At 42.4% G+C, this 144179-nt stretch overlaps 2 protein-coding genes across 2 annotated transcripts; one reads left to right on the forward strand and one right to left on the reverse strand.

Moving 5' to 3' along the window:
• Nucleotides 1-7009: 7009 nt before the first annotated feature.
• On the forward strand, nucleotides 7010-23124 carry GPR26 (G protein-coupled receptor 26). The gene is made up of 3 exons (XM_042019529.1): nucleotides 7010-8164; nucleotides 12819-12932; nucleotides 17917-23124. Exons 1-3 carry the CDS (start codon nucleotides 7497-7499, stop codon nucleotides 18146-18148), a joined length of 1014 nt encoding a protein of 337 aa, XP_041875463.1. The 5' UTR covers nucleotides 7010-7496; the 3' UTR covers nucleotides 18149-23124.
• A 12879-nt stretch (nucleotides 23125-36003) lies between these two features.
• CPXM2 (carboxypeptidase X, M14 family member 2) lies at nucleotides 36004-103928 on the reverse strand. Its single transcript, XM_042019530.1, has 13 exons — nucleotides 103155-103928; nucleotides 82353-82462; nucleotides 75913-76052; nucleotides 62264-62348; nucleotides 61129-61279; nucleotides 53894-53982; nucleotides 51084-51207; nucleotides 49948-50144; nucleotides 48915-49094; nucleotides 47421-47718; nucleotides 43852-43991; nucleotides 43280-43379; nucleotides 36004-38792 (listed from the first exon to the last, which is right to left on the reverse strand). The coding sequence occupies exons 1-13, from the start codon at nucleotides 103510-103512 to the stop codon at nucleotides 38536-38538; spliced, it is 2229 nt and encodes a 742-aa protein (XP_041875464.1). The 5' UTR covers nucleotides 103513-103928; the 3' UTR covers nucleotides 36004-38535.
• Nucleotides 103929-144179: the final 40251 nt, after the last annotated feature.

Genomic DNA, 144179 nt, shown 5'->3' on the forward strand with positions numbered 1-144179 from the left:
TTGGGGAGTTCTCCAATTTTTTCCATCAGGAGCTTGCTGAGCTTGGACACCAATCTGGCTCTGTGTCTCTGTCTGAGTTTTCTTTCATTCCAGGTAACCCACATGGACTGAGAGGAACAGCAGAAAGTGGCCAGTGTTTCCTATTTCATTGTTTGGGTTATTTTAAACATTTACTGCATTGTAAAAAAATTAAAGGAGATGACAAAGCAGAGTTAGAGTTGACTGAAAGGCTGTGAATTTTTTGGAGGAGTTTTATCCCCATGTTCCACGCTAGTGGAGAGATGAGGGACGTTGCTGAGCTCTTGAACACAGATTGCTGTGGCAGCTGAATCTATGATACTCCAGAAACCAGACCTCAGCACTCTTTGGGTTGAGCTACTACCTGAGAAAAATGATTAACTCTTGTGGAATTTAGCATAACTCACCAATTTTGCACTTGTACTTTTTTATGGAACATGCTCTGCTCCAGGCCCAAGGAGAGCCATCACACATGACCTGCCATAAAATGAATGTTGTGGTTGCTCCCAGCTGTAGAAAGCAACTGGTGGAGCTACAAATGAGGTATCTCAGAACTAAAGTCCTGTTTGCTGTCAATAAAGGATCTCAGGATTTGCTCTTCCAGTTTATTTCTTAATCTTAATTAATCTTAATTGATCTTAATTATTTGATACAAGAAGACAAGATTTTTTCAAAGAGCAGCCAGTGACCCATCTTTCTGGATGACAAGGAAATGCCAGTACAGCTGCATTTGTGGTGATTTCCAGTGCCAATCTCAGAACCTGCTGGTTGTGGTCAATGGCCACAGGATTGTTCTGCATTAACACAGAAACCACATGTGGTGAGTAGTCTCCTCTTTTAGCCCTCCATTTACCCACAGAAGCTGTGGCTACCACATCCCTGGAAGTGTCCACGGCCAGGTTGGACGGGGCTAGGAGCCACGTGGGACAGTGGAAGGTGTCCCTGTGCATGGCAGGGGGTGGCATGAGATGATCTTTAAGGTCATTTCCAAACTAAGCCATTCTATGATTCTATTTTGCTTGTATTGACTTAGATTTACAGGTTCCAACCAAAACCCTTTTAAACTAATAGCATATTAAAATGAAACAGCTAAACTGATGGCAAGGGCAGGCCACACCTCATTAATAGTGCTTCCCAAATGATGGCCTGGAAATAACTCATGTATTTTTAAAAGGCTGCTGGGTTTATTGAAGGGATTGCATAATTCCTTCATTACCACCGTAATACAGTTAAATCAATAATTAAAATTAGAATTTCAAAGTCCTTAAACCTCCTGGACCTGTAGAAAAGCTGCCAGTGAAAAAAGCCTCATAAAACCTTGTCAATACATCACAGATCCAAGGGAATCACAAGCCCAAAAGAGCTGTTACAGGGACATAGCTTAAACCTTTAATAGACTGCTTTGCAATGAGCCCTTCAGTCTCCCAGAGAATGAATTGGATGTCTCCTTCCCTGAGCTGGAATGGCATTAATAAGCTTTCCAGTACATTTAAATTAGTTAAACAATCAGGTGCAGAATTTGCAGGTGACACACAAGCAGTTGAGCCCTGGAGTCCAAAATCCCAGCAGAGTAAGGGAGGCAAAGCAAAACCAAGCTCTGCAAGAAACACTTATGCTCATGGAAATTAAATGTATTTTTGAACCCAAACTCTTCTACCCAGCCTGCGGCAAAGATCCAAATATCCCTCGTTAATAAAACAGACATATTTGGTTAGATCATCCCCATATGTATCATAACCTCCTCCCCTGCAGAACTTATTAGATAGAGCAGAAATGCTATTCTGTTCTGTTAAAAAAAACCAGAACAAACCAAACCCCAAACCGACCAAGATGCAAAAATCAAGTACTGCAATCACAAGATAACAAGATTAATAATGGCCATGTCATGCAGAGAAGTGGATGGGTACGAATATCCACATAAAATCGCTATAGTAGAAGAAATGATGAAAAATAAAATACGTAGCTAGTTGCTAAATGGAAGTTTACAAGGGTGCATGCTCATGTATGACTTTTTATATAGAAGCAGGCACTGACATCTATGTATCATTTTGAAAGCCTTCTGTTCAAGCCTCTATTTTCATCTTTGCTGAGTGAGAAGGAGCCAGCCCGGTTTAAAACAAGAGGAAATTGAAATACCACACATCTAAAAAGAGCAAGTGTGACAAAAGTGATTTCTGCTCTGACATTTTGAAGGAGTGCAGGGTAAAGCGAACAAGTTCTATCTAGAGCAGTGTAGATGTGACAGGTGTCACTTGTATCACTTATATCACTTATAGGACCAATATAAAATGTAACATCTAGCAAATTCAACCCTGCCTTTCCTCCAAAAAAATTGGGAATTAATTTGCTTTACCTGCCTTCAGACAACCAGGAATATTTGGGGTCTTTAAATTAGTGTCTGTCTTCCTTTCTTCTCTGCATTTCAAATATCCAGTGCCTTGCCCAGGACAGTTTAAATCCCAGAGTGACAGCACATCATAGGTGGCATTATGAGAGGTCACCCCGAGCTTAATTCCTTTCCCTGAATAAAAGCCTTCCAGTTCCATCACCTTCCCACTTGGATAAAGGTTCCTAAATCTCTTCAAGCCCTTTCCAGGTCCCCCAAGTACAAACTTCCCAAGGCAAGGCAAAGCTCAGGTTGCTACATCAATTCACAAGGCAGCTCTGATTGCAAAGACAATTCTCTTTCAGCTGCTGCAAAAAAGCATCCTAGAGAGAAAGGGCAATGGGATAATGGCACAGATTTCCCAGAGCAGCTGTGGCTGCCCCTGGATCACTGGAAGTGTCCAAGGCCAGGCTGGACGGGGCTTGGAGCAGCCTGGGACAGTGGAAGGTGTCTCTGGCCCTGGCAGGGGGTGGCACTGGATGGGCTTTGAGGTCCCTTCCAACCCAAACCATCTAAGATTCTATAATGTTTCAACAGTTCCTGGAGGTTGGAAGTCATCCTTTGTAGAAGGGTTTTAAACAGAAAGGGTGCTGGTGCATGCTGGATAATTCTAACCTAAAGTAATGGTATTGTTCTACAGGGTGCAGTATTATGGATATACTAATTTTATTCCAATTTAAATGTGATGGAATTTTGTTTGTTTAATTGGAGTTTTTCAACCTCCCTCAAAGATGTTAATTTTCCCATTAGTTACTCTTTTATTCATCAGCATTAAGCAAGAGGCGAGGAGTAAAAATAGGTTGAGAACACAAAAAAAAAAAAATCAGAAAACCAAACTAGAAGTCTCTTATATCTTTAAAAACATTAAAATGTAGCTAATTATTTTTTGTTATTAAATATTTCCTGAGGTGGGAAATGGCCGTGCAATTAAAATCAAATGACCAAGCTCTATTTTGAGCCCCCCTTTTTGTCTTTGAGGTAAACCAAATAAAGCAGGTACATCCACGCACTATCTCCTTTAAAAGAATGCTGTTCTAACAGAGCTCCATATGAAGATGAAGTGTGACTCAATATCTGCATCACTGATGGTGCTGATAGGGAGTGATTCTAAAATACAAATTCTGAACCAGACCCCATGCTGGAATATGTCATTTAACCTCCTGCATTTGCCAGAATAACACAGAGGCACCCAGTCACTGAGCTTGCTCACCCCCTAATTGGTCTCCAGGAAGGAAGCTCTCACCTGGCTCCAAAGGAGCTCGGGGAAAGGGAGAGTTCTGCCATCCACCTACGCACACATCCACCCACAAACCTCCCTGACTCAAAGCTTCCCATGGCTTTCTGCTTTTCCTGCCTTGATTTGATTTCCTTAGCTGCCCTAAGAGTCCTTAAATACCCATCCAGCAGGCAGAAGTGCCAGGAGCACCAGCCATGTGCCTCTGGACCTGATGTTTCTTTAATTCCATGAAGCAAAGCAGCAGTGACAGCCCGAGTGTGAATAATTCACCAGGAGGGCTCTGGAGAGCAGCTGTGGAGCTGTCCTGGCACTCTCAGCTCAGGGGCTGTGAGGTGAAGCAGTGGAGGGTTTCTCTCCCCACATCCCCAGAGTGGTGGCCCATGAGAAACTACCTGGCTGGCCAGGAAATCCCAGTTAATCCCACTGTGCCACACACAGAACCTGCTGGAGAGGAAGGAGCCAGGCAAGAATCCAGAGTGATGCTCATAATCTGGGGCTAGGAGCTGAAGCAAATGAATTTTTCGTCAGTGAAGGTGACAGGGAAGGTGTAAAGGTCACCTCTGACACCCCCAAGAGGGACAGACCTGTGGCTTCTGTCTCCATCAAAAAACCTGCCAAGGGTTTGCATGGGTCTGGCTGAAGAGAGACCAAAGTCAACTTACATGAGTGCCTAAAGAGCTTCCTCATCTTCCTTGGACTCAGTGGTCTCAGAGTCAGTTCTAACCTAAATGACTCTGTGATTCCATCCCGGGATTCCAACCCAGGATTCCCTCCCCTGGGGAAGGGGGAGTGCCTGTGCACTGCTCAGTTGCCAGCTGCAGTTAACCCTCAACAGATGCCCAGCAGATTCTTTCCTCCTGATTTGTCTAAAACGAAGCCATTTGGTGGGTCCATCGTGCTCCCTTGGGTACACATGATAAATAAACCCAGAGGTGTTCAGCAACCTCCTCTGCTGCAGGGATTAGCAACAGGGAAATTAGTTATGTAAATCACTTGGGCCTTCAGAATACAAAATACAAAATACACACCGAGACTCAAATCCCTCACCAAGAGAAAAATTCAGCTTCCTCCTGAAATCAACAAAGGTTTTCCCCTTGATTGTAGATTTTCTGCCAAACCTGACCTTCCATATTCCATCATCACAGCTTCACTGAACTCTCTCATTCTGCCTCCCATTATTTCACATCTATTGCTTAGGGAGAATCCTCTTTTCCCGACTGTCATCCCTAATCCTTTTTCTCCAGGCATACATTTCCTCCCCCACTGTTCACCCAGGCTTGACACCGATGCCAGACCCTCGTCAGAGCAGGGAATTACTCAGGCACAGAGCTTTTCAATCCTGGAGGCACCACAGCTCACTGAAGAGATAACAGCATGCTGTGTCAAGAAACCACCCTGATAAACCCTTGGTCTCGTGCATTGAAGGTAGGGAAAAAGCCTGAATTCCCCAGTCCTTGCAGGGTTCATTTGAGCCCAGGAGGAGGCTGAGTGTGGGAAGAAGGCTCAGGAATCACCTTGATGCCAAGTGGGGGTGAGACTCCCCTTTACCACTGTCACAGAGTACCTGCCTCTCATATATCACCTGGTTTTCCCTTTATTTTTCCCTGTTCTTCTTAGTATCCCTGCAAGTTTTCCCACATTTTTCTTCACAGTGACCCCCAACTCACAGAGCACCTTCCTGTGGTCCTGTAGCTAGCTGCCTTTGTCTGCTGAGACTTAATCTGTTCATGACTGTCCCATGGACACCCTGCTCGGGCTCTTGATGTCAGGACACCCCTCCCAGCAGGGTTGTTGCTTCCTACCCAAGGGGGAAACTTGCTGATGTGCTGGTGCTGTGAAGCAGCAGCAAAACCTTCATCCTCTCCCTCATTTCCTCAGTCTACCTCTCCTAAGAGGGTAAAACCCCCTCTTATTTAAAGAAGGGGTCACCTTTAGGCTTTTCTCATGGAATCACTAAGGTCGGAAAATCCCTCTAAGATCATCAAGCCCCGCCAGCTATCCAGCATCACCACCACGTTCACCACTGAGCCACATCCTCAAATGCCACATCCACACATTTTTTGAACACTTCCAGGGATGGTGGCTCCACCACTTCACTGACTCGGGAAAAGAGGCAGACACTGTAGTCCTCTCCTCACCCCCTCAGCATGAGGAGTCATGTTCTGGAGACAGGGAGCTCTCAGGACTGACGGACAGACCTGGGCTCTGCACCCTGAGCTGTTCCTTTGTGGTCTTTGATGACTCTATCAGCCCTTTAAAACCTGGCTTTTGATAACAAAACAAACCAAAACTGAGGTGAAAGAGGTTTTTTTTCTACAGCATGCCAAGCTCTGGCAGCGTGCAGGGTGCCAGCTCTGCTCCCGAGCTGCAGTGAGCAGCTGCTGCTCATGGAGATGCGCAGCTCTGGAGGGCTCAGAGGGAAAACTGCCCGAGCATCGAGCTCTCGTGCACGTGCAGAGGCACTTACTCAGCCCAAATAACCGTGCTGCAGGGTATCTTCTGCCTTCTTATTGTGCAGAGATTAAAGCTTGGCTGCCTTGATCAGAAAGCTGCCCTGATTGCTCACAAACTCTCAGCCTCCCCAGTTAAAACTGATTTAAAGAGACAGGAAAAGCAACGGGAAAACAGCTCCCGTTCCGTCCTTTAAAACAAACCTAATTTTGACACCTAATTATGTGCAAGTCAGACTCATTCCTATTTCCTTTGCCAAGCTGCTTTTTAGTTTTGATCTCACAGGATGCTCAGCCTCACAGGGAGGGAGGCTTTGATTGGGAGGAAGAAAAACTCTTGGAGAGGAGAAAAGCTGAGTGAATAGAGGTACCTGCAGCACGATGCTGCCTCTGCCCCTCACCTGCTCTGTGACCGTGGGGATGTGGCGTTGGCATTTGGGCTTTGATTTCCCTGCTTTTGAAGGAGGAGGGCAAGCAGTCAGTTTCCTCCTCAGCATCGTATGTGGAGACAACGAACTGCAAAGTGCTGAACCAGAGCAGTAAAACCACTCCCGTCACCTAATGACAGCTCCAGAGAAGTAGCAGAATATATCCATTTCCCCTCATCTCTTTAAGCACAGCTAATGAAGAGAAAAGAAAGCCCCTGCCCTGGCTGAGAGCAAGCAGCAACACTGCAAGTGATGCACCGAAATGTAGGGAACAAGCTGGAGTGCAGGAATTAGGTTACAAGGCTGTTTGCAAATTAATGGCTAAATCAATTAAATGAAAGCATGGGATTTCTCTTGAGGAAAGTCTAGTCACAGTCGCAAGGAGAAGGGGAGGGGTTGTGGAGCAGGGATGACATAATCACGTTTGCGAATCACCAGCAGTGTGCATGCTTTAATCCATTAATGGGGTTTTTATCTGTGATCATAAAAAGCAGGTTACATTCAGCCTGCAAGGGAGTGAGGGTTGGAGGAGAGGGGAGGGGAGAGAAAGACAGAGAGGGAGAGAGAGGCAGAAAGCAAGGGAGAAAGAGAGCACAATTCACTCGGTGGATTGCTTGCAAGCTTGGGGCTGGTAATTAGGGCTCTCAGGAGAGCAGTTGCTCAGAATAACGTGCTCTCCTCAAAATGGACCGGCTGGAGACAGTGGTTCAGTCCTGCTGATATTTTTTAAGCCCTCCTTGCAGTTTGATGGGCATTCCCAGTGCTTTTGTGCACGTCTCGGGAAGCGTTGACGTGGAAAGGAGCAGCGAGGAGGGGGAGGTTGGAGGAGAAAACTGCAGCTCCTCTAAAAATACGGAGGGCATGCACGGGAGCGAGCAGGCTGGGGAGGAGGGCGAGGTGGGGGCACCTCGCACCATGGTCCCCCGGTGCCGGCGCGGCGCAGTTTGGGAGATGTCCCTCCTGTGACTGGACGCACCATGAGCATCTGGGAGCTGCTCCTGGCTTTCGTGGTGGTGGTGCTGATGCTCGTGGCCCTGCTGGCCAACGTGCTGGTGCTGATGTGCTTCCTGTACAGCGCCGACATCCGCAAGCAGGTCCCGGGATTGTTCATCCTCAACCTCACCTTCTGCAACCTGTTGATGGCTGTCTCGAGCATGCCCCTGACCTTGGCGGGGATCATTTACAAGAGTCAGCCGGCAGGAGATCAGGTCTGCCACGTTGTGGGCTTCCTGGAGACTTTCCTCACCACGAACTCCATGCTGAGCATGGCAGCGTTGAGCATTGACAGGTGGATTGCTGTGGTCTTCCCTCTAAGTTATCACTCCAAAATGAGGTACCGGGACGCTGCTCTCATACTGAGCTACACGTGGTTGCACTCGGCGTCGTTCCCCATAGTGGCAGCTTCTCTCTCCTGGGTGGGTTTCCATCACCTCTATGCCTCCTGCACGCTCTACAACAAGAGACCGGAGGATAGGACACAGTTTGTGATTTTCACTGGGGTCTTTCACGCCCTCAGCTTCCTCCTCTCCCTTGTAGTCCTGTGTTTCACATATCTCAAAGTGCTGAAGGTGGCACGGTTCCACTGTAAGCGGATCGACGTGATCACTATGCAGACCCTGGTGCTGCTTGTGGACATCCATCCCAGGTAAGGTTCCCGTGTGTTCAGCAACTGCTCATGGCAAAAGAAGTGAGGAGGGGGCTCAGTGTGATGCTAAATACAGACTAAGCTGTCTCACAGCAGGGGATGGGGAGGGGGAGAAAACAAGCATCCTCAAAGCCGGTTTCTATTCTGCATGTTTCTTTTCACTTGGGTTTAATTCTCTGATTGCAGAACTCATTTTTTGTTAGGCTTGAGGACTCGTTTTGGGAGGGAGAGCAAAGGAACAGGCAGTTTTGGCAAAGCATGCACTTCCCTTTGAGACAGTGATCAGATCACTGCCCTTTGTCTCCAAAGGTGGATTTAGTGGTTGATAGCTTTGCATTTTCTGGGCACTGTCAGCCCAAAATGTTGCTGGATCCGTGAGAGGGAGGAGGCTGCACATGTCCCTTGGAGTTTGGAAGGGAAGCTGAGTGCTGCCTGCTGCTCCTTTTCCCAGCAGTTTTCCTATTGCTGTGCTCTCTGTAACTTTATCATTCCTGAAGGCAGGATCCTAAGGGAATTACAGCTGCAATATTCATGCACTTGAATACCTATACTTAAACCTTAAGTGAGAGAGAATTCAGTAGCAATGTTAATGTGACAAACAAGGGATGTATAGAGCTCATTTCAAACGAGAGATTTTAGGCAAGTCCCTTGTGCCTCGAGACAGGAGGAGAAAAGTTCCCAGGGACTGGGAGGATTGTGGGCTGGAAGGCAAGCACCAAACAGGGAGAGGAATGCGTGCAAAAGTCAGGCCAGGGATTATGCACAAGCTATAAATCTTGCATGAATAATCAATGCATAGATCTGGAAGGGACGCAGGCTCGGTGTGTGATACGGGGAAGAAATCTGCCTGGCAGAGAGGGAAGCAGGGATCGGTCAGAGAGGGCAGTCCCACACCACACCTCCCATCTGACCATCCCTGCTCCCCTTCGCTCCACGAGCTGGAGGTGAACAGCAGCCTCTCCATTCGCAGCCAGCCAGGAGCAGAGCTGCAGGGCTCAGAGCAAATGTGGCTGTCCTCAAAAACAGGTCATGCTCTGGCGATGCCTGAGGCTAAGACAAATAAGTCTGGGAGGATCAGGGCAGGACAGCCCATTTTAGAGGGACAGAAACATTTGCTCAGAATTCTCCTGTTGAGCTGTTTGAGCTGTCTCTTGACCAAGAATGCAGAGCAGAACTTTGGGCAACTCTCGTTGCCATTCCTGAGAAATACAGGTATAAATCTTCCCTTATTCACCAAGTCACACTGAGGAAAAAACTCCCCCCTGCCCTGCTTGCTGTCTGGTTGATGAACTGTGCCTCGACTGCCTTAGTTCCTGCAGCATGAGGAGATGTGGTGGTTACTCCCAGGAAAGTGCCATAAACCCACCAGGGCTGGTTTAAGCTGCATTCATTTTGCTTAATGCTAAAAGTATGCCTGGACTGCACAGCAAAGTTTAGCAAAAGGGCAAAAATCTCAGTGTTATTTCTCCTCCTCTGCATTTTTTTGTGGTTGAGGTTGATTTGAGGGCGTTTGTGCATTTTGTGATCCTGTCACTGCGGGATGGATTCTGCGGGGCTGTGGGAATGATGCTTCTTATCCTCGGGGGAGACAGAGCTGTACAGGCACTTTGCTGTGAGCAACCTGCACCACTGGCTCTTACCTCTGGCATCAGGTTATTCTGACGCCTCTCTCTAAGAAAGTAGAGTTTTGGCTTCTTTTCTACACTACAGAACTGGTGGCTGATTTGACCCGCGGAGGGGCTGCTTTAACCAGCGACAGCTCCTGCTGCTGAAAGGGGCAGATCTCAGGTCACCTTCCCTCCTGTGAGCTCTGCACAGGGGCTGCAGCTCTGCTGGAAGAGTCAGCGATGCTCAGAAATGTCTGACATAACAAAGGCATCATTTGCATTATGTAACAGGCAAGTTCAAGGTGCACTGTAGGACCTGAGAGTGCAGCCGTGGATGCTGGGAGAGTCCACAGGAAAGAGCAAAGTTTGCAATCCCACCTTAGACTACTCTGACTCTCCTGGCTCTTTGCAGGGTCCAGTTTCAACACTGGAAAATGAGTACAGACAATTTTCTGCTTCCCATGGCTCAGAATCCACCTGCAGGGGGGTCTAGTGACTGATGGCTTTATTACCTGTGACTTGGAGAGACACGAGTGATCCTCTGAAGATCATTTGAGAGGAGCACAAAGGAAACCTCCAAACACCCTACAAATTTGTGTGAATTTTTGGGGCACGTGTCCTTTCAAGTTAGCTGAGGCTTTTTTAGTGGATCCTGCTTTTTCTTTGTTCTTAAGACCAAATTATCTTGGGTATTGTGGGAGATTTAACCCATGTATTTCTTAACTCAAATTATCTATATTATCTTTTTGGTGTATCCAGCTCTACACATCTTAAGGTCCAGCATCTCATAAACTTTATTTAAAATACCAAACCTTCAAAGGGATATATCTCAGATTTCCCAGGATATTAAAATCTTTAAATGAAAGCTTAGTCAACAATCCTGTTCTATTACTGATGTCACTACTGGAACTCACATGTCTCTTATCTTAGTGCATGAAAGTGTGTGCAAAAGCAAAATATTCATCTGTGTACATTATCTACATGAAGGAGTGAGATAAAATACCTTCCTCTGTGATGTGGTATTTATTGGATGCATCTGGAAATGCTGAACAAAAGAAATGGGTTTAAGTCTACCAGGACAGTCATGGGTGAGCTCTGGAAATGAGAGACAGCTCTGCATGTGCCAGTAAGGAAAAGATGTAAATAGGGAAATAGAGACAAAAAATACACCACCCTCTCCTCCCCAACAACATCCTAATTGAACCTGCTTTGGAGATTCACTTCCCTGTATTGCCATGGGCTTGGGATATTATGAATTTAAGAACACAGGTCTTAAACAAAGCTCACAGAACTCTAAGATCATTTTTCTGCACATAAAAATACTCCAAGTTCCCCAGCTCTTGCAGAACTGAGAGCACATAGGTTCCCTTGAAAAGGCGGATTTTTTTCCCTTATCAGCTGTCATTTCTAGCTGCAAATAACTCACATATGGAACATGTAGCACCTTTAAAAGTGTCATATTCTTTAAGAGAAAGACAATTTGTTTGGAGAACAAACTTTTCCTCCAGTATTTATTTCATCACGTCATGATAGCTGCTCTGGGGACCGGCAGTGTAAGACCAAATTTAGAATGGAACAAAAGAAACACTTCTTCTTTAACACAACCAAAGGAGCTCACTGCCACAGAGATCATTGAAACACACTGAGATCCTCAGGACACAACATGTGTTTGGATGTTGATAAAACAATTACAGATGAAGTAAATAATGTAAGGGTATGGCCATGAGCCTCAGAGCTATGAGAGAGCGGAGCCTGAGATGAGTCATCAATTAAAAATTTACAACGAAAGTGGAAAGACCAATGCCAAACAGTTTGGGTTTTTTTTTTTAAAAAAAATATATATATAAATACAGGTTATGGGACAAACCATTCAGTTTGCCTGAGAAGTGACTGTGTCACTGTGAAATCTGTGCAAGGAGTCAACACGTGGCAGCACTGCCATGTGCACAGAGAGGGGTTCGGGGTGGCAGTCTGGCTTTGGCTGGGCCCTTTGCAAAGGGATTTACTGAGGTACAGGCAGTCCTGTCACTGTGGGAGATACCAGTGCTGCCCAATCCACCTGCCTGGAGTAGGCAGGAATCATCCACATCCCTCAGAAATCATAAGGAGCACAGGAGTCACTCAAGCAGATAGAGGAAGAGGACGAGCTTTCACATTAATCCTGTTTTCACAAGAAAATGTGCTGATTTCAGAGATTTTTTGCACTGAAAGCAAAGCCTCAGCCCTGTGCTCCTTGCTGGCACACCAAGGGAATTCAGAGCTCTCTGGTGGCCTGCTGAGACCACCAACAGGAAACTCCAAGGAAAAGCTCTTGTCCTAAAATGCCACAGCTAGGGAAAAACCCAGGGTGTGACTAATTTGTACATGTTTAGTTGGAAATGGGGCTGGTTTGAGGTGAGGAATGAGGATATCCCAGCACTGTAGATTTATTAAACAATTCCAGCTTTGCAGAGCATTCAGCACAGCAGCCTTGCAGATCTGCATGGGCTGATGGAATGTTTATGGCCATGCAGCTCACAGCTATGGAATACAGTGATTGCTCCCACGTTGGCCTGAAGGTTCAGAGTGTTCTTTTTCCCCATTATGATTTTGTTGGTTTGTTGCTTATCTTGCTGGGAAGTTTCTCCTCTCCATGGCAGTGGTGTTGGAATTGCTGCCTCTAGGGAAGTAGCCCGCTGCCTGTCCCACCCTGGATATTTTCCAAATCTCTGAGTAACATCTTGCCTGCAAATACAGCTTACAGTAGTTCAAAAAGGAGCTTTCAACTGTTTTCAAGGATAAATTCCACCAATTTTACTATAGATGAATTGATATAATGGAGAGGTGTGCACATAAATGTACAGTCATGTGTCTGTCAGTAATTTTGTGGAGGGTAAGATGATCAGACAATGCATTAACATTTGGTATTGCCCCATTTAAATGCAGTGCACCTGCTATTGGTTTATGCAATTAAAACAGATTGTTCTGCATCATTCTGTAGTGAAGCCATTGCAGATTGTTACCTGATGCTGTGACTGATGCTCTTGTTTGTGTTGAATGTCACACAGTGTGCGAGAGCGCTGTCTCGAAGAACAGAGGAGACGGAGGCAGCGGGCAACGAAGAAAATAAGTACCTTTATTGGTACTTTCATACTTTGCTTTGCACCTTATGTAATTACAAGGTAAGTGTGAACCTACATCCTGGAAAAGGCTGCTGAGATGCACTCCTAGCTCAGGGAAGTAGGGCACTCTGAGCCAGAACAGGATTACAGGCTCCTGTGAAATTTTGATGCGCTGTTTCCACTCCTGTGACAGAGGTTGCATTTACTGAGCTAACAAACGATGTAAAATGTCACAGTGCTTCTCCACTCAGTCCTGATGCAGTCTGAGGGCCAGACTCTGCTCACTCAGCCCAGTCAATGTGCAGCTGGCACATCAGTCCATAAGGTTTTGCAGACCTTTTTTCAGTTGTCACCTGCTGCTCTGATTGACTCCCCAGTCCAGGGGTTGATCTCCAGGGAAACACTGGCCTCAGTATCTCAGACTGTGAAAATTTGGTCAACAACATCCAGTTGAGGTGTGAACACAGTCCACAGACTTAAACAAAACTTTTTGTGATTTATGGTCAGATGGCTATCCACCAGCTTATCTCTGGAAATGGCTCCTGTGGGAAACACTAAATTACTCCTATGAAAAAATAAAGTATTAGAAAGTGAGTCTCTCCAAAAAAAAGTTATCAAGCTGTTGAAGGAAATTTGCAGCTTGCATTCTTTATTAAAAGACTCTGGAAAAACTGAGATGCTGCTGTGCAAAACAGAGAAAAAAATTATTTTAAAAGTATCTTCTATTCCAGTACTATTAAGTAGAAATTAGTGGGACTGACTTCAGTCAAACTCAGATCTACCTTTAAAAAATCATTGAAAAAGCTGCATTAAGAGTGAATATAATTGAACACGTAGCCTACCCTGAGCTTTTCCTATTCAGTGTAATATCCTGAATTTCCAGAATTAGAAAGCAAAAGTAATTTATTAGAATTGCCTTCACTTTCATTTAGTGGCCACAAGACACCACTGCAATCCACGCACTTAAATGGTATGAAAGGCTTTGTAATTGAGGACATTTAGCCTTAATTCTCAAGGTGTAAGTTATTAAAGTATTTGTCTTTTTGCAAATGGTTAATTTTCATTTCATGTTGGGTCTCTGAACTTAATGAAAATCCTCCCAGTCACAGAATAGCTGGCGGCTCATCCTGAGTGACACCGAGTGCTCTAACCAGAGCTGTCAGGAGTATTTTTGCACTCCTCCAAAGGCATCTCAGCACTCAGGCACCACCTCCCCACCTCCTCTTCACTCTGTGGTGTCCCAATTTGTGTCCCAGTAGCCTTGAGATAGAGAAGAGGAGTTAGAAAAATCCTGAGCCTTCTCGCTTTAGTCTGTACAAGGATCACTTAAATGTTCTCCTGCCGAGGAACAGGTTCTCCACAGAGAGTGATGATGATGAGAGGTAAAACACAGGGTCCTGGATGCATGAGGATGTTTTGAGGCAGGGTGGGAGCTGGCCAGATGTGTCAGGAGGGTTGATGTTTCCCACATTCCTGGCCTTTTCAGTTCTGGCATGTTTAGGGGGATCCCTGCACAGCAGGCTGAGGGGAATTTCCTCTTGAGCTCCTTGAGACACCTTGCTGGACACTTCCAGGGCTGGGTGTCCCAGGACAATCATCCCTTCCTTCCCTGGGCCTCACCCAGGGCTGAGGGTGTGGACACTGCGGGAATTGGGAGAATTTGGTTTTAATTGTGTGGGAAAATAGTAATTTCTGGACTCTGTCCAGTGCTTTGCATTCTCAAGAGAGACACGATCAATCACAGTTCAAGCAGTGGACAGAAGTCAGGAGAGGGAGTGCCTCTGCCAGCTCTAACCAGCAATGCACTCCAATTAAACATGCTTTTAAGTACTCCCTGAATTGGGGGCTGTCAGCAGCAAATCACAAAGTTTTACTATAACCTTGTTATCTTCCTGTTTGCACACTAAAAATAAATACCTGTCTCTAGGAAGTCCATGAGCCAGTGAAGGAGTTGTGATTATGAACCCATAGGGATAAATACTCCTCCAGATAGATGAGAGTTTTTCAGATCACATCAAGATAAAAATCAAATTAGGCACTTCTTTTATCAAGAAAACACCCTTCTAATGAGTTCAGTGGATGACCTTAAGTGGTGTATCAGAATCTGATTGTCTTTGATCCAGTGTTTCCTCTGTACCAGCATGACTGGTGCATTCCCCCATATTATATATTTCTAGGCATAGCTTGTTTCTTGTTTTGTAAAAATAACTTGTTGGTGCACATCTCTTCCTTTGCTTTATTTTTGATTATGGGATTAAAGATACTTGTTCCAAACCTCTTTTCTCCAAGGATCTTTTTCATAAGAAAAATGAAGAGAAGTCATAGCAGTTTCTCATATTCATTTCCAACTCCAGGCATTTCATACCAAAATACAGAACTTTGCTCGTGCAAGTTAATAAGTGCTGTCAATGCATGAGGAAATTGGCTCTAAATTAAAAATCCTGAAGTAATAGCAGGCAGAAGTTCTTAGTCTCAAGCCCTCAGGTTACAGAGGAGGATGGTGGAACAAGCAGAAGATGATTAGAATTCTGTTGTATCATCTCTGGGGAGTAGGGGGTGAGCAAACCCTGTTTTTAAACTGTTGTTTGCCTCCCAGATTGTGCTTGGGCACACAAGAAGCTCAGAATTCTTGTGCCATTTGTGTTCTTCAGCCTCCCAGCTGGGTGGGCACACTTTTGGTACAATATTTTAGTGCAGTGATTAACTGCACAGGTAAATAAAGGATTTCCAGTGTGCATTACATGTGTAGAGATCAAGGTCATGCACTTCAACATGGCATTCGCATTTGTTTACTGAAGGTGAAATAAAATAATTGGATAGCCACGTGAAATTACACACTCTACAGAGTTATAAGTTTCTAAAATATGAACAAAATATCACAGAAAAAGAGCTTACAGCTTTGAAATAAAAGGGCTCTGAAGACCAGACAGTAGAAGAGAGGCTTATGAAAGCAAGCCAGGGAATTATGTAGTTGATACTGTAAAATTTAATTTACAGGTAGCACTGAAATATTAATGTTCCTTCACTAAAAGTGTCTGTTTTAGGCTGAAAAGCTTCATGAAAATGGAAGCTATGCATATCATTTCCCTCACAAATGAGAAACAAAACCTTTCAAAGGCAATAAATTCTGTGATATGCCTTGAAAGGCTGACATTTAATTGTTTGTACATGAAGTGGAAATGCATAGCTTGGGGTTTGGCTGCATTTCTGTGTTTGCTGCTTGATAACTGCAAATGTAATTTACTATAAAAAAATAATACATGAGAATTGAAAAATGTGTAAATGTCAAGGAAGCTTTTGGAACGCAAGGAAAATATTTAAGATTTTGTTAATAAAATTGTAGGCTTTTCATTTGATCAGTCAATGAAGGTAAAATTAGCAAGTCTAGGCTTGCAACCCGAAGTGTCTCTTTGATGTGCTTTAAATGGAGATTGTTAATGTCTCAGAGAACTGATTGACAGACCCTCAGACACAAATTTGTCATATTTTGGTTATTCAAGGCATCCGCTGAATTTAATTAAACATAATCAAATTCACATCTGTAAAGCACTCAGTAAAAATAAATCATCCAAATGAAATTCAACATGATGAAATTCAAAATGTGAAGTAGGCATCAAATAAATGAAGTGGAGACCAACAAGGATGGCTCATGGTAGATTACAAAGTAAATGTGACTCAGTAGATGATTAATTTCCAAATTGTCAATTCTCATTTTAGAACACATTAATGTGGATGTCAAGTTGCATTTTATTAAAGAAGAGAGAATACACCACATGAGACCACCTGGAAACTTTAGTAGATGATAATTATGTCTCAGTTCTGATCTTCCTTTATGGGAAAGATAACAACCATGAGTTACAAGGAGAGGTTGAAAGAACATTTGTTTAGCTGAGGTGGAAGGAGAGAGAAATGGGACAGATGGGGGTTCTTTGGGATCTCAAAATTGCTGAGCCAAGCAGCACCAGTGGAGTGGCACAAGGGATTCCCAAGTATTTGCATGTGACATTCCCTGGTCACCTGAAATGTCCCTCCCCCTGACTGGCCTGTGCCATTCGCCAGCATTATTTTAAACAATGTGTAGCAGTGAAAGGTTTTGGAATAGGAATAAAATGACTGAGGAAAAAAAAACCCCTCATCTTTAAACTGCTTGAAGTACCAACATTACTGTCATTGCTGCTGCAGGAACCACCCTTCAGAAAGCTCCTTGGAAGTGGTGCTTTGTCTGGAGAAACGTGAGCAACTGAAGTATTTCGCAGGCAGATTTAACAACATCTGCTGCTGCAAACAGGTTCAGCAAAGATCTGATTTGCCATGTGGGGTTCTGTAACAGCACGTGGCTGTTCGACCTCTATAAAAATCAATAGTTTCTAACAGCCTTAGAGGCATATGGAACAGAGCTGCCCTTTGGTGTTGCTCAAAGACATGGGGAGTTATCAATATTTCACTGTCAAAAATATTCTTTTAGTACATGGTGAACTCTCTGGGCTAGTGTAGGTATGAGGAGCATATGAAGCTCTTCCCTCTCCCCCTCCCTTAATGATTTTAAAGTTTTGTCTTGCTAAATATGTTGCAAATGTGAATTCTTGCCCTTTGAACTGACCAGTTTTTAAATTCAAGGTACGATACGCCATCTCTCAGTGATGAATTTCCTTGTGTGTTTCTATGACTCAGAAAAACTGTTTAAAGGCATTGAACTCTCTTTAGATCTGGACTGGCCAAGAGAGCTGGATAGCCCATGTGAGGTGACTCAGATACTCTGCAGGGGACCTAGAACCGCGAGTTCAGACTGATGCTGGGTTTTTAGAATGTGAGTGGTAGTGGAATATGACTCCCATGAGACCAAGCAACGGCACTTCGGCAAACAGGCCTCAAGTTTACGTTAGCAGTCTTTAAAATTTGTAAGAGGAGGACGACATACACATTTTCATGAGTATGGCTTTCTTTTCTTTAGTTTTGTTGCAATTGCCCAGGAATAATTTGAGGGTTTGGGGTGGGTTAATGTCATTTTTAACGTTTCACTCTTTCACCCTTCCTCTTTCCCCAGACTTGTTGAATTATCCTCTGTGGTCCACATCAGCGCCCACTGGGGGATCATTTCCAAGTGCTTAGCTTACAGCAAAGCTGTTTCAGACCCTTTTGTGTACTCTTTGCTACGGCACCAGTACAAGAAGACGTGGAAGGACATCATAAACAAGATCCTCAAGAGAAGCTCCATCAACTCCTCCGCGCTGGCGGGCGAATCGCACAACCGGAACCTTCCGCAGCTGAATGAATGAGGAGCCCGGTATGGGACAGACAAAGTGAGATTTGTGAGACAACAGGAACTGGCCCATCCTTAGTAGCTCTCCTCACCTGCCCAGGTTTTGGGAGGCAGCTGTGGACAGGGTGAAGCCCAGCCCACGTCCCTCCAGTAGCCCATGTAACATCCAAGGGAGACAGGCTGCTCTGGACCTCCTGCCCCCGACTGGAAGAGCGCTATTGATCTGTGATCCTGCAGGCTCCACAAATACAAATCTCCCATTGATTTCCATCAGCAGCTGCATCTATAGATAGAAAAGTAGTCCTCAGCAGAGGGGCTCATGAAAGTAATGGGAGCAAACCGGTGCCATGGTGAGATTATTCTAAAAAGCTGCACTGGGATATTTGTGCTGTGTTTGTCACTGGCTGCAGGTAAAGCTCCCTCTCCTGTAGCTGCCAACATGGCTTTACAAAAACCACCCCACCCTAGTGGCTTGAGAAGGTTTTGTGCAGAAAATATCTTAATGGGAAAATCTTAAAAAAAAATTCTAAATATTCATCCAGCGCCCAGCACAGTTCAGCCTTCTCTGATATATATATTTGGAAGAATCCTGTAGAATTGAAGGAAGAGAAAAAACAATTTGGACTATGCTGGATTCAGCCATGTCTTCTCTAAATTTTTTATGTTATTTACTCAGAATCCCACTAATATTTTCCCCGTTAAATTTCAGGAAAATACAAATGGTAGACAGGGTGGAAAGGTCAGGATGCCTCCTGCCTACCATCCATATATCTGAGCTCTGAAGAGCTGGATTTTGCCCAGAGCTGCAGATCTGGGCCCTGTGCCCAAGAGGAAAAATAACAAATCTCTTTTTCTGAGGAGTTATTAATCATAGGGTTTTTTCCTACTTAAAGGAAAGATGAGCCTAAATCTGAGTTTCAAGTATAATTTCCAAAGCAAGTGGAGCACAAATAATAGGCCCCCTCTCCACCATGAGAGGGGAACCAATAATCTGAATCCACATCTGTACGTGCAAATCTCTGGAGGTTTCAGTACAAATCTTTATAGCTCTGGATTGCAGTTCTGCATAGGAACATTATTAACATTTACCATGCACTCAGATGCATGCCCAGATCTTAAAATAGGCTTGGTTAATTAGGCTTCATGAATGCAATGGTAGCTTAAATAACAGCTGACACAACTAACTGGCTGTACTTCCTTCTATCCTTGCTCATATTCCAACTGTCAATGCCATACTGAGAAAATAAGGCCTCAAGTAGTAAAAATCGTGGGATTACTTTTTAGTTGGCACCTTCTCTCACGCAAGAAAAGGGCTTGGTATGTTGCAAAAAATGCCCACTGTTGGATTTTCTGGCCTCTGATTCAAAGCCCAGACTGGGAACTCAGTGAGGGGCCTCACCCCAAAGTCAGTGAATGTGGGGTAACACCTCAGTTATTATGTGAAGATTATCAGCTACCATGTAAATAAAAATTTTCAGCTTATTTATTAATTTCAGTCAGAAAAAAATACCATAATTACAATAAAATCCACATGTAATTACAGCCACAGAATTTAAGTAAGCTTTTACAGCACTGCATTTAAATGAGCCCTTGGCCAGATTAAATTGTTTATCTCAGTTTAATCATTTTGCTTCTTAGGTTTAACATAATTTTCTCAGGTGGAATAGATAAAAACACCCAGTTCAATACTTGTTTCTTTAAAAATTCAAGACATATTGATGATTGGATTGTAGTAGTGTGCAGGATGTTAGAAAGTTGATTATTACTGAGTTTAAAAAGATAAAAAGCTCTATACTGAGCATGTTTGACTAAGATCACTTTTACTAAATTGCACCAGGAAAGTCCACAGCTGTTGTAAACTTCCATGTGGAGTTGATGCCAAAGTCAATGGGAGGTTTGTACGTCAATAAGGGCAGCTCCAGAAACATTCAAACTTTCAAATTCAAAGACAGCAAGCTAGTTTCCCAGGAGAAACAATCCAAAACATAATGCATTTAGGATGTCTAGTAAAAGATGGAGAATACAGCACTGGACTTGTCTCATGATGCTTGTGTATCACAGTCAGTCACTGGTTGATTTATATCCCACCATGAGCAATAAATCTCTCCCTTCGTATGTGTTTAAAAATTTGTCTCTCTTTCATAGTGCCTTTCTTGTATAATTAATCCTATAATAGAGAATAGATATAATTTCCCCTTCCTTGCATCAGCTCTCTGTCATGTTTTGACCATCTGAAGCAAGCAGGAGTTGTAAATGCTGGTGCTTGACAAACTGCCTCAGAACACAAAATAAAAATAGCACCCCAGCATTCCCTGATGACATTTTATGTGACACTCGAAATATGATGCTGTGGCTTGTTAAGTGCTAGATATTCAGCTGAATTCTTATAGGCAACTGGCAAAATTTTCTAAAGTGTGTGTCTCAGTGATGAATGTAGATATGAGTAACCATCTGTCTGCTGAGTATTATCTGTACTATACAACACTCTGACCCGAGTGAGGTAAAATAACAGTGGTAAGTGTAATGCACAGTATTTATTATCTCTGCTCATGAAGCAGAACTGTTCTCTTGTCTAACACACGTGTGCAAAGGGGGGGGAGGGGGGATTTCCATTTGTTACTTAAATATTTTTGAAGAAGTTTGTAAAGTTTGGCTGCATCCTGTGCCCAAAATCTGGAGCTGCATGTGCAAAATCTGGGCAGCTGCTTAGGCAATATGCAGTTTTCTGTTTGTTGGTATCTGTGACCCATATGCAATATCTACTCCTCACACGCATGTTCAATTAACATTTCCTTTCTATCTTGTAAATTTGGCAGGCAGAGCACTGGCAGATGATTAAGAGAATGTAGTCCACTGTGTCCTTTTGTGGATTCTGAGCTTTTTCCTTTGTTCATTTTAACGGTTTTTATGTAATTTCAGAGCCCTAACTGTGAGCTGTGATCCTGGTTTATGTTATGTTCTTGAGCCAGCTTGAATGTGAAGATCTGGGTAATTGCATTTGGCAAAATCGAGGAGAGGCGGAACAGGGTTTGTTGAACAATTATTAGGTACTAGGCCCTTTGCTGATATAAATCAAAATAATGGTTGTTTCACCTGAGGATTGGGTCTATTAGATGACTTTATCCAGGTTTTATACATGTCTGCTCAATGTGTACAGCCCTGCTTTTTATGGTATTTACAAATGGGAGGATGTAGACAGGATTTAGGGAGTTCTTCTTGTGTGTAAGTTCTCACTTCCAATGTCAGGCAACCACAATACTCAACAAGTTCTATCCCTGTTCTTCCTCTTTGAGAAGATCACCCTAACAATCTCTTTGCAGTAGCCCTAAATCAGACTTTTTAGAACTTCCTTTATGTCTGAAAAAAAATAAAAGCTAGAGATTAAAAGTGGTCCAGACAAATCCTTATGAAGCCTGACGACTGTTGCAGCAGCAGCCACTCATATCACAGCACCACAGACCAGCTGAGGTTGGAAGGAACCTCAAAAGGCCCCCAAAAGGCCCCCAAAAGCCACATCTCTTCCTCTGGCAGTGATTTACCCTCTCAATTTTGCCAGTGCATCTAGGAAATGATCTTGGTTTGCTTCAGATCAAAAGTAAAATCTTCTGGCAAGGATATTTTTTTAAAAAATAACTTTGAGAAGACATTTTAGACTTAACTTCAAAATCAAAACATTTTTAAGAGGTTCCAAGAGTGAGGCAGGAATGGATGTGAGTGGGAGGCCGAGGGTCAGGGAGGTTGGGAAGTACAAAGTGGCTTTGCTGCAATGATATGGGATTCCTTGGCTGCAGTGGGATTTTCCCAGTGCCCTGTTTCCACCCCGGGAGCTCTCCAAGTCTCTCAGATATTCACTCATTCCAAAGGAAAAGGTGAAAATCCTGTCAAAGCCCTGTAGCTGTGCCACAGATTGGGCTGAGGCTGCAAGAGCAGCTGCCACAGGAGGACCCTTTTGGGTTTGGGAAGACTCTAATGGTTTTCAGATGGTTTATGTGGAAACTACTCATGTTTTTTGAATGACCAGAGAGTCTAATTCTCAAAGTCCAAGAGGTTTAGATCACTTGCAGGATGTGAATTTTTCTGGACCTACATGCCTCAGGTTTCAGAGCTCCCTTACCTCTCTTAATCCTAAATGAAGAAGACTCTGAATTCCCTGTCCCATACAGTTTTACATGTACAGTGAATATCTCTGGAACAACCCTTTGGAAATTGCTTTTCACTGCTGTTAGATCTGTCTTCTCCCCACTCTCAACGTTCTTATCATTAAACAAAGCTTAAAAGCAAAGACAGAGACTTCACACCTCTGTCAGCTCATTGTTACTTGACTCTAAAAGTCACTGATCAGCACGGAAAGCTCAGTTAGGTCCTGATCCCAGAGTCACTGTGTGTTTTCTTTGCTGGGTTGTGAGGACTGAGCACAGGATTATGTGTCTGCAGAATCAGGGATTATGTCTTTGTAACCTCCCCACACCTGAATAAGTGAGAACAATGACATTGTAGCCTTAAATCTCTTTATTTTTAATTTGCTTTTCATGCTTTCAGCATTCAATATAGTGAAAATTTTTGACAGGTGACCTTTTTTTTAGGAAAACCATCCTGCACCAAAAGGCAACTGTCCCTCTTGGGGGGGTATACAAGTTTACATGGAGAAAAGAGCTGCTGAGTCTTTGTAAAATGTCAGCTTCTTACCTGTACTCTTGGTGTGTATGGTGTAAATATGTATTTAGGATTGTTGGGTTTTAAGCAAATACTGCTGATCTAATGAACTGGAGAAGTTTATCACATAGGTCTATATTTCTAAGGAGGAGGATTAGAGCTACAGACTTTAAGTGCCCTTCAGAAATGTGTGTGCCAAGAAGCAAAAGCGTCAGGGGTGTGACAGCAGGGGTGGCAATCGTGGAGTAAAAGAACATTTTTGGTTGAAGAAATGCTGTTTCACAGGGTTTCAATATACCCAAAGGCACGAGCCCATATGGCTGATTATTTACACACAAAGTCATGTTAAGAAAAGGATTTCCATTTGGAATTGTTACTGAATTATACAATCATAGAGTGGTTTGGGTTTGAAGGCAGCTTAAAGATCATCCAGTCCAATGCCACCCCCTGCCATGGACAGGGACACCTTCCACTGTCCCAGGCTGCTCCAAGCCCTGTCCAACCTGGCCTTGGACACTTCCAGGGATCCAGGGGCAGCCACAGCTGCTCTGGGCATCCTGTGCCAGGGCCCACCCTCACAGGGAAGAATTTCTCCCTAATATCCAATCTAAATCTCCCCTCTGTCAATTTGAATCCATTTCCCCTTGTCCTGTCACCCTCTGCTCTTGTCCAAAGTCCCCCTCCATCTTGCTGGTATTAAAAAACTGTTTTCTAGTCACTGTAGTTCTACAATTTCAGCTTTAAAACAAACCTCTTTTAAAAGTCATGCAAAGAGCAAAAAATTGAAAGCCCCCATTCCCTTGGGATTTGGATCCAGTGCTTTTGAATGAAATGCCAGAGCATCCCAGTGAGATACCAGTGGGAATGCAGCAGGTCCATGGTGCAGAGCTGGCTGCAGCCTTCCCCTTGCTGCCCAACCCAGTGTCCTGCTCTGTTGTATTGCACTTGTGTTACGCTGAGCTCTGGAACAAAAACTTTAAAAAGCCCTGTCAGATACCAAAGTGTTTTAATTTACCTCCTGACCACTAAGTCCTTGTGCACAGACAGGTAAATTCTCCTCCTGTTTTGCTGATGGGATCAATGAGCAACACAGGGAAAAAAATGCAAAGTAAGAAATCTCATTAATTTAATGACTTTTGTGAGGAAAAAGTCAGTAAAATGACTGGTGCCCTCAGGGTCACACAGCAAACAAGTGACAAGGCTGGGGACAAGTTCTCTGTGCTCTGTGTCCAGCCTCATTCAAGTGAAATAAAGCCACCTGCATCAGCCAGACTAAAGAATGGGTCTTTTTATAGAAGAAACCATAGGGCTTCCCAGATAAGACATTTTAAAACTATTATCACGTATTGCCTTGGAAAATAGAAATAGGTAACTAAGAGGTGCCTTGATTATTTATACACATGGCATTTTTCTAATCCTTAGAATTTTTTTCACAGCGTTTTTTGTTTTTGAAGATTATTTTAGGATTAAAATTTCCATGTTTGGCAATCACTAATCATTCCCTTCTGAATTCTTGCAGGAATGTAACCTATTACCAGTCCTTCCAGATACAGTTAGATATAAACATTTGCCCCTAGATTAGACTATTAGAAGATTATTTGATTTAAAAAAAAAATTCTATGGAGCTGGTTTTACAACTCCTTGCTGCAAGGACAGTGGGGTTGCTTGGGTGAGTAAGGACCATTCATATCATGAGAGGTATAAAAGGTTCAGTCTGTGTATTTAAAGTATTTTGTTTTGTTTTGCAGATATTGAAAATAGATGGGTTCCTATTTCTAAAAGCACCTAGAGCCAGTCTGAAGGAAGGTAGTTATGAAATAACATTGATAATAGCTGCTGTAGATAGGGCATGTTTGATTATATTATTATAAATATACCACTATAATTTATTGCATTTAACTTTTTTGTATAACAATGGGGTGTAATTGCAGGGGCTATTTATTTTGGGGGGAAATGGGAATATAAATGAAACCTTTCTAAACTGCATGGATAAAGGGATGCACAGACCTCTTTGTAATCACAACACATTCAAGAGTGCCATGAGGTAACATGGATTTTAGGGTCTCGGGTAAGCTAAACTCGATAGCCTCCTAAGAGATATTCCAGAGAAACAAATCCATTCATGCAAAGGCAAACACATAAAATCCTCTGTGTCTACAGTTAAAAGGAATACAAAAAAATCAATGTTAATCCCGAGTGCAGATTTTGAATAATGGGGCCTGTGCTGTCTGTTCTGTTTACAATGGCTTGTGCTTTGTGGATACATATCAAATATTGTAATATATTTTTATTACATAGAGTTAATGGTTAATACAAAGTGACATATATAAATAAATACATACTATATCTGTATATTGTGATTTTGTTTACTGTTAATGAAATGTGATTCTGATAAATTACTTGGCATGAGCTATTTTTCCATATAAAATTAATGTTTTAAAAAGTCTGTTTCACTTCATTGTTGCAAAAGTCAAGCCTGTGGTGTCATGGCAATGATGTGACCTGGTCAGTCCCTCCTGTTTTTTGGAAAACTGTTACAAAGTGCATTGCAATGGAATTTTACTTCATTCCAGTATGAGCAACACAAGTGGAATAATTGGAGAATCTGAATATACAATGCTTATGTCTAGTTTTGACAGAAATGTTGGGTCTTAGTACACGTGGTTGTACTTAGGTTTAGCTGTTCCCTGATGTCCTGAGCAAGTTTCAGAGTTGGTTTCAAGGTTTGGGGGATTCCCTCTTCCTGCTCCCTGAACATCCTTTGCCATTCAGAGTTCCCACAGAAAGGTCTCAGGCTGAAGACTCTTCCTCAACACCACCCAAGTGGCAAATTTCCTGCATAGGGAATGTCTTCTGGTCCTCGCTCAGCAGAGTCTTTTATTTTCTATGTAAAACCCAAATTCTTGGTCCTGAAACCTGTTTTCCTCCTGATTTACAGGGATTAATCATTAATACTTTAATAATGACTAATGGATTTTAATAACAGCATAGAATAAGGGAATAGTTTGGATTGGAATGGACCTTAAAAGTTATCTCATTCCACACCCCCTGCTGTGGGCAGAGACACCTTCTACTCACTGGAATCAGCACATTTCCAGTCTTCTCCCCGTCATCTCCAGGCAGAGATTTGAGCTGAAGATTAAATTCCACTCCAGTGCACAGATTAGGCCTCTTAAGGGCTCTTTTGCTTCCCATACAGGTGTTAAATCTCCACTGCAGAAAAGCAGAAGAGATCCCAGAAGAGCTGAAACTTCTCAGACATGAAATAATTTCTGATTTAACCAACACCATAACTTTGTGCTGTGTCTTTTTTTTCCCACTTCCCCCTGTTATTTTAAATAACTATTTTCCCCACATTTCTCTGTGCATGCCCCACCTCCCTGCCAGGCACACCCATTAACAAGTGTCTCCACGGATTACCACCCTCCTCTCACAAAGGCTGGCAGGGCTGGCTGAGGTAAATCATTTATTTATTCACGTTCAGCCTGTAGCCACTTTCAATTTACACTGAGAGCAAGGCACAGATCGGGCTCCAAACACAACGCTTTCACTGCTGTCTTTGAAAGGAGAAGCTGGCTCTGCAATCCTCAATACAACAAGCATGTTCTCACATGAGGGAAAAGGCATTTCCCGGAATCACAGCTCCATCCTGGGCTCCAGGCTCAAACAAACAGGCAGAGGAAACCTGCGAACACCATGCGAGGGATTCTGGGACGCTGCTCCCTCTCTGAATCTGTGGGAGGTTTTATTTTGCTCTGGTCTCCATTACAACTTTTTTTCATCCCTTAGGAAGGACCTAAATATTGTCTTTCACAGTACAAAGGCAAATGCAAAGGCATATTAATTCCTGGAAAGTTTCGCCTGGAGATTTAGCAGAGACAGAATAATTATACTGGAAAATGCAAGGAAATGTAGTTTCAAACGACTTGCCATCCATATCATTATATAACTTTTTTCTTTTGCCAGCATCATGCTAGAAGCAAGTTAAAAGCCTCATGCCAACTTCTGCTGGCCTGGCTTTGGAAGGAAAGCAGCTGCAATGCCAGCAGACAGTGGGCACGTTCCCAGCGTGGCAAGGCCCCTCAAACAATGCAAATATTTATTTTAATCCTTTGTACTTAGTAGCACGTGCAGCGTAGAAGAGAGGCCCAGATAGAGCTGTAGGAGTCCCAACACAAAATAAAGAGCTCATGTGTGTCCCTGGAGGGGCCTGAGCCACTCTGGTCCCTGACACTGGGGCAGCACAGCAAATCTCAGTGCAGCAACAGGGGCCCAAGAGGCATCTGAAGGGAAAAGGTCGGGAGCCATTTAGTGTTTTCTGGGACATTTGATAACAAGCAGCTGACCTAAACTGATGTTCATCCCCTTGTGTGGTTGTACAGACTGTTTTCCAATGGTTGTGCTGGAATGTGCTGGGCAAACATCATGGAAATATCCATTTTGGTCAGAGGGATGGAGCCCCTCTTCTCTGGAGCCAGGCTGGAAGAGCTGGGGGTGTTCACCTAGAGAAGAGAAGGCTCCAGGGAGAACTTAGAGCCCCTGGCAGGGCCTAAAGGGACTCCAGGAGAGCTGGAGAGGGACTTGGGACAAGGGATGGAGTGACAGGACAAGGGGGAATGGCTTCAAACTGCCAGAGGGCAGGGCTGGACGGGATATTGGGATGGAATTGTGCCCTGTGAGGGTGGTATCAGTTAAAAACCATTGCCCCTAATCCTGTCATGAGCTGCCTGTATACAAAGTCCCTCTCCCTCACTTTTATAACCCCCTTAAGGTACAGAATAACCCAGAAACAAACAGCAAACCTGGCAGGACTCTGAGGGTCCAACTTGACCCACGTTGAGTTTTTTCTGAACTTGCACGGAAGAGCAGATCCAAGGTTGCACTTTCCTACATTAATATTTACGAAGGCCTACACTTTTTCAGGATTGCAAATTCTTGTTTTACCACTATGAGAAAAAAACCCTGAGATTTAGAGGTTTTAATATATACAAAGTCATCATTTGTTAGTTTTTAAAAGGCTACTCTTTCCTTCCATTTTTTTTCTGATATAAAGATTGCTTTCAGCACTTTGTCATCTGTCCTCATTTAATCCATTTCAAAATTTATCCTTGCAGCATGAAACGTTGCTGTTGATCCCATTAAGTGTCTTCTAATAATTGCAGGGTTTAAGAAAGCTAAAGACAAAAACTCACTGAAATTAAGCTTGAAATGAATAAGAACATGAAAAAAAAAGAGTAGGAGTATGGTAATTACATGCTTATGACTGTGACATTAGGCAAAAGAAAACAGAGCAGCAGATGGTATCTGAATCTAAAGAAAAATGTAAATGATGATGAACTCACACCATGCCCTAAATAACGGTGTGTTCAGCAGCAGGTAGATGTTCTATGTAAAGAAGTGCTGCCTGATAATCAAGGACATACATCCAACCCAGGAGGGACATACTAGCATCCTTTATGAGATGAAAAATCACTTTATCAGCTTCTGTGTACTGCAGGGCCCTTGCCTTGCTTTCCTGGCCATCTCTACCATGGTGCTTGTCAATAAGCTCACATTAGTGTTGATATTTGTCACTGGCAGTCACACAAAAGCATCACCTCCTCCTGTGACCTTGGTAGCCTTAACACAGCTATTGCAGCCTGGGTCGGTTTGTTAAAGATATTTTTACTCATGCTTTGTCCCTTCTTTGCAATGCAAAAGAAAGAAGAGGAAGGGAATATACATCTATGCATTTTTTCATAGATATATACTTCTATATTTGAAGCACATATAAATATGGATGGGCTTTACAAATGTATTCTTCCGAAGGAATAATACAAAGGCAATAAAATCTATTGTCTGTTAAAAATTAGTCAATTAATTTTAGAAAAGATATTAGTATTTTGTAATTGTAATTTCCACTTTTGCTACCTCAAGAGGACTGAGAGAATATTTCTGCCTAGCAGCAAACAATGAATATACATGGGCAGTGAGATCATCTCAGAAGAACTTGTAGTTACTTTGGATTGTTTTCTCCTCTGTTTTTTGGGCAGCTTTCAGAGAGTTTTTCCAGGGACTGAGGCTTGTTCTTGTTATGGTAAAAATGAGCAGAGTAGATTGAGTTAATTAGGTGACAGAGATTCTACCTGTGCCTTTCTAATTTTACTTTTTCTGCCTCCATAACCCAGATTCCATGTGTGTTCTGAAATCTCCATCAATTTTAGAGTCTCTCAGGGCGAGGCAAGTATCCAGTGTAGCCCCACGGCTTCCCAGTCTCATTCCCCTTGCCCAGCTCACCTCTCCACCCCTGAGCTTCCACTCCATGGCCAGGAACAGCAACACCCTTTTATGTTTTGCATTATGCTCGAGAACTTCATTTCACCATCCCTTACCATGTATTTTCTCTTCTCCCTGTCCACCCCAATTCCCACCAGCTCTTCCCATGCCCCACAGATTGGCTGGCAGGTTACTGCTTGTTATTCCCTATATTTTGCTGCTTTTAATGGATGCAGGTGCACACACTGCTGCGCTGCTTTCCCCGGGAGCCCACAGTTCTTAATCATCCTATTAAAGTGATTCTGTACTTGCCATCATTTTCACATTAAGATGATCTGCTTTAACTGCACACACAGAGATGTTCAAATTATTTGTTGTGAACAGCTGATTGAATTTAGCTCTGTTTGCTTACAAATTACCCCCTGCCTTTTTGAAGGGGTAGAGAGCTGCTGAGTCACTGAAGTTATTCAAAATATTTCAGGTATTTTGGGCTAGAGGGGCACAAGCACTGCTGCTTACAGAGAACTGATGTGACAAATGGTGGCTGAAATGCCAGGGGGCACTTTGCAGGGAGCACCTCAGCTGGTGGCAATGCCTGATCTTCGAGGAGGTTATCAGAGTTCTTACCCTGAATAATTCATGTGTGCACAAAGCTTTTCTACAGCGGCAGTGCCACAGGAGCAGCCTCAGTGCTAACCATTTAAAAAAAATGTTATTGTCCCTGCTGTGGCCACAGGACCAGGGCAGTGACCGTCCCCTGTGCTGGCCTTGCTGAAGGACCCGAAATGCTGTGTCCAGCACCTGGCCCTTCATGACAAGAGGGATATTGAGGGGCTGGAGCCCCAGGAGCGGCTGAGGGAGCTGGAAAGGGGCTGAGCCTGGAGCAAAGGAGGCTCAGGGGGGACCTTGTGGCTCTGCACAAGTCCCTGACAGGAGGGGGCAGCCGGGGGGGTCGGGCTCTGCTCCCAGGGAACAGGGACAGGAGGAGAGGGAACGGCCTCAGGCTGGGCCAGGGGAGGTTTAGGTTCTACATTAGGGAAAATTTCTTTATAGAAAGGGTTGTCCAGCCCTGGCACAGCTGCCCAGGGCAGTGGTGGAGTTCCCCATCCCTGAAGGGATTTAAAAGCTGTGTGGATGTGGCACTTGGGGACATGGGTGAGAGAACAGGGGACATGGCCTTGGCAGGGGGAATGGTTGGACTCAGAGATCTTAGAGGGCTTTTCCAGCCTAAACAATTCTATTCTCTGAAAGGCTCTATAAATCTAAGAAAACATGTCAAATTACATTTTTATTAGCAGCACCCACAATGTGCCAGACCTTTTATAAACACCCAGGTGTGCATGGGTCATGAACTTTGATGTAGAAAATCCTCCTGCTTTCCCTGGGGGAATCAGATAAAGAGTAACTCCTGGCAAGCTTTGGGATACTGATAAGGAAGTCTATCAAATGCAGAGACAAAGGGGTTGGGCAGTTTGATCTTGACATCAGCAGGCTTTGTATGGTTTCAGCAGATGAGCACCTGCTCTTGTTTCCTCTCTAAAGTCTCTTTACAACCTCGCATGAACTGTGGCCAAATTCCCAAATAATGCAAGGTAACATTTTCAGATGCACAAGTCACAGGAGACCCCGGGGTTCTCTTCAGCACTGTGGGGGCTTTTGTTTGGCTTCTTTTCTTTTCCCTTCTTTTCTTTTTTCGATGGTGGGAGGGATGCTATAACCACTATTTTACATCCTGAGTTCTTAGGCTTGCTGAAATTCGAGGAGATACAATCAGGGAAGCTGATAAACACTGGAGACTCCTACACTCTGCTCTGGTTGTTACTATATTAAGGCTGCATTTGTGCAATTTGGGGTTTCTAATGTGGAACAGTTGGCAGCTCTGCAGTGCTGGTGCCCCCTGAGGGCTGCCTGCCCTCCTCACTGCTTCTGTCTATGGACAGTAAGCACAGGAGCCTGTGTGCCCACACAAGGCACACAAACACACTCCCCACTGCTGGTGTGGCTCAAACACATTTCTACTTCATCATTCTTAACATCCCAGTTTGCTCCTTCCATCCCAACCAGAGTTTAACTTTTTTCTTTCTAATAACTGGCATTTATTTTATTTTTAATTTGAAATAGTTGATTTCAACAGCCTCAACAGTTCATGTCAAATCACAAACTCATTGAAGGAATGTTGCTCTGACCATCCCCTTTCCCACCCTGGGCTTTTATCAGCTTTCAGGTCCCTTGGTGGGGAAATACCAAGTCAGCTTTCTGCCAGATCCCAAATTTCAGAGTAATTTTCTGTTCTATGATAAATTAATTATCAGCATTTACTGAAATATAATTTGCCACCATCTGATTCTGAACTCTCTGGCTTGCACTGGGAATCTTGAAATGCCACCACTTATGACATCCTTTGTTGTTCACCTCAGTGGCTGCTTCAGGAACAAGGACTACGTAAAAATTCAGGAAAAGGCAAATTTATTCGGGAGAAATAGGGGAGTAGAAGATTTCAAGGATGGAAATGAATCCTCATTTCCATCCTTCAGCTTTTCCTCTGTAAAAGTAGTTCTCTTTCTCCTGCTCCAATCTCACACTTTTTCTGGTCTCATTTCCCAAACACCAGACCCAAAAATCTACCAAGTTCCCTGCAGAAGACAGGGATGAGTTCTAGGGAAGCCCTATTGATTTATATTTATATTAAATCAATCATGCATCAGTCAAGGTCTTAATAATACATCTAAAGACTTTGATAATCTGAAAAGTGCCCTCTGGAGAGTCGTACTGCTTTAAGAATGATGCATTGCTTCTGAAGCCGAGATGGAAATTCAACAATTAATTCTAAGGACACTTTCATTAGAGAGCAACTGATTTTAAAATACTGAATTTTCTCTAAATCAGGTATGTTCTGCACACAATGCTGAGGATGCATTGACTGAGGGTGTTGACATCAGGACCATCAGTACCCGAATTTACAGTGACTCAGAGTCATTAAACTGGTCCTTGATGATCTTTTTAGGGCAAAAGTCACAAAAAGAGGACAAGTAAAACCAGATAAGTGTCTCTGAAGAACAACTCTCAAAGTTCTAATACTCAAGGAATTTGTTTTAGTGTTTAAAAATGACCACGTACCAACCAACAGCAGCAAAGCCATTTAGAATTGAACTGAATAAGGAGATTTAACAGCTTATGTCTTTCTGCTGGAGCTGCTGATTGATTGTCTCAATCCTTCAGTGCAATCATTGGGGTTTTGAATGTTCCCAGAAATCATTATGTTCATTACAGTGGCTCCAGCTGCCCTTCATTAGCCAAATATAGAAAAATAAGGCAGATACAGGGCAGATCATAGAAACAGAATCTGTTTTTCCCTTCACTTCCCACTCCTCTCCCAATTATTCTGTAAATTTACCCGTTCTGCTTGTGAGGACAACCTTGGAGTCAGGAGCTGCTCCCTGAGCCGAGCCAGAGCTGTGACCAATGCAAATTAATGATTCTGTTCACCTGTGAGTTATGGGACTCACAAAACTCTCTTAATAGCAATGTGATTTTAGCACTTTTTACACTGAGGCCATGTGACCAGACCAGATCCTTGTGGTAAGAAACAGATCTCAGATTTAGATCCCACTGGTCTGGTTAAGTGAGATTACGCTGCCATTGCTCCTTGTTAACCCAGGTATTGAATTTCTGTCACATCTAAACCACCAAAAGTAATCCCATTTTTCATATTTTTACTTGCTGACAATAAGGCTGGATGAATATTTAATCTCCAAATGATAGTTTACTCTGAATGCTCTTTTTTGCAGCTTTTTGGACAGCAGAGTTAATAAGAATGATTGTGCTGTTGACATAAGTGATGTATTGAATTTTAGAAAGCAGCTGCTGCAAATTAAGGGAGAGCTAATTACTAGAATAATTAAAATATCAGATGGTTGAGATTACTTAGTGTAATAATAGGTGGGAATTGTTACTGTTTTCTCTAAACACCACCAGTATTTCAGGATATACAGTGCAATGCTCTTTTGCAGTTTTTTTGGTGGAAAAAAAACACTTTTAAAAATGCTGCTGTAAAGTGGAAATCCAAGTGTTCTCTCCAGATGGGAAGCTGGCACTCCAGTCATGCTGCAGAGACCTTCCCTGATGAAGGCTGGACCTTCCCCTGGAGAGGCAAGTATATAAAAGGTGTCTGGTCTGAAAATCAGTTTAATAAAGAGCAGAAAACTGTGGGATATTGGTTAATCCAGCCTATGGAAGTCACCCAACACCAGGGAGGGGAAGGTGGATTTAACATCTCTGAGTGGGACACCCCAGAAGGTGAACAAAGGCACTCAAACACCTGAAAAGGCAGATTAAATTTTAAAAACTACACCTGTAAAGTACCTTTGTGCTCACTGCCTAGAGTCTTTTTACAAGCTTTCCAAAATCCAATTATTGTCATTTTTTAGTGATGAAAATATTCATTTCCATATTAAGATGAAATGTTGCATCAAAAACTGTTGAGTCAATATGGCCCCTCTGAAATACATGAAATGTATTAAAATATCCTTTACCTTCCTACTGAGCAAGGAGCACACCACGAGCATGTGAGCAATGTTTAAAATTTTAATGGAAACTGTAATCTCCATCAAAATCAAATAGAGTCTCGTGTCAGGTTAAGAGGACAGAGAAGCCACAAAAGTGATCAACAAATTGTCCTCCAAATCTCAGCGTGGACTTGGTGGATTTGTGAGCCTCACCTAGCTACAGAGTGACCATGGATGCTGCAAAATGTTGATTTTATCAATGGAAGATGGCAGAGAATGCTTATTTAGTGACAAGATTGCATTCACTGTGATGGCTTCCTTGAATGTAAATTTTGCTGCTAAAAAATCTTACAGCGTTACAATGAAATACAAAAATGTCATCTGAAGTTCAATGACCTTCAAAAGGAAATTAAAGACCAGTTAGCACTTTAGATTAAGTGTATGGATATGATTTAAACTTGGAATATTAAGGAGATGTCAGAACAAAACACTAAAACTTCTAGAAGTTAACCACCTGGCACCAAAAGGATTCACAGCTGTTCATTAAGGACTAGAAGGAGCCAAAAAAATGTTTGTCACTATGATAACACAAAGCAGCACAGGCAAAAGTGGTCCTAAAAGTATCCATGAAATAAATGTAAAAATCACTGACCCTCTCTCCATGTGTGCAACTGCTGCAGTAGGAGAGGAAAAAGGCTTTGGAAAGTTGTATCCTCAGTGAGTGTGAAGCAGCAGAGCTTCTCTGGGCTCTGGCTGGAGGGCTGGAAGTGTGCACAGAGCTGTTTGTCCTGCAGCAAGGACACACCACAATTCATACAACTTGTCTGTGCTATTACACTTCCCCCTCCGGCTTGTGGCTGCTGCCTAAATTCACACAGGGACTGGTTATGAAATAAAATGTAAAAAAATCTCCAAACTTGGGCATTTTCAGACCCACAGCAAATGTATCTCATGCCAGTTTTTAAAGGTTAACTGATGGAAGGCATTGGTGTGAAACCACTTGTATTCTGTTTCAAGTTCATCTCTGTTTTGGTGTTTCTCAGAAAGGTCAACCACCTGCCACAGCGTGATAAAAGAGACAAGTAAATCTGGCTGGATCACTGTCACTCACTGCTGAAATCCACACTTTGGGGAGATGTCCCAAATTCCATGAAAATAATGAGCTGAAGTTAGAGGAAAAAACCCACAACCACACACGGGTAAGAGAAGGGAAAGTAGATGGTGACAGAAGCTGAAAATATGTGACAGGCTTAAAATAGCCTATGAAAAAATGTATTTCTTAACTAGCATAGACATTGATTTCATTCATATTCATTTTCATCATGTTTTACCCACACAGAGTTCAACCTCTTGGTAAAAGCCATACTCACATATTCCTAAAACTCTTCTGCTGCCAGAAAATTAAACTTGGATTAGAGATTACCAAATTACACTACATTTACACCAATGTGTTTAAGCAGATATAATATCAGTAGATTCCCAGCTGGATTCACCCATCCCTGGAAGTGTCCAAGGCCAGGTTGGACAGGGCTTGGAGCAGCCTGGGACAGTGGGAGGTGTCCCTGCCCATGGCAAGGGGTGGAACTGGATGAATTTTAAGGTCCTTCCAACCCAAACCAGTCTGGAATTTGCAGGTGCTGAGAGCTGTCTCGGAGAGAATACTGTACTTGGAGTTATCAGGAGGGATGAGGAAAAATGAGATGATAATTAAACCAATAAAAATGAATAGCTGGATAGCCTGACAGGGACAGTTAAGGAGAAGCCAGGCAGCTCCCACTGTGTTTTATGATTGTCAGGGCTCTGCATGGGAGCAGATGACTGATGGCTGGTATTATCAAGCAGAGTGGAATATCTCCTGTTTTAACCTTTCATTTGTTTAACCTTTCCTGTGTGGGTGAGGTTGTGCAGCTGAATTTCTTATTATTTGGAAGGGATTGTATTTTTCTCTTTCATATCAGGGACAATCAAGATTTAGCAAAATTCTCACATAAGAGAACTGTTAAAGGCTGTGCACATGGATCTGTAGTTACAAAAGGGCCGTATCCACCCTCAAGTTTTATTTCTTGGCATTTCTGCAGGGTTGTCTGTTTTCCTACAACACTAAAAAGAAAAGAGATTAAAAGCACAGACTTTAGAAAAAATTACCTGTTCTAAAGAGGTGGAAAAGGCAGATAAATTGAAAACATTGGTATCCAGATTTACTGGTTTGTGGTTTGGGTCTGTCTGAAGGTTAAATAATGGTGTTGTGTATTTCAAAGGAAAGGAACATTTTAACTCCCAAGTGCATAACTACAGCAGTAAATGGAGCACACATCAGATTGGTGTAATTACATCCAAGGCAGGCATAAACATCTCGGCACGAGATATTCACATATCTGAAATTCCTGGTAAAATTCCTTGGAGCCTGAGTGTTTTCCAGTGCTGGACAATCAGAAAATAATTGCACAGACAAGTCCACTTGACAGCTATTAGGCCATTTATTTAGGAATGCCTGGACTAAAATGGAGTACAGTCACCTGCAGTAGTCCCAGTTCTGCTGTGCCCAAACACGTGTAAGCACTAGTGACAGCCAGGAAAGAGCACCAAAGCCACTGTCCCCAGCACCTGAGGCCTTCAGCAATCAGAGTCCATCCAATCTTAGCCAATGGATGTCCAAGAATTCCCCATCAAATCCACTTCTTGTTATCAAATGAAAAATAATTTCTCATTGAGAGGACCTCACTTCTGAGAACAAAGCCCAGGAACCTCGAGGTTTGTAAAGTCAAACTCTTCACACCATCATCTCAAGGTAGAAAGAACTCTCCTGCCAGGACAAAGACAGTGGTTTCCACCTTCAATCCAATTTAAATTTGGCTATTTTGTTCCACTTTTGCCTGTGCATTCCAACCATCCCTGCAAGATGCCTTTGTGGGACTCCAGAGAGAATCCACCCAAAAAACTCCATTCATAACCCAAAAAATCTTATGTGGTCTTGGTCTATTGTGGTGATAATAAAATCTATGTATGCCAATGATCAAGTCAAATTTAACTGCAAACAAATTGCCTGCTGTCATTACTCCATATTCCAAAATTATTTCACGTTGTTACCTGCACAAAGACATCATTAATCCCTTCTCAGCTTTCAAGAAAAAAAATATCCCTTCTTCACAAACTGCAGTTGTATTTGCTACCCAAAAATATGTGCCGTACAGGACACTGTAAGGGTGGTAAATAGGGTGAAATTAGTAAAATATAATTCCACATGATGGAATGATTGGATGAGTTGTTTACTTCTATTACTTAATTGAAATGATACTGACTTGGAGGTATTCCATAATTTCAGTCACAGAAAATTAAAAGTGCACTCTTCTGTTTTCTTGGAGCCTTTGCTGTTATTTAATGGTATCTGCAGGACAAGCACGGGCTGGAATTGTCTGGGAAATTTAAGAATACAATTATTTACTATGCGAGGGCTCATGATTATGTTTTTCATTCTGCAGTCTTTTGCCTTTTATGTGTTTCCTACATTCCTTGACAATAAAAAAAAATAATTAATACAGATGGCCCATGGTATTTTTACAGTAAGTTTTCTACTTGCTCTTTATTTTTCCTTCCATTTCAATGATATTTTACTGAATGTCTTTTCCAAGAATCCTATCAAATTGGCAAAAACTGTAAATAGCAATCAAAATGTTTAAAACAGAATTGTATTTGGAAGAGTTTACTGCAGGCTTTCTACCAAGCATGCTAAGAGATGTTTATTTAGTCACAGACTGGCCAAAATCATGCAGCTGACCCTGGGTTTTTAGGTATAATTCCGGTCATAACATTAAAGCTAATGGAGCAAAATTGTATTTTCATCAGCTGACACTGTGTCCAGTGTTGGGTAATTCTTTCCTAGATGTGGTCTGCATTTTTCCTGAACCCCAATCCTGTCCTGCTGTATGATTTTGTTACTCAAAAGCCAACAATAAAGCACAAATCCTGCTCCCAACGAGGCATAAGGCCAGAAAAGCAGCAAGATGAGCAGGCCATGCAGAGGAACCCAGAACGCCTTGCATGTCACAGAAGACAGCGGCATGAGATGTGCAGGAGCACAAAAGGCACTTCAAGTCAGGCCAAAAATCAAGAAAAAAGGTGGTATCAGTGGATTTGTGAATTAAGCACCTCTCAGTGACTAAGCCTCTCTTCTCACACACATGGCACAACTGGCTGTATCCTCAGGAAAAGCTTTGTTCAAGTCCTTCTCCCACATCAGGGAAGAACTGCCATGCCACAGTGCTGCAGTTGTCCTGATCCCATAACCTTTTTGTCAGGTTTGGTTCATGGAGTAAAATTGCAGCCTTAAAAATCCCGAGGAGGAAACCCTCCTGGCATTAAACTCTGGAAGCACAAAGCATCCTTAAATCTAAACAACCCAAGCAGGAAAGCAAAGGTGGGTTATTCACTGCAGACTTTTTTCCTGAAGTATAGAGCTTGTCTAAAGGGGAACTTCCAGAGAAAGAGAGGAATTTTGACACAAGTTCTAATCACATTAAACAGAAGTTGTCCCCTCTCAGCTTTTCCTCCCACATGAGAATAAAACATAAAGAGTGTCAAAAATTTTTGAGTTGCAACAATATAGCACTTTTATACTTTAGATACATTTTTCAATTTTTCATTTCAATTTCATTTCATTCTTCTTTATCTCTTTTTTGTCGCTGTTGTTTTTATCCTTTCTTTTCAATTTTTAAATGATTAAATAACCCAACAAGCAAAACATTTCATTCCAGGTCAACTCAAAACACCTTCCTCCATTCTCCCTGTCTCTCCCCTCAACCCGGGGCTCCTTTTGGTTCGACTTGAACTTCATTTCCGATTTTTTTCCCACCAAAAGGAGAACTCCCCCCAGCATCCATCCAGCTCCACTAACAGAAAGGCCTCGTGCAGAGAAAAATGCATGAAGAGATGGGCTATGTAACTCTCACTACGACTACAGCCAGGCTGAGAGAAGCAGAGCTGGGGCCGAGCTCTATCGCCGCCGCTGCTGCCACTGCCGCGCCCGCTGCCGCAGCCGGCGCGCGGACAGGCTGAGGGGCTGCTTCCCAAACTTCCTCATGATCTCCTTGATCCTTGCCAGGTTGGTCTTGGAGATGGTGAAATCGCACTGGGTGGCCCCCATGTCATAGCCAACCTCGCAGGTCTTGGTGGCGGCAGTGTAGCCCTCGGCCTTGACGCCCACCACGTACTCGCCCGGGTTGAGGAGACGCCAGTAATCCCCGTCGGCTCCTGGTGGGATAAACACGGTTTTCAGGACTTTGGTCCTTTCTCCTTGAGGAAAGTGTTGTTTATAAAGGCATAGAATTGTTGAGGTTGGAAAAGACCTCCCCAAAAGATCACCAAGTCAAACCACCAACCAGCACCACCACCGTGTTCACCACTAAACCGTGTCCTCATGTGCCGTATCCACACATTTTCTGATCATTTCTAAGGGTGGGGACTCCATCACTACCCTGGGCAGCCTGTTCCAGTTCTTGAAAACCCTTTCCATGAAGAAATTTATCCTAACATCGAATCTAAGCCTCCCTGGCGCAACTTGAGTCCCTTAAATGAGGACACAGAATCACAGGGGATAAGCTGAGTTGGAAGGGACCCACAAACATCACTGAGTCCAACTCCCAGCCCTGCACCATTCCCAGGACAAGTCCTTGGCCATGGGTAAGAAGATACCACAGGCAGAACCTTTGATCCTCACACCAGGAGGCTGTCCAAGGGGCTGCCCCCAAAACAAGTACCCCTCCTCCTCCAACCCAAGAGGAAAACACTCCTCAATCATATTTTCCAAACGATGAAAAAGGCTCCAATCCAGCTGTAGATTTTTGGCAGTTGGAAAGGCCTGAAGCAAAATCTGGTGATTCCCATGGGGTATAAAAGACTTTTCCCAAATTAATCGTAACTGAGGGATGCAGAGGAGCTCTAATGAAATACCCACATCACATGACCCTGACCAGACAGCCAGGACACAGATTTTGGTGCTATTTATTGGGAAAAGTGTGTCAATACATAATACCAACTCACTTTGAGATGTAAGTAAATATCCCCTGCTATGAAGCCTTACATTGGGGTTTATTACACTGATTTTCCTATGAAGGTCAATTCACTAGGATGTTTAACTACCTGGTTAAATGTAAATGCTCAAACCAAGCTCCTGTAATCAACTAAACTACTCATAAAAATGTATTTTAACACCTCATTGAATCAGGAGTTTTTGGTCTCTCCTTTTTCCTCATGAATGATCTCAGATATACCCATTTTATGTACCCATATGTGCATCAGGATGGTTTTAGCCTTCTTTTAAATATGATTTTAACCACCGAGTATTCTTAGCTGTGAATTGAAAAAGGGGAAAAACTATTACCTAAAATTAGTTTTGTACTCTGTCCTGGAAAAACTGCCTGTGAATGGAAGTACATATTCAAATATGCAATTCCATGTATAAATAGAAATGGAACATCTCCTGCATGAGGAGGGGTTGAGGTTTTTTAGCACTGATGAGACCTGACAGCCTTACTAACACCAGCCTTGGCTCGCTGGCAGTGCAGACTGTAGCAAAAACTGAAGATGATTTGCATAAAAGTATTACATTTGGGAAATGATCAGACTGGTCAGCCTCTGTTTAAAGAAACAGTATTTTAATTTAGAGTTTGGTAAAATAAAAAATGTGTTTGCAAACAGCAAGTGTTAACAAGTGGCAATATCGACTCTACCCTGAAAGTGCAGTCTGAGTGTGCCAGATTTGCACCTGATCAGGTCCATTCTTAAATCCCAACTTGCTCAGGTTTTCCCTTCAGCAAATTGGACCACATTTAGGGTGATAATCAGGTCCAAATTTTCTGTTTCTCAGGAGTTGGGTGCTTTTAGGAAAGGCTCTAAGAGAGGCTCTTTATTCAGTTCTCCCTCACCACTGGGTCTGTTGGAAGCTGAACAAAAGGCCAAACCATAAATCTGCCCAGGTTCCTCGTATTCACCCCCAAGGACTCATTTTTATCTGTAAATGCTCTGGCAATACCCCAGGGCAGGCAAAGGGCTCTGGATCACCCTGTGTGTGCCTGTGATCACATCCCTGCTCCTAGCCTGGCTTCAACCCCAGGACTGCAAACCTGACCCACATTTTTCTGACATATTTAACACCCAGCTCATCACAACCCCACACAGGGCCAGGAATAAACCTACACATTCACACCCCACCGGGAATTTATTACAAAGCTGGGTATTAAGCCTTCAGCAGGATGCACTTTCCCTCTTTTCCATTTACAAGCAAGCAGACAGGAGTATTTCTGTCAGCTGTCAGTGCCCAGAATTTAATACCAGCCTAAAAGGTTGGGGTTTTCTGAAAATCAGATTAAATCCAGTAGGTAAAAAAAAAAAATCAGAACAGATGGCAAAAAGAAACACAGTTAAAAACACAGATAAATTTAGTAAATAATAGGTTTGCTGAAATAATAGGTTCCAGTGGGAGCAGGCTGGAGGCAGACTGCATCCATATCCACCTACTGGGGCTGGAAAAGGATTGCCATGTCTGCTTAGATAAAAAACCAATGCATTAAGGGACGAAGATAGCATTGCTATGAATTTAATACGTCAGATTACTCCATATATTCCACAATTAAGAGAAATATCCTTTGAGCCTGGTAGGACAGACCTTAGTTACAATTATGCAATTGTAAAAGTGCAAAAGCAGTTTTTCCACTTAAATGTGCCGAATTCCACTGATCTAAATACATTATGAAAATCTTTCTAATGCTCTTTTACCTATAAAAGACTCTCCAGGAAACCTGGCCATAGTGCTGCATACCCAAAGCATGTAACAACTTAAACTCAACTTTTCTGTATGGAGCAGGCAGCCAGCAATGAGGCTGGAGAGTTGTAATATCAGAATTGTGCGTAGCTTAGACTAATTAAATAAATATTTAATATATAAAGATGTTAAATATATTAAATATTACTAAATGCTATTTCAAAATCCTTGGGTTTTGGTGCATCAGGTATACTGAAATCACAGCAAACTTACCAAAACATTCATAAAAATTTCTCTGGACATGCTGTGAAATCAAATTAATTATGCTTTGGTTCAAAACATCTGTCTTTGAAGTCTGGCTGTGACACAGAAGTGTTTCACTAGGAAGAAACTGCACATTTCTCCATCAATACATACTTTGACATTTCCCAAATTGTAGAAAGCAACCCCCCAAACTGCCTTTGCACCATGGTGGGGGAAAAGTGCAATTTTTTATCCAACTGAACTCTTTTCCAGAGTTTTTCTCGTAGATTCCAGCCCTTATCTGACTGTAACAACATGGAATGACTCAGACTTAATCAATAGTTACATCTGCATCGAGGGAAAATGGAATAATTTCCCACAAAGCTCTGGCTCTTGGAATCAATGGCTTCAATTAGCCCATTAGTGGTGTTAGCTGAATGTCAGCATCCCTCGGTCCATAAGGGATAATGTATGGCCAGGAGAAAGCCAAACCGTGCACTTTTATTTCAGTCCACAGGAAGAGGCAAAGAAATTTTCTCAAACCCTTAAATGTTATTAGAGGGCTTTCACAGACAACTTTTGTCTGGCTCTACGGGGCAGCTGACCATGTTAATGCATCAGTGAAACAGCAGAGCTCAGCTCACTTGAAACAAAACTCATGTGAATAGAGATAGGGGCCATAATTCTTCTCCTGCCTGGTCTATTTTTACATCAAGGCAACTCAGAGGTTTAAATGGATACATTTTTCATTTTAAAAGGTACAAATGAAAGAAGACTGCTGACAATTTGCCTTCTTTCTCTGGAGTTATACATGTCATTTTAGCTTTTTGGCTCCAGCACAAATCCTCTGGTTTCTGGGACTAATGAGACGTGTATTGTTATCCGGATAATATGAAACAAGATAGAACTTTTATGTTCTCATCTCCACAGTGATTCCAGAGTGTGAGCTTAAACGTCTCATTAAAAAGAAAAATTAAAGGGAATGAGATAAGTACTTTTATTTTTACTAACAAGTGCAGCTGGCCTTGAGCCACGGAGGCTCAGCAATAAGTCAAGATGTAAATAGCTGCAAGATTCCCCTAGTGTTACAAGGTGGGTTTGGGGATCTTGCACATTTATTGCACTTTATTTTTCTTTCACATGACAATCCAGAGTACAGAGAGCTGGACATTAATCACATATTGCATTAACTCAGCCTCAACCAGAGCAACACATTAATTCTGTTAACAGAGTAATGCAACCCACGCATTATGGCAGAATTTCAGCACTGCCAAGGCTTCCTAGACAAGAAAAAGCAGCTGATTACTTTAATTCCCACTGTCATTTCCCTGTGGTCCCATTTTGAAATATTTAAGGCAGAATCATGATTGCCTAATTAAATATCTGTCATTCAATGCTTTTTTTTTACAATGGAGACACAGTCGCACTGAAATTAATCATAAACTGTATATTCCAAGATTCATTATTGGCTCAGATCACCTCCTGTGGCAAACATTAAACCTTTGGAAATCACAAAGCTCTATGACATTCTACAGCCTGAAATCAGTTTATGTGTCCAAATCTGCCACTCTGTACCTCAGTGGCAAAGCACATGAAAGTGGCAGCAGATGAAGGACACAGAACACCAGGAAAGACATAAAAATACATCACATTAGTGTTCAAAACACATGTGGATGTGGTACTCAGGAACATGGTTTAGGGGGTTTGTTTTTTATTTTTATTGGGTCTTTTTTACCTGTGCGAATGTCATGGTTAACACCTTCCACTGAAATAACAGCATTTGGAATTCCCTTTCCATGCACATCTTTCACGATGCCTTTGATGCCACGATGGACCTGTGGAGAGAATAAAAAAAGCAAGTAAATATTGCACAGCAATGAGCAGTAGTATTCCCAGGAGCTTACAATGAATCATTAATTCCATAAGTGAATTATATTTTCGTATTCCTACTTTATGGCTCACAAAATTGTAAAATATCATTATTAACCCATAGCAACCCTTCAGGCATTAACTTGTGAATCAGTTGGTGAATTTTGTTAGGATTCCTGTGGCATCAAATTCAAGATACAAAGAACAGATGAAGCAACAGACACAATATGGGGTTTTTTTCTAGCAGCCCTTTCTAGCAAGCTCAGCACTCACATCAAATTTTCAGAAGCTTCATTCTTTTATTCCCTGAAGTCAGACCAGCCTGGCTGAAGAGATATGTCTATCAAAAATACCAATAACCACATAATTAGTCACGCAGGAGAAATAGTAGAAACCTTAATCTCTCAATCTGAGAGGAGTTACCCCTCTGCTGAATACCTGCTCCATGAAAACAATCAGGGACTCGCGGTTGTTTTCCCACTCTTCGGGCAGCTCACTCTCGTGGGGATACTTGTCACAGCCAACATAGATGGAGAGCTCAAAGCAGTTGGTGTGCAGGTAGCTGAAGTCATTGATGCCTGTCAATAGTGGGGAAAAAGGGAACAATTTCATTTCGTTTTTCATCTATTGATCAGACCTGAGATTTTATGCCAATTAATGTAACTTCTGCAAACACAAGTTGGGTATTCATGCAGCTGGCTCGGTCTGCAGAATTGGAGGGGCAAAAGGTTTTTAGAGATGCCACATATCCTGTAGCAAAGCACCAGAGTGTCCAAGGCCAGGTTGGACGGGGCTTGGAGCAGCCTGGGATAGTGGAAGATGTCCCTGCCCAGGGCAGGGGGTGGAACTCGATGGGCTTCAAGGTCCCTTCCAACCCAAACCATCCTGGGATTCTACTGATGGAGAAGATGGGGACACAGCCAAGAAAAAGGTCTCTCTCTACAGCAAAAACTTGTGCTTTGCTTTAAGAAAGCACTAAGCATCCCTAACCCTGGACATTGCCCATGGAGCAGCTCTCCCTCATGAGTGCCCTGCCTAGAAATGGAATTGTCTATGGTGGGCTGCAGGGAGGTGCAGCTGTTAACCCAATTTATAGAACCCTGAATGCCAGGACACAGAGCAACGTGCTCACAGGGATTGTTATGTAAAAGTGATTTATCAGAGCAGTTGGTGAAATAGTTCCTCAGCCTGTTTTCCTCCCTGAGTAATCTAACTGATACAAAAGCCAGAAAAATCAATTGTTTGATGTTACATATGGTGTCTGTAGTTTGTAAGAAATGAAAGCTGTTGCAGAAGACTGGGATCTGCACTGCTGCTCTGCATTAGGGATTTCCATTAGAAACATGTTCTAATCAAGCCCCAGGAGCCTCAGTGCCTCCAGTCTCCGAGGAGTTTCAGTTTAATTCTGCATTACAGGGACCACTGTAACCTTTGCAAAGGTCCTGAGCCCTAAAGAGCTGTATGTCCTTACATACAGAGCTCAAACATTTCCATTTTTCCAGGTTTCTCTCCTGTTTCTCACCATTATTTTTCCTGCTTCTCAGTTCTCCACTATCACATAGATAAGATACAGAGCATGAACACAAGACGAAGAAATTCTGTGAGCTTCCTTTCTTATTCCACCTGCATTTCTAGTAAGAAAATATTTTAAAATATGTTCGTTAATGATTATTAATTGTTATGTTTTAAATGGCAGAGATTAACAGGATTTGCATTCACTGAGTGCTTCTGTCTGGGAAGAGTTAAACCAAAATCTCTGTTCCTGTCCAATTACCACAGAGCAGTAGTCAAGTATTTAATGAGCCCTCAGTGCCTTCTGGAAGCAGAGCAGGAGGATTATATAACACAGATGTTAAACTTTTCACTTTTGTTGATGGGGAAAGCCTAAATATCAGCCAGTGGCATATGCTACTCTTCATAAACGTGCTTCCCCTCCACTTGAAAAACAGCCACAATTATTTTCCCCTCACATACTGTATTGCATCCTGATTAATCTGCTGTGAAATGTTTTGCCACACACAGTAATTGCTCAGTTTTAATACATGTATTTAAGAAAATGGCTTAACATTGCCAAGAGCGGCTCTTTCCTACTGCCTGAACGTGCAAATCCAGCCTCAAAACCACTGGAAATAAAATGAAACCAATCTCTTTTTTGCCTTGGTGCAGTTCACCCAGGGCAGAAACTTTATATGTAAGATTGCTGAAGAACTTGCATTCACTGCTGTTCAAAGAATGTGCAGGAAATAACATGGCTGGGTTTTAAAGGCATGAGGAGGTGTTGGGTATCTGTGGTGCACATACTTCTCTGGGGACTGAAAATAAATTAGAAAAATCCCATCTAAATTTTCCCATGGCATGAGCAGTGAGAAGTTTCTGTGCAGGACCACTGCAAGGACACAGATGGACAAGGAGAGAGGGGATGGACAGTTTCAAGGTGTGGTATGGAGAGGAGATGCCACCCACACCAAAGGATGGGTGGGAGAGCATCTGCAAGCACTTTACTGGAAGTCTTACTATAATGTAACAGAGCAGGACATAAATCATAATTAAAACATAATCAAGCAATAAAACAAATCAGATGAAACAAATCCAATATGTAATTGGTCCTAAGAAATCAGGGTAATACTCAGCATCTATGTTGTCCATCTTTACTTAAGGTAACTCAGTGTGACAGCTGTTAGTGACAAGGCCAATGCCATCTTTTCTGGATTGATTCATAATGATGTTTCTTGTAGCACTTAGGAAAATTAAACTCCTAAATTAGATATTTAAGTGGTCAAGTTAGCTCTCAGAGTGTGCTTTAGAATTTGCAGAAATGCATAGAAATGTACTGTCAGGCCTAAGAGTTCGTTTCCCTCAAATTCACCCAACACTTTTTAAACTCCTGAAAAGATATTTGAAAAGCTAATTCTTGACTGTAGCCTTTAAAGGCCAGCCAGCACTAACTTCACACGGGCCAACGTAAAAGCCATTAAAGCCATGTCCAAAATCCAGAAATGTTTATGCAGTGGAAATGCCCACAAGCTCCAAACACGAGCCAGTTCCAGCAAAACCTGGCCTGCACAGGCACTGGCCTGCATCTGTTTGCCATTAGTGCTGTTCCTGTTGTCAGCCCACTGGTGGCTGATGCCTGTCTCATTTCCTAATTTCAGGGAATATATTGTTTGACTGATGCACTTATAAAACACCAGGATTTTGAGCAGAACTGTGATGAATCGGCAGAGTTTCTGATTCCCAGCCTGCTCCAAGTGCACATCCAGAGAGACAAACGTGCCTAATGCTGTTAAAAATGGGCTTCTAATTAGGCTTTCCTGGAAACCGAGGTTTTGGCTGCACCACGGGCCATGGCTTCCCCTCTGCGCTCCTTAGGAGGGTGGCACACTTGGGTGTATGGAGATTGATCCAGGCTGTGAGTGATCCTGGAAGAATGCCTGTGGAGCCCATGCAAAATTTAAGTGTAAGAATGTCCATGTCTTTTAGAAATAGGACAGTAGCAGGCAAACAGAGGCTTTTTATGGCGTATTACAGCTCCAAGTGAATGGGAGTGGGGGCTGATCTGTGGCTGAGTTCAGTCAGCAGGAGGCTGAAACCAGGATTTCCTTATCTGAGAGCCACTGAAATCTCTCCCTGAAGCCACTGTTTCAGCCCTGACACTGGTTCTGATGTGGGGCAGTAGTTTTCTTGTTGTCACCTTGTGAGATGGCAAAGGCTGACAGGGTCCCCCCTGCCAGTGGGTTTGGACTGGGTTGGTTTCTTCCTGACAAACTGCCTTGAGTGCACAGAGTTCTTAAAACTAACCATGTGCACACGCATTTTGGAAAAGTTGGTTGGAAAAGAAGCAATCACCAGGTATTAATGACAGTAATGACATCTGATACGTGATGAAATGAGGAAATATTCCTCTTAGAACACACATTTTACCGCCACCACCTCCACAGCGCACACCAGGCAGCAATGACTTTACCCTAATTAGCAAGGTAACACTAACTGGAGTTCCTACCACTTACTTCCAGCCACAGTGTGCCAGGAGGCTCCATTGACAGTGCCATCCTCCTTCTGGAAGTCCTCAGTGTGGCAGGCCCTCCTCCTGGCATCCGTCATCAGCCGGTGCGTGGAGGCGTAGGAATACGCCAGCCAGCGGAACACGTGGTCGTCCGGGGTGGGGGTGTAATCCTGGGTTTTCCACATGGATCTCACCATGTCATAGGGATAGGCCACCACCAGCTCTCCCCCCTGCAAGTTGCCACCCAGCACGAAAGGGATTTTTTCCATCCAGGCTATGATTGCCCGTGTCTCCACTGCCACCTGGGAGAAAAAGAAAGAGCGGCTTTGATTCAGCCTGGGAATCTGATATAATGCTGTTTCAGAGGGAGGCCAGGCTCAGGAGTCCTGCTGGGAGTTCCTGAGCATGAGGAGCCAGCAGAAGGCATGTGGGCAAGGAGAAGGCCTTCTTTAAATTATGGTGCGTGTTGGCCATCCTTGGGAGGTCACAGACAACCCTTAAGAACTAACAAAACCTTCATGTCAGTAATTTATGGAATGGGAACATCTATGTCGAGTGACGCCAAGAGCAGGAACTAACAGAGATGTCAGGTGGTGACCCTGCTCCCCCTCTTTTTGTTTCCAAAATAAGGGATTTTAAACATAGAAATAATGGCCATAAATTAAAATACAAGAAGTTTCACCTCAACATGAGGATGAACTCTTCCATGAGGGTAGCAGAGCATTGGAACAGCTGCACAGGGAGGTCGTGGAGTCTCCCTGTCTGGAAAAATTCCAAACCCACCTGGATGTGTTCCTGTGTCACCTGATCCATGTGACCTTGCCTTGGCAAGGGGTTGGACTGGATGATCTCCAGAGGTCCCTTTAAACTGTAACTATTCCTTGATTGTGTGATTCTAAACTAACTAAAACTGCCCCAGTGAAGCTGCTATTAATAGCTGCTATTGTATTTAAAAGGTCAGGCCAAAAAAAGTTAAATTTCTGGCACGATGATCCAATAAACCACTTCAGCACAAGCCACTGCACTGGTTTTGCATATGCCTGATCTGTTGCCATGTTTTTCGAGATAAGAATATATTTCAAATAAGAGCAAGTAAGAAAACCCCAGGAGAAATCTGTGAGTGAGTTATCAAAGATCTCATCTACACCACAAAACCAGGGAGAAGCCTGATCCACATGGCTGAGCTCATGGAGAGCTTCTCCTTGCCTACCTTGCTGCCTAAATTTCAGTATTGAGTCCTGCAGGTTTTTGCAATAGCTGAGGGAAAAGAAAACCCTCTAGGAAAGAGTTTCTTCCTCAAGATCTGCCTCTAAAACCTTGGGGGAAAATGGTCCTTTTGTGGTGCATTTTTATTTCCACTGACATACAGGGTACTAGTGACAGGCAGTTTAGGTCAGGTATGGAACGTCACCCCCAGGTTATTCATTTCTTGAGAAATGTAACTCTCACTCTCCCAGCACATCCCAGCCTTTGTGTCCCCTCTCCCAGCCTTACTCACAGTGGCATTTTCAGACAGGTACCAGTCAGGGATCGGGATGTGATGATTTGGAACTTTTCTTTTACTCTTCTTCTGATCTTCTGACTCCCAGAGCAGAGAGTTTAAGTCAGGGAAGTTATTGTTGATGTCAATGCCATCCTGAGTCCATCGTCCTAAAGACCAGCCCCCCAATTCTGAACCCTTGGATTAAAAACAACAAAAAAAACAAAACAAAAAAACAAAACAAAAAAAAAAAAAGAAATATTCATTCAGAGTAGAACAACCTGTGAGCCCCTGCAGAGTGTGCAGAGTGTTTGGGAATGTACCAGAGATAATTTTATACATAGAAATGAAAGATGAATTATTTAATTAACTGAAATAAATATAACTGGCACTTTTAAAAAAAAATTTGTATGAAATCTTGAATGAGGTGAAGGAAAACCCATGAAAATTTACTTGAGGTTAGCCAAAATATGTCTCTCAATGGAGACAGCACACATCCCCTACCATGACTATGATTCTGACTTTTCTGTTCCAGTCTTCTGCAGACTTTTCTGGAAGGTTTTCCAGTGCATTTGACCAGCCCCTACAATTTTTCCTGGTGTCTGTCTTTATCCAGACTGAATTATTACGATGCCCAACACACTGTGCTCTCCTTAAAGGCACACTATTAAATTTCAGCTGCAGAGGAATGCAAATTTTCACGTGCTGAGCTTGGTTTCTCGTGAGAAACAGACTGTACGAATTTTCCATTTTCCATAATGGTGTTCCCATCACTCTGTACACCTCAGGATGGTTTGTTCTGGCAGACTTTGTGACCCTTCTTTCCATGTTCATTCTCCTGTTAGCCAACATCACATAAAATTCTGTTTCTTTCGGCTTTTCCCTGAGATGTTTCAGTGGTTTGTGTTTACTTTGATGCGCTCATCTTTTCATTTTTAAATTTTGATCACTTGTAAAATGCGGGCTTTGAAGAAAATAATGACAAGAGGGGCATTTTTGACTCATCTCCTGGAATGAAAAGAATTCCTCGATGTGTTCATAATCCTCTTACCGCTTTATAAGCCTTGTCATATCCATCAGGGTTCACCGAGGGCAGCAGGTGGATCCTCGTGTCCTGAATGAGGTGCACAATGCGTGGGTTCCCAGCCAGGTACTCCTGGCACATGAACTGCATCAGCAGAAGGATTAGCTCTCGCCCAAGCACTTCATTCCCATGAGCTCCTGCAATGTAGTGGAATTCTGGCTCCCCTGTGGAAAAACCACGGAGCAGAGTTGTAGTCAGAGCAGCAAATCAAATCTCTATCAGATGGCATTGGTGCCAGTCAGCAACATTCTACTTAAGGAGTGTTGGAGAAATGTCTTAACTGCACAGAGGAGAGGTGAAAATGTCACTTTGGAGAAATAAATTGCTTTCTGTTTCTATTTTAGAACAGGCTTTTGTATCTGTGATATCCAAAGCCATTGTGTAAAACCTCCAAAACCCATTTTTGATTAAACATATTTTTAATTATACTCTCAATTTGGGCACATTAGAGGTAGTTTTTAACTGTTCTGATAGTCTCAAATCACATGAAGAAGCCATTGTTAGCAGCTCTTTGGGACAGAAGAGAATTTTCCTAACAACCAATTTAAATGTATATAAACATAAATATCAGGATATTCATGGATACATCAAAGCACAAAATTCCTTTTTTTCCAGCAGCTGTCCCAGGCACTATGATAGTGGGAAACACCAAAGACTCAATGAGTTTCTATGCTGAAGGATTGTATCATGGCAAGAAATTGAACCCCAGCCCTCACAAACGAAAAGTTATTTGGAGGTTTGGCCTATCCCTGCTTGCAATGCATTCACCCCACATGAAAAAGGTAAATTTCTATCCAAAGCTACATCAATCCCCACAACTAAAAACCATCCCCCAGCACTAAAATTCACTTTTATTTTATTAGTGTAAAGAATGATCATTAAAGAATTGATCCCACATTCAAAACCTCTTCTAATTGTGCTCGCCCTCCTCTTCCCAATTTAGAAATGCAGCACTGAGGTTCCTCCCACATACATTTGAAATCTTTGCTGCCCTGAACATAATTCCATCAGTGATAATTAGTGCAGACACAGAGAAAGGGGAGGGGGAAAAAAGCCAAATCCCAACACCCTTCAACAGATTTAGTTAAGACTAAAATCCTAACCAACTTCGTGTTCTCCTGGGTTGTCAGAAATCTCGACAGCATACAGCTTCAGTCCTTGGTTGCTTTTTCCAATATTGTAAATTCTTGTGATATTTGGGCACATTTTATTCACAGTTTTCATCAACTGCCAACAACAACAAAAAAAAAGAGACATATTTAGACAATGCAGCATCAAAATAGATCCACTATGAACTGGTTCATTCTAAATAGGATGTGGCATAAACACTTCATTTGCTTCTCTGATTATGTCTTAGTTGTAAAGTTTTATGTGTAGTTCATGAATTTATAGCTCTGCTATCACATTTTTAAAACATTATGCAATGGAGAGTAATTAAAATAATGGAGAGTAATTAAAACAACCACACTTTGTGATGTACTGTAGGTAAGGGACTTGTGACCCAGGGTGCCAGTGCACAGAAATGCATTTATTTTGCAGATTGCCACGTTCCCTCCAATAGAAATTTTATTTTTTTCACTCTGCCAGCAAGTAGAGACATTGTATTAAAAGCAGTTCTATTTTAGCCAAAGGCTAAAACTGTACTGTATAAATAATGTTACTGACCCAGACCTGTGTTTACTAATTTCTCTCCTCACATCTTCTTCAGATTGAAGGAAACTCAGCTGGCTGATATTTCCCTGCATCCATGTAGCTCCACAAGCTGAGAAATGGGGAATGTGAGCCTGTTGTCTCAGAGCTGTCTCTGAGACCCAGCACAGAATCTTCTGCCTCTGAAACTTCCACGGAGCAGAAGCTTTCCTGACGTGCCTGGCACTCCAGTGCTCACAGGATACCAAGAACATCAATTTAGAAAAGTGGTTGAAAGTATGGAAATGCCCATTAATAGTGAGAAAAATGCCCAGAACCAAGTTCAAAGTATATTACATTCAGTGGAAATGTTTGCTTTGGCCTCGGTAAACTCCTCACCCTCTCTCTAATTGCAAACATGTGATCATTTTCTGAGTCAAAGAACTTTTCCTGCGTTAGAGCCTCAGTAGTAACCTTTACTGGGACTCTGCAGTGGAGGTAATTGTTTATGGAAATACAATCCTGAAAACGCGCATATTTCATATTTGATCTTCTCATACCCGTTTCCTAGAAATGGCACAATATTTCACCTGTGATCTGAGTTTGTTGTCTCAAAGGCAAGGTTGTACTCAAATGTCCACATCAAAACACGTAACAGTGCCCTGTGACACATGGATACATAGAAATATAGACATAGAAACCAGCACATAATAAATATTTTGGCCTGTAAACCAATTCTGACTTCTGCACACAAGATACAGCGGGTGGTCCCATTGACTGGAAGAAGAATATTGAATGCTCTTTTACAAGGAGAAAACTGGAGCCATAAATTTCATCTTCCTAACCAGAGAGTTCTATTAAAATAACCTGACACCGAGAAAATCCCTCCATCTCACAAATACTTGATTTATTGCAATGTAATTTAATGCTTCCAAAACCTGGCCCAGAGAACACCATCTCCTCCTCCTTCAGTATTTATAATAAATCACTTCAAAGAACAGCATTTTTCTGAGATGGCTGGTGGTGAAGTAGCTATGAAAAGTGACAATAGTGTATATTTCTGGGGGTTGGGGATTTTTTTGGTTGTTATTTTTGGTTATGTTGTTTGTTTGTTTGTTTTTAATAAGAAGTTGCCTCTGGCAGTTATTATTCCATTTTGCACTGAAGTTTTGAGAATAGTTTTAGGAATATAAGACTTGTTGCAATGCAACCTACAATATTCTGCCCACCAGCAATTAAAATCCAATGAGCTCCAAACAAATTAATTATTTTGACACAGAGGAAAACAGAAATTGGGAGAGCACCCAGTTCACTTCTCTCAGCCACTGTCACAGATTTTCCACTTGTATGAAGAGTGCAAAAACACTCTGGTTTAAAGCTGTGGGGGTTTTTTTCCCCAAGATATTTCTAACCTGACCAACTTGTCTTTCAGCAATGACAACATAAATACATTTTATTTTATTGTTCTTGACAGTAATTATGCCAATTGAGTTCCTACTCATCTAATCTTTGCGCTAAGAAATATGGGCCATGAAATCTCTACCAAAATAAATGTGTGACTCAGTACACAATTGCTCAATAAAAACCAGTGGTGATTCATGCAGTATAAATACACTGAAAATCCAGCACACAGCAAGTGATTCACACACATCAAGTCCAAACATATTATCTTTATATTTGAAGAGAAAGCAGGCAGAAATATTTCTTCAGGATAACACACACTTGTGTCTGTGGTGATATGAAGCAAGATTAAAAACAATAACAAAGCCAAGAACAAGGCTGGCTGTGTGAAGTTAAAAGAAACAAGATTAACAAGCCTGGTAGAGTTAAAATTATATTAACAGGGGGGTTTTTTCTGGTGTTTTTGGTGAAGTTTTGCTAATTTTCACAACTGTGAATATGGAATTGGACTCTAGAGTTTATTCTGATTATCCAAACCCACTGAAATAATTGAGAAAACTGATGGCTAAACCAGAGCCAAATCTAGAAGGAGAAACCACTGTGTCATTCACCACTCAATTACACATGGAAGAAAAGGAGTGGCACCTTATATGAAAATACTCCCTCTGTCATGTAGTGTCACATTTTTCAGGTTAGTTTATGTACAAATCAAGACTTTGGGATTTTATTTGACTGTTGCTTTTAATCAATTAAAACAGGGAAAATATTTTAAAACATATTGCAGACAGAGTTTAATAATATTTTCAAGAGCTGGAATTCGGATTCCACGGGGCTGAAAAGCCTGCACCCATCCACCCTCCATCACACACCAGCCTCTGCCTACCTGCCTCATTTCCTTGTAGTTGTGATGCTTAAAGTCCAGATTATCAGTGGTTGTCATTTCATTTCTTCTGTGGTAATAATTATTTGGATCTGAGAAAAGAAATAGAAGAGTTTTCACCTGCTTAGGAATTTCAAATGTGGAGGTGCTTTGGCACAATGCATGTAAGGAACGTGGAAATCTGAATCTCACAGTCCTGTGTGTACTTAAAACAGGTTTTCTATAAGAAAAACTCAAAACCCAACTGATTTTAAATATTTCTAATCACTGCACAAATCAATTCATACAGATCCAAACAAAAGCAAGGAGGAGGCATCAGCTTTCCAGACAGCTCCTCTGCACACAAAACTCAACTTCAACAGAAAAGCAGAAGGGCAGCCTTAAGCTGCAGAGGAGGGGAAAAGTCATTGGGAAATGATGAGTCAGATGCAAGTTAAAAGAGTAGGAGAAAAATCAAATTAGAGGAAAAAGCCACAATAAATATTCTGTGTCCACTTGATTAATTTACTATTGCAAGGAATTTTAGCTTTCCTGATGAGTGTTTTCCAAGCCTATGCGCTGCTTGTGAAACATGGAAAGGAACAACTGTGCATATTAAACATTCCCAATTATCTTCCAAAACAGTTCTTGTGCAAGTCAGAGGCCTTTGTCGCTTAAAAATTTACTTATTCACTTATTTATGGCTATTATTTATAATTTGTGCATTTTGAAGCACCAAAGGAGGATATGTGGTTAGAAATGAATCTTTTGTCTCCTTGGCATTCCAGGCCCTTCACCTGGAAATAAAAACCAGGCCAAGACTCTTATGGCTCAGCTTTGAAGTTCCTGATAAATGTGCTCCTAGCCTAATCTATTTTGATTTCTTTTCAGAGACAAACAAGTCTAGTTGGAAAACATCAGACACATTCCTTAAGTGGCCACATCTGGGATGTCTGGAATTTTGAGTAATCATTTGTCAAGCCAGTGGCTGTCAGGCTTCCATGAAAAATTGTTTGCCTTCACACAAAATCATCTTCATTGGTTTAAAATTATTGGGGGAGAAGTGAAATATGAAAAAGTCTAAGTATCATCCTGTCTCATTGCAACACAAAAAGACATGGTCTCAGGAGAAGGAAAATGGTTTTAAACATTATCACCTGCCAGTTGTGCCTTTTTTGGGGGGAAAAAAGAATAATTCTGAGTCAGACGAGCACGTAGGCACCATCCCACAGCAACAAACCCTTAATGAAGTTATGGAAACCCCATAACACTGCAAAATACTTTACAACATTTTCAAGTTTCATATTTCTGACATTAAACCCACTAAATACTCCCATAAAATTCTAAATTTTTGGGGGGTCTTTTGCACTATTTAAGTTATTTATGTAATGAAAAATGCAAGTTCCATTAAGCTTCACAGTAACAGGACCCATCCTTGTTTCCACTTCCATTTCCTAATCTACAGTAGAGATGTTGGAAGGTCACATGAAGGCTGCTCTACAAATACAACTGACAAATGTCCAAAAAAAATCTTGTCTCATCAAAACCCATGCTAATTTGTAGAAATTATTCATTAATATACTAATGGATGAGAAATGGAAATCATAAAAAAACCCCCCACATCTTCTCAAAAGAGACAATGTGTTTAATGCCCCACAGAATATCTTCATAATTGAAAAAATATCCCCACGTTGTAAAAATATAAAAATAAACATCATAAAACTGCCAGGATGTTGAAGGTTTTCTCTATCACCACAAGCCAAAATATACAGCAACTGATTTTTTTTTTCCCTGATACTTTAATCCCATTCCTGTCAAAGCCTGGCTCTTTTTCCATACATCAAACACTAATATCATGGGAATAACTGTGAATGCTGTAGAGCTGGTGGAAACTTAAAAAAATTGTGCAGTGAGAATGATTGTATCTCTGGCCCTTCCTCAACAACAGAGCTCAATTTGACAGTTCCCTAGGGAATTAACACTCATATTTTGCCAGGCTCTGCTGTAGCCTGCTTGGATCACTGGATTTCTGCTGCAACAGGAATACAGATTAGAACATTAAAAGCTAAAATGTAGAAAGGCAAACAAGGCTTGTGCACAGCTGGATGGATCCACTTTAGCAAAAAAAATTTTTTTTAATAAAAGAGAGAATAAGAGATTGAGAAACTCAAACCACAGAAGGGTTATAATAGAAATATACTGATTTATTCGCAGAAATTGCACAGAAAGTCTCTTTTTCTTCCAAGGAGAAAAGATCCTGCAGAACTGTGGCACTCACATTTATACAGAGGGATATATCAGTAATAATCTATAGTTGCACCACTGGTAGAAGTGATGAAGTTTGCTGGTAGATGCACCTTGTTCCCTTCATCCTTCTATTCTTTGTAAGGATGGACAAGTGACTAAAGCTGTTAAATCATAGGTTCATAGGGCCACAGAACAGCCTGGTTTGGAAGGGACCTCAAAGTCCATCCAGTGCCACCCCCTGCCATGGGCAGGGACACCTCCCACTGTCCCAGGCTGCTCCAAGCCCCGTCCAACCCGGCCTTGGGCACTGTCAGGGATCCAGGGGCAGCCCCAGCTGCTCTGGGCACCCTGTGCCAAGGCTCCACCACACTCACAGGGAAGAATTTCTTCCCAAAATCCCATCTATCCCTGCCTTCTGGCAGTGGGAAGCCATTCCCCCCTGTCCTGTCACTCCAGGCCCTTGTCCAAAGTCTCTTTCCTTCTTTCTTGTCGGCTCCTTCAGCTACTGGAAGGTCACAATTACATCACCCCAAAGGCTTCTCCTCTCCAGGCAGAACAATCCCAATTCTCCCAGACTTTCCTCATGGCAGAGCTGCTCCATCCCTCTGATCATCTCTGAGGCCTCCTCTGGATTTTCTCCAGCAGCTCCTTGTCCTTCTTGTGCTGGGGACCCCAGGGCTGGATGCAGAACTCCAAGTAGGTTAATGCCCAACTACTTTGCAGCATGAGGGCTCTGAAAACTGCCCATAAAAAAGTTCCAGAAAGGATCAGTTGCTCGGCAGTTGATGAATAAAAGGGGATTTTCACTTATTACAGCTCTACAGCACCTCAGCCAGTGGAGCCCTGATGCTTCCAGTGGGTTTCAGCTTCTCAGAAGTGGTGCTCCAAATGCAGGACATAATGAAGGCAATGCAAGTGATTGAGAGAAGCTTTTGATAGAAAGAATGTTCTGATCCAAATCCTTTAGACTGCCTTAAAACCTCAACGTGCTATTTTGCAAATGACTGATTTTTTTTAATTTCCATGTAATTTAAGTGAATTTGACTTGTCTTCACTAAATTGAACATCTCACAGACAGCACATGTGCAATCTTGAAATAAATCTGCTGGCAGCCACATCAGGTGATCCTAAGTTTTTTTCCACATGATCTATTTCATGGCAGCCTTGTGAGCATTAACATCACACATGAAATCAGCAATAAAATAATTGTTTTCAACTATAAATTGATTAATTTCTCCTTTTACTCTCAGAAGTAGTTTTCTGGATTTAGAAGTGCTGTTTACATGACCATTTATAATGAAAGATATTTGCAGAAAGCCACATTTTTATCAAAAAATGAACACAAGTCTAGACTTGACCAGCTAGCCTGGCACTAAGAGAGAAGCAATAAAAATAAGACTGAAGCCACTGCAACACACAGTACTCCATTACAGAGTTGTTAAAGTTCATTTTTTATCTTGGGTTCAAAGTAATGGCATAATCATGGTACCAGTGATAGTTTTCTATATAAGAACTATTAAAAATTAAATTTCATCACAAATTTATTCCATTAAAATAATTGCCTCATGCCTTGAATACTTGAATATAAATAAATGCATGAAGAACTCAACCAATTTTCTCTCTCCCATCTCTGGGTACTTTTGATCATATGCAATTTCTTTTTGACCTTCCTTAGGTTTGGGAAAGAAAAGGCAAGGAAAGCACATCCATCCTCTGAGGCAATTGCAAAAGATTGTGTGTGTCAGTCTCCATCTGTGTAAATACCCAGCATTTTTGGAAAGCAGAGAGGGAATTAAATGCTTGTGGTTTTTGTCCTCTTTTTGCCCAGTGAGACATGGCAGCACTGATTGTTGCTATAGGTAGGATTTTCTGGTGTTTTTCCTCCGGGGAGAAGTGTCCTTCCCTTGGTGAAGCAGCAAATCCCTCCTGTTGCCCAAATGACAGCACTGTCACAGCTGGATAACACAGGGGTTTTTTTATTTTATTAGAGCTACTGTAACAGTCTAGAAAAGGTTGTTTGTCCAAACTAGTCTATGGCACAACAAAAATGTACGTTATGGATAAGCGATAAGCATTTCACTGATAAAAATTACAATTATCTTACATAATACTGAGTGACTTCTGTGTTCCAATTGTCCAAATAGTGTTTTCTCATGATTTATCTGATTTTTGGTGCATCTACCATGTGCAGCAGGTTTTATGGAGAGAGCCCTGCCCACAGGAATGGGTTCTAGCTGTCTTTAACCATTTCCGTCTCATTCTGACAGTGCTAACAACCTCTCCTAGAATATTAATATCTTAGTCAGGTTTTTTCTTTATCTTTTATCCTTTCTCCTTATTCCTTTATTACCCTCCCTCGTGAGCCTGCTTGATGGAAAGCTGATACAGAGCACAGACTGAATGCAAATGGTTTAATATATTCAGGGACTAATAAAAACATAAACCTTAAAATTACATGTCTAGAAGACATGAAAAGGAATTAATGCTCCTGAAAATTGGGTTTCTTTCCTCTCACCCTCCTTTAGCTGTTGGGGTATTTCCCCACAGATATTTCCCTGTGTCTCTGGGCTTTGGAAAGGCTAGAGGTGAGTGAACTAACAGAGCTCCACTTCCTGATTTTGGAGAATTTAGGAAAATTGGTCATTTTTATGGAAAAAGAAGCGGTCAGAAAAGAAGAGCCTTTGATTTCCAGTCCCACAGTCAAGACAAAGTGTTAGAGCAGCACAAAGCCACTGCTCCCGCAGCCAAACCAACCGGATATTTAAGTTGGAATGAGCAAAATGGCACCAAGAAGTGGTGAGGAATCCACTTAGAGGGAGCTGCAAAAAAAAAAAAGCCCCATCCTACAGGAAGAAAACGTGCATGGAAAGGCTTCTGGAACCTGAGGAACAGCTTTGTTCCGGGCGCCTTGCGTGCGAGGAACAAAATGAGCAAGGAGAAAGAAATGCCAGCTCTTTCTGAGCTAAAAAGATGGGTCAGCACTTATCAAAACCTATTAGTTCTTCAGTCCAATTACATTTTGAATGAACACACCCCACTCCCATTGTGTTTCTCAATGAATGATTCTGGTATTTTCTTTCAGGAATATACTGAATCAGCCACTGCCGGCAATTAACTCAATAAATGACTACCAGGAGGACGCACTGATGCTGCTTCCATGCGAATCCAAGATCTGTGAAAAGCTGGAAGAGCACTCAGCAGGACAGTGGTGAAAGTGCTGATGTGTTCCCAGCTTCACCCACTGACACAGCCCCGTGAAGCTGAAGGGTAACCAATGCCAACACTGCCAAGCAGAATTTGGCCCTGGATGGGTGCAAATCCAGTAAGAATCCAGAGTAAAAAACTGCTGCACTTAACAAAAATCACCTTTCCAAATACTGCCATGTTTGCTTTTTCCTGTTTAGATGCAGTTTTAGGGAACAGAAAGGGATCATGAAGATTTCCCTAGAAATTACCCTACAAAACAGTTTGGGTGCCATCTCTGTCATTCCCTGGAGCCCTCTGTGTGTGTCCTGTGTGCCAGTAAAAAGTCATGGTGCTGAAGAAAGGTTCCTTTCCCTTCAGCCTCACACCCTGGTTTATAGAGAGTGGATCCTCTGCAAACCCACAGGAATTTGGGATAAATCACTGCTGAGAGTTCCTTCAAGAGCTGAGGGGGAATATTGTCTGTGGAATTGCCCATCACAATGGCAAACAAGCAACCCACAGAGGTGCAGTGTTCTAAACCCACAGCTAAAAGAAATCAGAATCCTCTCAAAACCAGGGAAGTTCACATGCACAGGGCACCTTTGGTCACTGCCATCAAGTCCAGGATGCATTTTTTACCCACTGACAGCAGTTATCTACTTGCTGCTAAATTTCAGTGCTTCTTGATAACACAACTACAGACAGAATTGTATGACAATACTTGCCCCACACTTCTCTTTGGCAGAGAATTATCCCTTCCATGCCCCAAAAAGTTTGTTGGTTTTTTTTTTTCCTGAGTGTTTAAATATCCAAAGGACAAAAATCAAGCTATGTCTGCTTGGCATGTGAAGACCCTACATGACCAGAGGAACTGGAGGCAGCAAGTTCTGAACAGAGGCAGGAACAATTAAAGCACCAATGGAAAGGCAGTTTTTTCTGTCTCTAGTATTTCTTAAAACACTATTCATAGACTCTGGCAAAAAGATCCCCATGGTGCCAGAATCTGAGATCAAAAACAACCAAAAAAAGCAGATGAGAGGTGTGGAGTGAGTAGTGAGCAACTTAGAAAAGATTTGAGAAAAGAGGTTTTTTTCAACATTTATGTACATGTACACACAGAAACGAAGACATTAACCCCCCACAAGACTATTCACAATGTGCTTAGCAGAATCATGGCTTTGCCAGAATTTGCAGTATTGAAGGATTTTGGTTTGGTTTTTTTTAGTAGTCTTGCATAACGTAGGACAATTTCCCTTCACTTTGGACTTACCAGGGATGATGCTGGATTTAATATGCTGAAATATCCTAGAAATTCCTTTCACCCCCTACTCCCCTCCTTCCCCCCTGAAAGCTAAGTATGAGTTCAGCAAAAGGATTTGCCTTCAAAATGTTTCAGGGAAGTCCTATGGCCTATATAGTGAAGAAAAAATAAAAAAATTAAAAATCAGGTTATGTAATTGTAATTTCTTGCCTTAGAAGCTTGAGACATCTGCAACCAGCTTTCCCAATACATAATCCTATTGCCTCCATTGTACATGTGCACTCAGGAAGATTTGTTGCACTGCATTTAAGCCCAAACAACAAAGAAAATCTTGTTAGATCATCCATGCAATCTTGTTTTATTAATAAAGGCACTTACAGATACTATGGCTTGCAGATCAAAAGTTATCCTGTCTGTTGGCTTGGGCAGATATTTCTGTTTCTTTTTGCGTGACTCTACTCACTAAAGAGAAATTTTATACCAAAAGCAAAGCTATCCAAAGGAAATGAAATTTTTGAGTCTTGGCACAGCAGCCATGCCAACAGCAATTGATAAAGGCTCTTACCTGGCAAGGGGCAGCCCAGGATTTCCAGCCTCAGGCAGATGCTGCCCTCTTCGAACCAGGAGCGGGGGTTGATGCGGATGTAACGCGCCACCAGCGGCACCGGCAGCATGTTCAGCACTGGGATCTCCTTCTCACTGTTCCCTTCGAAAATCTGGGCAGGCCAAACACGGGGAAGTGGCAACATCAGTGCTTCAAAATGTCTCTTAGCGGTTCTGGTAATGTCTTGGGGTGACTTTGTGATGTGTATCCCATACCGCTGCCTATGCCAGAAATTAATTTCTGGGCCTTTCTATGCCTTTTAACTGAGCCTGAGAGGGGGGAGGAAAAACTGAGCAAAACTTTTTCAAAGCAGTTTGCAGCTTTTTCAAGGTCACACAGAGATAGAGACTTTTTTTCCACCTGTGGCAGGAGAGCGGGAGGGAAGGGAAGCACCCGGCTTGCTTTTCTTTCCAGCCAGCTTTTGGCAGTTTTTTTTTTCCTCAGCTCTTTTTCCTCCAGAGAGTTGAACTTATGCTTTTCTGGGACTTCGTTTTTTCCTTTTCTCTCTGCTGGACTGTTTCAACATCAGAATACATTGGGAGGACTTTCTACTGAGGCCGTGGCCCTGGAGGTGGGCCCACCACCCCATCCCAGCTCCAAGGAGGGGGAGAGAGATCTACAAAAGGACTCTGAATTTTCCCAGGTTTCTCTCAGCAGAGCGAGAGGTTTTATCATTTAGCATCATTATCCCTTTTCCTGTGTGTTTGTTAAATAAATAGTTTTTATCTCTTTCACTTTCCTTCGAGGAAAATTCATTTTTTTCCCTAACCTGGTGGGGGAGGGATGGTTGTAGCCTGCCTTCTGTCAGAGGATGTGTTTCTAAATTTGGCCAAATCGGAACAGATAATAAAAATATAAAATCACCTTCCAGGTCCAGGCTGATGGTGGCTCAGGCCAGAACTGCTCTTTGATGAGTGCAGTCTCCCCATTCCCCCTGGACAATTCTGTGTCCATTTCTGTACCTTGGGATTTGCTCTTAAAAATCAATGGGACCACTGAGAAATGCTGCCTTTAAGTCATACACTGAGTAATCTGTGGCCAGTCCCTGCTTTCCTACCTCTGCTCTTCTTCATAAAACATGTTTCATTCTACTCACCACATCTCCAGACTCGTTTCTGACAGCAGTCCACGCGTGGCTGTCATTGCTCACCAGCACTCTGTAAGAGGTCACCCAGTTACTCCTTGAAAAAGACAGAGAATAAATAAGTTACTTTTCATAACTTAGAATGACTGCACACTATTTAATATAATCAAGCTTATAAAGCTGCTAGCAGTGGAAATCCCATTTGGCAAAGTCATGCCAATCTGGATTCAACAGAAAATTCAAAAAGCCTAGCAAATAGGAGCAAAATCCCAGTGAGATAATATTCTGGGATTCCAGGAGGTGAGAGACTTGCTGCTCTCCTCTCCTTTTATATGCAGAGTTTGGGATAAATGGCTTATCTAGAACAGATTTATGCAGTGTTCAAAGATCATCTTTTCAGCTGCAGAGCATTTATTAGTTCTGCTATTATTATCAGAGAAGATAGGAAAAAAGTAATAAATCCTCGAGGATGAGACATCTGTGAATTTCAACCAGCAAAATTTCCATTTCTTTCAATAGAAGAATAACTGGAGCCTGCAGTTATTCTTGTATTTATTAGCAAGAGATAGGGACAGTGAGATAATTGATCACAGGACTACTGCACTCCTACAACATCCTGATCAATCCCCAATAGCTGATTTTTCTAATGTTATCCGATTTACAGCAAAATCCCCTTTCATCTAAAAAAGCCAAATACTTCAGTCATGCCTTGTGTGCATCCATCTAAAGAAGAGTAGGAGGAGATGTATAATTCTGCTTCCTATACCCTGGAGTTAAAGCCATGGAGTTTCACCCTGCTTGGGCATTAGCCATGGAAATGTGTGTACAGGCCTGGGCAAGGCTGGAGAAGGTAATGCCCACCTCTCCTCTCAGATTTGTTACTCAGGAAGAGCAGTAGTGATTTGTTTTTTCCCGTAACACCTGGTCAGGCAGGCACTGGGAGGAGACTTGTGGCTTGGAGGAACGTTTGTACCGTGAAGTCAGTCCAGGATGATTAAATTCCATATTTATGGATATAAACTGATCATGTGCAACCAGCAGGGCTCTAGAGCTGCCCTTCTTCAGCACAGGTTCTTGGCTAAGCTACATTCCCACGGCTGGGAGTCAAACCAGGGCAAGGAAAGCTCTCAGCACTGGAGAGAAGAACAGGCACCTTTGAGGCAGGTATTGGAGAAGCATCAGAGTGTAAATACTGGAGATCAGGAGTACCTGGAAGGACAGACACACCTAAAAACTTCTCCTTGTACTGCTCCTGTACAAATACAACTTCAGTTTGTTTTGTTTTTTCTTTTAAAATGAACTAAATCAATAACCTAAACTCAAATAACTTAATAATACTAGCAAACTACCTCTGAGCACACACACACATCAAACCCACTGTGCCTGTGTTTGAAGGGACAAACCAGCCTTTATGTGCTCACTAAAGAGAGTCAGGCTTCTAATGAAGACCAAAAAGGGACAAGGATGGAACAAGAGTAAAGCCATCAGCTCCAGTTCACCAAGCCTTGTACAAAACAGACAATAGAGTTCTGGGATTTTTTTTACACACCTATAAAGAAAGATGAGGTAAGTATTTAGAAGGATTTGGAAAATCACTTCAGGACGTTCTATACTAATGCCCCCAAAAGTAAAAAAAATTAAGATTTTGGAACAAACCAAAAAAAATCTGAACAAACCCAGCTCTGTTTTAGACACTAAACCAGTCCTTTGCAGCTCTTTCACCAGCCCCCTTCAGTGAATAGATTTTGCCATTCATGTTAGATTAAATGGAAAAATCTTGACTATTGCCAAGCAGACCGAACTTTTTGTTATCATAGTGAAAAGAAGGGTACATTTATCACTTGTAATGCACACAACTTTAGTATTTGGTAAACAACTGTAACAAGTTAGCAGCACTCTGAAAATCCTAATTGTCAGCCTTTCAGTGGAAGGGCTCCTGGGGTAGGAGATTTACTGGAGAGCTGAGAAGTGCCGTGCTGGCATCTCTAGAATTTGGCTGTAAAATGATGAATGACACACAACAAAATAAACAGTGACTTCAGCATGCTGGATAAGTTTCTACTGACTCTTGCAAAGAATTTTATTTTCTTCCCTCAGCTTCTCTGTATTCTTAAGTTGAAGAAAGGCAGATTTACTTCTGGCAAAGAAAGGAGCTGACAAAAAAGAAGGAGAGGGACTTTGGACAAGGACATGGAGTGCCAGGACAAGGGTGATGAAAGAAAGTAGCTTTGGATCAGATATTGGGAAGAAATTCTCCCCTGTGAGGGGGATGAGGCCCTGGCACAGGGTGCCCAGAGAAGCTGTGGCTGCCCCTGGATCCCTGGAAGTGTCCAAGGCCAGGCTGGACAGGGTTTGGAGCAGCCTGGGACAGTGGAAGGTGTCCCTGCCCATGGCACAGGGTGGGACTGGAGGTCCCTTCCAACACAAACCTGTCTATGGTTCTATGAAATGGCCAACAGCAAAACTCCAAAAAGAGGAAAATAGCTTTTTCTGAATTACTAGAAACAGGAAAGCTTAAGAGCAAAAGTCCTGGGTTTGAAGGAGAGTGCTGGTGGCAGTGGACATATTCAATGAACACAAAATTATATTGGGGGTTTTACTGGGTTTATTTGCTTGCTTGTTTTGTTGGGGCTTTTGTGTGGGCTTTGCATGGTTGGTTTTTTTGCTATTCTTGGCCATCTCTCAAAATCAGGCTAAATGGCCAGAAGAGGCAATGCCACAAACCAAATAACATCATTGCTTCTGAAGTACTACAGTACTACAGTACTACAGTACTTCACTTCAACTGCACAGATCAGATTAGGAGGACAAACACAACACATCCGTACTCACTGCTCAACATCTGCCAAAGAAATTCAAACAGAGTACTAAAGTCACATAAAACCACAACAACAGTGGACAGACTCTGTAACAGACTTTTGTAAGAAAATCATGCTACATATAGGAGGTTTTAAAAGAACATGCTCGCTTTACTGGCATGAGAAAACGTTGCTGTCACAGTAACATTTCTAAGCTGGGACTTTTATTTAAAATATTTTGATTTTCTCACTCGCTACCATTACAAAAGTTCAAACTTCTCCCAAAGGAAAACATAAACAAGTAGTCCTGCACATTTTCCATCTTGAGCGGCAGCAAGTAACGTGCTTTGGAGAGGCAGAATGCAATTAAAATCCCAATGGACTGCATCCAGTCTTGGCAGGATAGAAGGACCTCAGAGGGTCATGGATGAGGTAAATCAGTGCAATGTAGGAAGGTACACACCATACACTATTAACTCTGTCTGCCTGTAAGGAAGAAGCAGCATAAAAATGTCACAGGGGACCAGATCCTTCTCCCATGGGCACTACCATGCGAAGCTGCCTCCAGGGGCTGAAATCCTTCCCCTTTTTTTCCTCAATGCCATAAAACCCCCAGATTTTGATACTATTGAGAAGGCTGCTGCAAATTCAGATTCCCCTGAGGAATGGCACCTTCTGCCTAAAATCCCACTGGGGTAGGGGAACTCTGTGTGTGTTCTTGTGGTCAGAGGATCTGGAAAAAAACTAGCAAAGCCTAATGCTCAGGGCTTCTGACTGAGCATCATCAGATCCCAGACACTTCTACAGCTCCAGACCAGCAGAAGAACATCCAGCTCACTAAATCTCCCTGAGAGCTGCAGTTTTCCCACCCGTGTGTGGCACAGGAGGGCTGCTGACCCCCGGAAGCCGCTGGGTGTGTTGCCCATGCTCCAGCCTGTCTGCAGCAAGAATAGCACTTCCCAGAATTGAGGAGCTCCATACACACGTGGCATATTCGTGTAGGCACAGAAATCTGAGGCTTTTTTGTGGCAGTCCATCAGAGGAACACGACAGCTGAAGCAAAGCCTTGTGCCAGAAGAAGTATTGGGGAATTTTGTCTGTGTGATTACCTGGTGACACCAAGATCCATCTCCTCGGGTTTGGGATTTGCAGACAGGGATTTCTGTCACATCCAATCTTTTTGGGGCCCATCAGCACTGAACAATAAAGCTGTCTAAGAAAGGCTGAAAGAAAGCTGTAATGTTTTCCAAGACTCAGGATGTCCCTGCTGTTCTTCTAGAGAAGCTTCTCTGGTTTCACTCTATAAAATCTCCCAGGACCTACCATTGCACTCCTGGGAGAAAATACAGATATTTGTTGGGTTTATAGAGATGAGGAGACAGAGTTGCAGGGAAGTCCTAGGCCAGCATTCAGAAAAGAGTGCGTTAATTATCGAGCTTTCTTGGCAGAGGGCAAGGCCGTACAGAAGCCATTGCGTGACAATTCACGAGTGTTCGAGGTTACCCCCAGTTCCTCACCCTCTGTCACAAAGTGCCATTTCTGCCTCACAAACTTCCTCAATGCTGGAAAAAGATCACGAGGCACAGATTTGACACTGGTCCTTTGGATTCAGGTGCATCCCAGTAATTATCCCTTTTAAAATTTATGCCAGCCATTTCTTTTCAGAAGCAGCCTATCTGAAAAATCTCAGTATCCACTGCCAACATTAATCAATTCCTTTCAGAGACAGTAAATGCAAAAATCAAAATATAATTCAAATTCACTTAATGTGGCGGATTTTTGAATTATTACTAATTACTTGGTTTTTGTCATATAATGCACTGGCTTTAGACAAAGCTTATCTGAACACCTTCAATATCAAATGCAGTCTCTTGTGATGCATGGAAGTGTCCCGCTTTTCCATTTGCATCCGAAAAGAAAAGCTGAGGGATTGAACAACTTGCCCAGAGACACAGAGAGTAAACCTGAATGAAAGCAGAGAATTAAAAGCAGATCTCCTACAGCCTTGGCAGGTTCCTGTCCCAACAATCAGCTTTTCCTTATCTAACCACAACATCAGGCTACTGAGCAAAGGCAAAACGAGCATGACAGCACCAGAACAACAAAACATCTTCCAGCCTTGCCTTCACTGATACAATTTCCTGACTTTTCTTTCTGTGTGTTGGACACGAGGCTGAATCCCAGCTCAGCAGAACACACAGCGAGTGCTGAATGGGAAGCATGGAGGGATGCCAGGCTTTTTCCTGCCCAGGCTCCAGCAGGCAGTGGGTCAGCTGAGAACTGGGGCTGTTTGGGTTTATTCTGTTTGAGCAGCACCTGCTGCTTGTAATATTTTAAGGCCAAGCTTCTCTATCATGGAAGGCTAAACAAGCAACAAGTGAAATAAATCTGACACTTTGATCCTCGTCTCTGAGGTTGCTTTTCCACATCTAGGAAACCCCATGTGATTTGAGGTAAACAAGGAAGGTTGGCAGGTGCTGGTGAGCACAAGCTCAAGCCCACAGCAGCAGAGATGGGCCACAAAGAAGATTGAAGGGATGCAGCAGCTCTCCTGTCTGGAAAGGCTGAGAGAATTGGGGTCATTCAGCCCGGAGAAGGCTCTGGATTGATCTTAGAGCCCCTTTCAGTGCCTAAAGAGGCTCCAAGAGAGCTGAAGAGGGGCTTGGGACAAGGTCATGGAGTGCCAGGACAAGGGGGAATGGCTTTCCACAGCCAGAGGGCAGGGCTGGATGGGATATTGGGAAAGAACTCTTCCCTGTGAGGGAGGTGGGGCCCTGGCACAGGGTGCCCAGAGCAGCTGTGGCTGCCCCTGGATCCCTGGCAGTGTCCAAGGCCAGGTTGGACATTGGGGCTTGGAGCAGCCTGGGACAGTGGAAGGTGTCCCTGCCCATGGCAGGGGGATTGGAACTGGATGATATTTAATGTCCCTTCTAACCTGAACTCTTCCATGGTTCTCTGACATTCTAGGGATGAGACCAGCAAACACCAGCAGAGCTCACATGATCATCATCTACAATAGACCTGGCTCCAGCTGAGCATTTTATTCTTCTGCTGTCAGGCTAACCTGATTTATCTGCAATACAAACCCCTAAAATTAATATAAAATAGAACCAGCCAGGCAAATAAATGTGTGCCCAGCAACAATATACAAATTGACAAGCCAAAATACTTGAAATAGCAAAATCTCTATACCAAAACCATGCTGGACAAGCCTTATACTAAATGGTACTCATGGAACAAAATCAGCATGCTGGCAATTAAATGGGTTTCTACTTGAAAAATTAATTTTTACTCTCATGCAATTAAATGTAAAACCATTAATATTAATATTCTATAAATATTCTATAATAATATTTATGCTGATAAAATTTTAAACCACCCACTGCCAAACAGCTTCCAAACAAGCCAAGTCAAAGAATTGCCAGGCAAACCACAGGTATCCCAGCAAGTTTTGCAAACTAATTAAAATAAATATGATTTAGGAGATGAAGATTGACCAGCCAGCAAGGGTAGTTTTTTAATAATTGAAATCTTTGAATGTTTAATTTTTAAAATTGCTTCTAGCTGACTTAAATGAATGCACTGCTGTGAAATCCATCTCTTTGGAGGCCCTATGAAGAAAAGCTCAGGGCCAGAATTTCACTTGCATGAAATGAATTCAGCACTGATTTTTCAAAGCTTTACTCAATAAACAGGAGTTGGGGTTGCAAATACCTTTCCAACCCAACCTCTGCAACTTACAGACAGGTTTTTACAAAAATTGTATGTCTTTCTAGAAGATCTGGTGCCAGCTGTGGGTGTTTGTTTTTGCTGTTGTACATTCAGCCTGTAATGTCTGAAGGTGCCAGGGTCAGAGACGTCCTCTGCCCCAAACATTTTGGTCTTAACACCCATCATTTTGGGCCACTCTTTGCAACGAGATCTGCATGAGTTTGAAATTCTTCCCACACCAGATCCTCTGTATCTACTGGACACAACCAAGCTGTGATGCCTTTTCTTCTGAACCTCCTATTGGGGCATTTTGAATTGTTCGGGGATTTTTGTGCCTATCCCACCCTTGCAAACACCTCATGTATTTGAGGAGAAAAATCCCAACTTTATAGGCACTGCCTCACTACATGAACGTGAAAATAAAGGAAAAACAAAAGCCCTGAGAGTAACCAGCAAACAAACACGGCTGTTTGTGTCCACAGCTGAGGTCTCACTGCTCCCAAGCCCACAGAGACGTGGCCGAGTGCCACTCGGTGCGTGTGGAAGGGACGCTGGTTTGGCAAGGCCACCAGAGGAGGGGCAAGGAGCCTGATGTCCCCAACGTGACCCCCACACAACCATTCTCATTGCTACAAGTCATCACGCACGTGGCAAATACACAACTCCAGGCTGTGATGAGTAAGTGTGAGTAATCTGCTGCAGCAGATGCCTACATTCATTTGAAGTCGCCTTTTCCAAAAGGCTTCGGCTCTTTTGGTTTCAAGTCCCTTCTGTGGAGGTTAAAAAGATTTTCTTCCACTTGTGAGCATCCCCAATGAGTCTCACTGTGCAGGAAGGTTCTGTCCACTCCTCAGCACCCTTGGAGAGTGCAGAGTGAGCAGGAAGGAGCTGTCCCTGGGGGCTGCAGTGACCTGCTCCCTCCCAGTGAGTCACCGAGGCTTGGGCAGAGGATCCCTGTGACAAATCAGACCCACAACAGAGCAGCATCAGCCCTGACACTTTTGTCAAACAAACTTGTGAAAGCATAGAAGTGTCTCTGGGTGTACTGTCAGCACCCCACCCACACAGGATCACCCCAGCTGGTCACCGAGGCAGCTCCCCTGTGCCACGAGGGGTGGGGAGTGCTCATCAGCGGTGACCAATGCTGTGACAAAATCCTGGGCAGGGGACAAGAACTGAGCTGGAAAATCAACAGGGCACAGGGGTTGAACTTAAACAGATGGAGAGCACTGGAGGGGCAGCTGCCAAAGGCTGGCTCATGAAAGCCCCTGAGAAGGATCCACCGAGCCACAGTCAACAGAAAACACAACTTCTTAAATAAACCAATCATAAACATTAGTATAACATGTAACTGCTGACATTATTATATCAAGGGAGCTTTTCCTGCACTGAGTTCAGGTTGTTTTATAACTCCCATCAATACACTTGACATGAACAATTTGGAACAATTCACTCCATGAGGCTGACTTCGGGAAAGTTGTAATAATCTCTGCAGTCCTGTCACCCAGTCAGGGCAAGTAACAGTTAGCACTGATTTAATGCACCAGAACAACTCGAGTCTGCACACAGCAGCTGCTTGTTTTGTTACAGGATTTGGGTAGAACATCGAGACATATCCACTGAACTTGTTGAAGTTTCACCAGGGTGCGTTTTCACAGCCTTTGCGTGGGGACAGGAGGAACTGCTCCAAAAATCAGTGCCAAGTTTGTCTGTTGTACTTGTGAGCTGGGCAGGGTTTAGGGTTTATTCTTCTCTGCTCTCACGAGCAGCATTGCACTGCTGAATTTGGAGCCTTCATGTGTGCGGTGAAAAATTCTGTTTTTTTAGATTGTAGTAACAGCTCAAATACCTGTAAATATCCACTCCACTTTCCCAAATGCTACCACAGTGTCACGGGAAGGATTATCACTGCTCTGTCTTCTGTTATTGTCAGAATACTAAAGATGCTCATGTGATTCTCTCTTCAGGAAGCCAATGTTACTGCTGAGACCGTGACCTTAGTACCAGGAATAGCTGCTAGGACCCTGGCACTGTTATTTTAATGGTTGGACTTGATGATCTTAGAGGCCTTTTCCAGCCTTGAGGATTCTGTCACTCTGGTTTTCACTGCCTTGCAAGCAAGGAAATTACCCCCTTGCCATACAGACTGCCTAAAAACAAATCTCATCTTCTGAGAAACTGCTGGTGAGTACAGCAATAAGTTGAAATGTGGGGCAACACATTCATTTTGTCACTAAAGGAAGAGCAGAATGCTGTACCACCGAAATTAAAAACAAGCAAGCAGATTGCACTGACCTAAATTTATCCTCAACTGTATCTCTGGAAGGCACCCAGCTTGTTACAGACCTACAATTCCCTCAGGACAGTTTGTCAAAAGGGATGCTGGGGCATCTCGAAGAGCTACACTGCACACAGGGAAGGCTGAGGTCAAGGGTGTGTTGCAAAAAATTGCAAAATTAGTCCCCTATTCAGTCACAACAATCTTATCTTTAGCAAAACCATGAAGAGACACAAAATCCAATCTGCTCAGTATTTGTTACTTGTTATCCCTACAGAGCAGCAGAGGGAAATCAAACAAGTGACAGAGTAGGGAGGGTGCAGTGGTGTCTACACCAGCTCTAGTTGAAAATGTTTCTTCAGCATGAATCAAAATAAGTGACCAGCTTAAAAGTGTGTCAATTTAGAACCAGGAAATACATGGAAATCATTCCTTCCAGCCAGCAACACCATGATGTGGTTTCTCCTCAAACCTTTGAAGAGCTATTGTAATTTTACAGGACACAGGGACTAATCTCTACCCAAATCAGACTTGAATAATTAAGATGTTCCCCCTCCATTTTTTCCTTAAAGACAAATATGTTGCATAAAAATAAAAAAAATCTTCAATATTTTCATGAAGATGAAAGGTCTTAAAGAGAACATACTTGAAAGTAAATCTATTCTGATTTTTTCCTAAGAACTTCAGAATTTTGTTTTGGAATTCCAGCTTTCTGCACGGATTGTTTCCTCCATGCTTTTTCTTGTTGTTGTCGCTTTGTCATTCCATGGCACTCATGGCAGTTCACCATTTACCACGACCAAAAGGTTAATTTTTGGAAAATGCATCATCACAAATACATCTTGCTCACTGCAACATTCCATCCTCCCCTGAAAACCAAAACATCCTCTGCATTCACACAGCCCGAAGCTTTAAATTACTGTCAGCACACACTGACTCTATTTTGACATGTGGGTTTTCTCTCAATACAAAAGATGATGCTGAATTATCAGAAGAGAGTTGGGTTTGTGGGAAACAAGTTTCTTCTGTTTTTTTAGATTCTTCCCAAACTGCTAAGAGTGATTAATATTTTCTTTCCCTCTGCCAAGAGAGTGCATATTTTAAACTACCACATCATTGCTTTAAATAAGTGGCACAATTCCACAGTGATGCATCCAGTGTCCCACTCTACAGCCTTGAACAGTTGTTTAAAGAAATCTGGTTCCTAAAACTGGAAGATGTATTGGCAGCAATAGGAAAAATTGCATATATTATTTCTCCCTCAAAGCAACTGATATTCTGCCCACTTTCAAGGCATTGGATTTTATTCCTATTAACCAGCACTTGTGGCACTCCTGACTTTTGGATGTCTTCAGTGTGAAAATCAAAAAGAACTCCTGGTTCTTGCAGCTGGGCTCCACTTTTTCTGTGAAATTCATCATCTGCTGATCTTCTGGATGAGCTAAGCAGATTTGCCCATTTATGGTGGCAAAAGAGCACTTTTCCATGATTTCAGGTTTCCCAGGAATGACTGAGGTGCCTGAACACCAACAGCCCCTGAGCCCACGTGCTTGCTTTGACTGGTAAAAGGAAGGACTCCTCAAATCCAGGATTTTTTGTTCAAAGCCTATTTTTGCTTGTTACAGGCATAAAAAAAAAAAAAAAAAAAAGAGCAGAAAGATTTGGTTCCGTGTGACCATCACAGAATTCACAGCCGGGCAGTTGGAGCAAAAAAATTGACTCAGAAGTGCTTTTCCTTAAAAAGGAAATGATTAAACAATCCAAGTATTCATTACAAACCAGGCTCAGTTTCCTTCTCTCCGGTTGGGTCATCTGTGTTTTCAAGAGCTGTTTCTGCAACTCGGCCTCTTCCTCCTCAAGGCTCTCCTGTCTCAAGCCTGGGCTGGGCGAGAGGAGCCACAATCCACCAGAGGAGACAGATGGGGAATAGCAGAAGAGGAAGGACTGAGGAGAAGCAGCTCCTGCCAGCACACAAGAAGTGGCAACCTCAAGCATTTTTGTGCTCTTTGCATTGTGTGAAGTGTAACCTTCAGTCTGTCATTGCACACAAAGCCCCAAAAAACCACCCGATAAGTAAAGCTGGATGTGAGCAGATCGTGTCTGGTTGGAGTGGTCACAAACAAAACCATGCTCCAGGTGCCAGAGCTGCTCCAAAGGAGGAAAAGGATGAGTCCAGCACCAGTAAAAGAGCTCTGGCTGTGGCATTGCACACAGGAGAGCAAAGCCAGGCTGCTGAGAACTCAGCTGTTGCAGCCTTGCAGTGAAGGGCACAGCTGTTTGATGCAGGATTCAGCAGGGTGTCCCTGCCTGCCCTGCCTTGGCATTTTAAATGTCCTCATTAAGTCAGCAGCAGGAAACTACAGGGAGCAGGGCAGGTACAAATCTGATGTAGGCAGATCTTCCAGTGAAGTACATGTTTTCATTTGTTAAAGATTCTTGTTCAAGAAAAAGAGTTGATTTACTGGTTCCTTACCCCTATGACATCATAACGTGAGCAGAGCATGTATCCCAGAGTCATGGAATCATGGAATGGTTTGGGTTGGAAGGGACATTAAAGATCACCTCATTAAAGATCACCTTCCACTATCCCAGGTTGCTCCAAGCCCCGTCCAACCTGGCCTTGGACACTTCCAGGGATCCAGGGGCAGCCACAGCTGCTCTGGGCACCCTGTGCCAGGGCCTCAACCCCCTCACAGGGGACAATTCCTTCCCAATATCTAATATAAGCCTGCCCTCCTTCAGTGCCTTGATTTTTTATTTTTAAAATATAAATCTGGGAAAGTCTCCAAGGCTTTGGACTAAATAAAAATCTTACCTCGGCTCCCCTGCTTGGCAGGCTTTCACTTCTAATACAACACAGATCAGAGAGGTGGTTTTTTGGCTCTCCAACCTACAATAAGATTATTCTTCAACGTATGTTTCCATCAGTCTGAAAGCACTCTCATCTTGTCACACAGCCTCATAAAGCTGGGAAGGTGCCTCAGGTAACAGAAGGGCATCTTTTGGTACAAACTTTCATATCACAAACAATTCTTTTTGATACCATCACAGTCAGCAGCTGAGGGCAAGGCAAGGAAGCCGATGAGTGTTCTTTGTTTTCTGAGCAAAGCAGGCACAAAGGAACTTGCCCACCCCAAAACAAGTCCTACCCCACTCTTCTTCTGTCCCTTACTGGGAGTATTTCTCCCCACTCCCCTGGTCCTTCCATGGGACACAGTTCAGTCCTACAGGACGTGGGTTTTGGTAAACATTAACCTGCCCTGCAGTGCAGTTGGTCCAGTTGAAACCACCTTTGCTCCTATCAGGCAGAAATGGGCCTGTTTTTCCTCAAAGCTGAGTAGCAATCCCCAAGGAGCCTGGACCTGCTCTGCCAGCACCACTCCTGCTCTTCCTGCAGACCCTCAGGGTTCTGCCCATCAATTTTTTATGGGAAAGAAAGGGCAAAAGCAACATTCCCTGCCCAGGGCAGGGGGCTGGAACTCAATGATCTTTAAGGTCCATTCCAACCCAAACCCTTCTATGCTTCTATGGTTGCAAAAAATCCCCAAACCCCTCAAGATGACTGTGAATACCAGCTATAAATAGAGTGTCAGGTCCTGCTGCAAACTCCTAACAGAGCTGAACCAAAAATAGAAACACGACAGGATGAAGCAGTGCAGCTCTGGTGTTGAGAGGAACAGCGATGTCAAGAGGATGAATAAAGAAAAGAGTAAGGCTTTGCTACAGTAATTATCTACCTACCACAGAACAATGTGGAATGAATATAGAAACCTTATTGCCAAATAGGCTCCTACTCCCACAGCCACGCTGAAAGAAATTAAACCAAAAAAACCCCACAGACAATTAAACTGTTGAAAGAAAAATATTCTTTTCCTAAGTTGTAGTGGCATTTTTTCTGGTTTACCTTTAATCAGATGTCACATTCATTTTCTAAGGGAGAGTTCTGACAGAACAGATCTGTCAGAGTGGCTCTGCATCTCCTGCATACTTGGGCAAAAGGACCAGCAGCACAAGTGGCATTGTTTGCTCACGTATAGCTGTGAGACCCAATGACAAATTAAAAGGCCAAAAAAACACACATAGAGCAGGAAAAAACCCCCAAATCCTCACCTCCAGTTCCTGTTTCTGGCATCTGATAGCTGCATCCCTCATATACACTCAGCAACAGACACAGAGGAGTAAATGCACACAAATCTGGGCAAAACACTTATTTCTCAGTGCCATGAACACGGTCTCTAGCACAAGCAGTGACCAGAAAGCTCAAAAATAGTATTTATAGATATTTTTTGTTTCATACAATCATATATAAACATATAATTAAAATATTTATTACAGTTAATAAAATTTAATCATAAATATATAAATATAAAATTATAAATAATATATTTACATATAAAATAGATTTTATTTTTTATATATATATAGTGCTATAAAGTTTGTTTTAGCTGCTCATGTAAAAATAATTTTATTTTGGAATTACAGCAATTACTTGGTGATTGCCTAGGTATTAAGACATCTCAAAGAGGAGTAGTTATTCTAAACTAAATAAAAAGGGCCCAAAACTTTATCTAAACTAATCAAATTGAATATTGGAAAAGAATGAGGAAGTTTAACACCAGCAAATACAACAAGGCGAGTGTAAAGGCTCAGATGTAGGTAATGACTATGGAAGTTTGTGACCTTTAAACTTCTATTTTATACCATATATAAAGACTTGGCCTTTTAGTCTTCCCCCATTCAATTTCTCAATGTCTCACAGAATTTCCACTCTTTCTGTTTTGATTTTTTTTCTTGAAGAACCAAAGCACATCAGGACATGAATTCCTTGGCCTGAAAGCTCAGAATCCCACAGAGAAAAGCCAGCGTGTACTTACGACCAGAGGGAGTTTCTTCCCTGTGTGATGACTCCAGTGAATTTTGTCAGCCTTCGAGCATCTACTTCAATCCACTGGTAGGGGTCATTTCTTCCTGCACACCAAGCACCATCATAAAAATCATTTTCGTTAACACCTGCCTGAAAAGAAGGCAAAGCTGACCATAAATCAGAGCTAGGAAACTGAAGGTCTTTCATGGGAAAAAGAAAGGAACACATCACTCATCCCACTCACTCCTCTGGCACCACTTTGAGACCCTTGAGGCCCTCACCAAAATATTTCCTTACTCAAAGCGGGGCAGGAAATTCTGGGAAGTTCCTTTGAAAACTAAGAATGCTTTTGTATAAATTTAAGTCAGAAAAGATAAACAGAGCTTCAGTCTGATCACCTGTCTGTGCCTGTGGCCTGATAGAGCCTTTATCCAGAACAAATTAGCCACATGGTCTGCAGAGCTTTGACATTTCTAAAAAGCCAGCTCCAGCCCATGTAAATAATGGTCGGTGATTAGACAATCCCATTTTCCCTGGAAGCAGCAGAGTAGAGTGGAGGGCATAAGGAAACAGTAACACAACTTCCCACCAGGACCAGAATTATTAATTTTCATAGCTAGGGTGGCAAAGGTTAAAAATTCAGGAATGTCTGGCTGTTCCCCAACTTGAGTACAAATCTGTATCCCAATTTCTGCTGGGAAACCCACCACAAACAGCCTTCCCAGCATTTTCAAAGAAATAGCTGAAGGTATTTTGGGTAAGCTGTTTTCCTAATAAATCTGAACTAGAATTTAATGAAACATAGCATCTGAAGCCCTCAGAGATTTACTTTCCTTCTAAAACCCAGGAAATGTTTGGCACCCAGCTGGATACTGCCATAAACAGCACAGAAGCTTTGCCATGTGGTCCTCTGAGGCTACATGTGTTTTTGTGGAATTTCATCTGTGGTGTATGTGGATTTACCATCACCATCCATGCAATTCCAAGAATGGATATTGCTAAATATTTCCCAAATGAACATGAAGAGGTTTACAGACTGTTTCTACCCAAATGGGCATTGGGTGGCTCTAACTCAGAGAGGATGCAGTGGTTAATCCCTTTTCCCAGTGTGAGCCTGATGGGATCTGAAGGAAGTGCTGCAAAACACAGGACACTGATTCAATTCCTAAACCTTCTCATTTTCTCAGGTATTCAGATCTGAGATAAGGCAGCCTAAAAGTTATTTGTATTCCTCCATCTAGCAAAATCAAATTAAGCCACCTACTCCTATGCATTAGGTCTGATACTTTAAGGGGAAGTTTGTATAGAAGTCAAAGAAAAAAACACAGAGAAAAAGCCTTTTAACAATGGGAGATAAATTCTTCAGGGAGAGCAGAACAATGGGAAAACATGAGAATATAAACATGGTCACTGACCTGAGTTATAACCCTTTGCAAGAAAAGGTTTCAATGCAATTTAAAATACGATGGAATTTGAAGTAGCCTCAGGCTTTAAAAACCAACGCTTGCCAGGAAGTGTTAAGATCTACAGAGCACCTTGAACCAGCATCCTGCTAATCCCCTTCACACCGGGGAAATTCCACCAGTTCCTGCTGAACAAGTCCCCCCATCTCCCAATCCCTGGTCCGTATTCAAGCTGAGGGTGTTTCCCATGGGTGTGATGCATATCAGGGAGCAGAGCTCTCCTCCACATTACAATGAGAAGAGGAAAGCAGAAGGAAAAAGTGCTTATTAAAAAAACCCCTCCCACCTAGGTTACAAACATGAGTATCCATGGTTTCAACTGGGCCTAAATAAAGTTAAGTTGCACATAAAATATGGGGAGTTTAGTTATCCACAGCTTAAAATACTCTGGCCTTAAATAGGGGCAAAGATACCATAAAAAGAAAAAAAAAGAAAGAAAAGGAGAAACCATGCTGCTAGTCCTTCCTGCTCTCTTATTTTCTGATATCAGCTTCTCTGAAGGTAAAAAAATGATTTTTACAGGTAAAAAGAAGCAGGTGTCTGAGTCTAATCAGCACAGAATACTACTTGAAAAAGGGGACTTCAATCAAGGAGCCCTTTCTAGAAATGTTTCTGAAGGAAAAAAAATCAAGAAATCTGTGCTACAATTTCTCCTCTCAAGCTTCAAGTCTATATTTTTTTCTGAAGGTGCTTAATTTGCCCTATGGCCACCTCAAAAAACTGTTTCAATAAAATAAATAAACTTATAAACTCAAGCAAATATTTAGTAATTAGAATTCCTATTAAATTTCTTTGGGAAAATGATCATTCCTGAGAGGTGGGTACAGTTATCACCAAGTATTCTATCAAATAACCCAGATCAAGATACTTTTCCTCAGCAAGGTGTTTACTTGAACTTAAAAAAATCCATACTGAATTACTGGAAAGAATAGATTCAAGTTATGTCATGGATACTTAAATTATCTTCATAAGCAAGAGACTGAAGGAGCTAACAAAAACTGGAAGCCAGGGCAAAGTCTTGAGCAAATCCTTTTTCCCTTCACAGAATATTCAAGAATAACTCCAAGTCTAACCCAGTTTGTGTTTCATTTGCAGCCAAATGCAAAAATGTTTCTCAATATGCAGTATCTTATGAAAAAAATACCTTTTGGATAGAGGAAGAGAGACTTTGTTCTGTCACTCACAAAGAAGTTATTCCCAAGTGTGAAAGTTGAAAATTGTAATTCAGCTGAACCAAATCAGCTGCTTGTTGTGTATCCAGAAAATAAGATGAAGGTTACAATTACTTTACAAATAATGTGACTTTGGATTTTAATTCATGTTTCTCTTGCAAATTAGATGTTTGCAAGGCAGAATAAAAACTTGCTCACATTACCACTGTTTTAAAAGACTTTTTCTATAATGAGGAGAGAGATGATACTACCAAAATGATTCAAATAAAGAAAGAAATTCCAGTCTTCTGCCAGAAATCAGCTGGAACAGCAGTAAAAATACACCAAATATCAAACCACCTCTACTTAAAATCTTTTCCATTCCCAGCAAGATGATCAAAAAAATTATTTTACCATAGGAAGTTTGGGAGGGGAAAAAAAAAAGCATTACTCATCACAGGTATTTATAGCAACCACTGCCAGTAGGGAAGAACTAAAACACACGGGCTGCAAGTGGATCTTCAGTAGTTTTGTCTTTTCCTGGAGATTTGATTATGCAGCTTTTCAAAAGGAACCAGACAGACCCGAGAAGGAAATCATGGAATCATGGAATGGTTTGGGTTGGAAGAGACCTTAAAGATCATCCTGTTCTACCCCGTGCCACGGGCAGGGACACCTCCCACTGTCCCAGGCTGCTCCAAGCCCCATCCAACCCGGCCTTGGGCACTGCCAGGGATCCAGGGGCAGCCCCAGCTGCTCTGGGCACCCTGTGCCAGGGCCTGCCCACCCTCCCAGGGAACAATTCCTTCCCAATCTCCCATCCAGCCCTGCCCTCTGGCAGTTTGAAGCCATTCCCTGTGTGCTGTCCCTCCATCCCTTGTCCCAAGTCCCTCTGCAGCTCTCTTGGAACCTCTTTAGGCTCTGGGAGGTCTCCTTTTTACACAAATACCTGTGTTTGCAGACACGGGATTGCTTTACTTGGTTAATCTTCAATGTTTGGATTTCCCTAACAAGGAAAATGAGGAAGGGGAAGAAACATAGTTTGACTAATTATTCACGTTTCAACCACTCTTAATTATCGTATAAGTGACAAATATTAATTAATTTGATCCCCGAAGGCAGAGAGCCTCAATTAATATTATTTTATGCTATGATTTCTCTTGATGATGTTAAATTACTACTGGTTGTGCCACTATTGCAGTTGCAGCTAGATCTCCAGAATATGGGGCTTTGCTAACACGGCTTCTGCCCTTGAGAAACACCACCTTAATCCCCATATTCAGGCAGGACTGGCATCAAAATCAGGTCCCACACAATGCAAGGGCACAAGAGAAGTAGATCCTACAAGGTCTGATCCAATTTTAAGCCAGTCCTTCTTTGGAATAAAGCACACACCAACTGATTGATTTCATGTGCTTCAGATAATCTAAACAGGAAAAAGGAAAAAACCAAAACAAACCTTCAAAAGCTTTGGAAAAACTTAATTATTCTGCAAATTCCCTGTGAATTGAGGCAGTGCCAGTTACCTGGGGAGAGCCCTGAGCTCCTCAGCTGACTTCACATCAGATGATGAGGTTGGGCAGAGAGAGGATTTTGTATTATTTCGGGGGGGAACATCACAGTCCCATGAACATTGTGACAGCTCTGTGTTGATATCCAGATCACTGGACAAAGCAGCAGCCCATAAAATTGCTTGTCACCACTCCCACAGCATAACATGTTCACAGAATTCCAGAGGCACATCAGTGTTACCGAGCTGGGCCAAGTGTTTTCCTTCTTGTTCAGTTCTGAACAGCAGGAAAACACAGCAGCTTAAATCCCAGTGCCTTTTGCCTTTGCCCAGCGTGCTGCAACCTCCTGTGCTGAGCAGCAAAGAGAAATCACCAGGGAGCTCATTACCCACCTGGCACATCAGCCACCTGCAGTACCTGTCCCTGCTTAGAAGCAAATTCGCTCTAAATATGAAATTCAGAAGCCCTCATGCAGAGTAAAACGAAGCCCTGAAACCCCAGTGAGAGGGTGACTGAATCCCCAGTGGCAGGGACCTGCAGGTTCTAGGTTTGGAAAAGTTTTAGTCCTGTTCATTTTTAATGAAGCCCAAAGAAAACTGTAAAGAAACATAAAGGCAAGCCCAATTTCTTTCTAACAGCGCCAGCCATGGCAGCAACCCTAAGTGGTCAGGGGGGTTAGGGAATTTCTCTATCTATAGTTTCAGTAGGGATAAAAAGCTTTGGATCACACTTGGTCTAATCCAAGCTTTGGGAAATTTCAGGAAGAGCTGAGTGGCATTTTGCTTCTGCTTTGCTTCCCAGTAAAGGCTGTGCCCTTGGCTTCTCTGGAGACTAAATGTAGAGGAAACATCAGCCACAGGTAACACTCTATTTATTATATATATATTATATATTTATTTATTATCTCTCTATTTATTTTAACACAGTACTGGTGACGACAGGACTGGATGGACTCCTGGTCTAAACCAGTGTGGTCTTGTGGTTAAATAAATTGAATTTCAACAGCAGCATGAAAAATAAGTAGCCACAACCAACGGAGAGGTTTGCATCGCAGTCCTTGGTTTTATGCCATTATATAAACAAGAGTGTTATAAAATAATTAAACGTTCCTCCAGAACCCCCCTGAATATCATCTGCATCCTGTTTTTGTGATCATGAGAGGTTTTTTTCCTAGCAGAAAATATCAAGTGAAGAAGTAAACTACCTCAGTGGGATCTCAGAAGCCAATAAATATGAAGGCTCCAGGTGAGACCTCACCTTGCACACACCCTCCTGTACGTGCACACCAGATTGGAAAGGAAGAGCCCATTCCCACTCCCCAGCTGGCTTTTCCAAAGTGGTTTCCTGAGCTTTCTGACCAACTTTAATACATTAAAACAAACACTGAAATAAACCCAGGAGGGGTATGCAGGTATTTTTCCCAGAGAGAAGCTCAGAGAGCTGTGTGTGCAGAGGCACAGTGGGATTTTAACCAAGGGTCATCCCTCTTCCAGTGGGAGCCATGTGGAATGGCACTGCTGATCAGAGCTCATCCCTCCCAGTCCCAGCCTTAGCCCCCATGAATATCAAACCCCTTCAGCTGGAGACTAAAACAAATGGAGGCATCTAATAGTAATAGATAACAAACTAAATAAACTTCAGAGAACATTCACTGCTGGCTCGGTGCTAATATCCTGTTTATGGCTTTAAATGTTGCGCTTTATCATGCAAAGTAGCATTTTTAGTCTGGACAGACTGTAATTCAGAGAACAGCACTAACAAGAAAGTGGGAAACAGAAACACGAGAAATGGCAAAATGGAATTTGGTCCTGCAAAGCTCCTAAACACATTTTTAATCTTAAATAAAAGAAGCTAGACAAGATTGTATGTTAGAGAGTCCTGAACTGAAGCATTTTTTGGATAGTATAATCACTGCTTCTGAAAAAACTGCCTTAGGGAAAGGGTTTCACTTGAAACCACCCTTTCAATTAACCATTGTCATTAATTACATGCAAACAACAAAGAAAACGAAACTTGCTGTGAGAGCTTCCTTGCAGGCTGATTCTGAAGGGAGCTGGGATGATTTCCTGGAGCTGGGAAGGGAGCTGCCTCCACCTGTGCTTGCTCACAGAGGTCTGTCTGGATTTGCACACCAACTTTGGAGATTTTCCACGAACCCAAAGGTTATCCATCAAACCTACTCACTTCTACAGTGCCAGTGTTTCCCCTTCATTTGCATTACATGAGCTGACAAAGCAGTCAGAACCAATAACTATCCACTGGTTCTCTTTATTCAGCAGCACAACCTGGAGCCATGCTCCCACTTAGGGGAAAAATTGATGTTACCTGAATATTGAGCCTTCCTCGGTGGGCCCCGAGGCCGTAGCGCTTCGCTGTGGAGGCATGGAGCTGGAAGTCAGTAATTTTTAATGTCTCTAGACCAAGTGGAGGGCAATCTACAAAACAAAAGATTGATTAAATTTTAATTAAACAGGAAAAACAACAAAAAAAACCCCACAACAACAAAACAACACAAAACAAACAAGTATTCAAAGTTTCTGGATTTTGGCAGCGCCAAGCTGGCCGGGGTCCTCCCTGGGATAAACGAGCACAGCAGTGCTGAGGTCAATGAGAAATGGCAGCTCTCGGAAAATCAATGAGGCAACACAGATTTACACCGTTTTCAGGGGCTCAGAGAGTTATTACTGCTTACTCTGTGCCTCAGTTTTTCACTGATATGCACAGTATTTCCTGTCAAGTGCTTTTCAGTACAAAACACTACTGAAACGCCCTTTTATTTTTCTTTTTGGTGTTTTCTTTTCCATCACTTGCTTGGATTTTTTTCTCCCTCCCTGTACTCGTTCCAAGCTACTGTATGAAGTTATGCTTCTAATTAAAATCTGTTCTGGAAACTTCACTCAGAGTCCCTCCCGGTGCACAATAGCATCTGTTACAGAGGTCTGGGAGCCCGAGAGCTGAGCTCTGCAGAGGTGGTGATTAAGCACAAACGGAGCAATTTTGAACCAAGGACCACGTCTTTAAGCCCCAAATTCTTCACATCCTTGAGGACAGAAAAGCAAATGCCATTACTTTAGCAAACCAGTGCTTGGAGCTCTGGCTTTGGAAGATAAGAGGCTGGGAAAATTCTGTTTCGTGATTAGCAGAAAAATGTTTGGCTTTTTAATCCCTCACCAAAATGTCATGAGGTTATCAAAGTATGAAAGAATCATTTATGTTGGGAAAGCCCTCAAAAATCATCAAGTCCAACCATTCCCTCAGCACTGCCACGTTCACCACTGCTGTCCCCAAGGGCCACATCCACACCTCTGTTAAATCCCTCCGGGGATGGGGACTCCACCACCGCCCTGGGCAGTGAGAATGTACCTGACAATCTCATCCTGGTTGTATTTAGCTTTCAGGTGCAGTTTTGCATTGTTAGGCACAAACTTGCAAGACATGAGATTTCCCAAACTCCTCCTTAGTTCACAACAAACTAAAATCCTTCTGGAAAAATGTTACATGCTGTCAATTCAGGCTGCTATTGCTTCGTTCATCCTTAGGAGCGTTCTCACACAAATCCAGGGCCAAATGCCTCCTTCAGAGGTAGTAAAGACAAATGCTAAAAATGAATGCATTTTCTAAAGCACCAACAGTGATCTCAGTCTTACATAAAAGCTAAAATGTAGACAGTTCCTCATTTCAAAGAGCTTTCGATTCAATTATCCAAAACAGAGAAGAGACAGGATGTACAAGGAAAGCCAGAGGAAGGAATAGCTGGGAGGATTTTGGTTTCATTGTCTGATTGTTTTAATTGCATTTCCTTATAGAGTGTTGCATCTTTCATCATACTCCAACTGGAAGAAGTCTCAGGCTCTGACAGATCTCCGCTGGGAGTAAATTGCATAGCTGGGAGCTGCCTGCCTTTTTTTAACAAGTTTGGTCCTCAGGAGAGGTTTGGAAATCAATCTCATGGTGCAATCCTGAGAATGGTTTTGCACTTTGGTGCATTTTCCTCTGTGAACAATCTCAACATTCCCTGCACTCAAAAGTTACCCAGAACGACCTGTGCCAGGTCTGAGCTGAAAATAAAGGCAAGCTGAAAATAAAAGCAAGCTGCTTTTGCATGTTTGGTCCGTAAAATATCATGTAATTCAATGTTTGTGCTGCACCTACCAAAGCCAAGGGGAAATCTACAGGTACTGCTGGGAGTTATAAAATAGAAGGTGAAAAGTCTCTGTTTCACATCCTGTTCTCTGCTACCAAACTGCAGCAAAGGTTTGTGGAGCTACCCCAGGTGTCACATCCCAGCTCCATAGGATGCACAGGCACAGTCCCTATCCACCCCTGCTCTCTGCTGTGCAAAACCCTATTTTGATGAAAGCTGTATGAAATGGGCTATTTTTGAGCCTGGCAGCTGCCTGTCAGAGTGGGCTGGGGTTCCCTGCAGTGACATTCACCTGCCCATGCAGGTATGAGAAGAAGATTTGGTTTTATTCAGAATGAAATGTTATTAATTCACTATAAAGCTGCAAAATTCCTGGGTTGCCTGTGGATTTAGGCTGCAAGGTGGGTATTTCCAGGCTGAAAAATTCCCTGAGTGTTTTGGTGTTTATCTCTGTTTCTAGAGAAACTGAAGCTCAGTAACAGACAGAAAACATTCATACGGATCTCAGAGAAAGGCACTTGACTGCTCTTTATTTTTCAAAGATGAATTACTTGTGTTGTCTATGAATGCATCAGATTACCAGGCCAATATTAGGAAATGCTCAGTTTAGCAGGAGCTGTTAATGAAACCAAGGCTGTGTGAGCAGGCAGGGACTGCAACAGGCAGAACAGGTAACTCTGGCAGAAACTCTGCAATGCATTGTTCACAACACTCTGTCCTTTCCCAGTCTGCTCAAGCCTTACAATATTCCAGGTGAAATCATGAGGATCTTTACCACCAATTCAAGAGTATCCTGGAATTTATTTTTTACAGTTATCCTATATATATTAATATATTAATATATATTAATATTCTAATATATCCTATATATTAAGAGGAGAACACCTGCTTTCTCTAGACTTTAAGCTGTGACTTCACTAACTCACCAAATCAAATCAACTTTTTATCTCTTATATTGGGAAGAAAAAACTTGAATATTTTGCTCCAACACTTGATTGAAAATTAATGAAAATAATTTCCTCCTCTTTCTCCAGTGGACATCCTGAGCTGGGAGCAGAGCAACAGGATTTGCATTCCAAGACCTTTAGCTGTTTCCATCTGTGTAACTCTGCATGGGGATGGTATTCTTGGAATCATCAAGACTATTGTTTGCAACAGCTTAGATGTATGGAATTTGTGCAGTTTTCCACTAGAGAAGACCTTTGATTTTGGTTTAACTAAAATGATGTCTTCTATTTTTAGCCATAATATTTGAATATTAATACTTTAGGAATATTCATGTTTTCCACATGCTTATGGATTCCAACACCAATAAAGGGAGGAAAAGAGGAGCATGCAGACCAAAACAACAATTTGTAATGCGCAGAGATGGTGGCGACAAACTTTTCAGTATGGCCTCTTCTGATTAACTCTAATTTACTCATTATAATTCAAAAAATCCACCTGAAGTTGCCATTTCACGACTGAAAAATAAAAAAATCCTGAGTCATGCTGTGAATTTAATTTTGGATAAATTATTTTGTTGGGGTGTGTGTTCCCTGCTTCTTAAAGCTACTGCAGATAACCAGGACAACCTAGTTTTGAAAAACATACAGGAAAAGAAGCTGATTTATGGCATTCATAAAAACTTTACTTTTTAAAGTATTGTTTTAATATATTTTATTTAACTTGAAGAAATCTTTCATGTAGCAATGAAAATTGCCACCCAGTCAGTAAGACTGTCTTAACAATTTTGTACTCTCTATGCCAGTTGGATAAAACCTTGGGGAAGCTACAGAAATTGGACAGCAGGAACGATCAGAGATTGTGTGAATCGATTGCATAATGGATTCAGCTGGAAATGACCCAGTTATTTGGTTGTTTCTTTAACCAGCTGAAAATTTCATCATTATAAAACACAGGGAATTCAGCTGTGGCTTTGAGAGACATGGAAATACACATCCTATGTACATAAGAACTTACTAACGAAATGCACCTACAGCATTTCTGGTTCAGAGATGAAAAGCAAACATTAAGTTTGCAGGTTCAGGGAAGAGGCTGCTGTGGACATTTGCTCTTCCTGGCCCATATCCAACCATGATTTTACTTGTGATTTGCAGCCATGGATAGGTATTCACTTTAGAAACAATAATAAGATGTCTGGATCAAATCAATTAATTCCAGGCTGAGAAAAGACACAAAGCTTGGATTCAGACTTAATAACATTTGTCTGTGGAAGTGTGTTCTTGTGAGGTTTTCATTCCAGAACAGCTTTCCTACAGCAATGCTAAATGGCCACATTTCAGTGTCTGTTATTGTCAATTTTCCTTCTCCCAGGGGGCTGAGTCCCAGCTGAGGGCACCAAGGCAGTTCTGGTAGCTGGGCACCGTGAGAAATCCCCTGTCCCTTAAAATCAGCACGAGAAACACTCAGGAATTATCTCAGCCACCATCTCATCTCTTGAATTTTGAATTTACCTCTTATTTTAGGGTTGCCTATAGCAAGATCAATACCTGGGGGTGCTGCTGAGCTCCCTCCTCAAGCCAGGGGCTCAATTTGCAATCTCAGCATGTGTGGGGATATTTGAAAGCGCTCTCATCCTCATGCTGGCTTTGTCCTATTGCTGCAACAGCTTCCACTGAAGCTCTGGGAAAAACCCCCACCTTTTGCAGAGCCAGCTTGGTTTCCTTCACTCCTGCAGCATAATTACAGCTGCTGTGCTGCAATTTTAGCTGTTCTGTATCACACAACTGTATTAGCAGGGATCCTCAGAAACAGTTCCACAGGATGTACGTATGAGCAGGGCAAGGAAAACACTTGTGTTCATGACTCTTGCCTAAATTATTCATTTATTTTATTTCCTTCTGGTCTAAATAAAGAATACCAGATAAGCCCAGATTGCTTTTATGGCTCTTGTGTCTAATAAAGATGCATTTAGGAAATCATTCTGTCCTCCTCCTTCAGAGGCAAAGCAGACAAACCATCCTTTTCCTTAAGGAGTGCTTTCCATCAATTTTGGAATATGTCCAGTTTTTCAAATGGAAGGGCAGAGAGAAGCATCATGTTTCCTCCTCAGCCCATATTTTAAGAGCCATACCTGTAATCTTCTCCAATTCCTACAAGTCTGTGCTTGTCTAACTCCTGATGAGCAGAGAGATACTGGGACCTGGAAAAGGAGAAATATCAGCTTTGTCTAGTCTGACAATCTCCTATCCCATGGGAAGATACAGGATTCAAGTCTTGTTTAAACAAAACACTCCAACGTGCAGTTAAGATGCAAAACTGTGAAGCTACTGATAGAGCTAAATTAAGCACAGAAATAAGCGTATACTTTGTGAGAATTAAGACTTTAATGCTCATTATACTATTCATACTATTCTTAGGTCTTTATGGTCTTGCATAAAAATTCTTAATGAGGCCAATATCATAAATTTTGCCCTTGCAGCTAAATTTAGAGGTTTTCCTATGAAAAGTTTGGTTGATAATTCATCTTCCAACAGCAGAAACTTTTAATGGGAACCCTGGCAGTCTAATTTCTGTGGCTAAAGTTATGCTTAGGTCACAGGTATGCAAAGTACTTTAATGCTGCAATGCACCTGCAAGGTGAAATAACAGTAAAAGCACATTTCTGATGACTTTCACCTTGCTGAAAATATCTTCTGATTGCTTTTCTGTGATGGACAGCCTTTGTAGGGGCTGAGTTAAACACAATAAAGTTTTCCATTTTCTAAGCAATTTGATATATATATATTATATAAATATTGTATATTTGTTTTTGAGGGCATTGGGGGGGGTGCAAATGCAGTCTCTAAATGTTGCTGTTTTGGTGATGTGATCATGGAAGTGTGAAATTCCCACAGATGTTCATGACTCACACTCTACAGTTGCTATGGCCCAGCTTTTCCCTGGAACTATGTCCATGGATTTCAGTCTCAGTGGTTTTCTGACTCTGCTCATATCTGAAGTATTGCTAACAATTACAAGTGTGCTTTCTGGCCTGAATTCAGGCCCCCAATCACCCTACACCCCAGATCATTTGAAGCAGCATCTCAAGGCAGGTGAAAGTTCCTCGAACACACACATTTTGCTTTTTATTTACTTTTTCTGAAAACCCCATTCCCAGAGCACCACGAGAGCAAAGCAAGGAAAGTGCACTTACAAGGAATCCCCTGCACCGAAGTTAAAATGCTGAATTATAGTCCCAGACCGAAGATCAAATAAAGAATTAAGGAGGTGCCAACATTTCCTATCCTAAGAGCTCATTAATTATTGGTTAATGTTGCCTTGAAGCTGTATATTTTTCTAGGACAACCAACAAATGCTTCTTTGAGGGCTACAACATCAGGGACTTCTCTCAGGAGGAAATATTTATCCCAGCACTGCAACCTACACTCATTCTTATGATTGCTCTTGAAGATTTAAAAACAGATAAAGAATAAATTAAGAATAAAAGAATAAATTATTGGGTTCTTTAGGTCATGTCTGACATGAAACCAAAAGAGGTTCAGAAAATACACTTTTTCATTTTCTTTCCTTATTTTTCACATTTTTGCTCTCTCACAAGCACAGGTTGTGGCTGGCTCGAGATGCAACAAATCATTTAGCAGGAAGAGCTTCTATTATTCCTGGCACAGCTGGAAGCAGGAGTTTCCAGAGTGCCTGGGAGTTTTCTGGCCAAGCCTTCAGACTCAAGAGGCTCATCTAAACTCCAGACATCACATTCATTCCCTGAGCTGCCTTCTCCTGCCACCAGCCTGGCAGAGGATGGGACCTGTGATGTGGCACATGGTACCCTCCCATTTGTACCCACACCTGAAAAGACCTCCTCTTTCTCTACAGAGTATTTAATTTAATCACGCTGAAGAGAACATATTATCTTTAATGGCCAAAAAGAAATCCATTCTGAAAAATATCATATCAGTTCTTAACTTTTTATTATTATTTGACAAAGGCTGGATTCTGTGCTGTTAATTTTAAACTGTCTTCCCTGACTTTTTTCTAAAGCACAGAAAAAACTTTTTTTTGTGGCTAAAGCCACAAAACTGAGTGCAGCCATCAAAAATGAGAACAATCCTCTTTTTTCCAGAGCCAAACAAACAGACTTAGCCAAAAAAATGGAGAACAAAACTGAGACAGACCACTTGCACAATGGCTGGGTATAGGACAAAAATTACCATTAAAAACACATCTTCGTGCCAGAAATAGCTAAAAATACCAGGTCACTGAGGTGTACTGCAAGAGCAAAGATTCTACACTGAGAGCATTAATTGTAGCCATTAAAAATAAACACTGAAACTTGGAATACCATTAACAAGCACAAAACCAAGACAGAAATAACTCTGATCTTAAGATACAACCCCGGCTCAATAAATGAGACATCTTAGAAGTGCTCAAATTTAATCACATTAGCAATCCTACTTGAGTGCATTTTACCAAAAACAGGATAAATATATAAGAAGTTGTATGAGTACAAAACTGGCTCGTGGTGCAATTATTTCCCTCCCCCTCCATGCAGGCTGTAGTAGGAATTTTATAAAGCAGTAAATATATCCAATATATCCATAGTTGGTATGGCACATTCACTGGGCAGGGTGACAGCATGGTCATGAATTTCCTTAAACATACATAAACTGGAAAGTATCCATAACTCCTGGTCCTAGAAATATACATTTACTGGGAGTTCTGGCTGTTTTTTCAGGATTTTGCAGCACAGCCATGCTTTTGGAGCAAAACACGGATTTAAGGTGGCCCAAAGGAAGTATCCAAGTGGGAGGACACAGGAAAGGGGCTGTAAATGCTCCACCCTGAGGATCAGAATTGCTCACCTGGGGCTGAGATACACAAGAACAGCTTCAGAAATCCTCTGGAAATGCCTAATTCCACTGGAATAAATGGCACCACTCTGATATCACCCAGATTTCAGATTCTCACTCTCCTGAGCACACATGTGAAGCCCACACACACAGAGCAGGAAAAACTTGAGAAACTGTGAAGTTCTCATTAGTAGTGACAAGCCATTAAATTTTATCCCTGCTACTACAGTCACCTCCACTCCCAAGTGCTAAATTTGCACTTGAGAAAGGTTGGAATCAGGCACTTCCCAGTCAGTTCCACTTAATGGTATTCAAATTTTAATCCAGTTAAGCTCCAGCACAGACAAAACTGCATTTTTTTTACTTCTCAACAAGGCAGAAAATGAGTTGAAAATGATACTGAAAGAGACGCATTAACTTCCTTTGATGATGTAGCTCAGAGCCTAACATGAGTAAATCATGGATGTGGATAGAATCACTTGGCTCTTCAGCTTTGGGTTTCATAGGCTGTTTTCTACTGGTTGAGCTTTCTGACTCAGTTTAGCTTTCTGATTTAGCTCCTGATGGGAGCCAGAAAACTCCAGAGGCAGGCTGATGAAGTAGCATGAGCTGTGCCTTTAGGCAGCCGAGAGTCATTACTCAGCTGAGAGTCGAGATGTCATCTTTCATATTTTTATGATTAAAACTAAAAATACTCAAATTACCAACAGAATGCAGGCTAGCAGCAGTCTGTATCTGCAGTGAGACCTGGGTGAGTGGTGTAGGATCATCCTTCTGACCTGATCATCAGTCCTCCTCTGCTGCCTTGGGTAAAACTCATCCTTGTCTGTTTGAAATCTTCCCAACAATGTGCTGCTCCTCAGTGGTGACCTTAAAGTTTGAGCACACGGCTGCAAACACAGCTCCATGCACAAACAACACCCTCAAAGATGGCCTGGGACTGCCGAGCCAGCCCTCACCCCTCGGAATTCCCACCCCTTCTCCTCCAGCAGCACTAAGGGGGCATGGCTGGGAGGCAGTGCTCCAGCCCCAGGGTCAGTTTGAGCTGTCACCCTGGTCTCCCTCCCTGCCCAGCCCTCTGCCAGGCTGCACATCTGGGATAAATACTCGACCTACATAAGGAGCCTGTGACAAGAAATACCTCAAACCAATCCAACTCCAAAGGTTTTAAAACCTTTTATAAAGTGTAAGGTCTGAGTTTTATGAAGACCTGGTATGTCTGCTCCAGCAAATTTAGACATTTATACTTTTTTTCCTAGCATCACATCTGTTGTTATTATTGCATGTGAAATAACAAGAGAAATTAATAAACCCAAACACTTCTCATAAGGCATAGAAGTTATCATAGTGCCTGGAGCTCTTGCTCAGAGAGTGATTCCAGAGGAAAGTTGTGTGGTTACAATTAACCTGAACTCAAGCTTTGTACTCCTTCCCAACCCTTAAAAAGGAATCAATTTGTAATTTCTAGAGCAGAGTAAAAAAAAAAAAATTAGTTTGGTTGAGTTGTCTGCTTCTCACTCTTTTTTATTTAACTGATTATTCATTTGGTAGACTGAGCGTTCTTAGATGGACAGCTCTAAGACAGAATTAAAATGTCAGAAGCAACTTATACATTTAGATGCCCAAACAGTGGAACACTGCTTCAGTGAAGGGATGAAAAATTGGCCAGGTGCACACAGAAAATAACCAGAGGTTCTTTGGATGTATCCAGAAGTGCAGAAAAGCAAAAGATTTAGGAACTCATATAACAGAGCTTTCTTCTTCCCTTTAAAGCCCACTATGTCCAAGCTGTTGCACCCTTGAGAAGCACCCTGAGAGCAGAGGATTTAAGAGTTCAAAGCACCAAGAAGCAACATTTCAAAAAATAACTAAACCTCTGAGATCTGAGAAAATCAAATCCAGGCCTGGATTGAAGTGTGACTACTCTCTTTTATTAAAAAAAAAAAGCAAAAAACCAAACCAACAACCAAAAAAACCCACACCCCAACCCAAACCCCAGAAATAAATAAAAAAGGAAAGAGTAGAGGAATTGTAGGGGTTCAGGAGAAATGCTTCCCTTGGGAAGAGGTCTCTGACTGGCATTTGGGCTCACTGAGGGCAGCACAGGAATCCCACAGAAAAACACAGAAAATCTAAGGACAGAGCCCAGCCCAACTGATTGCAAAGGCAATCAGTTCCTCCCTAAAGTAATTTCAGAGAAGGGCATGATTTTTAAGGAGCTCAGAAAGCCCCCTCTGCAGCCAGGCTGTCCCTTTCCCACATTTCCTCAGGTGTGATTCCCTGAGTTTTTGTTCATCTTCCCAAGGGTTTCAGCTCTCAGGGGACTTTTTAGCTTTCATGTGTCCATTGTGAAGATGGCATTTGGACATACCAGAGTCTCTCTGTTCAACTTTCTCCTCTCTACCTGCCTTCAAACTAATCATGGAAAACTCATCTTAGGGAAATAACTCAATAAATAAATTTTAAAATGCCTCCAAGCAAGCACCAGGATTCAGTGGATTTAAAAGCTTGGTTAACACCTTTAAAATTCTGAACACTCAGCATTTTCTCTGAGCTTCCTGCCTGCAGAAAGAGAAATGCTAAAATGGAGAAGGACATTGCTTTTGGTAACTCTGAGAGGATTGTAGGGAAGGACTGGAGCTTCAGCTGGGAGGTCAGTGTGAAGCTCCAGCTCCAAAGCAAAGGAGATAAAGCAGTTCAAGCAAGGTTCAAACAAATATTTCTGAGGGTGGGCACCTCTCCAGCCCTGAGTGTTCAGAGCTCCTTTCTCCCTATTCCAGCTTCCTATGGTTGTGCAGCCTTATGCAGCCCACAAAAGATTCCCAAAATTCATCCTGTCCAAACATCTTTTCTGCTTTGTTTAACAATTCAGCCGAGATCCAGCAAAGGCTCATAATCACAGGCTCCACATTTAGCACATTGGAGGCTTCACTGGTTCAAAGCAAAGTGTGTCAGGAACTCCAAATGAATTGGAATGTGAGTTATTAGTGAGTATAAAACTGAATGCATTCACGTCTGCCTGCTCCAGGCTGAAAGCCCAAAAATCCAAGCTGAAGGCAACACATTTCCCAGCCTGTGGACCCAAGGAGGAGAGCTCAGGATAAACTCTAATTTTTACCAGTTGCCCAGTGAGGTTTGATGTCCTTTCCCTGGAGAAAAGTGCCCACATTGTCACCAAGAGATTCATCTCCACTGCAAAACATCAACATGTTAATGTGAAAAGTGCAGGTCATGATTTGGGACTTTTTAACTCCAGGGCTGCCTCGGAGAGCCCGTCCTGCTTCCCATCCACAGGAGCCAAAAGTATTTTCTAACTGTAGGTATTCTGCACTTGAAAAGCCATGGAATAGGGAAAGCTTCAAGGCAAGCTTCCCTGAGCATAAAACTCCTCATTTTTCAACTTTCTAATTGGAAAGGAAAAAAATCTGATTCAGGATTAATGAGAAGAAATATGGAAAGGCTTGCAGAGGAAAAGCTCTGTGCTATTTTCTGTCCACTTTTTCAAAGAGTTCTGTGGCATTTTATCTGCACTAACTCCATACCAGCATTTTTTTTATCATATTTTAAAAAGTTCCCCATTTTATTCTTCTTGTAAGAGAGCAGGGGGTCTACATGTCTGATTGCCATTTGACTTGCATTCAAGCACCAAAAAAGCCAAGTACTTATTTGGAATATGGAGCAAATCAGATGTGTCAGCAGGATTTTATATTCCATTGCTACCAGCCTCAGGTCCCTCAGCCCTCATTTCTGCAAGTTTGGCAGCTGAGGAATTCATCCATTTCCTTCTGTGAGGCTCTTGCCTTTCATCCATCTCTTGGCTTCTGCACTACCTGGACTCACTTGGTCAGCATTTTCAAAGGGCTTTGGAAGAAGGCTCAGAGTTCACTCACATTTCTGTCTCTGTATGTGATTCCCCAATCCTTTGTTCCACTACCAGACAGAATCAAGATTTTTGGGGGCCCTTTCTGTCACTTCCATGTATCTAATGAAGTACCTGATGCAAAGGAACTGGACTAGATGTGGGGCCACTCATGTGGGGATCCTGCAGGAGTTTTGGACTGCAGTCCTCTGCTGAGATCCAGAATTATCCAGAGGAGCCTGAGGAACAAAATAACCCCCAGAAGAGCTGTGAGAAACTCTTCTCTTTGTTTCAGCTGGGGTGTGTGCTGGACCTGGTTACTCCTCTCCTCATCCCTCTACTCCTCAGCAGCATAAGAGCTCTGGCCTCACCTGGGGGAAGCCTCCTGCTCCAGGGACCTGCACTGAAGACTGGGACACATCCCCACGTTCTTGGGTCAGCCCCATCCTGCAACAAATCCAAATCCGCTCCAGATTTACCAGGGGAAATTCCAGGCTCCCCACCAGCCACCTACATAGACCATATACAGCCCAGATTTACTTTTGGCAGAGTTCTCAGTGGAATTTTTGGTTGGAATTTAAAGACAGTGCGGTCTACATACTCTGGGATAAAACTGGCTCTGTCCTCTGGGATAGGGCATTTGCCATCCAGTTTGTGATGACAAACACAATTTTAACTGTCTCTGCAATGCCTTCTGTAACTTAGAATCGCAGAATCATTAAGGCTGGAAAAGACCTCCAAGATCATCAAGTCCAAGCTTTGACTGTATTTTTCAGTGCATAAACAACTACGGGCAAAAAGGAGAAAAATCATGTTGTTAGGGGCTGAAGTTCTATTTCTAGGCAATCACATATGAAAAGGCTGTTTGGTTGAAATCATAGGTTCTGTTATCAGTCAGTGAAACATTTTTGGGAAGATTGAGGTCTGGTCCCTTGTTTTCAGACAGCTTCTGTCTTGTGCATGGGAAAATTCATTACATTATTGAAAATTATCTTGAGGGGGGGGAAAAAAGAGTGTGTTAGAGCCAAATCTGGCCTAAGGAGTGGTTGTACCTGTGGTGTAGGGAGTGCTGACATCCAGGTCTGAGATCAGCTCTGCCAAGGAACTTTGAACTGTTCCCTTCCTTTGACAGATGTTTTAGGAGCATCCTGAAAGTCGTGAGGAGCCATAAACCTGTCACCATAAACCACTGTATCTCTGAAGGGGAGTACATAAAAATACTCTGTTTTCTGGCAAAGAGGGAGAAAGATGGGTTTCAGTTTGCTGCCACTGCAAACAACACCTTGGCCCAGCACACCGGGATGATTGATGGGCTCGGCATTTCCCAAAAATCCTGGATGTGGAAAAGGAAGGGGATGCTCGGCCTCGCTCTGAGCTCCCCTGTCAAACACAACTCCCTTGAAATGGGAGGGTGCTTTGCTTTCTAAAGTTCAAATGAGGAAACAGCTAAAAAGCAAATCTGGGAACAATGGGGTCTGCAGACCTCCTGGAAGACAAGCAGGGACATTTGGGCTTCCCCCTCAGGGGCTCTTCTATGTCCCAGCCAGGAGGACTAATCCTGTAGAGCCAAAATGAAGGGAAACAACCAGAAAACCACTAAATTTGTGATCTATGGGAGGGTGAGGAAGAAATCATCTACAGTACTCAAGCCCCACAATCTAAGCAAGAAAATCAGATTTAGGAAGGTCTGTCAGCCACTGTCTGGATGAGCTGCTGAGGTCCAAAAGAAAGAATCATCATGACCAGAGGACTCTGGTGCTTTACCCAACTGGGTCCCATTGTAGAACTTTCAAAATTCCCATATTTTTAAGTTTATATCTATAGATATACACATAATTCTTTAATATCAACTTCATGAAGATCTCAGTTGTGTTGTTAGCTGAACTTGGTGTTTGGGAATCATGTTGATTACAGGAGAACAGTTCTGCCAGGTACATACCTCAAATAATTCACCAGCAGCCCCAGGCTGATGTATAGTCACACAAGAAATCTGTCTGGCAATCCATTAAGAAAAAAAATGTAAACCACAAAATAAATCTGTAAGCAATTAACCTCCCCCATAAAAAAGCTCATTTAATCACTTCCACTGTTCACTTTGAAAGTAATATTTTCTATGTCAGTAGCTAGAAACTACAGAGCAGATACAATGTGTAGCATAAGGAATTTAAAAGACATGCAACTACAAACTATGTTTAACTTCTGCACACAGCTTTTACTGTGTTCCTTTCTTGGCCTGTTGGATGCAGCAGCACTTTTGCAATTACAGCATCCTGCTAATGCTTGTGTGAAAGCAGGAGCAGAACTATTATTTACTATTATTTACAGGCCTGTTCATGTACAGGTAAGCAACCACACCAAAGCAGAAGATTAATCCTGTAACTGGGCACTTTCACTCCTAAATCTACTCAGCTCCAGCCATGAGTCACAGATACTGGATGTCACTGTGGTCCTCTGGAGATTGCCAGCTTTTTGTCACTTTTCTGCAATGCCAAATCCCAGCAACACAGCCCCCCAGAGCCCAGGCAGTGCAGGTTTGGGGGGCATTTGTGTGTCACAATAGGAAATGATTCACTCTTCCTAAGGCAAGAGTAAAAGGAGTTTCTCCACCTGACAGACTGGTATAATCTCATGTAATTCTTCAAAATGTGTTGTTATAAAATATGCTTCACAGTGTATTGGGGCTGATTCCCATTTATAAGACAGCTCCTCTAAACACCCCTCCAGAATCAGAAAGTCTTTAAAGCCCTTTTTTGTTTAGAAAAATGATGTAAACCACTGAGAAAATAAGGAATGAAGCCCTGGTATTACCTTGTCTCCATTTAACCCATAATGATACCGTGCAAGGCCTTGCTCTCTGCCACCAGGATGTTCCCCACCAGAAGGGAAGCATTTTGTGTCCAAAGCAGGACTTTAGATATCTGTCAGCAGACTCACCAGAATATCCTTTGTAATTCAACTCGGGCAGGGCTGGAGAGATTAACAGCTAAACCCAAGAGCTCCGAAGATGCCTCAAGTGATCCCCACACACTTCCTCTGATGCCTTCATAGGCACTCTGACTCTCTGAGTCACCATCTGGCATCTCTTCATTATTCTTGTTTTTCTCACCATTTTTTTTGTTGCCATTTTTAGCTACGGGTAGAAAAGAGAAACAGTTTTCCTTTTACACCTGTCAAGTTGATTTAGCCCTCCCTGGTGAGTGCACGAAGAATAAAACGCCTTGCTCCTCTCTGATAGTGCTCCATCCCTTCTAGCACACAGCAGACTTCCAGAATACCCTGTTCTTGCCCACAGTGGGATGCTAAAACCACAGGGGAATGGAATCATAAATGTTCCTTTTGCTGTGCCACAAGGAAATTATAATTGTGGTTGCATCAGAAGTAATGAATTAACATTGCAGTATATTTTACTAATGGTTTAATGTAGGTGTTTCTCATTGCTTGATTAGATATGCAAACAGCCCACCAAACAGCTTTTGAAGCTGAAATAGCCAGAAAAAGACACTAGAGGAGCAAGGCTTGACCCTGAAAGAGACAAATGAGCTCAGTGAGCTGTGGCTCAGGAATTGTCATCAGGAAAATAATCAGACAGCAGCAGTGGTGGAGACTCATCTTTGGGGTGCCCACAGTTTCCTCTGAACATCCTCATTTCATTGTCCAGGCACTGAATTTAAAAGTGCATTTTAAAAGGCAAGTAATTCTGACTAGATCAGAGCTTTGCTTGTTCCCATTTTCCTTGCGTACCCAGTGTTAAGGGCACATATTTATATTTCCATAAACCACATAATCCCACAAGACATCACCTCAGCAGAGCCTGTCAAGACCAAAACTAGAGCATCCTTTGCATAATAACAATAAAATTACGAAACCACTGTGTGAATATGACACTTAAATCCCAACTCTGTGTTCGGACCACCAATCTTTTGGTAGTTTGCTTTTTACACAGACAGTGAATTGGGCAAGACTTAAAAATGCCAGCTCAGGTATTGAAAATTCAGGAAATTACTTCTTCTGTACCACAGCTTCTACTTCCACTACTTCATCTTTCTGACATATTCAAAGTTCACATAACTGACAGAAACATTCATTCCAAACCCAAAAGAAATAAGTGAAATTTGGTTGTGAGCCATGGGATTGACCTGTCTAGCCAGCTCACTGAACAGATAATAACATTAAACCCCAAGACTGAATTCAGCTAATGAGTGTCTCATATTGTGCTGGCATTTCAGGAGCAAGTCTAGGCTCAGATTCAGACTATTAAAAATCTATTCAGTGAAATCATCCCGTTTTTTAAAGAGGTTTTTTTAAAGAGACATTTTTCTCATCTTAAACATGAGGTTGAATTCAGAGAAGGCTGCTGGAAGAATTATCTTTGAAAGTGGTTTTCTCTGGCGTAATCAAATGTGTTTATTCCCATTATTTGCTTTCTCATGTTACATTATTCATTGAAGCCATGGGTAAAGAATGATGCTAATCAAAAAGGTTTGACCAATTTTGAGGGTACTGCTCATTATTCATTCTTAGTCATCCCTTGTCCTCTTTTGTTGTGACATTTTTTAAAGCATGGGCTCTTAAATGGAATGGTGAACACTTCACTATCCTACATATTTTAGAAGAGCTGAGGAGAAAATAGAGGCTGGTAGATGAAAGAAAGCTCATTAAAAGCCACATGTTTCCATCTTTGCTTGTCACATATGGCAATTAGGATGCAATACAGGTCATATTAAAATTCATGGGATTTCCACCTAGGGCCAGCAAGTTCATTCTTAAAAGTCCCTATTATAAGAAGTTTAAGCAAAAGCTTTAAAATTAAAATCTATGCTCTAGGTCACAGGAGTGCTCCTCTTTGTCTGGGCTGCTCAGAGAGGGAAGGTTTAAGAGAGGGGATACCAAAGGACTAGAAAAGAGCAGCACTGGGGTTACCCAGCACATGAGAAACACTGTGCTGGTGTATCTTGGTGACCACTTCTGAAGTGCTTTCAGCTGTCAGTTCAATGCCTTATGTGTCACTCTCTCCTTTCTTCTTTCTAGTGAACAAAATCACCACTCGAGTGCCAGTAACGCCACAAACCTGTCATGTTTTTGACTTCACACACTCGTCAAATCTCCGCCCCCATTTCGCACCAAAATATCTCCGGCTTTTCCTGAACAGCATCCCTGTGATTCAGCTTTCCCTCCTCATTCATCCATTGCTCTCCCTCCAAGCTTTCATTATCTTGATAAACATCTCAATTAAAGTACTATCAGTCTATTTTTTAAAGTCAAACTCTTTCTGCAGGATAATTTCCATGGTTGCTTGCTCCTTCCATTTTATCCTCTCCTTGCCTTCCCTTACTGACTCCTCACACACATGCCCCAGAGAGGACCTGACTCATCCTATGCACTACATGAATTGAAATAACAAACCAAAGACCTTAAGAATTGCATTGTTGAACAGGTGGCAGCATTGCAGGAAAATAAACAAATATGTAAACAGTAAACAGTGACATATCTGAGGAGTTTCATCAAGCCTGGGGAAAGCACCAAATAAGATGAGACAAAGGAAATCCTGATTGCTAAACACAGACAAATGTTGGGTTGTGTAGAGATGAAACACTGGGAGATCTGTGAAATACAGAACAAATGTGCTCTGAGCCCCACTTTGAGCACTGCCATATAAATAAATATTACTCCTCTATTTTCTAAATGCATTCAGAATTGAGGTATGGCCAGAAAAAGAACTACAAGTTTAAGTTTTGAAAATCAAATCAAAATAATTACAGACTTCATTGTGGCAGATCTGGGCCACACTGAGGAGTGTTATTGGGCACTTCAGCCCCATAAATCTCTTTATGATGAATTTTTGCCTGTAGTCAGACCCCCAGACTGAAGAGATCTGCCCCACAGATGGTAGCTGAGGCACCATATATCAAACTCTATTAAAAGCCTCATAAAAGCAAAACATTGATGTTAACAAGACTCTTTCCATTGATTTGAGTGGGCTTTGGACAGAGGCCTATACAAACAAGGATGGAATTAGAAAATGGAAATCTCTATAGATGCACAAAACCCGTCAATCCAACTGTTTGCCTTCCAAGGATGACCTATTACCACTTAATTTATGAGGCATTTAAAGAGCAAGGAGACAATTGATACTTTTTACTTTTACGTGGATCGAGTATTTGCAAATATTGATTCTAATATTTTAAATAAAAAAATTGCAAACCCACTGGCATCAATTGGATTTCCTTCTACATTAATATTTCACATACTGCAAATATCTATATTCTGGCCACCTCCAGTAATTAGCTGAAATAAATTGAGTGTGTGTCATCTGTTTAGTGCCATGTTCTTGAGACTGCTCTGGTTGATTTCCACTTTGATTCAAAGCTGGGGCTGATCAGGACCAGCTGCTCAGCCAAAGGGCACATCACACATTCCCATTCCTCCTCCTCCTCCATCCCAGCTCCCAGCCAGGCTATTGTTTGTTACAACTAATAAATCCCTCATGTCCTGGCTGCCAGCAAGCCTCACAAACCCCAAATTTTGGTATTTACTGCATGGCCAATAAAGTAATTCCACTTCTGGAGGGATGCATAAATACAGTTGTGTACATGTAAGCACAATGCGCATCCTTACCCAGCTAGATTTACAGTATTATTCACTGATATCTGTTTGACAGCTGTTGTTATTGTTTCTAGCTGGCCTCTAAACATCCAAATGTGAGTAAATGTAGGTATGTATCAGTACTTAAACATCTCTGTGAGGGCCAGATTTTCAGATCTTCATTCCAAACTGATCCCTGGGGACATGGCACTAAGCATCAGAGTTACTGCCCTGGCAGGACCTGGCCCTTGCCTGCCTTTGGGTGAGGAGGAAGGAGAAATTTGAAATATTATAGCCAGAACTTTTAACACTGCAGCTCAAACTGCCTGACACTTCCTGCTAAAACTGTCCTGTTTTCACTCACATCTGTAACAAATGGTGACCGTTCTCCTCACTGGGCATTCACCTCAGGGCTTATTGTGCCCATGGCAGTCAAAATTGTTCAGCTGCTCCCAGGGAAATCCACTGAATTTTCCCATAGGAATAAGCCCAGCAGCCAGTTTGCTGAGTTGATGTCACTCACCCATATCCTGGATCAAGGAGAAGGAGTTTGGTGGAGGAGATCAGTTGCCTGTTGTACCTCTGGTGATTTTTTTAAAAGCTCAGAGGCTTTGAAACCTCTTATTGCACATGGCTGGTGAAAGCTGAAAAGCTCAGCTGTGTCCAAAGAGCCCAAACTTGCTGTGGAAGGAGGGACTGAGCCACTTCTAGCTGCTTTTGGTGGTGCATCATGAGCCTCTGCCCTTGTGCTCAGTGTAGCAGGCGGAGAATGAGGAAGATTCAAGTCTGTAAAGGTAAACGAACTTTGCCCTCATGGATTGGACTCTATTCTCATCACTGTCAGGTTTGGAGCAAGTGTGAATCCCCAAATGCTGGGGAAATTGGGAAAAAGCCAACAGGAAAGGTAAAAGCAGAGATGAACCACAGAACATCCCACCGCAGGATGGAAATCTCTATTGTCTCCACCACAAAGAGGAATCAATAACCTGCTGCCTAATTACAGAGCTTTAAAATCCAAGTGTTTCCCATGGTCATAAATTTATGGAATGGTTTGAGTTGGAAAGGATCTTAGAAGCTCATCCAGTGCCAACCCCTGCCATGGGTAGAGACACCTCCCACTGTCCCAGGCTGCTCCAAGCCCCAGTGTCCAACCTGGCCTTGGGCACTTCCAGGGATCCAGGGGCAGCCACAGCTGCTCTGGGCACCCTGTGCCAGGGCCTGCCCACCCTCCCAGGGAGCAATTCCTTCCCAATATCCCATCCATCTCTGCTCTCTGGCAGTGGGAAGTGATTCCCCCTTGTCCTGTCATAATCCGCCTGATTCAGTCTGCCGAGGTGGAAAGCAGAGCCTTTTTTCCCTTAATTTAAAAAAAACAAACAAATGACACATTGAAACAAGAACTCTCTCAGATGATCTCACGTAGACTGCAATGACCATACTGGGATAGTAAACCTGATAAGCCAGTCCTTGAGATGCTATCATCCCCTTGGGAAGCTGCTGCATGGCTGCTCGTCCCTGAGGGGACAGGGACACCGATGTTTCCTGTCTGTGCTGCCTGGACAAGGTGCATTTGCCATCATTCCCCTTGACTTCTGACTTGAGTGACCCTGGCAAGCCACGCTGCCTGCTCCACAAACACTTTTCCAGATGTTAGAAATTACATTTTCTTATCGGTATTTATTAGTATAAAAGCCCATATCTTTGCTGCTCAAATGTTAATTAATTCAGTTAGTGTTAACAGTAAATTTAAAATATTTTGTTTGCTATCTGCTGGATGTAACTGGACAAAGTTGAAGCCACTCTACAACCCCTGATCCTCTGTTTTGCTGTACTGATGGCTCTAAATCACAAATTTTGTGCCATATACCCCAGTCATTAACATGAAGTTTCCCCCTGAAGTAAAGGGGAGCTCAGCTGTAGGGAAGTGAGATTTGGCCCCAAATTTTACAACTCTAAACTTCATGGACCAAACTCACTCCTAAGTATCCCAGACCAGTAAAGTACCTACCAGACAGTCAGGGAACACAGAAAGGAATTAATCTTTTGGGGTGGTGCAATTAGGTGTTAGTGGGAACAATGGGTGGTAAAAGCTGATCAAGTTTCTGCAAACTTTAGGAAATGGAATTAAGGGTGTCCTCTTTATTATAAGGCATTGCTGTTGCTGTTTAATTTCTTTATTTTACGGGTCGATAATTAAATTGAGCTTGTTAGGGCTTAGCCTTTTACAGGAAGATCTCTATTTACATATCTTCCTCTGGGGGGCTTCAAAGTGAAATCTCAGAGAAATTCACAGGTTTAGAATTGAAATTAATTCAGAAACCTCTCAGATTGAAGTGACAGGGGGTAAGGTGAGATGTCACTATATATAATCACCTTTTACTATGAAATCTGTCTCTGTTCTTTTGCTTATAGAACAGCAGCTTTCACAGCAAGCCAGTTGCCAAGTGCAATTAAGAATAATTAAGAAGGAAAAGCCCACAGACTAGCCAGAGTACAGCAGAATTAATACATTCCGACTCCGAAATAATCACTTTACTTGAAAGGGAAAGAGTTGAAAAGTCTGTAAAAGTTCTGCAGGTCTGTTCTGCGGGATATTAAAATTTAATGTGTTACCATCATCATCACCACAACCGCATTTATTGTTATTATTACCAAGACTGCCATTAACTGGATATTCATTAATGCTGAAAGTCACAGTCAGCGTGAGATTCAGCAGACTCCAAACTCTGGAGGAGAAGGTGGAAAGTTACCTGGTGGCGTTTCAATAATGGATTTTCCTTTTTTGTTGTTTTTCTTCTGTTTTAACTCCTTCCTGCTCGGTTTGAACCCTGGGCGCTCCTCTGCCTCTGCAGCACGGATAGGTCCTTCCTCTCCGGGCTGCTCCGTGAAAGGAAAGAACTCTTCCCCAGGATATGGGAAGGAGTAATAATGATCCCTGTTGGTAATTTCCTGCAGGTAATAATCCTGATCGTCCATGGGGACAGCCCGGGCCACATCCCCCAGCAGCGCCAGCCCAAAGGTGCAGAGAGCGAGCCAGAGCTGAGAATGGCCACGGGCGATCATCGCGTGCTTTCGCAGGAGCCTCCTCTGCGAGTCCTGGGACTTCATCTGGAGAGAGGGCAAGCAGAGTTCGGGCAGCTGGAAAAGCCCTCCGGGAGCGGCAGGGGAAGGAGCCCGTGCTGGTGCGGGACCAGGCTGCGGGGACGGGGCAGGGTGGCACAGCCGGACGCTCGGACGCTCGGACACTCGGACACTCGGACACTCGCCCCGCTCGGCCGGCCCGTGGCAGGTGGGATCCCCAGCTGGCCGCTTTCCTCCGCTGCCCCGCAGCTCTCGGGGCCGCTCTCTCCAAAGCCCGAGTTACGCGACAGTTTCCGCTCAGTCCCCGGACTCCCCACTCCTCCTGCGCGCAGCTCATCCAAGAGAGCGCTTATTCCAAGAAAAGTAAACTTGGCAGGCAGCCTTCTCCTCCCAGCCCGGGTCCAAAGTGTTTCCCTCCCCTGGGAGATGGGGGTGGGCACGCAGAGCCTGTGCCGGGCAGGGGTCATCTGCTGGCACTGCCTCCCTGGGCACCCAGGGGGGGATACGTGGGATGTGGGACTGTGGCAAATAATCCTCATTCCATAGAAGTTATTCCCTTTTGTGGTGGTTTTCTCCCCCTTTTAACTTTTACAAAGTAGGATCCGTCTCCAGCACCAATCTCAGCCTCTCTTGTTTCTATTAATTTACATATATATGACCTAAAAAGTTATATCTAACAGTTTCTAGATATAAAACTATATTTTAGTTTCTAGATCTAAAACTATATTTTATATATAAAGTTGTATTATTTTATAATAACTTATAGCTTGTTTAAATAATATAGTTTAAATAATATAGCTTTCATATACTTTTCAGTAGCTTATTCTTTTGTAACAACTTATGTAAGTTATCTATAACTAATATAACTCAACACTTATCATGTGCCAAATTATAAGAGGCTTCTCTTGGGGTACATGGCAGCTCCCTGGATTCAGCCCAGCTAAAAACCAGGAAGAGCATGGTTCATCTGTGGCCCTTTTTCTCACTGTTTTTGGGATAATCCTGATATTTGTTCTCACTGGAACATCTTCCCAGCAGACCAGGATGTTTTGTGCTGCACACACGCAACCCAGTGTCATTAATGAAATCGATTTGTCTGAGAGCAAAGTCTTATCTTTCATCTTTTTCATACCTCAAAATAACCTTCAGTGCTGAAGGAAATGTGCAACTGTTGGCTTACTCGAAATATGAATTCTTACTCCTGTGTTGAAAATACCAGCTTATATTTTCATCATGTATATTGTATTTCTTGCCACGGTCCAGTCATCTGGGAGACAGCATTACTTCTGTTACCCCAGTCCTTATTCTGGCTTTGTGCTCACATTTTTTTGTGTGTTTCTCATCATTTTAATACCATAATAAGCATCATTTCCTGTCTTGTACCTGTATCTTTTGATATATTTGGTTTCCAGGCAGTGGGTGATCCCATCCCATATATGCAATGATTATCCTTGCTTTCTTAGCTGCTATCCCAAAAGGAGTTTAGTGATTATATTGTGTCTGTTGTCCTTCCTTTTAGAAAAATACAATTATATTTTTATCCTGAATTTTAACTTTTTTTTTCCTTTAAATCTGAAAACAGGGCATCTCTCTATTTTAAACATAGGAATTTTCATTTTTTAAAACTAGAATAAAATACACTTTTCTTTTTCACTGCTTTGCTGAATTGTATGGGTATAAATAAACTTTATTTGATGAAAAGCTTCTTCCTTTCAAACTTTTCAGACCCTTTTATCTGTAATAGATGTCTTTGTCACCTCTGCCTCTGGGTGCAGTGTGGGAGCTAAGTCCCACTGGGTATGGTGTGTGGAGCAGGCTGAATATCCTGGAAATCCCCTCTTAGTGATTTCACAGATATTCTTACTTTGTTTTCCCTTTCCAGAGCGCCCGGACCTCTCCTGCCTTGGTCCTAATTTCTGAGGACAGAGCACAAGCTACAGAAAGTGTGTTTAATTTTGCTGCCATTTGCAGCACAGCCAGTCTTCTGCAAATATTATGAACACTCTCACACCTAGAGAAGTAGTAGAAAAATAAACTTTTCCATGACATCATTAAGGACTTGGCTTTTTGGTAACTAGAGGAGCTTTAGCTGCAAATCATTATTTAACTTGCTGTAATGTTCAAAGACAGACACAGAGATGAGTATTTACACTTTTAAGCACAACAAGAAGCATTTTCATAAGACACAAAGTCAAGTGTGCTTTAGGTAAAGACCTGAGGAACGTGATTTGGGGAAATTTTACATTCCACTGGGAAGAACTTTGCAGGACATCAGGCAGCACCAAACCCACTGCTCCACCTCCTGCAGTCACCACAAATAACTCCCTCTTTTCTCTCTGTCTGTAATTACCTTCAGAAAGATTAATTCATCCAAACACACCTATCAATATCTATTCCTGGGTATCAACCTGTGCAAATAACCAGCTCCCCCAAATTTGTTTCTCTAGGGTTTTAATACTTTCTGTGGGTGTGAGTATGGATTCACTCCTTCCCCTTCCAGACCCACCTCTCTTTTTGGGATGTGCATGAATTCAGCGAGCTGGGACCACACAAAAGTCTGTCTCTACGCAGAATTTTGATCTGCTTCACCATAAAATGTTTTTACTACTCTTTTATCTGTCAGCATCCTAGAAACAGCTAGGAAAGGAGGTTTTTCTTCTAAGAGTGGCACAGAACTATTAAGATCACTGGGGGCTCAGATGTTTTTGGGCCTAAGGGCTCTTCCTTTTCTTTTGCCCGGGAAGTATCACAATAGCTTGTAAAAACCTGCAGCTGATGTGGAAGGAGACAAAGTAAACTCAGATTTTTGTAGAAAACAGCTGTAACTAGCATCACCCTCCCTCCTGAAATGATGCCAGTGAGAGTGTACAAGTCATTCTACACTGTGCTCTAAATGTTTGTCCTGCTGCAATGAAACACAACATGCTGTGGTCTGCAAATGAGCAGGGTTTCCCCCTCTGTTCCCAAGAAGGATTTGTTTGGAAGATGATGGTTTGCTGTCTAAGATGGGTTAACATTTCTCAAGGCACCTGTTTTGAGCCAATTTCAACAACACCTGTGGGAAAAGAGGCACTCCCAGCTCTTCCTTATCCCCTAGAAACCTCCCTCCTAGGGGTTTCATCATGGAAAAGGTGATCAAGCGTTGGAACAGGCTTCCCAGAGCAATGGTGGAGTCCCCATCCCTGGAGGGATTTAAAAGCTGTGTGCATGTGGCACTTGGGGACATGGGTTAGTGGTGGGATTGGCAGTGCTGGGGGAATGGATGGGTTCGATGATCTTAGAGATCTTTTCCAAGCTAAATGACTCTGGAAAGAGCAGATTCAGGAATGCATTTCACTGAGGAGAGGTGAAGTTGTACCTGTAAACACAGGCCTTGTTGAGGATCTTAATTTGGATTTATACTACACAATCAGTGAGGACACATTTAGGTTTAATTCAACTTTGAACAGCTTAGTGACTCCTGCAACTTCTCATTTGGAATGTGCATCATTCTTTTAGTGGGAGCAAAGCTTTGTGGCTGGAAACACAAAAAAACAGGCATCTCTGTTTTCCTTGCAGTTCCAGGGTAACTTTCTGAGGTAGCACATAAGGTTTCTATATGCTTTGGCAACAAAATGACTCTAAAAATAACTTTCCTCCTGAGCACCAGTGAAGTTTCTGTTGCTTCGTACTTCAGCTCTGTAGTAAATCATGAAGCACAGAATGGAGCAAGAAGAGAGAATTACACTTTCTAAAGTAATTTTCTTAGTCACATAAAGCATTTATCCCTGCTGTCAACAAGGTCAAACCATCTCAGAGGAATTGGAAACCTAAAACTGACACTGGGAAATACAAAGTAAACTTCATTGAACATTTATGTGGCTCTTTGATGCCTGTTTCTTACACGTGTGACAGAGACAGGTACTAAGGTTCTGCTCACCTGCATACCCTGAGTGTATCCCCGGGGTATCCTGGCATTTAAAGCCCTGTTTGCTTTGTTGATAAGGCAGAGCCTTAAAAGAGTGGTTCTTACCACAGAAAAAATGACTGGAAACATAAACAAGCTCTTACATGGATGTATTTTTCTCAGTTTTAAGATACATTTAACTTTAAAGGGAATGTAATTATGTTACCAGGTGAGGGACGCCAAATATACCCAGAATCTCAAAATTTGTCTCTGAACGTATCAAATACTGGTACAAAATATCCTCCTGAGCAGGCTGCTGTTCCCTTTGGGCAAAGAGGTTTTAAAATAAACTGATGCCATTAATGAAGGCAATTATTTCCTTCAGCAGCTGTTTATTTTAACTGGTTAGAAATGCAGTGTGCATCCTGGCTGGGGAATTCATCCCAGTGCATTCTCCCTAACTTTTTCTCCTAAAAACAACATGACCTTCAGATAATCATTCAGCATATTGCCTTTGTGCTTGTGTCTGGAGAAGGAGCTTGGATTGCCATGGAAACAAAAGTTCCTTGTTCTCTTATACTTCCCCGTGCTATCATTTTCACTATACGAACCCTTTTCTGAGCCAGAAATGGAATTGTGGTATTTTCATGTTTTGAGCACCTCAAAGTGATGGATCAGTTCATGGCACAAATGCTGTGAATGCTGAGTAGAGACTGCACCCACCATCATTATTAGTTGGGGATATTTAGATCAGATCCATCTGCATCAGCCCCATTCTGCTGGAGAAATGAAAATTCTCTATGTACACTTTGCCAGAGTTTTCTTCACTTTTTCTTTCTGTGCTGAACACATGAGAAGGAACAGAATTTTAAGAAAGACAAAGTTAACCAGTGACATAAACAAAGCCAAAAAGGAATTTCTGGCATTTTTGCAAAGAATGTAATAGTTTTTTGGGGTATTTTTATTATTATGGGAACTACACTTCCTCCTGCCCCAGAATGTCTGTAGATTTTGTGTTGACAACACACTGCCCTGGCATTTGGCAGCCACTGCTGGACCAAAGCCAGCAGGATTATCACTAGGGAAGGGACTGAAGAGACTGCCTTAGGATTGAAAATTCTCTAATGCCAGCAATACAAAAAGGAGAACTAATATTCTATTTTTTTCTAATACTATTTGTATTTTGTTGATTCATCAGCATTGAAAAGGCTGTGGTTCTGCACTAGTCAGTGGTTTAGAGTTGTTTGCATTGTCCAAAAATGGACAAGTTTAATGTGCAAATTTTATTTTAACTGTGAAACTGAGACAGCAGTGAGACAACAGATGAGAGGATGACAGTGGTTATATGGAACAGTTGGAGAAAATAGGATGAAATTCCCCCGCTGTGCTCACAGCCTGTCTGGAACGTCCCTTTTTGGTTCACTTGGATGAAAACAGCCACTTCCAGCAAGTCCCCATGGACATCATCTACCTGCCAACATTTGAATCCCAAAAAGTAAAGACTCTCACATTTCAGTCTGGTATTTCCTGGACTGAAATTGCTGCACATGTGCCATGTGGAGTGTGAGCAGCATGTTTAACACATCCCAGGCAGCAGCAGGGAAATGCAGCGTGGAGTTTGTCTGAGGCCAACTGAAAGGTCATTTTCTCCTGGGATTTCTTCAATATACACGGCCTAAGTGTACCCTGAGAAGTCATGGATGGAAGTCCAGTGGGAACTGAAGATGGCACATAAATGACGTAATCTTTGTTATGCTAGATATGATAGAGCTGGCAAACGCATCATCAGAGAGCAGTCCTTAAAATTCTATATTTAAGGATTGTGTTTTAAAGACAGAAGAGACAGGAATTATTCCTTTCAGATACAAGCAGTATTCATGGCTGGGATTACTTTGGGTGAAGAAATACTTAATGTAATGCAATATTTTCTTATGTTGACAATGTCTCTGCATAGCTTAATTCCAAACCCAAGCTGATTAATTTAGTGATCTTTATAGCCAATGTTTGACAATCTAATTTTATCTCCATAACCACATATTTTTGACAATATGCTGGAAGTACCTTCCACAGTGCATTCACTTATGAAAACAGTGAAAATGCAAGAATTAATGGGGAGGGAAAGCAATGAAATGAGTTTTCACTCATTCATGTCAGACATACATTACCACATGTGCCAATATAATTTCACAGCTGTGTAATAAATCCATTTGAACTTAACTTGTAGCCATCAAAAAAGGGCTTGTGCCAGCCTGCTGGACAAGGCTATTTGAGAGGTGCAATGATAGGATTTAGAGGCACAGGGAAGCTTTAATGCTATGCAGATTCTTACTAATAGGTGGCATAACATGAATTATAAAGTTTCACTGTTTGAAAGGCACTAATATATTTTTCCACATAGGACTTGGCACTAAATCTGCCAAAAAAAGCAGGATATAAAAATAACCTTGCAATTTATAATTCATCCAAAGTATTTTGTTTCCAGAAATCATAGAATAGCTTGGGTTGAAAGAGATCTTTAGGACATCAGCATCTCCCTTTTTTAACCTTCTTTGTATGTTTAAACTATAAGATCTCTAAGGCAGAGTATATTTTTCACAGTGTGGCTGTATATCCCACTCATTAGTGGGATCAGCAGTGTTAGGGATACTACTGACTCCAGCAGAGTTTTACCCTAAAGAGTGTCATTATCATTTAGGTTACTGAATGTGGTTTTGGAAATACTGAAATTTAGCCAAATGCCCCCCACAGTGCAGTTCAGATATGGTTTTGTTTGCTTCCTACTGGTTGTGGCAAACTCAGTCCAAGTAAAATACCTCGGCCTCACTTGAGGCCAGATAAGCTTGTCAGCAGAGTAGGGAGTAATTTCCAGAAGCATCCATCAGGACTTAAATCCTTATCTCAGGAGCAATGACAATATTTTTGAAAGGAAACCACTTGTGACTAAGAGGAAGAAGAGCTGCTGGCTCCTTTGATCAGCACCTAGACAAGGGAGTTTCTTATTCCCTTTTTATTGCTATGACTGGATTGATAACAAAACTGGTAGGAAGTGATTTCAACGTTTTCCTGGCATTTTAGGGATGCTGTTCTGTGCTTTTATTGCTTATGATCTTCTCTTTCTCTCCTTCCCATGGTCCCTACACATTTACCTTGGGAAAGGCCTCCTCTTCTGGATATTTTATGATATTTAGTGTAGTGTGTCAGGGGAAAGGCTGAGCCCAGAGGCTGAGCAAGGACCAAGGTGCTTCTCCACATGGCGAGGTGTTACAGAGTCGAGGAGGCTCCCAGTGCCACTTTCCCAGATTTCCATACAAACATTGCTGTAGAGACCTCCCCCACAGTTGGGATTGTGTCCTGCTTTAGGGCTCCTCTCTGTTTCTCAGTGACCACAGGCTCAGGGCTCCACATCATGGGAGATTTCAGATTTGCAGTGGTTTGGGAATGACATCAGCAGGTCTCCTGCAAGGCTGGCAGCTTGGGGAATGGGACATCTGCAGAGCTGAGCCTCGAGGTTGGCCTGGTGTTTGTGTAGGCCAACGCTATCCCATAATTATCTTCCCCATCTCGTTTCACAGGTGGTTTGGAGCTGTGCTAAATAGGATGTGTTTTCTAAATATAAACAAGCATTTTCAAATGCATTCATCATCTGTATTTTATTCACTTCAGACAAAATCCCGGCAGAAACTCACAAGAGGCTCCAGATCACTTGCAGGGAACCTTACCGAAGGCCACTTTGCCAGCAAATGAGGAAAAATGAAAACCTTGCTCCTCTTTCTCCAGAGAACTCCATCACAGACTCACAATTTCTGGTTATTTAATGCTCAGTGACAGCTTTAGGTTTTAAGGGTACTTTTCATGTATTTTAGATGAGGTTGCAGTCATATGAGGTCAGAATGTTTTATAAATTGTAGAAATCACTTGAGAACAGTCCTTTGAAAACTGGGCTTAACAAAAATGCCACACCCTTCCTATACATCTGGATCATCTCCAACAAATCTAAGATGTAACAGAAGCATCATTTTTTTCATTTTTACTCCCTCAAGCCCTGTGGAAGATAATTTATTTAGTAGTTTCTTTGGAAATGCCGGTCCCATTGTGTTGCCCTGTCACCAAGCTGTCTGTCCACTCATTTTCCCAGAAGTCTGTCCATCTGCAGTGCCCTCATCTCTAGTGATGCTGGAATTCCTGATGGATTTCATTTGAACTGAATGCAAAAATCAAGATGGCAAATAAATTCCCTTCACATGTTCTGAAAAGTGGCTGAATAGTAAAAACACAGCCAAGTTAATAACCCCGGGGATGGAAAACTGCGCTGGTGAGTTTAACGATTTTCTGTTTTCTTTAGCTAGCTGATTTCTCAACATACAGATAGCTGCAGAGCAACCCAAGCACAGGAGTTCTCTTGCAAAAATGCCAATTTGAGGATGTGGAAGAGAGTCAAAGGTACTCAGTTAGGAAAGGGGAACTGGAGATATGAAGAAAACCTGAACTCAGTGCGATGAGCAGCCCTAGGAATCGAGTCCCTAGAGAAGAATTATAGAATCAAAGAATAGTTCAGGTTGGAAGGGACCTTAAAAATCTCATTCCACCCCCTGTCACGGGCAGGGACACCTTCCACTATTCCAGGGTGCTCCAGGCCCCATCCAACCTTGCCTTGGACACTTCCAAGGATCCAGGGGCAGCCACAGGGCACACTCACAGGGAACAATTTCTTCCCAACATCTAATCTAAATCTTTCCTCTGTCAGTTTGAAACTGTTCCCCCTTGTCCTATCATTACCATTTCTTGTAAAAATTCACTTTTTTTCTTTTTTATAAGCCTCCTTTAAGTACTGCACCAACATCTCTGGCATGTGATTTGCACAGCCCTCCCAAGGCTGCCAGGCAGGGCAGCAGGGCAGACTGCCAAAAGCTCTTCCTGAGTGAGTTCCCAGACATGTAGGCAGCACATCACCGCTTGGAATGGAGCTTTATAGGCATGTTTGATTTAAATCACATCTATTCACCTTAAGTGCAAAGGGAGAAGGAAACTTCCCTCCCAATAACACGGCAGGGAAAGAGGATGTGATGTGCCTAGAAAGTTTTCGTCTGCTCTACCAGAAGTATCCACACCTTGGTAGTGGAAAATAAGCTCCAAAAGTTCAGCTGGAGGATCACTTACAGCTATTTTCTACATGGTTTGCTTCTGACTGTGATCCATCACACATACCAGACTAATGGATTACAGTGCAGCAACTTTAGCTTCATCTTCCTTTATCTTGGAAAATCTGGGTAATGGCATTAAGTGTATTTTTCCATAAATAATTTACAGGAGGAGGCCAGCCTTGTAACTGCAATGGAAAATATTTATTTCTTGCTATTTCGCCCAATCATGTGCAAATTCCTCTTGCCTACTTGTCTAAGACCACCACAAAAGAAAAAAAATACTTAAAAGGCAATGTTTAAAATACCCTGGAAGACACCAGAAGCTTAAAACAAGCTAGTAGGGTAGCAAAAGGCAAAGCAAGACACAGTAAATTCCAGACAGACAGCCAAATTCCACAGATAAACATTAAACTGGAAAAAAAATCCTTGCAGTTTCTAAGATTATTGGAAGCAGGGGGCTGTTGACATCGATTTAAATTTCCTGTATTTCAATGCTTTTCCTACATTTTTTATCATTTCTGCACTTCCTGCTGCAGGAATGGCCCGGCCTTCGCTCACCTGCCGCAGCCACAGCAGAGAGGGCACCACGTACCAGGCTTCAGCCACAACCCAGCCTCATCCCTCCTGTGACCTGCCGGGAATGTGAAATCTGCTGGCTGCAAAAGTCGCTCCCAGCTCTAATTCCCAGCGGTTTTCCTCTCAGAAAGCTCTAATGAGATGGTGTTTACAGAGCGCTGCTCCTGCGTGTCAGCAGCGTGAGCGGCCCTGCCCTGCGGCGCCGGGGCCTGCGGCCAGCTCCGGGCTCCAGCCGCCCCAAAAAGTTTCCTTCAGGCCACCTCAGTTAGTGAATCCCTGGATTTCTATCTCCATTCCCTTCCAGACACCCCAGTTATTTTGTAGCTTGGGCCTTCATGCCTGTGCCACCGTTTCACGTGGTTCCTGATTCCATTTATTACCGTGTTGGTGTTCTTGGTGCCAGTTTTTCCAATAGCTGTTTTTCCAAGAAAATTGGATAAACCCAGGAGGTTTTATTATCAGCCCAAACAGCCATCTATTGAGGCAACACTGCCTTTACAGGCAGACATTTCTGCTTGCTCTGTCAGTCTCTTTCAGTTCCCTGTCAGAAAATAAATGTGTGTGCTACAAAGAAAGGTTTAAAATGGCATAGCTGTGATCATGGTCTCTTCAGAGTGGACAGTATTGTGCTTCTATAAACTATCAGAAACTATTAATTCTGGACAACCAAAAATGCAAGTTCATCTTTCAACAGATAAGCAGAAATACTGCACTCCTTAAACATCAGCTATAGGACTCAAGAGAGAGGAAAATGTTTCTTTTTCCATAAGTTACTCCCTTTCCCCCAGGCACAGGAGGGTTCCTTGCATATTTTCCTTTCTTTGCACTACCCATGGTCCAACCACGAGCACAGAAAGCTGAGGAATAGCAGAGCTGAGTGTTGCTCTGAACTCTGGCACTGAGCTGATATGTGAACCTGTCCATGTTGCTTAAACTTTCTGTAGCTCGCTTCCTCCATTTATTCTCCCTAGAAATGTGCATTTTTATGCAGCTGAGGAGATCTATCAGCATTATTCACTTGTCCTTTCATGTGTATTTACATATTGAACACAGATAATTCTGGTTTTGTTGGGGTTTTTTAATTTATATTAAGAATAACAATTAATAATTGATTGTGAATGGTGCTCCACCATCCTAACGAGGAGAAGGCTGGAAAATTCTTGTCACTATTCCAGTAGTGTCCCCTGCACTCATTCTGGTTTGTAATTTCTTGAAGAACCTACAACCTGTAAACTGCCAACAAGTTTTACAGGCAGGTTGACAGAAGGGATTGTAAGAGCCTCCCTCCTGCTAAGGCAGCTTTTGAGGTCTCATCTCTGCAAATTTCCTGGTTAAACTGGTGATAAAGCATAATCATGGTTTTCCTTTGCAAAAAAAAAGAAAAAAGAAGAACAGGTAAGGTGCAGTTATAGTTGATTCATATAAAAAGCTGCTTTCCAAAGAAAATGAGGCAAACAAAGAATGTTTATACTTTTCACTGAAATGAAGACATTTCCCTAATGGGGGCATTTGGTATGCAAATTTCTGAGTTATACTCAAAATATAACTTTCTGCATATAGCAAGTGTGGTATGTGCCTATGTTTTTAAAGAAAGGTAGAAGGTTAGTTACTTTTCCAAAAGCTCCACAGTTCCTGAATTTAGGGCTAGCACCCCAAGAGGATCAGATTTGTGGACTTCTTATAGCTGGCTGTGCCAGTGCTGGTTTTTTGGTGGTGCTGGCCCTGAATCCCTGTCGTTTGGGATGGCAGAGGGATTGCCCAGGAAGCACTAAGAAGAGGTGCAGCAGGAGCTGTGCTGGTGGGTGTGGAGCAGCCTGACCTCCTCTGCAAATGCTGCTAACGAGGGTTTAAAACTGAGGTCGGGGATTTGGCTTTGTCCAGAAAAACATGCAGCTGGTAATGACATATAACTTCTCTTTCTCCACACTAATCATTAATTCAGGCTAATTCTGAAGAATAGGCTCATGATCTGGATGGTAAAAATTGTTATAATTGGATATTTAACTCCCTTTCCAGAAGCTCTGGGGAGCTGAATGCTCTTGGACAGAAGCAACAGAAACTCTTTAAAATGTCTGTTGACATTCTCGAAGGTGGATGTCATCATGCAGCTTTTTTAAATAAAAGGTTGATACATGTGTGTGCCTACAATTAATTAACTCTTCTTTCTGTGTGGCTCTGGATAGTTAATGATTAGCACTTCTATTTGCATGATAGTGGTCAGAACAGATTAGCTCAAATTGCTCCAGTTTCATCTCTAAATAAATGCAGATCATGATACCAAATAAACGGCAGCAGCCGAGCTGACCTTTAAGTATAATGTGCAAATGAGCTCAGTTATAATAACAATCCTAAATTAGCAGGAGGGTGTGAGTGTCCCTCTCTCTCCAGGTAGATGCTGTCTCGGGGAGTTTCTTGCTCCTGGCTTTTATTGATATTAATTCTGAAAGCAGTCTCTCCTGCCCAGACCTGTTTGATTCCCCAGATGCCCCCAGCACGTATCCTGCGACAAGCCCAGGGAAGACGGATTAATTTAAGCTGTAAATGGAATTTTTAGAAGATGCCCAGGCAAAAGTTACTGCATCCTCCATCCAGGCAGTGAGTGAGCACAGGGACCAGCCTGGGAGCACCTCCATGTGAGAGTAGCTGAAGGAGTGTGATTCCCTGTTTGATTTGAAGGCCTCCAGGTTTCCATCATTTCCCTCATTTTATGATGTAATTTTCCCCATTTTTTTACTCTTCTTTCTTCTCTTTGCGTGTTATTGTGGGCTCACCACGTGGGCAGAGGTGGTTGGAAGCTCCCCAGGGACCTTTGCCTCACTGATCCTGATTTTCCCAAAAATCCAATGGGCATCGTTGTGCAGACACAAACAAGTAGCTGCATTCAAATATCAGGCCAAATATCTCTCTCAAAATCAGAAAAAAACCTTCAATAATCCATACCAATAAAATTTAAAATTAATCATGTTTTTTGGTTACTGAGCTACTTATGATGTATCTGCCCACATAAATTCTGTATTGACTGTTAACAAATCAGTTCAAGCTAGGGACTGTCCCTCACCCAGAGCATTAATAATCTGTATTTCATAAAATTAAGAACAAGGGAAAGGAAATCTGTAGCAGTAATTTTAAATCTCTGCAGCATCCATATTCTTGGTCAAAATCCAACCAGCCAGGCCAATTGAAACAAAAGTTTATTAGAGAAAACACTCTCACAGAATGGATATAAAAACCTAATTAATTAACAGAACAGGCTAATTAGAGAATCAAACTGGGATTTTGTAACAGCATCCAGAGCCCCAACAAAATTAATTACATGTGTGCAATCCACGTGCTGTGACAATTAGGGCCAAGAGATTATGACTCTGGGATCTCCTTTGAACATCAGGAAAAGGTGAGAGTGGTCTGGTGACCAGGTTCAGATCAACTGGGCATCAATTAGTGCAGGAAGCCCTCTAAAGCAGAGTCCACTTTTTTAGAGATTTAGAAGTCCCTAAAAAAATTTAGAGGTTTTTAGAAATCTCCACTGGTGACAGTGGCAGAGCAAAGGTCAGCCTCTGTCTCAGGGGAGCCTATTTACTTTCAGCTTCTTGAAGATGTCTTTGAAATTATCCCCATTTCCATGGATCCATTTACAGGAGGTTGCACAGAAATGTTCATTATATTTAATAATGAAAGCAGCTGCCAGCACCATCCCTGTTCATTTATCCAGCCCCCAACGTGGCTCATGCTGAGCCCCATCTCCACTGCCACAGCTGAGTGCTCTGGGCCTGCTGCTTTGATCCTGCCAGGCTGGAGCACGTGCAGCAATAAATTGCTGTAAGTCTGGTGCAGACAAAATTAGCATTTCATTCTGCTGAAGTGGATGACTCAGTCCTGGCTTCCACGAAGTCAATTTACTCTCCAAGAAGGACTGTCCTTAATGATGTGTCTGCAGCCAGCTTGCACTGTCCACTCCTCCTTTCTTTTCTTCCTTGAGGTGCCCCTAAATCCCTGCGGTGGTCAGAGGGACACTCCCTGTGCCTGCCAGGAAGGATCTCTGGTTTTTCTCCATGGATTGCTCTGCAGGATTTGGCAGCCCCAGGAAAAGCCCATGGGTCCATCAGGGTGAGCAGAGCAGCAGCCAAAATAGAAAAACCCTCACAGTTAATGTTGGCAGAGCATAAACCTGGAGTTTCAACCAGCACATTGCTTTCACTTTGCAGTAGCAGAGCTTTTGTTGAAGGTACATTCCCACACTTCTAATGAGAGCCAGACTTTCATGAGAGCCATGGAAATAAACTGGAAAGCTTCAGCTTTTGGACTGCTTCTAGCTTTGGTGGCATTTGCAGGCACTGTCATCTTACATTTTAAAAACTTCATGTTTCATGTCTTTCTCCTGCTCTGAATGGTCATGCTCTGACACACAGTCCAAGACAGAACCAACCATGCCACAGAATCTGCCTTGTCTCTGAGTGTCAAATCCACACCTTGGGGCTGCCTGGTTCTCACTCAACACAACACCCCAGCTTGAGCCATTCTTCTCGATATTGTTTTGAAGAATAACGAGTTCAAGGTGAAATCTGAGACTTAAAAATTTGAGGAAAGAAGCCGGGGGAGAAAGTATTTTTGACTCCCACCAGAGCTAAAATGCCAGTGTTTGCAATGCCAACCCACACACCTCTTGGCAGCTTTTAGAAATGTTTCAGAACACAGCTATGAGAAGGTTGCCAGCATAAGAAATTCTGCCTTTCAAAAACTTAAAAACTTGTTTTTCTGCGCTATGCAACTGGAATCTTGGCTGTGGGTTAGAAGTTCCCCTGGGTGGAAGTAGGTCTCCAACAGCAGAGGGCTCTTTTGGCTCAGCAAATGATGGAATTATGAGCCCTAGTAGCTGAAACTAACTGATAAAACAAATTAAAAGCACAAAAGAAATGAGCTGTGAATTTAAACAGCAAGGCTAAACTTTATTGGAACAGCTCAGATGCTGACAGATGTGATAGAGAAGTGAGAATATCTTTAAAAGTGAATTTTGCTGCAGAAATAACCTAATAAAACACTCCTTCTAGCTGGCATTATGTAGTAGATCAAAATGGATAACCATAACAATCCATTCCAAATTTGCAGCTTCTTATTCCCCTATGAAAAATGTTAAAAGTTGAGGATTGGGGTGGTTAACATGATTTTAATTCTTGCATTTTTTATGTTGGTATTCTAGAAATTTGTTTTGATGCAAATGCTGTCCCCGGAATTTTCACGTTTTATTGAGCGAATTTTTTTTTCAGCTCTGAATTTGTTGCTGATAATTATTGCAGAAAACATTGCTGTATCTGTCTATTCCATGGGGAAATTGTGATTAATGTCTGTATAATCTGAGTCTGCCAATTAGAGGTTGCTTAGCATAGCATCATGAGTAAATACAGTGCAATTATTTCAGCCTACACATGGGGTCTCTTTGTGAGACATAGGGAATATTTGAATGTAAACTGAATACAGGCACATCTTTGAATTTCATAAATACATACCATATGTCAAACCTTTTCACATGCCCTTGTGTAAATTGTTGGTTTGTTTGCACTCTGTAACCAGATGTTGTTATATAAAATATCTCCCATGCTGAGGGCTGTTACTCCAGGCTGCAGAGAGCAGAGGAAACAGGGTTCTCAGCTTTTTTTCTTTCCAGGTACAGCACTTTATATCTCTTACTCGGAGTGGATCCAGTCTTGATTTACACACCCAGAAAGCAGCAGGTGATATTTATGCAATGCCCAGTGCTGGCAATTCCATCAGCCTGGAAAACTCATTCTCCTCTTCCTTGGAGGTGATGCCACCTTTTAGTGCCCAGGCAGTGGGCTGAGCCTCACACAGAAACCTGTTCCTTTTCCAGAGCAGGAGCCCAGGGAACAGGGTCCGACTGCACATCCCTGAAAATGAGCAGGTTATGGAACCACCGAATGGTTTGCACTGGAAGGAACCTTAATGATCATCTTGTTTCACCTTCCACTAGACCAGGTCACTCAGAGCCCCGTCCAACCGACCTTGAACGTTTCCAGGGATGAGGGAACCTGTTCCACTGCCTCACCACCTTCATTATAAAAAACTTCATCCTTATCTAATTTTAATCCTTTTATCTCATCTTCATTGACCCTCCTTCTGTTTCCAGGGCCTCCTTCATAAGCAATAAAAGGCTGGGGGGTGAAAAAAATAAAAATGGCATTTGTGAGTATTTATCTCTCATAACAGCTGTGGGCATTTCAGTGCCAGCAGCTTCTCAGAGCTAACTGCTCCCTTTGGAAACGTGCAGCTCTTCACACACAAAGGGATGTGAGGCACAATCTTCTTCAAATTCTGAATTCTGCAAAGCTGGAGTCCCACAGAGAGAACCTCACAGATTAAAGGGAAAGGTAGGGGGGAGCTCAGAGACTTTGCTGAGTGCCCAGAGGGGTGAGAAGAACCCATTATTCCTCTGAGAGCAAAACGCACATCCAGCCACGTCTGCGAGTCTTGTGATAAAGGAAATACTTTCTTCAAATAAAGAATACAGCACCTCACAACAATCTTCTGCTTTGATCTGCTCAGCTGCACTTGTCACTGCTCAAAACCTTTGTGCATCATTTGCATTTGGAGAGGTCTGAAGCAATTAGAAGGAAGTGGGGAGAGCTCTTCTGCCATATGAGCTTGGAGTTCACTGAAATGGCCCTTGCACAATGAACGGGCCACCAACTGCTGGGAAACTCCATCAGAAAACAGCATTTCAGTGAAAAATTAGCCTGCTAAGGAGCAAGTTCAGTCCTGTTCAACTGAACAATGTACTGAGAATGTCTCTGAGCATATGGCTCCCCTATGATCCCCATTTAAAAACAATCTGAACTGATCGATGAGGGGAATTAGAGGGTACATTGAAGCATTTCCTACAGCTGCCACAACAGAAAAATACTTCACTTTCCCCCACAGAGGAATACAGAACTAAAAATTCTGTAAGACCCCCAGCCCCACCAGCATGTTTCCCATATGGTCAGCAATAGGGGCAGAAGGCCTGGGTGATGTTTATCCCTTAAATGCTGCTTTTAACCACCTACTGGCTTAACTCACATCTATAGTCATCTCATAACAGAGTCTGTCTCTGGAAATAAAACCATAATGTATTTCACATCAGCAGTGTGTTACTATTTTTATTCCTACTATAGATTTCCCTAAGTCCATCACAGGATTTTCTTATCATAGGTTTGGGTGCAGAAGTTGATGAAATCAAAGTTACCGGTTCAATTAGGGAAGTGTTCATCTCCTGAAATTTCAACAGGTTTGGTGCTCTAAACTAGGAAATATCCCACCCAATTTTTGCTGCTGGTGTCTCCATATTTATGCAGAAACCTGGCACCAGGTATTCCCTCACAGACTTCCACCCTGCAGGCTCCACAGGGCCCAAGATGTTCAGGTTCCACGGCCCCTACAGCTCACCAGCATCATAGCAGAGCTGAAAAAAGCTTTGTAATGTGCTATGGAAAGTTCTTACAGCAAAGGGAACCGTGGGCAGGTGAAGAAATAATCTTTTAGATCACCTGCACATGAATTTTCAGACATCACCTGTAGGTATCTGTGTCCTGCCTCCTCATGTTCTCAGCAGAAAACCAGAAAACAGAAGAATCATGCAGAGGCAAAGACTCTTTGTCAGGCTCTGGGTCTGTTTATCCAAAGTGTGATGAAATATCTTGATGTGGGTTTGCAGTTAGGGGAAATGGTTTTGTTCAGCTTCAGATACTGGGGTGAAAAAAAAATCTTGAAATAAAATCTCCCAAATGTTTTCTTAATATTTTTTTCCTGTGGCTGAACTAATAATATTTAAGAAAATAATAAGGGACCTCTGGCAAAAACCAGCTGGTAACATGCAAATATAGAAAATCTTCTACTAAAAGCTCAAGGGTGAGATTTTGATTTGATTGATGACCTGTGGTCCAAGAGGAATCATGTAATACATTCCCTTTGGTCGTGGATTCCTCTGGGAAGCAAAGGCACCACATGAGCCCAGGTTTAAGGATCTGCCATGCCCAGAAGGTGAGATAACTCCCATTTCTGACCTGAGCTCAATTGTATATTGCAATATTCAGTTCATTCAGTCTGCAGATACAGACCTGCCTTGTGCATCTTAAAACTGATATTTGTCATTAGTCTAATAGCAAGGCAAGAGTTTCTATGTCTGAAGCCCCCAATAATCCCAACAATTTGATTTGTCCTTTTGTGACATTTCCTTATCTGCGAGTCAGTCCTGAGTCCGTATTTGCTTCTCTGATAAGGAGCAGTAAAATCTATTCATCTTTATAAACACAGGGAGGCTGAGTTAGTATTTTAGGGAAAATTACTGAACTGCTCCAGAACTAAAGAATGCAGCTACTTTGCTTTTCTGGTGCTGTAAAAGGCTCTTTGCCTTCTACACATCCTTCCTGCCAGAGTTTTAATAAGAAACAAGTTTACTGACAGAGTAATGGCACAGAAACCCCACACTAACTGATTGCTGAGCAGTAGCCATAGCAGTGATACCTTTTCATAAGCTTAACAGCCAAAATTCAGTGAATCTCAGCCCATGTGGCTGAGGCAGCTGGATATTATCAAATGTGAGGTGTCAGAAGATAAAGATGATTGAAAAGAACCGTAACAATCACTGGTGAAACCTGTAAACTCTTCAGCCAGGATCTTCAGTGGTAGTTTGATGCCCTAACTTTAATGGGAATTGGCAGTAAGATATTCCATAGCAAAATGTAAGTTTTACAAAGAAAAGGAAATTAAGCGGAACTTTTAAAAAGCAGTACATAATTTAAAGCCTGGAAGAGATGCCTTATAATGAGAAACTTCACATTTGTTCTGCTTAACAAAGTGAGGATTGAGAGCCTCTTGTTTGCATCGAAAACATCTTTGCAAGTTGTAGAGATAATCAAGTTATCTCTAATCTATTCTACATTTTGAAAGGGGAGAAGTGACCTTACTGGGCTGTTCAGCTGGCAAGTCCATGGAAAGACATGCAGAGCTTTTCTCCTGAGTCTGACGGCTGCTAATGACTCTGAGAAATGCACATATAAAACCTCCACAGAGCCGAGGAAGCACAAGCATTTCAGAACACTTGCACTGAGGTCCTTCATTCCTTTCCTATGGCCATCCCAAGTGCACTTTCTCCATTCAGGGCCTCTCTTTTATGCATCCCATCTCTCCCACCTGGCTGTGTTTCTCTGTCCAAAGGGACAGTATTTCTGAGGGTGTATCAGGATGATTTTACTAAGGATCTCAGGGAGTTTCATGGCTCTGGGCTGCTGTGTAAAAGAGCACAGTGTATCACCTCCCACTAAATATTCTTTTAAAAGTTGATAGAAATCTTTCTTCTTGAGCTAGAAAATGTGCTGCACTGCTTCTCAATCCCAGCTTGTCCAAACATTGTCCCTCTGGTATATATTGATCAGAGCTGGTATCCTGATCTCTTGATTGCTATCAGGGAAAAGACAAATCTTAAGATGGATCACACTATGATTGTAAACAGCATTTTTTCTATCAAGGTGCCTCTTTTCTGGCTTGTGTAAACGATAAAACTGCTTATGTGTTGTAATTGATTGTAAGTAGAGCTGACTTGAACCATTCATGCTGTCTGAGTGATTAAAATTCTCCAGATGGATCCTCAAAATGCAAAGGTCATATAATTAGTCTCCCTTTAAGTGGGAAATTCTTTCTTCAGGGTCTATCTGCAAATAGAGTGGAGAACATAACATGGGTATCTCTGCAGAGTTCAGTTCAGTATCTTCATGCTGTAACACTTCCCAGGTGAGGAGAAAGGTCCAATTTAAAAGACATTTTATACTTAATAGTGAATGTCATATGAGCAGCAAGGACCTTTATTATGAAGTTTTAAGTAACAAGCTTAACTTTTTATTTTGTGCTTTTAACCTCAGTTTCTCTCCTCCTTTGGTCTGTATTAACTACAGATGCATTTGCTACAAGAAAATATGACTTTAGGAAGGTGCCGGATTTTTATTTTGCTTATTGTAAGTAATGGAAAGAAATAGTTGCTAAATTATTTAGATAATCTGGATTGCATTATTAATTGACTAATGAAATTATTTTGAAAATATAGAAAAGTCATTGTCCCTTCTGCTCTGTTTTTCCAAAAGCTTTATTTTGATTAAATCACCAGATGCTGAATCTAAGTGTAAATCTAAACCACGAGTTTCATCTTGTATTTTCTGCCTCTGATGTATCTGTAGATGGTTGAAGTTTTTCTCATACCTAGGACACATATACACACTCTAAAGCAGAACTTGAGTGCAACTTTTCTAATAATGGACTTTATTTACATTCAGACCAGAAGAATAATTTTAGTTAATGTTTTCTGGGATGCAGAAGGGCTGAGAAATATTTAATTGACAAAATTTCCAGCAGAACTTTGGGATGTTGTGTGCAGCAGTGTAAACACAGGCAAAGTGATGACAAATGAAAGCTTAGCCTTTTGAGGTCTCATGGAAGGCCTGGATTAAGGGACTCTTCATTTAGTTTTGCACCTCCTCAACATCCCCCACCACATTTTCGTTTTTCACTGTTGTCTTCTCCACTTTGTTACCTCACAAGTGACTCTTGCCTACCAAATCACCGTCTTTAAGTTTCCCTCTAAATGTTTTTAAATTCATTTCAAAACTCTAACTCTGGTGGGGTTGAATTCTACCTCAGATTCAATTCTAGATGCAGTTTTCTGTGGTCATGGAGGGAAGTCTTTATTTGGATGCTGAGGAGTGTCAATGGCAGATGTACAGCAGTGGTTACACTCTGGTTTTGGACTCCTTCAGGCAATTTTCTCTATAAATGCCAGGGCTCTCACTGTGGCCAGAAAAGATTTTTTTACCTTCAGGAAGGCTCCATTAGGAGCTGAATTCTTTTAAATTATTGTCTCTTTTTACAGATGTCCTGCTTTATAACATGACTAATTCAATCTCGCTTAAATGTAAGAGTAATCTCATCCTAAAAGCCGAAAATCTTCCTCAAAACTGTCTTATGGTTTTAAAGGACCATACAATTTTAGCAAGGCTGTTCTATTAATAATTTACTTTACTGTTTCTCTCTTTTCTTTCAGAGTTATAGCCATTGTCTTCTTTATTTCCACCTTTTGTTTTTCTCTTTCTTTTGAGCTGTCTGGAAGAAGGAGGAAAGCTTGTAAGGTATTATTAAACCCCAGCTAGGGTTGTCTATCCTGGACAGACAGACTCAAATGTCAATGTCACCTTTCTAAATTTTGTTCAGTGGGAATTCTATAAAGAACTGAGTTTAAGACATCTGACCTTTTAGTCATTGTATTTAACAATACGGACATCTTTGTGCATTTTAAAATGCACATGAAGCTTCTGGTGTTCAACAAGTATCCTAAATAAATATATATGAATTTAAAAAGGACATCAAAGAGAAAAAAGTGGTCAGCTTAATCCTTGAGAACTCAATTCCAGCATTTAACCAAGGATAAACTGACATGCCACCTAATGGAGAGAAATAAGGAACTTCTGGAAAATTGAAAAGTTTGGGGGAAGACATAGCTAAAGATCCTTAAAAGTAAAAAGGAAAGTTCTGATTTTTAAAGAAAATCTAAAGTCTCTCCCTTGCTTTCAAAATGTATGTAAGAACATATCAGCTTCAATCAGCACTTAAGTCTAGGATTCCTTCCCAAAATAATCCATAATGTCCATTTTAAAGTAGAAATAAGTCTGTGCCAGTCAATGAATAGTAAAATCCTAAGGGGTTTTTCTGCGAGCTGGAGGTTTTCCCTCAGCCTAATTTCTTCTTTCATTGACCTGTGAGACAGTTAAACATGGCTAAAGGAAAAGTGTGAGCCTGCCAAAGGGGATGGCAGGAGACAATCCATGATGGACAATATGGAAGAACTGTGTGTCCTCAGAAAGAGTTCCTGGCCCCAGCTGGCCAATCCACAGGGAAACAGGGACATTTACAGCAAATCTTTGATTCTCACTGGTCATTCTCTTAAGCTGTCCCTTCTTCAAGAGCGCAAGGAAAGGAACAGGATGCTCTTCCCTCATTAATGAGCAAGAAGCTCCTCCAGGTGCCCGGAGGGATCAGCAGCTTCTCTCCCACCAGATGCAGAACTGAAGAGTTTTCCAGACTCCAGCTGTCCCCACAGCTGATTTCCCAATTCCACAGGTAGACACAAAGCAGATCTCCTGTGCCAGAGCTGCTCCTTCAGGCTGAGGGGTGAGCTGCCTTCTCTGCCACTTGGAAGAAAGAATTTGGTTTTCCCCCTTGCCCAGCTTTACATGCACAGTTTTACCCACACACCTCTCTGCTCGACCCTGGAAAGCAACAGAGTGTTGTTTCCAGCCAGTGGTCTGCACTAAATAAACCCTCTGCTGCCTCTGGAATATGCCGATAAATTTCAATCAGTACTGAACGCGGAGTCTCCACTCCTCGATGGGAGCACGTTTTTCACGTGGCAGGCACATTGCTGAGGCTCCAGAGGCTGAATCCCTGTCTGCTGGCCAACATCTGGGCCATCCTTTTTTACAGGCAAACATTCTGGGTCATCATAAACTGCACTAATCCCCCTTGTTGAAATTTGCATTTCTAAACCAAAGAGGGCTCGTGATGCATTGGTCCTGTCACATGCTGTGGTGTTTAACCAGGGGGTAATTAATTGGCTGACTTGCCGTCCGTTAGGGCAGACAATTTAGATTTACCAGCAGAAACAAAGCGTCCAACAGCCCTGCTGGGGTGGAAAGCGTAGGGAATTCAGGGGATAAGAAGAAAACAGCAAGGCTGAAGCAAAAATCAAATTAGCACTAAAACCCTCATGCTGAAAATGGTGACAATTAGAAGGAGCAAATGGGGGAAAGGAAATTTTGTGCTTCAAGCAGGCAGGGCTGGGCACAAAGGCAGAGGAGTGGAGAAAAGAGCAATGTCCCTCACACCTTGTAATGGGTGTTCATGAGCTTCCTTCTTGTGAGGTCTGAAATGGGGGCCCAGTGGCTGGGCTGAGGGCTCCCCTGATCCCCCAGATATCCGTGGCTTGAAGACCCCCAAAAGGACACTGCTACGACCCCCAAAGTGGCTGTCACTGCTGAGCCATGTCATGGCAGCTGCACTGCCACAGCTGTGATGGGCAGAAATCTGGTCCAGTTGGTTTAAAGCACCCAAAACACAAAAACAAAAAGAAAGAAATTAAATAATCCCATTGCTCTGAACACATTCCAGCAAAAAACACCAGCAGAGAGATCTTGCTTCTTGGAAAAAAAGCAAAAAATAGAAACACTTTGTTTTGAGCTCAGTTTCTCAGCCCACCTCTCCTCCTGCCCTGGCATGGAGCAATCCTGCCCCTGCAGACTGCAGAGAAGTGAGAACCAGCACCTCTCCACATCCATCCCTCCATGCTGCTGTTACAGTTTCAGAGCAATTTCTACCCTGAAGGTAAATCCTGTCAGTCTGTCCATCAGCCCAGCCACATGGAAACAACTGCAGATTATTAAAAATATCATGAGCTCGCCAGCTTGGGGACCCAGCGGGCTCCGGGGACTCTCTGGAATCAGTCAGTGTGGAAGAAAACAGCAACTTTTGTCTAAGTGGCACAGCTTTTGCAACGTGCAGGGAACAGTTCTTTATATCTACTGTCAACCTTGTGCTGCTCTGGTCATCACTATCAGCCAGCTGTGCCATGGAACGCCATGGAACGCCATGGAACGCCATGGAACGCCATGGAATGCCTCTCCCATGCCAAGGGACTGAGGTGCTGATCTGAGCCCTGATGATTTCCCCACGGGCACTCAGAGCAATTCCCAGATATATGGTTTGCTCCTTCTTTCCCCCCCACGTGTCACAAAGCTGCAGAATAGAACCAAGAAAGTTGTCTCACAACTTGTCCCACCGCAGGAACTTTGTGGAGATGACACTGAGGGAGGGGAGGGCTGTGTGTGCTGACATTGTTGGGTTGAAAGATGCTTTGATGGGGTTTGGGAGGAAGGCTGGGATCTTACTGAAACTCGTGGTGGGAAGGTGGGAATTATATAGAATTATATAAGCTATATTATTATATAGAGTTATATAATCACAGAGTGGTTTGAGTTGGAGAGGACATTAAAGTTCATCCAGTCCACCACCCCTGCCATGGGCAGGGACACCTTCTGCTGTCCCAGGGTGTTCCAACCCCCATGTCCAACCTGGACTTGGACACTGCCAGGGATCCAGGGGCAGCCCCAGCTGCTCTGGGCACCCTGTGCCAGGGTCTCCCCACCCTCCCAGGGAACAATTCCTTCCCAATATCCCATCCAACCCTGCCCTCTGGCACTGGGAAGCCATTCCCCATGTCCTGTCCCTCCAGGCCCTTGCCCAAAGTCCCTCTTCAGCTCTTTTGGAGCTCCTTCAGGTTCTGGAAGGGGCTCTAAGGTGCTGGATGGGCCCTAGGGTCTCCATCTGAATTAATAAATAAGGGTTAGACAAAGTAATTTTCCAACTCTGCCTCCATTTTCTTCTCTGTCCCATCCTCTGGTTAAAATGCTTTAATTACAGAAGTCAGGATATTTTTCCACTTGGCAAATGAGGGGAAAATGGGTCAATCTCAAGGTCAGAAATGAGGGAAGGAATCCCAGCTGCCTTTTTGAAGAGTGCTGTGTTTGAACTGCAATCGCCTGCTTTCCCTGGCAATGAAAATCCCCCTCAGTAGATGGTGGCAAAGACTGCTGCTGAAAGAGGCTCAGTGAAATGCTGACTTCAATCTCTCTGCTGAACATTCATTCTTTTATGTAAAAAAAAAAAAAAAACCAACCAAAACGAGTGTGCTTTGAAACTGCTGAATGCAAATCCTTACCAACTTAGACTTTTACCCAGGTGAAACAGGGAGAAACTTTTCAGTCTGGTCATTGATCTTTTGCCTGGGTGACTTGTCATCTGAATTTTTTTTTCTTCAGAAACATCAAAATCAAGTTCTTTTGGCCTGTCTGTACCTTATATTCTAATATAAATGCTTTACTGGAATGATAAGCTGGCAGAACTCTGTCTTGGGACACAGCCCATGCAGCCCACAAGCAGAGTTACCTTTACAGGCTTTGAGCCAATTGTAAAAAGAGAAAACTAAAAATATGTTATTGGAAACACCTATTTTTAATAAAAATCATATCTTAATTGAATAAGAGATTATTCATATGATTCCACTTCCAGAGGGGATCAAAAGCACATGTAAAAATTACAGAATTTTCATAAAATTGCCAAAGCCTGATGTTCGCTGGCTTTATATATCCCTTTTTTTAAAAATCTGAAGAAAATTACTATGCAACAAAAATTTCCTCTTAGTTTAAGATGTAATTCAGGAAGTTATCGTGGATTGACTCTCAAAGTCGCCTTCCCTGAAAAATGTTTATTCCATATTTGGCTGGTTTTCACTCTTTGTCTCATTTCAGTCTCACAAAACCGAGAACACAAAGTTGAGGGATGTTGTTTGGGACTTGGACAAGAAAAATAGATGCAATAGAGTTTTTTGATCTGCTCCAGTTAGAAATGAAATGGATTGTTCTCTATTTTTTTTAATTAGTGTGTCTGAACAATTTTGACTTTTTGGGACAATACCAAGCCAGAGTTATTCAAAATGTTCCCAAGATCCAACAGAGTAATTCAAATTGGGGTGTCCTATTTACTGTTCTCTTGGAGGAGCTGGAATTTTCTGGCTGGTTTGACTTTTCTTTACCCTCCCAACTGAGTGGCAAAGGATGAGTCTGAAATGTGTCTGGCAGATCCCAACCAGGATGGGGATCCAAATATGTGGAGTAGGCAGCATTTAAAGGCAAAGATATCACAATTCAGCAGGAAAATGTCACCAGCAATTAATGGCAGAGCTTTTTCAATGGAACAGGGTGCCCAGAGAAGCTGGGGCTGCCCCTGGATCCCTGGAAGTGTCCAAGGCCAGGCTGGACACTGGGGCTTGGAGCAGCCTGGGACAGCAGAAGGTGTCCCTGCCCATGGCAGGGTGTGGAATGAGATGGGATTTAAGCACCCTCCCAACCCAAACCACTCTGTGAGTCTGTATCTAGAATTGTCAGAAAAGGAAGATACATTTTGTGTGGGAGTATCCCTGAATTCAAACACTCTTGGTGTGGATATGAAAACCCAGCGAATCAGTAACACCCCCAGAACACACTCAAGAGGATAAACAGTAATTAAACTTTCTTTTCGTGAAGATCCCTGTCCATACTTTAGAAGTTAAACCCATTGTGGCTTCATCACACAATATAAACCAAGGAAGGCAAGAGATTTTTTAAGTTAGAAAATGTGTTTTTCTTATCCTGATATTCTCAGGGTAAGGATTACCCTGGATCTGTTTGTTGTACTTTCTGCTCCACAGGCTGGTCTCTGGTGACTTACTGAGGAGTATGTCTTCTGAAATAAAAAGCTTTTTCTTTAAACAAACTGTGGCATGGCTTTTCATCCAGCTGACAAAACAAAACAGAGAACGTTTCCAGCAGTGTGTGGGAGTGGGTTCGGGGGGCTTCTGTTTACATGCAAGAATTACTTGAGGCAATGAATCAAATTGCTGACAACTTGTGTTGTCAGGACCCTACAGTTTCTTTTTCTTTGTGTAATAATATTTACTCTCGAAGGACCTGCAACTACAGCCTCAAAATGTCAGTGTAACAGATAAATTTCACTTATGAGATACACCAGACACTTCCTTTTTTCCTTTACCATGAGGCTGTGGTTTCTGCTTCTGATTACTTTCCTCAGTTCTCCCCCTACATTCATTTTTCTCCACTAACTTCTGTAAGGTTATTCTTCATATTGATCAGCATGAAAAAAATGCACATTCTGAGACAGAAATATTATTAAAAAGCTTTTGCAAATCTCAAACCCAGCTCATTTATTTTATTTAAATAAGAACAGATTTTTCTGAATTTGCTGCCATTTCTTGGTAATAGCCCATGGTGCATTAATAAAATGTGTTTTGTTGCTTGCAATCACTGTAGGTTTTCCAGAGGTTATCCCAGTAATAAAAAGCCTGTTCCGATATGTTCTGTAAGTGAAATAAAGAAAAAAAATAAGGTCAGGCCAGCAAAGAGGTTTCAGTGGCATTCCTCAATCTGTACAGGTTTGAATCCTGATCCTGGTTGGTTGCCCTAAAAAAAGAACCAAAACCTTCCTCAGTTTGACCCCTGCAGTCACTGAGGTGCCCAGCAGAAGATGCTGCTGCCTGTGGAGAACAAGCCCATGGTGTGACCCAGCTGTGGTGTTACAGTGCTGCAGTCAGTGACACGTGTTCTGTTGATTTCATCTGGATTTTCATCAAAAAGAAGTAAAATTAGTCCAATTTTTTGATTCCTGAAAAAAAAATCATGATTAACCTTAAACACTAATAAAAATGCTCATTAAAAAGTGCCATGTTGAGTCCAGGCAGGCTAAGCAAAGTCATTATGTCGCAACCAAGGAAACAAATTCAGTTTTAAAAATAGGTAGAACCTGTGTTGTCATTAGTCCTATTATTGTTATCCCTGGAGGAAAGAGGGAATAAAAAGTTTTAAAGATCCTACTATATTTCTTAATGTTCTCATGAGTCCTGAGTCACAGGTTTTTTTCCTGGGTTGGAGCTCTAATAAGAGGGTAATTTTCGAGATGGCTATGTGTCAGGAGTATAATCTTTATCCTGCTTTTTAGAACAATTAACACTGGGAAGGCTGTGATTGTGTTATGTGCTGTTCCACAGTAACTACTGCAGGAATTCCCAAAGACAATATCCTCAAAACCCCACTGCTCTGTTTAACTAACTCATGTGCTATTTAACTAACTTAGAGTGAAACCATGTACTCTAAACTCAGGCCATTGTGGTTGTAGCTCTGGTTCTGAACAGTTGAAAACTTCAGGTACTTTATTTGCAGTTATTTGGGATTTTGTGGTGATTTAAATAAACAATTTCTCAGTAATAAGGTCTCAGTCTGTAGCTCTGTCAAGCATGAGGCAGAGTGGGGTCAGGCCTTAAAGTGTTTTCATTAGAGATTTCAGTTCAGATTTTAGATCTTAATTCTATTTTTTTTCTAAAAAAAATTGGATCAGTCACATAATACTCAGGCAACACCTTGGAAATCAGTGAAACTGGTCCTATATTCAACAGCAACACAAACTTCTGCTTCTGTGCTTGTTTCCAGCTGTAAAACGTCAGCTCTGCAATAGGAGTAGATCCACAGATCATTTTGTAGAGGGTTTTGCCAGTTCAACCAAGAACCAGAGCAAGGAGACAGTAGATTTCAGGAGGATGTGTTGAAATGTTGATTTCTTCCTTTTTTTTTTAATGTGTATGCTCTTGCTTTAATTTTTAAATCAAACTTTGAAACTTCTAACCAGACATTTGACTTTATTCCTTTTATTCTTCATGTAAGCCATGTTTTAGAAAAATGTATGGCATTTTATATAGAAAACACATGGAAATGTATATTCTGAAATTATATGTACCAGTACAAAGCCCAAAATAAGTGTAATATAATTGATTATGGGAATTAGTGTTAAAAGGTTGGGATAAACAAGGGAAAGTTGGAGGAAATAAGAAGAGAAGGGCAGAAACACAACGAGCTGTATTATTTCCTTAGGGTATGGGAATATCCTCAAGCCTGGATCTCCAGCTGACACAGATCTGTGGCTGTACATTGATATCAGCTCATCAGTGTCAACACGGATAATTCAGGATTTCCCTCCCAGACTCTCAGCACGTCCCTCACCAGCTCCACCACCCTTCAGGAGGCTGCTTGAGGGACTGGGAATGAGCCTGTGACAGCAGGGAGCAATGATGAAAGTTAAGGATTGGGGTTTAGTGGATTTAAGACCCCTGGCCAGTGCTGCTCCCTGGGGAGCTGTAAAGTCACTTATTTGTGTATTTGTCCCACTTTCTCTCTGAATGGTGTCCAACTCACATGATGGCACCTGGAACGGTGACAGCATCTCTCTGTACATTTCACTTCACCCATACAATCGCTATTCTACAAAATTCTTACCCGTTTCCTTCCAAACTATCAGAATCAGCCTCATTCTGCTTTGTTGAGCTTAGCAAAAGTAAAGAGAAAATTTTCTTGGAATAATGAACCAAAATAATATCATATTTTATAAAGGCAATTCCAGTCCTGCCATCCAGGAAATGATAGCTTTATGTAACAGGGCAAGGGCTGGCTTTTGAGTAGAAACCATAATAAATGCATTAAATAAAACCATGTGGTGCTAATTGATTCAAGGCCTGCTCTATTTTCCTGTGCTGGCACTTCCTCCTCCTGTAGTTCAGCACAGATTTGGTATTTCCTGAGAGTCTCAGGTGTTAGAACAGAAAATGCATTTTTATTTGTACAGTGTTTGTCATGGTAAAAGCACAGAAATGTGATGGTTTAGGGTCAAAGTGTGAGCAGAATCTTGTGAAAATAGATGAATGCAAATGCTTGGCTTTCAAGGAACTCTACCTGAGTAACCAACTCACCTGCAGCAAGAATGAGGCAAATAATGAGGCAATAATGAGGTCAATAATGAGGCCAGTTGATGGAGTTTGTTCACTGCCTAGGCTTCCAATGTTTGCCTTGAGCTGGCAGAGGGCTGGAGATCAGCCAGGCACCAGGAGAAACACCCAGCACTCCCAGGAGCCAGCCCAGAGAACCGCCCTGCACACACTGTGCCAGACACGGGAGATTTTATTTCAACTCACCTGGTAATGAATACTTTCTTTAGAGCTCTGTCAGTTGAACTTATTTAATGTGTAAGAGTCTCAACTTTCTTTTAAAAAGAGGTTCATTTCTAGGTTAGGTGGCTGGGAAGGCAAACATGAACATGAAGTGGGAAACAGGAAAATGGAAGTTTTGGAAAAAGCACTAATGTTTTATTTTAATCTCACATTTCATGGGTGTGAACTTTGCATTTTTCAATATATGGCATTAGCAGCAGCTCATGTTTTATAGAATTTTCTTTTTCATTTAATTAAGCCTGAATGATCTGAGAGTATAGAATTTCTCTTGTGACCAAACGGTTTTTAGAGATTTTCTTTTGTCTTGTAGACACACCATGGTCCAAGAATGAAGAGCCTTGTGCAGGAGTGCTCAGTAAAACAGACATTTATCGGTACCTGTACAGTACAAATGTCCTACAGATGTTTTGGCTGAATCCCATCCTTTGTAGAATGGTGCAGAGCAGAGCCCACCCCAGGCTACAGCTGGTGATGAGTGAGATGAGGAAAGAGGCAAACCTTGGGAGGCAGGAAGTGATTCTTTGTCCTTATCAAGTGAACTCAGCTGTGATAAGTCCACACGTGGCCTGAAGGTGTTCCCCTCTGCTGATGGGCGATGATGTGCCATAACTGGCTCAACTGCACTGATATTATATCAGCTGTATCACCTTACAAGGTGTCAAAGACTCCTGAAATGTCTGATCCACAACATTCCATCATCCAGGTGTCCATGATCCTCAACATGACATCATCCAGTTGAAGCTCCCTGCCCCAGGGGAGGTACCTGGGAGTTCCCCCATGCACCTGAGTGATATAAACCCAATAGAGTTTAGAGCCTAGGGCTTTCTGATCATTGCTTCTTTGGGATTTCTCCCCTCCTCCTGATGGATCCAGACTACAACTATTGCTTTGACCAAGATGTCTAAACTACAATAACCAAGCCTCATTGCAAGGCTTAGAGGGGGTGAGATCTTTCTACTCTTACCCTTTCCTTCTCTTTCTTCTACATTTTCTCAAGTGATATTTTTGTGCTTTTATATTGTCATAGTCCTATGGATAACAACAACCAAAACAGCTCCATGCATGTTTTCCTGGGCAACCCAATTTTTCTCCAGTAACCCCTCCATGTGTAATTTTACAAACATCGTTCAGTGTCATTTCACTCTAATCTGCTCCGAGGGCTCTATTAATAGAAACCTGGGTTATTCTTGGCTTCTGGGGTGGGGTAACAACCTTGTAGTTGGTAATGCCTCTCTCCCACTTTGTGTTAGCCCAACAAGCAGCACTGCAGGGCCCTGAGCAATGGAGGAAACTGACTTGTTTCAAGGATATTTGGGAAGGGTGGAAAAGCACACGTAGGAATCAAAGCAGTGTGGAAGACCCTAAAGTATTTTAGCAATAGCAGCCCAAAGATTTCTTATTCTTTCCTTAAAGGCTTGAAACACATTTTGTAATTTTGGAAAATGACTTATTTATGGAATCACAGAATGGTTTGGGTTGTCAGGGACATTAAAGCTTATCTTGTTCCAATCCCTCTGCCATGGACAGGGAAACCACCCACTGGATCAGGTGCTCAGGGTCCCATTCAACCTGGCCTTGGACACCTCCAGGGATGGGGCATTGTGTAACTGGGCTTTATATCTAGACTGAAAAACCCTCACCACAAACAGTAACTTTTGTTTTATTTTTCTTGCAAAGGAAAAACCTGTTATTTTCACTAGGGAGGTGAATGATGAGTACAGAGAGATCAAACCTTCTTTAACATTATTATGGTCTTTTACAATCTTCTCTTTATTATATGAGAGTGTCTTTATGGGAATTATAAAAGAGCCCTAGAACAGCAAACATTTCTTTCACTAATTTTCTTTAATAAGAAACTGGAAAAGACTGCTTGGGGTCATCTACTCGCGTCCCATAGGTTGCCATATCCCAAGGCTGCCATATAAATGGATGCTCAGTTCTGAAGGGTACCTAAAAACCCATCTGAGGTGATCTATCCCCTACAGCCTGCACCACTTATCCCAGAACACATTCAGGACCTCAACTCAAAGGTCCTGTTAAGAAGTACCCCAGGGAAAAAGAATGAAGGATCTAGGAAATTCCCAGTTACTTTTGTTTCCTGCAAGAGCAGCAGTATTGCTGTGTCTATAAATGTCCATAAATTTAAAGTAAATTCTTGAATTTTTCTTTTTTAATCTACTTTTCTTTTTTTTTTCCCCCAGACAAGCAATTTGTGATATTGCAGTCTTTTCTTATTTATGCATCTGAAAAGGCCTTGTAGATGAAACACCAAGATCCCAAGGCCATATGAAATTTTGATGAGGCATTTTCTTCCAGGGGTGAGAAGATTGAACATTTCACCTGAAAGTGCCTCTTTTACTGAAACTGGGCCACTCCAGCCCTTCAACTCACACAGCCAAGACAGCAGCCCACGCTTGGAGTTTGGATTTGCTGGTAAGAACAAATTCCTGGTGTGAGAAATACCCCTCCAGCAGCAGCCAAGGTCCTTTCCAGCCGCCAGCTGGCTCCCAGCAGGTGTGTTGGATGCACATCTGTTTGCCCAGGACCTGCTGAGCTGTGACCTGCCCTGGGTGGAACAAGCACTGAAGAAAAGCCTCCCACAGCTGGGGCTGGCTGCTCCTGCAAGGCAGGGTTTGTGCATCCCACCCTCGCACGTCGGTGGAGAAGAAAGAAGTGTCTTTTCACCAAAAGAAACACCCAGAGGAGGCCCAGTGCTTCATAGAACTTGTGTTGTTCTCTCCACGGGTGACTTTGGCGTTGTCCCACCCTCTCCTGCTGTCCCTGTGCAGCCATCCCATGTTCCCTGCAGTGCACAGCTGGGTTTGTCTGTAGGAGGGGTGTCCCTGCTTATAGGAATGTGGTGGCACCATCTCTTTGGACTTGTGACATTCAGGCTTCAGCTCTGCTCTGCAAGGGTGAGTTTCATTTCATTTTCATGCTGGAACAAGGGAAAGCAATTATTTTCCCAAATATATTTAATAAAATATAAAAATAAGATGGTAGATGCTGGGAATAGGTGCTGCTGCCCCTTACAGTCATATTCAAATTGACTTTAAACATGTAAAATTATTTCTAAACTGCAATGAACAGCACTACATGTACATTTTGGGCATCTACATTTCCTGTAGTGACTCAGCTAGAGGTACTATTCTTGAATAATATTCACAGGGCTTTGCATCTCAATGTGTGCATTTTCCTTATCCTTAACATGGAGTAACTTTGAAAAATTGTAGTTCAGGGGAAAAAAAATAAAACTTATACTTCAATATCCTTCCTGATGTGTTAGAGTGCATAAGTTACATGGGCAGTGTCTCTGACTGTGGTGGGGGGTTGGAACTTAATGGTTTTTGAGGTCCCTTCCACTTTGGGATTCTGTGATTCTGTAGAAAAGCTTTGGCATTATGCAAGTGTTTGCATCGACCTAACCTGCAAACATGAGCCCTTTGTGTTGCATCTGCTCATTAAAACTGGGCTGGTGTGGAAATGCTTCAAAGACAACCAGGAACCAGCCCAGCTTATTCTGGGAAGTTGTTTGAATGGCAGAGCAGAAAATCTGCAGCATGTGTGTGGAAATTGGTTGCTCTGGGGAAAAGCAGGATAAATATGTTAAGAAACCCAGGCCTGAATGGGGCTAAATAACAATGTGCATGTTTCAAAGTATGTAAAATAATTTTATATTTAAAAAAAAAAGCAATATTTTCTTGGTTCTTGGACTTAATGACAACCAGTTTTTGGCTACCCTCACAAAGCTTTGTGAACAGCTCCGTGTATCAAAACAATCTCAGGGTATTGTTCAAGCTACTTATTCTAATCAGTTACATTCCTCATATCCCTTTTTGCCTTGTCCTTTTAAAGCAACCAGAAGGCAAACACTGGGCTGGCTCCTTGCAGCAGAGGAATTTCTCCCCATGCCTGGATGCAAACCTGACCAAATCCTCTCCCCTGTCCTTCAGTCTTCTCACCAGGAGCTACGTGTGGGTAGGATGGGTGGCCTAAGTTACCTTTTCTTCCCCCCCCCCCCCCCCCCCCCCCCCAGGCTATCTTATGAGACAAGGGACTTTTGGTGATATTTTACTCCCAGGGAAATATCAGTTTAGGCATAAAGCCAAGCCAGCATTGCTGGTTTGCCAGCCTTGAGGGGAAGGCAAGGTGAGCCCAGGGCTGTCTTGTTAGAGGCTTCCTTGAGGTTTGAGGAGGATCTGGGATGGCAAGGTCCTTAACACCTTCTGAATCCCAAGGAAGCGGGGGATAGCTGCAAAATTATCTTCCTTTCCCTCAGGTTTGGTGACTACAGCCATGAGCTGGGTGTATTATTGTCTGTGGGAAAATCCTTGATGCAGCATTCTTGGAAGTAAAGAAAATACAGAAGACACGGAAAAAAATCTTTAAAAAGTAGTCCTTAGAGGAATAACAGATTTTTAAACACCCACAGGTGAAGGCCCTTCAAATTTTAAATACTTACAGTGTAAAAAGTCTGACATACCTGCCAAGACAGCAGTGAACAGTGAGCAAACATCTTGTGGTAGCTGGTTCTCTTTGCAGCTGGAGTACCAAACCACTCTGGCACAAGCCTCAGTTTCTCTAAAATGAATCAGTTACCCTCACCAGGGCTGCACTTGGAGCCTTCCATCCCTCTCTGCCCTGAGTTCTCCAGTTCTCCAGCATGTCAGTTCCTCAACTTAAGTGTTAAAATTCCCAATTTCCTGGCTCTGGCAGCAGCTAACTTCAGCAAACCCTGCCTCCTGCAGTGCTGGACACCTACAGCTTCTGCCTCGTGAGGTTTTACCATGCTCACACCATACACCTTTGCTAGCCCAAGTGCTTCGAACCTCCTGGCTTCAGAAACTCAGTGGTTTGATTGTTTGCTGAATTGTTCTCTTTCAAACACCTGCCTTAGCTCCTGCTGCGCTGCCTTCACCCCCCACCCCCCTGCTGTCTGTAATTCCACAGCAAGCTAGACCTCCTGGGATGTTCGTTAAGTAATATTCACTGCTGTGGCACAGATAGAAGGAAAGGAAACTACTGAGAAGCAGCCCAATGTAAATGTATGAATTCAGTTCTCAAACACAGCAGCACAAAAGCTCAGGCATGGTTAGAATATCAGAACTGCTCTCCAGCACTGCCTGCTGAAGTGAAATATTTTTAAATCCAGTTTCAGGAAGGCACATATTAATCATTGCAATAGGCCAGGCATCCTGCTCACTTGGCTTTGGATTGGGAACAAGTGTTCCAGGATTCACTCTGGACTGTGTGACACAGCACTGTCAAGGACTGACTCATATTTGCCAGTTTGGTAGGTGTTATTTAAATTTTTTTCAGTCCAAGAAACTTTTTTCATGCGTTAATAGTACTACTGAAGCAAAGCAATGCTTCAGCAGTGCTTGGTTTGGTAATACCACCGTGAGGCACCAGAGCACTTAGCAAATGCTGTTAATGATTCCATGAATACTGAGCTGACTGCTGAGTGTGCCACTGTCACAGGAGGAATTTTCAGTGGGGATGAACTGTTCGTGTGTCTGTTTCCTGATACATCCTGATACAGGACAATAAAATATTGCACTGAAATGATAATCTCAGAGAAGCTGGGCTTACATTTACCAGTCACAGCAAGGAAATGGGATTTTTATTTGGCACTTTCAAAATTGCATTGAGGTTTGAAAAGGGATTTGTGTTCAGCAGCGTGGAGCAGAGCGAAGTTCTCCCAGTCCTGGTCAGTTCATGCAGGAGAGAGAGTGGGATCATGATGCCAATGGCTCTGTGTGAGGAGCATCAATGCCATGAGGGTGGATTTGATGACCTTAAAGGTCTTTTCCAACATAATCAATCCCATGATTCTATACTGTGTGTAAATTGTACTCTCCCAGTGCTGTTTGTGTTATGTTTTGCATGAGTTGTCTTGAGTTACATATGAGTTATATTGTGTTCTGTTATATTGTGTGTGTTTATGCTCCATAGCATGAGAACCTATTTCTCTCCACCGCTTGGTACAATTCTGGTGAAATCTCTGGGTTTTTTGCCCACCAGACATTCACTATCAGACACGTCCCTCCTTTCCCCCCCTTTTCCACCTTCCAGGTGTCCTTTGCTGCAGCTGCGCTGCAGGACCGGGAGCTGGGTCTGGCTGTGGCACTGGATTTCCAGCTGCAGCTGAATTTCCAGCTATGCCCTGCCCTCTCGTGGCGTGCTGCCGGCCCAGCCATGCTTATTTCTTGCTGCTCCTACACCAGTGGAAAATAAAAGATGGCCTGGTGACCCCTCAGAGCTGCAGCTGGAGGGCTGGGGTGGCAAAGTGCTGCACCCCACCTCTCTGCTCCCCACGTTGCCTCTGTCGGCAGCAGCACACCCCAGCACCTAAAATCAACGAGTTTTCCCCTAAACAGCCCAAAATGAAAGGCATATTTTTGCCACCTGTTATACATCCTGCCCTTTTATGGATCCTCTCATCTAAAGCCTGCACTCAGGGACAGAGATACCTGAGAAATCCCTAATGCCAATCCTTTCCTCTTTTTTAGCCAGAAATGCAGCTTTTAGCCTCCTTTTCAGACTCTTAATCCAGTCAAGCACCTCTTGTTCTTTTTTCAGACCTTCCTCTCAATAGTTGTTCTATTCCCTTCCACAGGTTTGCTCCTTCCCAAGTTTCAATGAAGCATTCAAGTCTTGTACAAGCCAGGCAGAGGAGGTGAGTAACCCACATTTCTATGGATCCCATCCCTGATGCTGAATTTAGACCTCTCAGTGCAACAAACAACAAAAGCAAAGCCTGCAGTGGGCTCAGCTGATGCCTTTCCAGACAAGCCACCATCCTTTCCCAGGTGATAGGATTATTTTGCTTTCCTAAGCCTTTTCACATGGTTAAAAAAATCCACCTTTTCATCTTACAGCCAGACATCCCTTTCTGCTTATTTGTCTTATTTCTCCTGGGGGTTTTGGCTCCCTTGCTTGGCTTTACTTTCTTCCATGCAATTTTGTGTCATCAATTTGTTCTCAGCATTCCAGGACTTCACTAGACTCAGCTACAGGATTTCTTTCTTATTTTCCCCCTTTCTCCATCCCTTTCTGCAGCTGTTTTACCACATCTTTGCCTCCTTGCCCTGTAGCAGTGCCCAGCTTGTATCGATGGACAGAAGTTTCAACATCCTAGAGGAGGAAATAACGTGTGTAGACCCAATTAACCACCCAGACAGTGCAGCAGCAGCAGCAGCCCCAAGTCTTTGGTGTCTGAGACACACAATGTGTTCAACAATCAGGATGTACTGGGTTTAGCTTCATCAAAAGCTGAGCCCCAAGTTATTTGCAAGTCACCTGTGGCTTAAGCCTCTGTAGCCTAAATTAAATGAAGTTTTGGGAGCTGCTCTGGAGCTGTTCATCTACTGCAAAGCTCTGAGTACCAGCAGAACCCTTCCCTCTCTTCATTCCCATTCATTAGAAGAGGAAGAAATCATTTTCTAAGTGTGTGAGACAAACCCAGACTGAGGAAAGAATTGGCAATCTGCCCCGTTTTCCTCGAGGAAGGTGTACTGTGCAGTTGCCTTGCAGTGCTAGCGCTGCCCTTTAGTGCAGTGTCACACAGCAACTGTTTCTTCAGTGACTCAACAGCAATTTGAAATCTCTTGAGTTGTATTTGCAGCATTTTTTCAGTAGATCTTCCATGCCTGTCCAGCCCAGCTGAGGCACCATCACATCCACACCTGCTGGAAGGGGAAGTTTTTCACCCAGCAAAGGGATGTTCAGAAATGATGAGGGTGAGGGAAAGTGCCTTTGCTCTGAACTGTGATGAAGTGATTACTACTTGTGTCTCTTTCAGACCTTATTTTCTGCTAATTGTGACAATATATGCACAGCAGGCCTCGAATTTTAATGGCAGCTTCCAGCCTGGCAGCCCATTAAGCCCCTGCTATGCTGGCAATCATTTTGAGGGTCTTTCTATTGATGGAGGCTGTGCAGAGTTTTCACAGGAGCTGTGACTTAAAAGCATCTGTCCCCAGCAGGACACGGATGGAATCAGCAGAGTGAACAGCTCCCAGCCTCAGCTGCTGGTGACATCTTTCCCTGGATGAGGTGGGGGTCAGTCTCTTCTCCCAACTAACAAGGGACAGGACGAGAGGGAAATGTCTCAAATTACAACAGGGGAGGTTTAGATTGGATATTATGGAAAAATTCTTCATGGAAAGGGCTGTCCAGCACTGGCACAGCTGCCCAGGGCAGTGGTGGAGTCCCCATCCCTGGAGGGATTTAAAAGCTGTGTCCATGTGCCACTTTGGGTCGTGGATTAGTGGTGGCCTTGGCAGTGCTGAGATCTCTGACTCGATCTCAGAGGTCTTTCCTAACCTAAAATGACTCCGTGATTCCCTGATGCTGAGGCTGTGCCAAGCCAGCACTTCTCCACATGCTCCCCAGCTCCTGAGCTGCACCGGAAATTTTATTCCTGTGAGCATCTGAGAAGAAGTGGAAATTGTTTCGTCTTTCTGCACCTGCCTCTTATTTTTTCAAAGCAGGACAAACCTGCGTGCATGGCACAAAGCACTGCCGGGGTTGGCCACAAGATGGTAATGCAAGACAAGAATTCCTGTCGGGAACGATCTGCTCATGGAACCATGAGCGTGAACCATAGAATTGTTGAGGTTGGAAAACACCTCTGAGATCTCAGATCGTCCCACAGCACTGCCAAGGCCACCACTAACCCATGTCCCTAAGCTCCACATCCACAGGTCCTTTAAGTCCCTCCAGAGATGGTGGCTTCACTGCCCGGGACAGCCTGTTCCATGCTTGACAACCCTTTCAGTGAAGAATTTTTTCCTGATATCCAACCTGAACCTCCCCTGATGCAAATTGAGGCTGTCCCCTCTGGTCCTATCAAATTCCCCCTCAACTGTGCGAGGGGGATCAAGCAGGAATGACTTTTTATGACACTGTTGTGCCTTGTGTTTAACAAAAGAGCATTTGGCTCAGTTGGAAAATGGATTAATTTCTTGGCAGAAAGATACATTCAGAACTGCAACAACTTCACCATTTATCCTCAGCTTGCTAGGCTGAGGCCCAGGGTCTGGGGCCTGGACTGAACAGATAACAACACACCGTTTTCCATGTCAACCACTGCCTGTTTTCCTTCGCAGGAGATCCTTTGTTTTCATTGTACTTCTTCCAGACAGCCAAGATGCTTGGCCCAAACACTCAAGGTCTTACAGAAAACACATTTCACATTCTTCTGCAGTAGCAGCAAGAACATTTGGAAAGAGCCCTTTCCTCAGTGCCTTTGCTCTCAGGAAAGCTGCATCTTTGTCTGATTAGTTTTGCTCAGCAGAGATAAGAGCAGAAGCACAGTATGAGACATGGATTTTCTGAGGTCTTTGCAAGGAGCTGCTGCTATGCCTTGGCACAAAACACAAAAAATTGAAACATATTGTCTTGATATGAATTCCAACTTCTTGGCACATTGCCCTTTTGGGGGTGTAGTTCACCTCAGTGCTACAGTGACTAATAACAATAAAATTGAATTTTTTCACAGCTAGAATTGTCAGCAGAAAGGTAAGGGGAACTGGAACTTGGGTGAGCCTTGTCCTGGGTAGAGATTTGCTGTGAAGCCATGGAATGGCTGTGGCTGAAGAAGAGGGGCTCTGACACCCAGCACTGCAACATCACTTGAGAAAACGCTGTTTTATTTCAGAGTCACCAGATCAATTTTATTTTTCCAGCCTGAACCTAGAGAGTGATATCCTTACCTCCAAAACACCTTCTCAACAGATATTTGCTGCTGTTTGATTCCTAGTCATGCCACAACCCAACAACATAAGTTTGCAATGTGATAAAATCAGGAGATCCTCTTTTGGAGACATAAAAGCAGCCTCGTTGAAGACTTCACTTTCAGAAGGACCCCAGGCACAAACAAGAGTGCCTGAGCTGTTCAGTGCGCAAGTTAATGATAAGGACAGATGTATTAATTAGCTCTTAGGGCTGGTAAAATAATATCATTAGATCATGGCTGTAGCTGACAACTAAATGGAAATATCTGACCGTGGCAGGCCAGGTTAGGAAACATCTGTGTAGAGTTATCCTGACCACACAGTGTTGATTCCAAATCAAAGCACATCTGGGTGAAATTTTTGGTGTAAATAAGTTGTTGATGAAATTTTTTACATCTGCAAATGGTGGCAAATTCATTCTGATTTTCTGTTTCATGGTCCCATGACACCTTTTATTTGTACTGCTAAAATAGTCCGTTCTCAGCTCTCCAACCATTTTTGGACTGTGAGCATTTCTGAACTAGAACTAATCTGTTCTGATTGTTGAGAATACTTCAGTAAGTTATTTATATTAAGCTTTTCAAACCCCAGACTGAATCCTTTTTCAAGCAGCACATTACCAGTTCACAGAGAACCTAGAAATGGTCTTCTGTTGCAAAACATCTCACATGTTACCAATCATATTCCCATTTGAAATGTTCAGGATTCATCAAGTTTTCAGCATTAATTCTCAGCTTAGAGACACATGAAGTGAATAATACGTCCCCGTGGAAGGGAATAGGGAGAAGTTACTTTAAATATTTGTAAGTGTACTTGTGAGTCCATCAATAAAGCTGCATTGTGGGGTCCAGCATCAAGGTTGAAAGGACACATGAAGCTAATCAGAGAGGATTCTCTGGGGTTTTGATAGCTGTCAGCTGAACAGGAGCTTCATATGACTCACTCAACACACATTCGGGGAGGAAATGATCAATAGGCAGCATTTATATTTGTCTCAAAAAATCCCTCACTTAGGTGGGACTTCCACCTGCAGAAAAGCTCCAAATTATAGCTGACGGTGACCTAACCAGGTGTGTTTGAAATCAAAGATTGAACTGCTGCACATCTATATAGAAATCCGACCATTTTAGTCAAACAAAAACTTTCAGGTATCTCAAAGTTTCTCCATAGCTTTCAATTTTTATTTTTTTTTACTCAAGTCTGCCTATCTCGACCTCTTTAACCAGATGTAGATGTTTTTCCTGAAGAGCGAAACACATAACATACACCTAATTCCTTAGGTAACACATCTGTTCTGTAAGGTACTGAGCTTCCTGCCCATTTATGATTTTAATAACAAAATTTCATATGGCTTTTAAAATGCATATTCCTTCACAATGGAGAAGAGAAATCCTGTAGAATTTAGCAGAAATATCCATAAAAGCTCTCCATGGCCAGGAATGGACTTTTAATAAAGCCCATTCTCACTGGGAAAATGTGTGAGTGACATGAATAAATGATACATATTCATACTTACATGAACAAAATGAATTTGTTATGCTAAACACCAAATCAGCCTGTTTGGATCTCAGCTATCCATTCTTACCTGGATTATAAAATTTTCTTTTACAAGAACTGTGGCTAGGAAAGTCCATTTATCTTGAAGATATAAATTAGATTTG

The sequence above is a fragment of the Corvus kubaryi genome, unplaced genomic scaffold (genome assembly GCF_017639235.1).
Source record: "Corvus kubaryi isolate FWS band 111438036 unplaced genomic scaffold, C.kubaryi_AGA036_p1.0 138, whole genome shotgun sequence".
NCBI classification, from domain to species: Eukaryota; Metazoa; Chordata; class Aves; order Passeriformes; family Corvidae; genus Corvus; species Corvus kubaryi.

Bases quoted from the DNA above. Each gene is read 5' to 3' on its own strand.
- GPR26 (XM_042019529.1), top strand. From the start codon at position 7,497: ATGAGCATCTGGGAGCTGCTCCTGGCTTTCGTGGTGGTGGTGCTGATG. The intron at 8,165-12,818 runs GTAAGGTTCCCG...AATGTCACACAG, and splicing joins CTTGTGGACATCCATCCCAG to TGTGCGAGAGCGCTGTCTCG. The intron at 12,933-17,916 runs GTAAGTGTGAAC...CTCTTTCCCCAG, and splicing joins GCACCTTATGTAATTACAAG to ACTTGTTGAATTATCCTCTG.
- CPXM2 (XM_042019530.1), bottom strand. From the start codon at position 103,512: ATGAAGTCCCAGGACTCGCAGAGGAGGCTCCTGCGAAAGCACGCGATG. The intron at 82,463-103,154 runs GTAACTTTCCAC...TTTGTTTTGTAG, and splicing joins CATTATTGAAACGCCACCAG to ATTGCCCTCCACTTGGTCTA. The intron at 62,349-75,912 runs GTAAGTACACGC...GTCTTTTTCAAG, and splicing joins GGAAGAAACTCCCTCTGGTC to GAGTAACTGGGTGACCTCTT.